This window comes from Oncorhynchus gorbuscha, linkage group LG04 (genome assembly GCF_021184085.1).
Source record: "Oncorhynchus gorbuscha isolate QuinsamMale2020 ecotype Even-year linkage group LG04, OgorEven_v1.0, whole genome shotgun sequence".
Classification (NCBI taxonomy): Eukaryota; Metazoa; Chordata; class Actinopteri; order Salmoniformes; family Salmonidae; genus Oncorhynchus; species Oncorhynchus gorbuscha.
The window spans coordinates 57462951-57607129 of NC_060176.1; the positions used below are offsets into that span (position 1 = coordinate 57462951).

General features: G+C 43.0%; 1 protein-coding gene across 2 annotated transcripts; it reads left to right on the plus strand.

Annotated features, from left to right (window-relative positions):
• The first annotated feature begins 1041 nt into the window (after positions 1-1041).
• Positions 1042-81001, plus strand: LOC124034350 (leucine-rich repeat transmembrane neuronal protein 4-like). 2 transcript variants are annotated; one of them, XR_006838561.1, is made up of 4 exons: positions 1042-1578; positions 14051-15620; positions 16246-16281; positions 78851-81001. XR_006838561.1 is itself a non-coding variant. In XM_046347434.1 (3 exons), exons 1-2 carry the CDS (start codon positions 1575-1577, stop codon positions 15592-15594), a joined length of 1548 nt encoding a protein of 515 aa, XP_046203390.1. In that variant the 5' UTR covers positions 1042-1574; the 3' UTR covers positions 15595-15620; positions 78851-81001. The 2 variants fall into 2 exon arrangements, 1 of the variants encoding a protein (XP_046203390.1); XM_046347434.1 differs by lacking the exon at positions 16246-16281.
• The last annotated feature ends 63178 nt before the right edge of the window (positions 81002-144179 follow it).

A 144179-nucleotide genomic window follows, 5' to 3' on the forward strand; every position in this document is an offset into this window, starting at 1 on the left:
GTGGCTGCCAGGAGAAAGCTACCTGCCCCAATGCATTGTGCCAACTGTAAACCTTGATGGAGGAGTAATGGTCTGGAGCTGTTTTTCATGGTTTGTGCTAGGCCCCTTAGTTCCAGTGAAGGGAAATCTTAACGCTACAGCAGACAATTACATTCTAGATGATTCTGTGCTTCCAACTTTGTGGCCACAGCTTAGGGAAGGCCCTTCTTTTTCACCATGACAATGCCCCATGTACAATGCGAGACCCATACAGAAATGGTTTGTCGAGATCGGTGTGGAATAACTTGACTGGCCTGCACAGAGCCCTGACCTCAACCCCATCGAACACCTTTGGGATGAATTGGAACACCGGATGCGAGCCAGGCATAATCGCCCAACATCAGTGCCCGACCTTACTAATGCTCTTCTGGCTGAATGGAAGCAAGGCCCCACAGCAATGTTCCAGCATCTAGTGGAAAGCCTTCCCAGAAGAGTGGAGGCTGTTATCGCAGCATATGGGGGCCCAACTCCATATTAATGCCATTGATTTTGGAATGAGATGTTTGACAAGAAGGTGTCTGCATACTTTTGGTCATGTAGTGTATCTTTACTGTGCCTCTAAGCCTTTTATTTCCCGCATGGTTTAAATGATAAATGGAACGTAATAAACTGCAGAACATATTGCATATGAAGATAATTTCTACTGAAATTACTAGTGTAGCCTACACCTGATGCCTTTTTTTCTTGATATATGGGCTAGATGCTTTTAGCCTTGGCTTTAAGTTTAGGCCTGCAACCTTATATGCTTGTTGAAATCAATAAATAATCAACAACGTTATGTTATTGTGTAGTAGCCTTACAGTTCATTGTTCAGACATAAATGGTCTATTCATTTTGTGTCTATTCATCCATCCATTTGATGGCAACTGCTGGCACGCGCTATGGCCAGGAGAGGGCATCCTTAATAGCCTTGTCTGGCGAGGCTGAGCGCACTGGCATTCGACAGAACTGTATAATTGTATGTATTTCTCTCATCAGGACCAGTTGCGACTAGACTATGGAGCGAAAACCTTTGCCAGTGATATGCTTGGCTAAATCCCACCAACATAGGCTTTAACTGGCGCTTGCTGACTGGATTACACGCTTGCTGCTCGGAATATCAGCGTATTTTGTTACTTGATAGGCTATTAATTTGACGTTTCTTGAGTTAACCCACACATAGACCTAAACTTATTTTCAAAGTGCATTTTTCCATTGGTGGAATGCTGTTTATGGGCTTTTTACATCATCATCTGTTAGAGTACAACGCTTTGCTTTGCTTATATAATTGGAGTCGTGGTATGCAACTGGTATAAAGATACGATCCCTAAATAAGGCTACTCCATACTTAGAAGAATTTTGATCACAGCGGCAGGTGTGCACAGTGCAGTGCCTTTGGCTGTGAAGCAAATTGGCTGCACTGACTTCGCTGCACTGGTTAGTTGAGCGGTGTTGGTTATTTGTCCAACCAAATGAGGACTGCGCGTGACATGCGGGCTTTGGAGTCAAGCATCAGAAGGCTCTAACCTGTGGAAAGAAGCCGACAGCACGCAGACATGGGTATGTTGAAGACAATATGAAAGAATGTGTTCCATTTGTCCATATACATTGTGCTCATGTTAGGCAAGACAACAGCTCAGAAACGAAGGAATCACGTCATTGATTACATGATTGTGTCAAAACCCATGTGTTATGTATTTCCTATGCTACTGGAATATATTGATAGGCCTATAATTTCTTCACAAAATAGAGAAAATCCCTAGAGGCATAATGCCATGCAGACCCTCACACATTGAACGGAATACCATTATCAATCTGCCGCATGCCAATACGAATGTGCCTCAAGGGTAGGCTAGGGTAGCAGCCTTTATGAAATTAGCCTACCAGGCAGACAGCAGTTTAGAAACGATCTTGTATCTCAAATGTCTTGCTATTAAGTTATAGCTTTGATAACTTTATTCCTTGTCTCGAGATGGTAACCAGAGCGAGGACAGACTATGGTCACTACACATAATACAGCTTTTATATATAATAGCCGAGATAAATCGTTTTCACTTTGATCAACAGGTTTGCTATGTTTTTGGTTTTATCAGTGTCTGCCTTCATTGGATGATATTTTGACACTGTTCTCCTGCGCATAATGCCCCAGCTAAACAAATCAAGGAAGATATATCGTTTTTGTAATGTTAACCATAATGTTCCCCTAATGTATGAGTGTCCAGTGTTTCTGTTAGAGGAAGATTCTATCTATGTTAGCAAAAACCTGACATTTTTTTGTATGTTGCATGTTTTGCTATTACATTTAGAACATTTCACCAACCAAACATACACAGAACATGGTTGCCATGTTCCCAGAATATAATATATACATTTTCTAGACACGTTTCTTGGGAAGTTGGAAGAACATTCATGTGTCCAGTTCTCTGAGGGTTGGGAGAATAGTCTATCAATGTCCCACCAAACATGGTTGTCATGTTCTCAGAATGTACAATTTAAATGTTCTCAACACGTTTCATTGGAACGTTGCATCAGTTGATAGGAAGTAGCCTAATGGTACCAAATAAATGTCCCCCCCCCCATACATATCATGCATTGTTACTGTTGCCAAGGCCATGATTGGTGAATCACTGATCCATTCATAGCTCTTTTTGTCTATTGGCAAGGCACAGTGCTTTTAACATAGTGTTTTCAACTTAGATATTTGACACACAATTACATTGTGCATTATCATTTATAGAGCAAATATTATTCTACAACCTGGGATTTGAACTCACAATCTCTTGGTTTACAGCATTCAGATCTTCCTGCTACACTACTATGTCTATGTCATTTATCAGTTAATTTGACTATACTCTCTCATCATTGATTTGATTGACTTATTTAAACAATTATGCGCTTTCTGTATTGTTATCTATTGTTTGTGGGGAACATTAAGCTGTTTTAATGATACTCCTCAATCACCTAACCCCTACTCCCTAAGCACTTGTGTAGATGTGAAACAACTTGATATGTGTAAATAATAGAATTAAGTAAATCTCAGCTCTGTTAACAGTACACTCAAGAAAACTTGTATTGATCATAGTTTTATTCTGGTTAGGGTCTAACTATACTGGTCCAATAAGCACATACCCTAGAGATATCCCTTATTGAGACAGTTGTTAGGGTGTTTGTCATTGGTGCTGGTGGCCTGGGTTCAAGACCTGCAAGGGGAGTAACCCTACACTCAGATTCTTAGCAATATATGTTAATAATGTCATTATTTGGCAACAATTACAACACACTTATCTGATCTAATTAAAATTTGTTTCTCATTCAAAGATGGGAATCGGTAGAATTCTAGATAGAGTTCTCTTTGAGATGCTCAGCTATCTTCTTTTTGAAATCCACACCACATATACTATGTAGAACTAATGTGTGTCTCTCATTAGGAATCACATCAGCTCTCCTCATTGCATTTCCAGTGGCATGTATTCATGGATGCCAAGGAAAGCCAGGCTTCCCCCAAAAATGTACCAAGAAAAAAATGAACAAACTGATTTATTATTTAGTCTCTCTGTGTTTCATAAATTTCCTTCAATTCACAAGTGGCTGAATGTATCTCACCAGAGAAAGCATCTGAGCAAATTAAACAGCCCCCCTCTGTCTCAGTATGTGTAGCGTATCTATCTGATGCTGTCTGGTCAAAAAGAGAATGCCATTATTGCCGCGAGTAGCATTGACTGCAAGGGAAGCCAGCGACCATTTGGCCTCCCTTGATAAAAAATAAATAATAATAATAGCCAATCAGTGTTGAGATAAACTGGGTGAGCTCAGCTGTGAATGGTACTGGTGCACCAAAACAAATGTCAAGGAAAGACAGTTTGTATTTGGCTTCAGACCAATCACATCAAAAGCCAAACGTCATTGACAGAACAAAAATTTGAATTGTTGCATCTCGTGGTGTTGTTGTCCTCCGGTGGCTAGCTAGCTAGCTAAAATTGTCCCTTTCCTAAGTCAGCCATGGATGGAGATAGGGATTTAGTCTGAGCAATTATTATAATGACGATTCTGATCCAACTATAAATTCAACATGTAGCTAGATGTATGCTAATGTTAATGAGATGGCCTGGGGTATCATTGCCCATGAAAGGAAGTTAGGCTAGCAAGCAAGCATTTTAGCCAGGTAGCCTAGGACAACAAAAAACTAAAATCGTGTACTATAGCTTGTTTCCGGTCACAGGTTCAGGAATGGCTGAAAAAAATCACCAAATTTATCTACAATGAACCCTACAAATAGCACTGTTGTGAGCCATAGTCAATCAATCAACAAAAAAACTGTACTTTTAGTCAAAAGATATCTTTAACCTAGAATTTAATATAATAATAATATATGCCATTTAGCAGACGCTTTTATCCAAAGCGACTTACAGTCATGTTTGCATACATTCTACGTATGGGTGGTCCCGGGGATCGAACCCACTACCCTGGCGTTACAAGCGCCATGCTCTACCAACTGAGCTACAGAAGGACCTTTGTTGATACTATGCAACTAGACCAGTTCAGAATTTATGTGAAACATCACAGAACATATGGCACATGGAAATCATAAACAGGTGGTTTATGGAGATAGGTGGGATGGACTGAGAGTAGCTGAGGGGTGGGTTTAAAAGTTCATGTTGTATAATAGTTATGGTTGAAAACATGATGTATAAGTACTATCTATCCAGATGTAATGTATATAAAAAAATCAAATTACTTTATTCTTGCTATGTAACTACTGTAAAAAAAACTAAAAAACATGTACAGTATGTAAATGTGTGTAGAATGTTCAAACAAGGTACTTTATTTTTTACTTCGAAAGGCCTGAAAAATAATAATAATAGTAATACAAAATATAAAACCATTTAGACAAAATGAAAGAAGAGGATGGCATCGGCGTTTCTCTACAAGTAGGGTGAGTCAACATGGTTTTCTACAGACACGCTCATGCAGGCACACACACACACAGAAATCAGTACCATGGACAGCCAACATCATACACTGCTCAAAAAAATAAAGGGAACACTAAAATAACACATCCTAGATCTGAATGAATTAAATATTTTTATTAAATACTTTTTTCTTTCAATAGTTGAATGTGCTGACAACAAAATCACACGAAAAATTATCAATGGAAATCTAATTTATCAACCCATGGAAGTCTGGATTTGGAGTCACACTCAAAATTAAAGTGGAAAACCGCACTATAGGCTGATCCAACTTTGATGTAATGTCCTTAAAACAAGTCAAAATTAGGCTCAGTAGTGTGTGTGGCCTCCACGTGCCTGTATGACCTCCCTATAACGCCTGGGCATGCTCCTGATAAGGTGGCGGATGGTCTCCTGAGGGATCTCCTCCCAGACCTGGACTAAAGCATCCGCCAACTCCTGGACAGTCTGTGGTGCAGTCTGTTGGTGGATGGAGCGAGACATGATGTCCCAGATGTGCTCAATTGGATTCAGGTCTGGGGAACAGGCGGGCCAGTCCATAGCATCAATGCCTTCCTATTGCAGGAACTGCTGACACACTCCAGCCACATGAGGTCTAGCATTATCTTGCATTCGGAGGAACCCAGGGCCAACCGCACCAGCATATGGTCTCACAAGGGGTCTGAGGATCTCATCTCGGTACCTAATGGCAGTCAGGATACCTCTGGCGAGCACATGGAGGGCTGTGCGGCCCCCCAAAGAAATGCCACCCCACACCATGACTGACCCAGCGCCAAACCGGTCATGCTGGAGGATGTTGCAGGCAGCAGAATGTTCTCCATGACGTCTCCAGACTGTCACATCTGTCACGTGCTCAGTGTGAACCTGCTCTCATCTGTGAATAGCACAGGGCGCCAGTGGTGAATTTGCCAATCTTGGTGTTCTCTGGCAAATGCCAAACGTCCTGCACGGTGTTGGGTTGTAAAGCACAACCCCCACCTGTGGACGTCGGGGCCTCATTCCATCCTCATGGAGTCTGTTTCTGACCGTTTGAGCAGACACATGCACATTTGTGGCCTGCTGGATGTCATTTGGCAGGGCTCTGGCAGTGCTCCTCCTGCTCCTCCTTGCCCAAAGGCGGAGGTAGCGGTCCTGCTGCTGGGTTGTTACCCTCCTACGGCCTCCCCCACGTCTCCTGATGTACTGGCCTGTCTCCTGGTAGCGCCTTCATGCTCTGGACACTACGCTGACAGACACAGCAAACCTTCTTGCCACAGCTCCCATTGACGGGCCATCCTGGATGAGCTGCACTACCTGGCCACTTGTGTGGGTTGTAGACTCCGTCTCAAGCTACCACTAGAGTGAAAGCATCGCCAGCATTCAAAAGTGACCATAACATCAGCCAGGAAGCATAGGAACTGAGAAGTGGTCTGTAGTCACCACCTGCAGAACCACTCCTATATTGGAGGTGTCTTGCTAATTGCCTATAATTTCCACCTGTTGTCTATTCCATTTGCACAACAACATGTGACATTTATTGTCAATCAGTGTTGCTTCCTAAGTGGACAGTTTGATTTCACAGAAGTGTGATTGACTTTGAGTTACATTGTGTTGTTTAAGTGTTCCCTTTATTGTTTTGAGCAGTGTATTTATCTTACGTTGATTGGACACTAAATAGTTTTGGTATATTTTAGTTGTCGCTGTTCTAGACTAAGCATAGGTGATTAGATGATGTTGAAATGGTGCTGAAATAGTGGAGGCAGCTCCTGTTTTCTTTGCAACTTGCGGTAACTCTCAGTGGTTCTAAATAAATAGTTGTTTAGTTGTCTGAAAATGTTGGAAACATTACCTTGCTTGACCTGTTTGTTCAATGCAATATGTTTTATGCACTTCACCGGACAGCCTCAGTGTCTTCTTATTGTCTTGGCCTTAGGCCTATACAGTATACCACAGTGTCAAGGCATATGAACTAACAGGTTATAGAGCAAACAGTGCAATTATCGCAACGCAAAGATTGTAATATGCCTTTTTTCTGGCTTCCCTGGTGAGTTTACTCACGCACCGCTACTGTGCATTTCTATCTGTAACATTCCTAATTTGTTGCCAAAACATGGCCCAAGTGGTAGTGTTGCTTCTGATAGAAACATGCCCAGAACATGGTTGCCATATTCTTAGAATATCAGAAATGTGTATATTTACAGAAGTCTGTACTTTCTCACATTTGCCATTTAAGCAATGATGATGCCAGTTATACCAAAACAATATACAACACAGAGTTGCAGCTCCAAGTTTTAATGTGTAAAAACAGACATTACGACACAATCACTTGGGATGAACATCCATTCTTGAACTTGTAAATGCATGATATAGATGGTATGTGGTGTGGATGTCAAGAAGACAATGGAGAGATGCTCAGCTATATAGAATTAATAAATATTGATCATTTATGAAAGGTAGTGGAAATGTGGTCATAATTCGGGCTCAAGGGGTAATCCTACATATTCCAATCTTTCAACGAGACACTCATTTGATATAGATCAGATGAGTGTGGTGTAACTGTTGCCAAATAATGACATTAAAATAAATTGCTAAGAATGTGACATTAAGAGGATTCCCCTACCGGATCTCAAACCCAGGCTATCAGCACCAATGACGAGCTCCCTAACCACTCTCCCAATAAGGGATATCTCTAGTGCATGTGCTTATTGGGCTAGTATAGTTAGGCCCTGTCCAGAGGAAACCCTAACGCAGGTGTTCGCAAACGATATTTTGATATCTGAAAAGTCTTCCGACCCCAACCATGTTATTACATTTACATTACATTTAAGTCATTTAGCAGATGCTCTTATCCAGAGCCACTTACAAATTGGTGCATTCACCTTATGACATCCAGTGGAACAGCCACTTTACAATAGTGCATCTAAATATTTTAAGGGGGGAGGGGGTGAGAAGGATTACTTTATCCTATCCTAGGTATTCCTTAAAGAGGTGGGGTTTCAGGTGTCTCCGGAAGGTGGTGATTGACTCCGCTGTCCTGGCGTCGTGAGGGAGTTTGTTCCACCATTGGGGAGCCAGAGCAGCGAACAGTTTTGACTGGGCTGAGCGGGAACTGTACTTCCTCAGTGGTAGGGAGGCGAGCAGGCCAGAGGTGGATGAACGCAGTGCCCTTATTTGGGTGTAGGGCCTGATCAGAGCCTGGAGGTACTGAGGTGCCGTTCCCCTCACAGCTCCGTAGGCAAGCACCATGGTCTTGTAGCGGATGCGAGCTTCAACTGGAAGCCAGTGGAGAGAGCGGAGGAGCGGGGTGACGTGAGAGAACTTGGGAAGGTTGAACACTAGACGGGCTGCGGCGTTCTGGATGAGTTGTAGGGGTTTAATGGCACAGGCAGGGAGCCCAGCCAACAGCAAGTTGCAGTAATCCAGACGGGAGATGACAAATGCCTGGATTAGGACCTGCGCCGCTTCCTGTGTGAGGCAGGGTCGTACTCTGCGGATGTTGTAGAGCATGAACCTACAGGAACGGGCCACCGCCTTGATGTTAGTTGAGAACGACAGGGTGTTGTCCAGGATCACGCCAAGGTTCTTAGCGCTCTGGGAGGAGGACACAATGGAGTTGTCAACCGTGATGGCGAGATCATGGAACGGGCAGTCCTTCCCCGGGAGGAAGAGCAGCTCCGTCTTGCCGAAGTTCAGCTTGAGGTGGTGATCCGTCATCCACACTGATATGTCTGCCAGACATGCAGAGATGCGATTCGCCACCTGGTCATCAGAAGGGGGAAAGGAGAAGATTAATTGTGTGTCGTCTGCATAGCAATGATAGGAGAGACCATGTGAGGTTATGACAGAGCCAAGTGACTTGGTGTATAGCGAGAATAGGAGAGGGCCTAGAACAGAGCCCTGGGGGACACCAGTGGTGAGAGTGCGTGGTGAGGAGACAGATTCTCGCCACGCCACCTGGTAGGAGCGACCTGTCAGGTAGGACGCAATCCAAGCGTGGGCCGCGCCGGAGATGCCCAACTCGGAGAGGGTGGAGAGGAGGATCTGATGGTTCACAGTATCGAAGGCAGCCGATAGGTCTAGAAGGATGAGAGCAGAGGAGAGAGAGTTAGCTTTAGCGGTGCGGAGCGCCTCCGTGATACAGAGAAGAGCAGTCTCAGTTGAATGACTAGTCTTGAAACCTGACTGATTTGGATCAAGAAGGTCATTCTGAGAGAGATAGTGGGAGAGCTGACCAAGGACGGCACGTTCAAGAGTTTTGGAGAGAAAAGAAAGAAGGGATACTGGTCTGTAGTTGTTGACATCGGAGGGATCGAGTGTAGGTTTTTTCAGAAGGGGTGCAACTCTCGCTCTCTTGAAGACGGAAGGGACGTAGCCAGCGGTCAGGGATAAGTTGATGAGCGAGGTGAGGTAAGGGAGAAGGTCTCCGGAAATGGTCTGGAGAAGAGAGGAGGGGATAGGGTCGAGCGGGCAGGTTATTATTATTATTAACATTATTTATTTTTATTTTTATTTTTATTTTTTAATTATTATTATTAACAGCCAATGTTTACTTTTTTAATTGGGGCTATCGCAGTCAATTGCAAAACAGTATTTCTGATTGTATTCTGAACTCACCATTATATACTTTTAATGTGGGGCTATGACAATCAATTGCAAATAAGTCTGACATATTTATCTTATCTTACCACCACTAATGAGATGGGTGTGCTTGATGCATTCGGAGCTTCTCAAAGTCAGGAGGCGTGGTCGACATTCAACCTGGATCTATATTTATTTTTTATGCAGATGAGAGCACTGAATGAGCATTCCATAAGTTTTAATGCTTGGAGGGAAACGGCACAGTATTCTCTTTGAGTCAGGAACCTAAGCTGTTCCGTAGTGACCCGTGAATGGGTTGTCTGCAGCATTCAGTCACATGACAGCTCGATCAGCTGTTCGATTTCACTTACCAGCATGTCAACTGAGCCAGGATTCCAGTCAGGTGGATTTAGCTGATTTGGTCACTCATCTGTAGAATTTGTTGGTATTTCCCCTGCATGCTTGGGTTCAGTTTGTTGAGTTTCCCAAATATGTCTGTTACCTAGGCAAGGAGACACATTTCTTTTCATTACACAGAAAGTCTACAAAGACTGTTTTTTTACATCCATTGCGGATGACAACAGCTCCTCTCTCAATTCGAAAAATATTTCCAACACTCCCCCTTTCAGTGTGAAAATAGAACATCTGATCCCATATCCCCACATAGTTTTGCGAACAGGCGTGTGCAATGTAGTTTACAATCAAAGTTACGTTCTGAATATCTCAGAGTTTTGCACTCAGCTCTTTTTCCACCCGTTTCTCTCGGTGTATCCATTATAGATAAGTGGGTGTAACATACAATGCGTCCATATGGCAGAGGGAGACACATTCATAACTAGAGTGCAGAGGACTGCCAGCCGTCTCGTGATAGATGGAGTTTTTGAGTCGTTCAGTCAGTTGCCTTTTGATTACTAGCTATAGCATCAATTCTTAGTTTCACAGGGTTATCTGACAAAGGTTTTGATGTGAGTTCCTGTGCCTCTACCTCCCCATACATTGTTTTCATCATATCAATTGCAGCTGATAATATCAAAGTCTCTGTAATAGTGTGGGGTTTCATAGCTTAGTCATTCACCAAATGATTGAAGTGCAGCCTTTTCCCACAATCTAAGGGCATTCTCTGGTTGAATTCTAACTTACTAGGCTTTGTTAAGAACAAATTGTTATTTACAATGATAGCCTATGAACAGTGGGTTAACTGCCTTGTTCAGGGCAGAACAACAGATTTTTACATTGTCAACTCAGGGATTCGATCAAGAAACCTTTCGGTTACTGGCCCAACGCTCTAACCACTAGGCTAACTGCCACCCTGGCTGCCACAATCACCCGACCTCAATCAAATTGAGATGTTTTAAGATGAGTTGGACCGCAGAGTGAAGGAAAAGCAGACAGATTTAAATCATTTTAATTTAGATTCTTAAGGTTAACCACATTACAATGATTTCGAGAGACAAAGACCATATTATTTTTAAAAAGTAAAGATTTTTAACCAGGATTTTGGAAATGCTCCCGCAATCCCATTTTAATATCAGGTGACCCCACATGGGATCGTGACTCCTAGTTTGGGAACCGCTGCCCTAACCCCTCCTCCCATAGGCACTTGTGTATATCTGAAACAACTTGATAGGTGTAAGCAATAGGGTGAATGTGCTGAGTAAATCTCAGCTCTGTTAAAAGTACACTCAAGAAAATATTTTATCGATCATAGTGATTGATGAGTGTCATTAACAGGTTAACATGCCCCACCGACATCAGACAACAATATTGAAAGCTGAAATAAGTAAATAAAATCATTGAAGTTAGAATAATCAGAGTAATTTATACAGTACCTTACACAGACATGGTGGTATAGCAGGATCCAGGAAGATCGAAGTAATGTGAACCGAGAGGTTGTGTGATGAATTGAACATGCACAATGTTATCATGTGTGTCAAATATGTCAATTGAAAACGCTGTATGTTAAAAGCATTGTGTGTGAGTATCCCTAACATTGCCAAGAGACAAAGAACTATGAGTGGTTCACCAATCAGGGCCTTGATGGGCTTGGTAACATGACATGATGTATAATGATCTTTTTTGGACACATTTTTGAAACGTTCCCATGAAACTTGTCTAGAACATGAATATCTTATGTTCTGAGAACATGGTAACCACGTTCTGGGTAAGTTATATTTGACATTAAGGGAATAGTCTCTTGGAAACATCGCAGGAACATTTCTATGAAAACGTTAGTTCATGACCAAATTAGACTCTAAAGGGAACGTTGTGGGTTAAAAAAAAATCCAGGGCAATGTGTTACATAGAGACAGAGAAATGAACGGGGCAAGAGAATCATGGGCTGATTCTTATGGCTTTTTCTGTAGAATTGCCAACCAGAAACATAGCCTAGCCTACCACTGACTCTTTAGTCCTTTTCTGTCTCAGTTTGTATTTGCATTTATGCATACATTGTTCACAGCTCCCACAACTGGGCTGGCCAATTGTTTTTCAGATACCTCTCTTGCCCCATGATATAGTACTCCACTAAATGTCCAATTACTGCAATGAAAGTATTATGATATGTGAGACGGAAGTTCACCACTTTTATAACAGCTTTTATGCCACATAGACTTCTTGTGGCTTGAGCTCACATGCATGGGTCACTAATAGATTTTCTCAAATTACAAATCCCCATCAATTCTCTTTTAATTTACAAATATTACTGCTTGGCCATTTTAATAGTAGTTCATTCCAAAAAAATCAAGAGCATGAATCCTTTATAGCTGCTATACCTCTTGAACTACTAACCTTCAATATTACCTCACATTACTCTCAATATCACCCACAGGAATACAACATTGATGGATGTGATTGCTAATTAATCTATAAAAGCACACCAGCAGCTGAACTATTGCAACATGCAGCTTTTGTATTTATACTGAACAAAAATATGAACTCAACATGCAGCAATTTCAAAGATTTTGCTGAGTTACAGTTCATATAAGGAAATCAGTCAATTTAAATCAATTCATTAGGCCCTAATCTATGAATTTCACATGACTGGAAATAGAGATATGCATCTGTTGGTCACAGATACCTTTTTAAATAAGTAGGGGTGTGGATCAGAAAACCAGGCAGTATCTGTCGTGACCACCATTTGCCTCATGAAGCGCGACACATCCTTCACATCCTCGCGTAGAGTTGATCAGGCTGTTGATTGTGGCATGTGGAATGTTGTCTCACTCCTCCTGAATGGCTGTGTGAAGTTGTCGGATATTGGCGGGAACTGGAGCATGCTGGCGTAACTGTCTATCCAGATCATCCTAAACTTGCTCAATGGGTGAAATAGCTGGAAAGTATGCAGGCCATGGAAGAATTGAGACATTTTCAGCTTCCAGGAATTGTGTACAGATCCTTACGGCATGGGCCGAAACATGAGGTAATGTGGCGGATGAATGGACAATGGGCCTCAGGATCTTGTCACGGTATCTCTGTGCATTCATATTGCCATCGATAAAAGCAATTGTGTTCTCTGTCCCTAGTTCATGCCTGCCCATACCATAACCCCACCGTCACCATGGGGCACTCTGTTCACAACGTTGACATCAGCAAACCGCTCACCCACTTGACACCATACACGTGGTCTGCGGTTGTGAGGCCTGTTGAACGTACTACAAAATTCTCAGAAGCAGGTTAGAAGCAGCTTATGGTAGAGAAGTTAACATTATATTCTCTGACAACAGCTCAAGTGGACATTCCTGCAGTCAGCATGCCAATTGAACACTCCCTCAAAACTTGAGAGATCTGTGGCATTGTGTTGTGTGACAAAAATGCACATTTTAGAGTTGCCTTTAATTCCCCCCAGCGCAAGGTGCACCTGTGTAATGATCATGCTGTTTCATCAGCTTCTTGATATGCCACACCTATCAGATGGATGGATTATCTTGCCAAAGGAGAAATGCTCACTGACAGGGATGTTAACAGAAGATTTGAGAGAAATAAGCTTTTTGTGAGTATGGAATATTTCTGGGATATTTTATTTCAGCTCATGAAACATGGGACCAACACTGTACATGTTGCGTTTATATTTTTGTTCAGTGTAAGTTAGATGTTTTACCACACAGTACCACTCTCCACTATTCCCCTAAACAACCCCTAGGTACGGGGCTTTCATTCAGATCAGTGTTTCTCAACCTCTGACCGTGGATAGGCACTGGTCCCTAGGATGAAAGCGATTTATTCTCATCTCAAGTGCTAGTTTGAATGTAAGCGGTTCTAGAAGCGGGAAGGACTATAGTCTGCTGGTCCCCTAAAACAAGTTGATAACATTTACATTTAAGTCATTTAGCAGACGCTCTTATCCAGAGAAAGCTTGTTTAAGAAAATAGTGCAGAAAATTAGGTAACATTTTCCCTCCCACTTCATTCATAGTGTCAACATGTTTATTCTCAGCATGATCATTTTAACAGATACTGACATAAACATATACACTTTTTGAGTGTCCTTATCTTTTTTCCCCATGTCTGCAGGATCCCTGATGCGACGTAGATGGTTCATGATCCCATTGTTGGTGCAGGGCTGGTTGCTAGCGTCTCCAATCAGTGAGCGAGCCTGTCCTCAAAGCTGTAGATGTGATGGGAAAATAGTATACTGTGAGTCCAATGCCTTCCGGGATGTGCCAAACAATGTGTCTGTGGGATGCCAGGGCCTCTCTCTGCGCTACAACAGTTTAGTGAATCTCAGAGCTAGTCAGTTCTCAGGCCTCAGTCAGCTTGTTTGGCTTTATCTCGACCACAACTACATTAACACAGTGGACAGCCAAGCCTTCCATGGGGTACGGAGGCTCAAGGAGTTGATTCTCAGCTCTAACAAGATCACACAGCTACAAAACAACACTTTCCATACTGTCCCTAACTTACGCAATCTTGACCTTTCTTACAACAAGCTGCAGGCCCTCCAGCCCAGTCAATTTCAGGGCATGCGGAAGTTGCTTAGTCTACACTTGCGGTCTAACTCCCTGAAAACTGTCCCAATGCGTGTTTTTCAGGATTTGCGCAATTTGGAGTTCCTTGATCTAGGCTACAATCGATTGCGAAGCCTGACTCGAAATGCTTTTGCTGGGCTGCTCAAGTTGATCGAGCTTCATTTGGAACACAATCAATTCTCAAAGATCAACTTCTCTCACTTTCCCCGCCTCACCAACCTGCGGGCACTCTATTTGCAATGGAACCGAATTAAGTCAATAAACCAGGGTCTAACCTGGACGTGGACGTCCTTGCAAAAACTGGACCTTTCTGGAAATGAACTGCAAGTTGTGGATGCCAGTACGTACCAATGTCTCCCCAACCTACAGACCCTGAACTTGGACTCCAATAAGCTTCGCAACATGTCCCAGGAGACAGTGGATGCCTGGATCTCCCTCACCACCATCAGCCTAGCTGGTAATGTGTGGTACTGTAGCCCTACCATCTGCCCCTTAGTGGCCTGGCTGATGAACTTCAAGGGGAACAAGGAGACCACTATGATTTGTGCTGGGCCTAAGGAGGCCCAAGGAGAGAAAGTGATCGATGCAGTAGAGACATTTAGTATCTGTAAGGTCACTCCCACCACCCCTTTTGTCTCAACCACAGCCTCCCTCAACATCCCATCTCAGCCTGAGCTCCTGCCCCTTCCCACGTTGTCTCGGGTTGAAGAGGAGTTGACTCGCAGTGCTACGACCATTCCGTCTCCTTCAGGGGTCTCCCCTACTACCCCAGAGCAAGACTTTGAGTATGTGTCTCTCCATAAGATTATTGCTGGCTGTGTGGCACTTTTCCTGTCGGTGGCTATAATTCTCCTGGTTATTTATGTGTCCTGGAAGCGCTACCCCAACAGCATTAAGCAGCTCCAGCAGCGCTCCATGGTCAAAAAGCAGCGAAAGAATGTGCGGGAAACAGAAAGCACTCTCAGCTCACCTCTGCAAGAGTATTATGTGGACTACAAACCTGCAAACTCTGCAACTATGGATGTGCTGGTTAATGGGACTGGACCCTACACATACACAATCTCAGGCTCCAGAGAATGTGAGGTATGATCCATTTCCACTGCGGGGCACCAGAGGTAAATTTCTCAGTAATTTTGGGGATAAAAATATTTTTTACATTATCCTCTTGCTCTGTTTGTTTGTTAGATAGGAAATATGAGTCAATGCATTGTGACTTGAGTCATAACATGCCAGGCTAGTTCAGATCCATTTGTAAACCCAGATCATGTTGTAAAGTACAATATGCCTCTTTCAGTCAAAAAATAAGCATCATGAATTGATTAAGAGAGAGTGAAGCTTGAGCTTTCCTGCACTCCTGTTTGAATATATCTTACTGTAGGCAAAATATAATGATTACTTATTTTTTTTACATACCATATCAAGTCACTGTGCAGTGAGTCTTTGCCTATCGTGTATATTCGCTACAACAGCAAACCTTAACGATGGCTTTTTTATTTGGTAAAATGTCACTATTGTCTTATTTGAACTCTCTCACTCTCTTACTTACTATCTTGATTGTGATAAATTGACAGAGGCTATACCTTTATCACCTCTCAGGTGTAACGGCTGGTATATTACATGACATTAAAGCTCAGTAAATGTATTGAATTATCAAGTACAGGAGAACCTCAGTAGAGGATAAGTTCGTTCTAAAGTATTATCTCAAACCTGGCCTCTCTCTCTCTATGCCTCTTTCATTAGATGTTTCTGGTTCTAGCCAAAGAGGTGCAAAACCAGGTAGGTTTTTGTTGACAATGTAGTACCACAGTAAGCAGATGCCCTTGATGTTGTAAGACTGCAATCAGGCTGTTTTCTTACAGTTTATAAACAGGACATTGGAAGTCTGCATTGGAGATCTGAGACTGAGTGAGAGGCTGTGTAGCGAGCTACACTGAGTGGTTTAGAACTGAGTAACAGAGGAATGTATACTGTAAAGCAGTGTTTCCCAACCAGGGGTACTACAGGGGGTATTTGAGAAGACTCATGAGACCATAAGCCTACTGGTAAGATGCACATGAGGGGTACTTCAGGGGTACTCCGGGCAGAGCAATATTCAGTTGGAGGTACAATAACCGAAAAAGGATGGAAACCACTGAGGTAGAGGTAGAAGGGAAAGGCAGAGAAGGAAAGTGGAAACAAGGTTCATGGACTAGAAAGGTTTTCCCTTTCCTACTTTTACCCTTTAACATATCACCACTATTTTATCCAACCACCTGTGTTTCCTCTGATGTCTCGCAAAGCCTCTTTTGATAAAGATTAAGTGGATTTATGGTCATCAGTTCATTGATTTGTTTCCCAGCCAAAATAATTATTGGAAAGAGAGGGGACATTGCGTAGTTGCGCCACCAGATGAAAACAAATCTGACACAGGGAGCCCCAGCAGATCTCATACTGTTAAGCTTTACAAATTGAGCATAACAATAATGTGAACTGATATTATGGCCCTCTGGCCCCCTTAATTGCAAGCCATCTAATCAGATTAAGCCAGTCTATTTAGCACATTTTACCTTACAGCTGCAGTATTACATTGTAGCATACATTGACATAATACTTATCAAAAGTAAAGCAATGGCATTCATATTTTGACTACTGAAGATGGAAATTCATGCTGCATAGCTTCTTTTTACATGACCACTTCTCAGGACCACAGACAGATGCTAAGGGGTTGAGGGAGGAAGTCGCACAGAAATATTTATTGATTTGCCCATGCTTAATTAGGTACTTTTGCGTGTGCCCTCTTTCCCTGATGTCATGTATCTGTCTTTCCCTGTATTGCTGCTTGTTGGCCTTTGGGCAGAATAGTTGATAATGATTAACAGGGCATGCTTTGCTTAGGGAGATATAGCTGGGCCACTTAAGTCTGCACCTTTCTCTCTGACTCAGTGTTCCCTTTGGTAGCCAAAAGGCCCATACACATTGGAGTGGAGAAAGGTTGCTCATGAATTGCACCAATATTATAGAAGGTAGTTTCTATTTCCTATAATATTTTAGCACCACTTACCAGTGCTTTGCCTCGTTATAGTATGTTTTTCTTCATTTCCTCCTCAAGTATCTCAAATCCCACATAACACACCGAAGGCGAAAGCACAAATGTATTTTAGATGCACGTTCTCAGTAATGTCATCCATTATTAAGTGCACAGGTGCAGAACAGTTTCTATTCAGGAGGATGTCCTCTGCAGAACATTTCTCAACCACAGTCTGCAGGAGAAAGCTGAGGTGAGAAGAGCTGAGGCAGTCTGTCTATCTTGCTCTTATATGAGAATGAGGCGATTCCAAACCAGGACAGAGGATGTTTGACATGCTTTTTACATTTGTGTCACAATTTGTCTTTAGAAAATTATGATGAACGTTAAGAATCTGTTCTTAACTGGCTAGCCTAGTTAAATTATGGTTAAATACAAATAATAATAAGTTCGCCTGACGACTCACATTAAAATCCTTCAGCTGCTCTATCGTTCGCTGCATACATTAGTCCGAGACTGCCATTATTGAAGTCATTTGTGGTGATGATGGGCACAAGGAGTGTTATACAAAAAAAGTTTGGGTAGCCAAGCAAGATGAAAGTTGTCATTTTTGCCCCTTTTTAGACCTATACACGCTTCCTGTAAGACCCTATTGTCCGTGAACCGTACCTGATACAAACAACATCTTGGTATATTTATGCTCACAAAATGTTACATTAATTTATCCAACAACAAACATATTTAGATGAATATTTCAAAAGTACCCTTGCATCCTGTAAAATCCTATGATCCGTGAACCGCACATGATACAGACAAATCTTGGTGTCATTATAGTCCTTACAGTGTGCTTTATGGTATTATATTATCTCAATGCACTCCTTTTGATTTTGTTCATTTCTAGACATGTTGTTAGGAAAAAATATTTTCAAACCGGTGTGCCTGGTGGCACCTTCTCCCATACCCCGTTCAAAGGCACTTCCATTTTTTGTCTTTCTCATTCACACTCTGAATGGCACACATACACAATCCATGTCTCAATTGTCTCAAAGCTTAAAAATCCTTCTTTAACCTGTCTCCTCCCCTTCATTTACACCGATTTGAAGTGGATTTAACAGGTGACACCAATAAGGGATCATAGCTTTTACCTGGTCAGTCCTCCCAATGAAGTATCTATGTGACAATTTCCAGAACAATCAGAGATCCCAAAAATATTTTCGGGCTGTCCTGGCTTGGATTTGTCCAATGTAGTATATGAGAGCACTAAATGGAATACTTAATCTGTTTTCTGTTGGCAGAATAACTAATAGCCTTGCAGATGAAAAGAGCAGAGGTTTTCCTCATCTCTATTATCCCTTGTCCTCTCTTCCTCAATGGGCAGTCAGAGCAGTTGGAATTGTAATAGGATTTCTGTAGTTCTCTTTTATGCCAAACATCAGAATGCAGAGCAAGCTTAAACATGTCCTCTGAATATAAGACAATTAACATTTGAATTACATTTTTGGTCACATTTCATTTTCAGGTGGAAACATTTCAAGCCCCAATAGTCCTACTTTCTTGTCTCTACAATCTCATTTTGCTCTCCCTCTTGCTTTGTAATGTAAAAGCTGTTAGTTTGTGTTTTCAAGCTGTGATCTCATGTTACAACCTGGACTCAGAGAATTTTGTATTATTCTGTATGTACAGTACCAGCCTAAAGTTCAGCCACACCTACTCATTCAAGGGTTTTTCTTTATTTTTAACTATTTTCTACATTATGTAGACATCAAAAATAGGAATTAACACATATGGAATCATGTAGTAACCTAAAACGTTTTAAACAAATCAAAATATAGATGCCAAGAGTGTGCAAAGCTGTCATCAAGGCAACGGGTGGCTACTTTGAAGAATCTCAAATATAAAATGTATAGACTTTTTGGGTTACTACATGATTCCATGTGTTGTTTCATTGTGTTGATGTCTTAACTATTATTATACAATGTAGACAATAGTCAAAATAAAGAAAAACCCTTGAATGAGTAGGTGTGTCCAAACTTTTGACTGGTACAGTAAATCCGAGACACACCATTTAGTATGATATGTTACATTTCGTATGGTATGTATTCATTTGTGGATGTCCATCATCCATTTCGTATGATATGTTACGAATTTGAAAAACGTACACAATGTTACAAATTTGCAAAATGTACAATATGTTACAAATTTGAATAGCTGGCTAACATTAGCTAGAGTTAGGTTAAAGGGTTAAGGTTAGAGTTAGAGGAAGGGTTAGCTAAAATAGTTAAGGTTAGGTTGAGGGGAAAGGTTAGCTAACATGCTAATTAAACTAGATAAAAAATAGTAAGTAGTTGAAAGGTTGCTAATTAGCTAAAATGCTAAAGTTGTCCGTGATGAGGTTCAAACACACTAGTAATGTCCTTGGTTAAACAGGTGGACAGCATCCCCCCAATATTTCTCAACAGTACTCAATGGCTAGTTCATGACACCATTATCCAGATTCATCTTTTAATTGGAATGGAGATGCCATGACCCAGTCCTTTATACTGATCAATTTTCCCTCCATTTTCTGAATGGAAATATATTTGACTGATAATTGTTTACAGGTTCCTATGGTTTTATACCATTCTTACCTCATTTATCATCTCTGCTACAGCTTCTTGTAGCATATAGTATATCAATAGATGGAACGTTTGTCAATAGAAAACATGATATTTCCAACTCTTTTTCTATGGAAAAATCGTAATCAGATCCATTATGATTTAGTTTGATAAGATTTTGTCCATATCAGTGGTGCTGACATCTTCAGCTTTAAAAAAAAAGCTCAAGTACTTCATGTGAGGATATTGCTGTTCTGTTCTGCGCTGCATCCATGTCGTTGTCATGTGCTCCATTTTGTTTTGTTGTTACATTACATTTTGTGTGACAGAGAGAGTGAGTGGATGGAAGTGGATTGGGAGGAAAGGGAGAGAGATCAATGTTCTGTAAAACATTCTCATCACAGATAAATCAGTGGGTGAGATTATCCTTTGACCGGAGAACAGAAGCATTTTATCAATTGGAGATCAGGAATGTGTATCAATCTCCCTCCCCATGCATGTTGGACATTATTGAATCCTCCCGTTTATGGCAATTCTTCTCGATCTCAGTCAATCTCTTTCTGTAGTGATTGAAGCCCAACGTCCAGAGAGGATGCTGGAGGGCATGCTTAGCAAGAGAATGGTACTCTCCAGTGTTTACATGAGTGACAGAAGTTAAGTTGTTTAAATAAATGCATTTGTACCCAAATAAACAGGCGTTTTATAAAATACAGTGTGACCATCTGTGTACTAACGACCAAGAATATGATGAGCAAGACACAAACTGGTGTGTGTGTGTGTGTGCATGCTTGGAGAATTATCTGAATTTGATACATATTTATGGTTGTGTATTAAATCAAGGCTCTGCATATGGAAATGTCTTTATTGTGTCATCTTAACATTGAGTCTGGTTTCATTCACAATTGAAGGCCAATCCTTGAACATATGTTGAGTGGGCATTGTTTTGATATTTTTTAGAAACTATTTGAATGAAATGTATTGTAACAAATTGGCAGAGCTGCCAACCCAGATATGTAACGGAGCCCTGTGAGAGCCCAGGCTAAAAGGTTAATTGGTCGTTATCCAGTGATTGATGTCAAGGTTGTCTAGACATGCCAAATTAGCAGTGTCTGAGGTGAGATGAAGATGGGTATGGCTCATGAGACAGGGGGTAGCCTGGATGTTTATACAGAATTGCTTTGGGAGAAGTTAGATACAATATGCTGCTCAAAAAGCTGTCAGATACCATGAGACTGATTGACTTTTGACTTTTTGGGTACACCGCCCTCGTAGGTTCAATTGATTTCATCACACTCACACTGCTCATGGCAACCTTGTTCTCAACTCTTTTGATCAAAACAAACTGTAGTTGGAGACGTCAGGTTGACTATAGCTGAATTAAAGCACCTCAAACATATGTTGATAAAACCCCATTTCTCACAGACTAATTGTAGGCCTGTTGTTGTATTATAGAATTATGTGTATGCATTACTGAATACTCATCAGCTAGCACCCATTATACAGCCATTACAGAAATCTGAGGGTCTAAATCTGAAGCCTGCAGTACATATTATGGTGGAAAGATGGGGAGGTAAATATTGAGAAGGTAGTGTCAAGATTTAAGGGCACTGACAACCTGCCTGGTTTTAGACCAACTGAGTTATAGCTCTCTCTCTAATACCTTCCCCCTCTCTCTCTTCTATCCCTCTCTCGCCTTCCTCTCTCTCGCTCTCTCTCTCTCACCTTCCTATCTCTGCCTCTCATTAATCATTTGCTGGTGACACAGACATTGCGCTGTGGCCCAGTCCCTCTGAAGGTCATGCCTTGTGAATCAGCAGACTGCACCCAGAGAGCAGCTCTACAAACAGGGGCCTGTAGCTGGCTCTGGAGAGATGTCCTACACTGGGGCGCACAAGTATTATGTGTCAGACAAGCAGAGGGAGTTCAAACAGGCTGAAATCTGAGAAAACACTGTGCTTTTTGACATTGGATTGTGTTTGTGTGAGCCTGACTTAGAAGGCTACATTTGTTTTCATATTTTTTTTACACACTTCAAAAGCACTCGCACGGATATTTGATGTTTGGACCCCCATGTCACTGTTGCCTCTCAAACAAGACTGCAATGAATCAGCATCTGAATACAAACCTACAATGTGTTTTTTTAGGACTATTTTAGTTGTTTTGGCCAATTTCATTCGCTTGAATTGACTTTGTATGGCATTGGCTTGGTTATTTTGACAACATGAATGCTCGTATAGCAGTTGTACATCTGTCCTCAGTGGGGGTCTGATGTAGTTTTTAGTGAGGAAAAACCACCCTCTCTTCTTCCCTCTGCTTTCTTCTCTTCTTTCCTCTCCCCTCGTTCCTCCCCCTTCTCCTATCTCCCCCTAAGCTCAGCCAGCCTTCATGGGAGTGCATACAATAAACAGCTCAGAAGGATTAGTGGCCAGGGTTCCTACTAACCAACTCATTGCCCCACAAAATTGTATTTGTGCCCTTATTTCCACCAAGGTCCTCTCAACACTGCCTCGGCCACAATGAGGAAAAAGGCCACCAGGCTGGCAGAGATGTTCCATTGGGTAGAGGTTCAGTTACTTCAGTTGTCATGGAGCAATAAATGACAAATGAAGTGGCTGGCACCAGCTACTGCTAGCGGGAGGCCGCTTCAGAATACTAATGTCATTTCTGTCTGAATCTGGACGACGAGGAGGGGGAAGTCTCAGGATTGGCATTAACTGGAAGGATTTTTCACTTGAAATGTTGAAATGGATTCATTGGTAGCGATCTCTTCAATAGAGCCATTTCTACAGCACAACAGTAACAACCAATAAGGATGTAATGGAGAGGCATTCTTAACCTTTTTGAAATGACAGTATAATGGGGGGATATTTATTTGTCTATATAGGCTAGGATAATGACATTAAAACCACACATGTCGTTTGTGACGGGGACTTCAGTGTGTGGGGGAGTGATAGAGGAGTGGTCCATCTGAGGAGATTAATGGTTAAACCCTAATCTGCTTGTGTTATTTATTTCTGAAGAGAGCCCTGTTGGATAATCAAACTGTGGCAAAATGGATCCATTAAACCTTGTAATCAATTACATTTAGTGCCCTCAATCCTGCATGGCTGAAAGAACAGATGTAGACTAGTATTTCACCACCCAAACTCCTGTCAGCATCCTGAGCCTCACCAGTACTGCCACACCAGAATACACAGCTCCCGAATCAGCACTTTCAAAGGGAGCTTTATGAAGATGATTACCAGATGCTCCTCTTCTCTGTAACTCTCCTCGCCATAAAGCCCCCCCCTTTGTCATCTGATTTGTTGATGGCTGTGACATCCTCTCCATCCCTTCCTTTTTTTGTGTGACCAACTTTGATTTATTTCGTATTTTTTTGTGAGGGGTTCAGATCCCAGACAGGCAATACGATTCAAATTGTACATATATAAATAAACAAAAAACAGTAGATTAAAAAAACAAACATTATTTGTCCTGTCTGTCCCATCTCCTCCCCCATTCTCAGTAGGTGTGACCCATTCCTATTCCCACCCCACCTCCCTCTCTCCCCCCCACTGGCTCATGTTGTGGACATATCTATGCATGAAACAAAACGTCATGGGCAACTCATCTTATGTTTGTATAATTATTTGTGGGACCAAGGCACACATGAATAGAATCAGCCTGCATACATCGATATTCGATACAGATATTAAAAATACAATTGATACGTTCAAACATGATTACATTACATGAACTCATAATAAGCTTTTGACCTTTTCGATTCCTCTACTGAATGTATCTAATATTGTTTCCTTGGTGCTGTTCAAAAGAGCTATGGAGTGCTCTAGTGAAAGAATGTCAAGGAAGTTGTGTACCCCTTGAGTTATGCTGAGTTTATGTGGAGGCTTCCATCTGGTCACTAACATTATTTTTGCAGCAGTCAGTCCAGACAACCATACTCGTTTCTGTGGTACTATGAGAGTCAGTGAAGAGTCATACTTCAACAATAATATATTGGTTGAGATAGGGAATGGCAGCACCAACTATACTCGACACAGACCTGGCAACTTGTGACCAAAAGGTCTTCACACTCGGGCAGTCCCACATCATGTGCATGTAGGCTCCAATATTCTTTGAGACAATTTGGAATAGAACAACAGACAACAACAGACAATTTGGAATAGAAGCAAGTTTAAATTGGCAGTGTTTCCGGAGTCAAATAACATCTGTGAATTAATTTGTAGTGTATTAGTTGATGATTCAAATTCCGGGAGGACATTGAGATATTGTTTTAGACTCTTTTCCAATCTGTATTTTGTTTGTAGTCTTTAATATCTCTATTCCATACCATAACTATTCATATTGGTTTACAGAGGGCTTCTAGTAGTTTTTTTTATATAGATTGGATACAAAACCTCCACTTCTGTTTTGACTGGCTAAAATCTCAGTGAGTGGATGGAATGGGAGTGGTTGACTCTATAAGTGTGCATAGCGGCTCCTAACTGCAAAAAAAAATCAAAATGATGAACGAGATAAATTATACATATTTTTTAGGTCATGAAAGGTTAATAAACCTTCATCATTCATTATGTCCAAAAGTTTAATTTCTTGTTCAAACCATTGTTTTAAAAAAGTAGGTTTCCTTCCCAAAGGTAGGGAGTTATTCCTAAATATTTTTGTTTGGGTATGCCATTGCACTTCCCAATTACCCAGTTTCTCAATTTGTTGCCAGGTCTGTATTGAGTGGGTGATGATTGGTCCAAACTGAGTACGGCAAAATATAGGAGTTAAGGCAGAGAATAGTACATCTTTCAATGTAAATGGTGACACTATATTTTCCTCTGTTTCCAACCAAGGAAGAAATTTTATCTTGATCAAGTTGGGTAAACCTAGACCCCCAAAACCTTTGAGTTGCTGGAGTGTACTCATTTTACTTCTGTGACGTTTCCCTTTCCATATAAAATTCAAGACTAAACTTGGGATCTTTTCCCAGTATCCTAATGGCGAGGACAAAGGAAGCATGCTAACAAAGAAATTGGCAAGACAAGGCAAGCCATTCATTTTGTCTATCGAAATTCGACCTGATGAAGTTAATGTTCGTTTAAACCATCTGGCGAGATTTGCTATAATTGCAGTTGTGACATTTTGTAGTTCTCTAAAACAATTTTATTTAGAGGGAAAAATGTCAATGCCCAGATATTTAAAATGGATCACAATTGGCGTCTTCAATTCTATATTGAGATTTAACATTGCTTTGCTAAGTGGGAGCAGACATGATTTAGTGAAGTTGATCTAACACTTGATATACTGCTGAATTGTCTGAATATACTTAATACATTAGGGAATTAGGGAGGGATTGTGGTACATTGTCAAGGTACAATAATATGCCATCTGCATATAATGCGATTTGGTGGCATGTGCCCTTAACTGATATTTGCCCTATACCTTGGGATTGACATATTTGTTTTTAGCTAAAGTCTCCAGTGATAGGGCAAATAGGAGACTGGATGCTGGACAGCTTTGGCAAGTTCCCCATTTGATGGCGAACTGTGAGGAGCATTGGTGACCCATCAAGACCATCGCAGAGGGGTTACTAAGACAGTGTTTTTAACATAGTCATATAACATTTTGCCAAAACCCATACATTCCATATTAGCTGTGGGGAAGTAGTCGCAGCACCCCCAAACTACATCTCGCGGCTATGTCTCCTGTAGTATACCAGAGGTAGGACCATTCAAGACGGTCAAAGCCCTTCTATGCATCAATTGAAAGGACTGCACAGGGGGTGGTATATTAGGTGTAGTATGTATTATATGTACAGTAGGAGATGTCTCAGATTGTCCGATGTCAGTTGTCATGGAGCAATAAATACAAAATGAAGTGGCTGACTACTGCTTGGGGGAGGCTACTGTGGAAGGATTTTTTGCTTAGATATGATATGTTGAAATGAATTCATTGGTAGCAATCTCTTCAATAGAGCCATTTCTACAGCATGGACACAACAGTAACAACCAATACGGATGTAATGGAGAGGCATTCCTAACCTTTTTGAAATGACAGTATAATGAGGGATATTTATTTGTCTATATAGGCTAGGATAATGACATTAAAACCACACATGTCATTTGTGACGGGGACTTCAGTGTGTGGGGGAGTGATAGAGGAGTGGTCCATCTGAGGAGATTAATGGTTAAACCCTAATCTGCTTGTGTTATTTATTTCTGAAGAGAGCCCTGTTGGATAATCAAACTGTGGCAAAATGGATCCATTAAACCTTATAATCAATTACATGTAGTGCCCTCAATCCTGCATGGCTGAAAGAACAGATGTAGGCTAGTATTTCACCCAAACTCCTGTCAGCATCCTGAGCCTCACCAGTACTGCCACATCAGAATACACAGCTCCTGAATCAGCATTTTCAAAGGGAGCTTTATGAAGATGATTACCAGGTGCTCCTCTTCTCTATATCTCTCCTCGCCATAAAGCCATAAAGCCATAAAACCCCCCCTTTGTCATCTGATTTATTGGTGGCTGTGAATTCCTCTCCATCCCTTCCTATTTCACAGCTAAATTATACATGCAATAGGAAATGACTTGTTCACAAGATAGCTATTCTCATCCTTCCCTTATAACTCCTATAGATTATTGATAACCAGACCAGGTCTGGTCAGGAGCAGAGATGGGCACTATTTCTTTGACATGTATTTGAAATATGTATTTAAATTACTCCTAAGTATTTAGCTATTTTGTATTACAAGTGACTGAACTACACTCCAATATATTTTGTAACATGATCATCCCTAAAGCCAACACCTCATTCGGCCGCCTTTCGTTCCAGTACTCTGCTGCCTGTGACTGGAACGAATTGCAAAAATCTCTGAAGTTGGAGACTTTTATCTCCCTCACCAACTTCAAACAGCAGCTATCTGAGCAGCTAACCGATCGCTGCAGCTGTACATAATCTATTGGTAAATAGCCCACCCATTTTCACCTACCTCATCCCCACAGTTTTTATTTATTTACTTTTCTGCTCTTTTGCACACCAATATCTCTCTACCTGTACATGATCATCTGATCATTTATCACTCCAGTGTTAATCTGCAATATTGTAATTATTCGCCTACCTCCTCATGCCTTTTGCACACATTGTATATAGACTCCCCTTTTTTTCTACTGTGTTATTGACTTGTTAATTGTTTACTCCATGTGTAACTCTGTGGTGTCTGTTCACACTGCTATGCTTTATCTTGGCCAGGTCGCAGTTGCAAATGAGAACTTGTTCTCAACTAGCCTACCTGGTTAAATAAAGGTGAAATAAAAAGGGAGGTCTGTTTTGACTGTCTTGTCCCGTCCCTTGTATATATCGTTTTTCTTCATATATATTTTTATTATTTTAAATCTCATTTTCCATCTATGCACTGAAAATACTTTCCTGCAACATGCCTCACCCAATGTGTTATGGATCTGCTATTTTTACACTTTTGAACCGGAACCCCCTTCAGAGGCTAGCCAGCTAACTAGCTACGAGCTAGTCTTCAGTTAGCCACTGCTAGCGGTCATCACCGTTAACTCGGACTGCCAGCCTCAGCCCGGGCAACTCCTGCCAGCCTGCACAGTGTAATATCTACCCAGAGCATATCGGACTGCTTTTCTCTACCACATCTCCGGATTCCTACCGCAAGCTCTGAACCTTTACTCGGATCATCGCAGCTAGCTAGCTGCTATCCGAGTAGCTACTCCTGTATAACGTCTCTGTCCCGAAGCAAGCACCAGTTAGCCTGGAGCTAGCCTCGAATTAGGCTCCTGGCTATCCGAAGAGATCCATCAAGCAATCCCTGGGCTTCAATTTCCTCTTTTGCCAATTGGCCTGGACCCTTTGCTGCCGACACGGAGCCCGGCGAGCCATCACGACTGGTCTACCGACGTAACCGTCCAAGGGGGTTTCAACAAGCTCTTCCATTGCGATGTCCCCCTGAGGCCCATCTACTAGCCTGTAGCTGAATCGCTGTGCCTCCACCTCGCCTATCTATTCACTGGAGCCTATGATCACTTGGCTACACATGCCTCTCCCTAATGTCAATTATCTTGTCTATTGCTGTTTTGGTTAGTAATTTTTGTCTTATTTCACTGTAGATCCTCCAGCCCTGCTAGCTAGCTTTTATGTTCCACCCCCCACACATGGCTTAAATGGTGCCTCTAGAGACAAAACCTCTCTCATCATCACTCAATGCCTAGGCTTAACTCCACTCTACTCACATCCTACCATAACGTTGTCTGTACATTATGCCTTGAATCTATTTTTCCGCGCCCAGAAACCTGCTCCTTTTACCCTCTGTTCTGAAAGCAATAGACGACCAGTTCTTTTAGCCTTTAGCCGTACTCTTATCCTACTCCTCCTTTGTTCCTCTGGTGATGTAGAGGTTAACCCAGGCCCTGCAACCCACAGCATCACTCCCATTCCCCAGGCGCTCTCATTTGTTGACTTCTGAAACCGTAAAAGCATTGGTTTCATGCATGTTAACATTAGAAGCCTCCTCCCTAAGTTTGTTTTATTCAGTGCTTTAGCACACTCCGCCAACCCGGATCTTCTAGCCGTGTCTGAATCCTGGCTTAGGAAGGCCACCAAAAATCCTGACATTTCCATCCCTAACTATAACATTTTCCGACAAGATAGAACTGCCAAAGTGGGTGGAGTTGCAATCTACTGCAGAGTCTCCAGAGTTCAGTCACACTATCCAGGTCTGTGCCCAAACAATACGAACTTGTACTTTTAAAAATCCACCTTTCCAGAAACAAGTCTCTCACAGTTGCCGCTTGTTATAGACCCCCCTCGGCCCCCAGTTGTACCCTGGACAACATATATGAATTGATCGCCCCCATCTATCTTCAGAGTTCGTACTGTTAGGTGACCTAAACTGGGACATGCTTAACAGCCCGGCCATCCTACAATCTAAGCTAGATGCCCTCAATCTCCAACAAATCATCAAGGAACCTACCAGGTAAACCCTAAATCCGTAACCATGGGCACCCTCTTAGATATCATCCTGACCAACCCACCCTCTAAATACACCTCTGCTGTCTTCAACTTCAAACAGCCACCCCTCATCACTGTCAAACACTCCCTAAAACACTTCAGCGAGCAGGCCTTGCTAATCGACCTGGCCCGGGTATCCTGGAAGGATATTGACCTCATCCCGTCAGTAGAGGATGCCTGATTGCTCTTCAAAAGTGCTTTCCTCGCCATCTTAAATATATGCATGCCCCATTCAAAAAAAGTAGAACTAGGAACAGATATAGCCCTTGGTTCACCCCGGACTTGACTAAAAGTCCATGGAGAATAAGAGCACCTCCTCCCGGCTGCCCACTGCACAGAGGATAGGAAACACTGCCACCACCGATAAATCTACGATAATCGATCATTTCAATAAGCATTTTTCCACGGCTGGCCATGCTTTCCACCTGGCTACCCCTACCCCAGCCAACATCTCAGCACCACCTGCAGCAACTTGCCCAACCCTCCCGCTTCTCCCTCACCCAAAACCAGACAGCTGATGCCCTGAAAGAACTGCCAAATCTGGATCCCTACAAATCAACTGGGCTAGACAATCTGGACCCTCTCTTTCTAAAATTATCCGCCGAAATTGTCGCAACCCCTATTACTAGCCTATTCAGCATCTCTTTCGTATCGTCTGAGATCCCCAAAGATTTGAAAACTGCCGCGGTCATCCACCTCTTCAAAGGGGGAGACACTAGACCCAAACTGTTATAGACCTATATCCATCCTGCCCTGCCTATCTAAAATCTTTGAAAGTAAATTTAATAAACAGATCACCGACCATTTCGAATTCCACCGTACCTTCTCCACTTTGCAATCTGGTTTCCGAGCTGGTCATGGATGCATCTCAGCAACGCTCAAGGTCCTAAACGATATCATAACCACCATAGATAAAAGACAGTACTGTGCATCTTCATTGACCTAGCCAAGGCTTTCTACTCTGTCAATCACCACAATCCTCTTGGCAGACTCCATAGCCTTGGCATCTCAAATGACTGCCTCGCCTGGCTCACCAACTACTTCTCAGATAGAGTTCAGTGTGTCAAATCGGGGGGCCTGTTGTCAGGACCTCTGGCAGTCTCTATGGGGATGCCACAGGGTTCAATTCTCAGGTCGACCCTTTTCTCTGTATACATCAATGATGTCGCTCTTACTGCTGGTGATTCTCTGTTCCACCTCTACGCAGACGACACCATTCTGTATACATCTGGCCTTTTTTTGGACACTGTGCTAACAAACCTCCAAACGAGCTTCAACACCATACAACACGCCTTCCGATTGCGGCCCGCACCCTCCCATCTGACTAGCATCACTACTCTGGAAGGTTGTGACCTAGAATATGTGGACAAATACAAATACCTAGGTGTCTGGTTAGACTGTAAACTCTCCTTCCAGACTCACATTAAGCATCGCACATCCAAAATTAAATCTAGAATCTGCCTCCTATTTCGCAACAAAGCCTCCTTCAGTCATGCCGCCAAATATACCCTCGTAAAACTGACTATCCTACCGATCCTTGACTTCGGCGATATAATTTACAAAATAGCCCCCAACACTCTACTCAGCAAACTGGATGTAGTCTATCACAGTGCCATCTGTTTTATCATCAAAGCCCCATATACTACCCACCACTGCGACCTGTATGCTCTCGTTGTCTGGCCCTCACTACGTATCCATCGCCAAACCCACTGGCTCCATGTCATCTATAAGTCTTTGCTAGGTAAAGCCCCTTATCTCAGCTCACTGGTCACCATAGCAACACCCACCCGTAGCATGCGCTCCAGCAGGTATATTGCACTGGCCATCACCAAAGCCAACACTTCCTTTGGCCCCCTTTCCTTCCAGATCTCTGCTGCCAATGACTGGAACAAATTGCAAAAATCACTGAAGCTGGAGTCTTATATCTCCCTCTTTAACTTTAAGCATCAGCTGTTAGCAGCTTACAAATCACTGTACACAGACAATCTGTAAATAGCACACCTGACTACCTCATTCCCATACTGTTAAATAAGGTGTTTATTTTGCCCCTTTCCACCCCAGTATCTCTACTTGCACATTGATCTTCAGCACATCTATTACTCCAGTGTTTAATTGCTATATTGTAATTATTTCGCCACCTTGGCCTATTTATTGACTTACATCCCTTATCCTACCTCATTTGCACACACTGTATATACACATTTTCTTTTGTATTATTGACTGTGTTTGTTTATTCCATGTGTAACTCTGTGTTGTTGTTTGTGTCGCACTGCTTTGCTTTATCTTGGCCATGTCGCAGTTGTAAATGACAACTTGTTCTCAACTAGCCTACCTGGTTAAATAAAGGTTAAATAAATGAAAATGTCCCAACACCACCACAAAGTTGGATTTTTATGGTGAACAATATCTTTTAGGCACAGTGCAATTACCACATTCGGACACTTTAGAGAGGTTGAAAGGACACTTGAATGTACCCTGGATACCTCATAACACTACCACAATGTTTGAGTGAGGTTGAAATGGTTGAAATTGTGTTTTTATACTGAACAAATAGCATTTAGGGATAACAAATATGTAATTGCACTGGCATTATCTAACTTGCAGACATATGCCACTTTGGAGAGGTTTAGGGACACTTGGAAACGTCCCGTGACCACACCTGACACCACTTACTAAAACATATTCCCATTTTTAGTTGTTAGGTCTATCAATCCCATTTTTGTCTGATATTGTTCACATGTTGTGGAAGCCATCTGATATGTTTCCAGCTCTAGTCATCAATAATTCACTTATAGCTTGTCAATGAAAGATGACTTTCAAATGAAAACACAAAACAACGGTTATTTTCTGTGTGCTTGATCTTGTGTATTCTGAACTATGTAACTCCTATCTTTTTTTCTGATAATTTCATCATCTTCCAGATGTATTCTTTTCAAATATACACATGTTTTGCATGTCAGAATCATGTAATTACACATGAATAGCAGTTACTTTTGCGTATGTCTATTTTGACGGAAAACTACATCTTGCCATGAACATTTCTGTTACTTGTTACTGAGGTTGTTGCTGTTCAGGCTGGCTACTTGCAAATGTATTTCTGTATTTTAAAATACAAAATACATGTATTTTAATTCAATACATTTCGAAATACAAGTATGTTGTAGTTTATTTTGATATATAGATTTTTATGGTATTTTGACATTTTATTTTGTAATAGTATTTAGTCATTGCTGCCTATCCCTGGTGAAGAGGAAATATTTCCCTCAACCATCATGCAGGGCACTTAAGTCCAATATTCTGTGACTCCTACCTACATTCTTGTCAGGTCAGCATCTCATTCTCTTGCTTTTCACCCAGTCCTGTGTGCTAGTTAGAGAACCCCGTAAATGATCTTCTGTCTCTGTCAGTGGCAGTCAGAGTATGTGAGTGGAGCGGAGCTAGACCGAAGCGTGCACCATTTGACTGGAGTGTGGAGTGAGATTCCCAAAGGCTTGAGCGTCGGCCTTCTCGTCTGCTCCAATTTCGCTCAAGTAGCACTTACTTCACGAGCTCTGGCCATGCCAGCCCCAGCATGTACAGTTGAAGTCGGAAGTTTACATACACCTTAGCCAAATAGATTTGAACCCAGTTTTTCACAATTCCTGACATTTAATCCGAGTAAAAATTCCCTGTCTTCGGACAGATAGGATCACCACTTTATTTTAAGAATGTGAAATGTCAGAATAATAGTAGAGAGAATGATTTATTTCAGCTTTTATTTCATTCATCACATTCCCAGGGGTAAGAAGTTAACATACACTCAATTAGTATTTGGTAGCATTGCCTTTAAATTGTTTCACTTGGGTCAAACGTTTTGGGTAGCCTTCCACAAGCTTCCAAAAATAAGTTGGTTGAAACACTCCAGGACAGAACACAGGCAAAAAACAGACTCAGGAAACGGGATTCGTGACAGTACCCCCCCTCCGACGAACGCCACTGGGCGGACTACCTGGAGCGCCAGGGTGGAGGCAGTAAAAGTCACGAAGCAGGTCATCGTCAAGGATCTGACGCCGAGGAATCCAACTCCTCTCCTCAGGACCATATCCTTCCCAATCCACTAAATACTGGAACCCTCGACCCCGCCGTCTGGAGTCCATGATGCGGCGCACCATGTAGACAGGACCACCTCCGATCATCCGAGGAGGACGACGAGGACAAGGAGGAGGGGGCAACAGAGGACTGAGGAGAACCGGCTTGAGGCAGGAGACATGAAAGGTGGGATGTACTATTAGTGTAGCAGGCAACTTGAGTCGGACCACAACAGGATTAATGATCTTCTCCACTACAAACGGACCAATGAACTTCGGTGACAGTTTCCTCGACTCAGTCCGTAGAGGAGGATCCCGTGTAGCCAACCAAACCCTATCTCCGACGGTATAAGCGGGGGCAGGAATACGGCGACGATTCGCCTGGATCTGATACAGGTCAGAACCCTTAAGGAGGGCCTTCCTGGCCCGATGCCAGGTGCGGTGGCAACGACGAATGTGGGTCTGGACAGAAGGAACCGAGAGATCCCGCTCCTGAGAAGGAAACAAGGGAGGTTGGTAACCGTACAGGCACTGGAAGGGAGACATCCCAGTGGCAGATGAAGGGAGAGTATTATGAGCATACTCGACCCAGGGTAATTGAGCGGACCAAGAGGTGGGATCAGAGGAAACAAGACAGCGCAGCGTGGACTCCATCTTCTGGTTGGCTCTCTCCACCTGACCATTAGATTGGGGGTGAAATCCAGATGTGAGACTGACTGTAGCTCCAATAGCCAAACAGAAGGATTTCCAGACAGCAGAGGTAAACTGAGGACCACGGTCAGAAACAATGTCACAGGGCAACCCGTGGACCCTGAACACCTCCCTAACCAGGATCTCGGACGTCTCAGTGGCAGAAGGCAGCTTGGACAGGGGAACAAAGTGGGCAAACTTGCTGAATCTATCCACAATAGTCAGAATAACCGTGTTACCAACAGAAAAGGGCAACCCCGTGACAAAATCCAGGGCCAGATGCGACCAAGGTCGCCGGGGAATAGTTAGGGGGTGAAGAAGCCCAGAGCTGGACCGATTGGTACTCTTATTCTGCGCACAAACAGGACAAGCGGCAACAAACCTCCGGGTATCTTCTCCCATGGCAGGCCACCAAAATTGTCTGCGCAGTAGCGCCATAGTCCGAGCAACACCAGGGTGACAAGCTATCTTTCTGGCGTGGGACCACTGAAGGACAGCAGAACGAACCGACTCAGGCACGAACAACCGACCGGGTGGACCGTTACCGGGCCCGGGCTGTGTCCAAAGAGCCGCAATCACCTCCTCCTCAATCCTCCATGTAACTACTCCCACGACAACGTTCTGATGGAAGAATCGTCTCAGTCTTGGCCCCACTCTCCTCCGTCTTGGAGAACATCCGGGACAGGGCGTCCGCCTTCCCGTTCTTCGACCCAGGTCGGAACGTCAGGGAAAAATTGTAGCGTCCAAAAAACAAAGCCCACCGGGCCAGACGGGAGTTGAGACGTTTAGCCGATTGCACGTAAGCCAAGATTCTTGTGGTCAGTCCAGACCACAAACGGTTGCTCCGCTCCCTCCAACAAGTGACGCCACTCCTCCAAGGCAAGCTTCACAGCGAGAAGCTCCCGGTTACCCACATCGTAGTTTCTTTCAGCTGGAGAAAGACGACAAGAGTAGAAGGCGCAGGGATGGAGTTTACCGTCAGTGGAGCTACGCTGGGACAGGATGGCACCCACCGCCACATCAGACGCATCCACCTCCACAACGAACTGACGGGAAGTGTCAGGTTGAGAGAGAATCGGGGCGTTGGTGAATCGGCTCTTCAAATCTAGAAATGCTTGGTCTGCCTTAGGAGACCAACAGAACTTTCTGCTGTAAGACGTCAGTACAGTTAAAGGGGCGGCCACCCGGCTGTAATCACGGATAAACCTCCGATAAAAATTTGCAAACCCCAGGAATCTCTGGAGCTGCAATCTCGTACTGGGCTGGACCCAATCCCGAACCGCCCGAACCTTCTCTTGGTCCATCTTGATCTCTCCCCTGGAGATGATGTACCCGAGGAAGGACGTCGTGTGGGCGTGAAAATCACACTTCTCAGCCTTCACGAACAGACGGTTCTCCAATAACCGCTGCAGGACCTGCTTGACATGCTGAACGTGGCTAGAAAGCTCCTTCGAGAAGATGAGGATATCATCCAGGTAAACAAACACAAAAATACCAATCATATCTCTCAGAACGTCATTCACCATACTTTGGAACACAGCAGGAGTGTTGGTCAGTCCAAACGGCATCACCTGGTACTCGAAATGTCCCATCGGAGTATTGAACCCAGTCAACCACTCGTCCCCCTCTTTGATCCGAACCAAATGATAAGCATTACGTAAATCAAGCTTCGTAAAAACCGTAGCACCCTGTAAAGAATCGAAAGCCGAGCTCATCAAGGGCAGGGGATACTTGTTCTTGACCGTAATATCATTCAAACCCCGATAATCAATACATGGTCGAAGAGAGCCATCCTTCTTGCTCACAAAAAAAATCCTGCTCCCAGAGGTGATGACGAGGGCCGAATGAGACCTGCAGCTAGAGACTCCTTGATGTAGGTCTCCAAGGCCTCACGTTCAGGTCGAGAGATACTGTATAACCGTCCCTTGGGAAAGGCAGCTCCAGGAAACAGATTAATTGCACAGTCATAAGGTCGGTGGGGAGGAAGGGACAGAGCCTTCTGTTTACTGAATACTTCACCCAACTCGTGATATGTTTCTGGAACCAGGGACAAATCAGGAGGAGCAGAGTCACTGACCTGACTGGAAACGACAGGAGAACAGGCAGTCCTAAGGCAGTTAGCATGACAAGCAATGCTCCAACTAGTTACCTTACCCGTCACCCAATCAAACGAGGGATTGTGTTCCTTCAGCCAGGGGTAACCAAGAACCAGAGGAACATGGGGCGAGGACATAATGAAGAAGGAGATAAACTCTGAATGATTCCCCGACAACAACATCTTAACCGGTTCAGTCCTCATAGTGATCCGTGCCATACTACTGCCGTTCAGAGTGGTTGCTTCAATGGCTTCCGGCAATTGCTCCTTGGAAAGCCACAGCTGTTCCACCAAGTCGGCATCAATAAAGCTGCCATCGGCACATGAATCGATAAAAGCGTTCATCTCTAAGCTCTGATCCTTATTCATAAGGGTCGCAGGAAAACGGGGTCTGACAGGATCTTTGAGAGGTTGAAACTGGCTCGCTAAAATTCCTCCCAAAACTAGCGAGCCGGGCAGTTTAACGGGCGCTGTGGACAAGCGGAGATGTAATGTCCCGAGCTACCACAGTAGAGACAGCTGTTGGTCTCACGTCTACGTTGGCGCTCCTCCTTAGTTAGCCCGTGTCGCCCCACTTGCATTGGTTCAGGATCTGGTGGCAAGACCCCTCCACTAATCCCGTGTGGGGAATAACGATCAATACGTTCAGGTTCACTTCCTGAACCGAATTGTAACCGAGTTGCTGATTGATTGGATGGGCCCCACTGCTTCTCCCTCCTTCTCTCTCGGACTCTATTATCTACCCGAATAGATAAAGTGACCAAGCTGTCTAGGTCACTAGGCTCTGGATAGGATATCAGCTTGTCCTTGAGTTGCTCCTACAACCCCTGGTAAAAAGCTGCTTGTAGTGACTCCTCATTCCAACCACTCTCCACAGACAATGTCCTGAACTCGATCATAAAGTCTGCCACACTGCGAGCTCCTTGGCGAAGAGTGAACAAACGTTTAGCTGCGTCCTTACCTCGGACTGGATGGTCAAAAAGCTTTCTCATCTTTCCCGTGAACTCCTGGTATGAAGCCATGCAGGTCTCCTCTCGTTCCCAAACGGCTGAAGCCCATTCCAGAGCTCTTCCACGCAGCAGTTCAATAACAAAGGCTAACCTAGCCTTGTCAGTGGCGTAAGAATGGGGCTGCAGATCAAACACTAACCCACACTGCATAAGAAACGAACGGCATCTTCCCAAATCCCCTTCATATTTATCAGGCGTTGGTACCTTGGGTTCACGGAAGGAAACCGCACCAGACACGGCAGGTGAGATGGGTGAAACAGGTGGTGAATGAATCGCCGACAAACTGAGCTGATCCTGGATTTGTGTCAAGCTAGCAGATAAGTTCTGGATTGAACCCGCTATCTCCTGTAGCGCCATCTTGTGTTGTCCCAATGTCTTCCCCTGCTGGGTAATGGCATGGCAAACGGAGTCCAGGTCCGCTGGGTTCATCCTTGGCCGGATCGTTCTGTCACGTACTTTCAAAATCGAACCCAGAAGCAGACCAGGTCAAGGAGAGTAGGAAGAAGGTGACTATTTATTTACAAGTGAATGTGAATGGGTAGATATATCCAGGTGGCGTAGCGGGCAGCGGTGGTGAGTTGATGGGAGTAAATAGGTGGATCCAATGGGGTAGCGGAATCCGACGACGACCAGGCGGGAATGGGGTAAATGATCTGGGTGAGTAACTGAAGACAGAACAAACGGAGGTAAGTTTAAGGCAAGCAATACGTAAAAAACAACAAAACAAATTCTATCCAACTTGAGGCTGATACTATGGCACAACATACTGTTCATGGCTAACGATCCGGCAGGGAATGGATGTCAGGTCCGGGCTTATGAAGAGGAGAGATGATGATCAGGACCAGGTGTGCAGATAGCTGATGAGATACAGGTGCGGGTAATCAGAACTCCCAACTGGCTACATTGCCCGGCAACCGGACAGGGTGCGTTCCAGGACGCCGGAAAAACACTCCAGGACAGAACACAGGCAAAAAACAGACTCAGGAAACGGGATTCGTGACATTTATCCCTGTTTCGTTCCGTTTGCTTCCGTCTAAGAAACGTTTTTCAACAGAATCGGTGGAATGAATACACCCCTGATCACGCATAAACACATTTCACTTTCATAGCAGCCACATTGTATTCCTTCTTGCATCTATATGCTTTCCTCGTCTTAAATTCACAACACATTAGCTATATGTGACCAGGCAAAAAAAACTTTCCAAGTCAAACCATATCATAACTGCTACACACAGCCTATATTGTTGTCACCATATTAGCTAAAGTAATGTCATAGTCAACATAGCTAATATAACTAACACGTGTGTAAACACGCTACAATCATGCAGTAATGTTAGTGTATAGTCAGTTAGCAGTTTAGCAGTTACAGTAAATTAGTAGAGCTTACCTTGACTTGGAAGAGTTCCAGTGTTGTGTTGGATAGTAATAGCCAGCTAGCTAACATAGCATCCCTCTGTTTGAGCAGGGTGTTTGAATAGGCTAAACTAGCTAGCTGCATTTGTTTGCTACAATAATTAAGTGAAATTGAAAGGTTAAAAAAATATATGAAATCTCTTGCTTCTCCATTTAAAAATGATTTGTTCAAAACTGTTTTCTTTCTCTCTTTGAGTCAACTACTCACCACATGTACTGCAGTGCTAGCTAGCTGTAGCTTATGCTTTCAGTAATAGATTCATTCTCTGATCCTTTTGTATTGAAGTTAATGTACCCAGAGGAGGACGTAAGCTAGCAGAGATGTGAATATATTTAAGATAAAACTATCTAAAAATAATAACTTTTTAAATGTTTTAAACATTTTATTTTTATGAAATTGTCTGAGGAGGATGATCCTCCCCTTCCTCCTCATCAGTGGGTACAACAGTCAACGCTCTAGGATCGGTCGTTGTTGAGCTGTTTATTGGGCTGTAGTCCGCTGGCAGGTATACTGTTGTTTCCCCTGTTGATATGTGTTTTCCTACTCTATTGCTTCTTCCTCCTCCACTGCTCTGTCAATAGACTGTTCCTCGGGCATTATACTCCAGGGTCGTGGGTTCAATTCTCCTGGCCACCCATACGTAAAATGTACGCATGCATGACTGTAAATCGCTTTGGATAAATGCATCTACTAAATGGCATATATTATTAACAATTAATAACAAAATGGTATTAGCCATCATGTTTCATAAATATTCTTCCTGGAAGGAAGCTGCACACATAAACAATATACAGTCATTTGAGACATAATGAAATGCATCAAATGATTGTTTTCTCATTAATCTACACCTTCCTAAAGTACATTGTTTGTCTTAGTCTGTCAGTGTTATCACAGTGACACACTGTAAAAAACAATTTGTTGTTTCAACTTATTATTTCCAGTCATCTAGTTGCGTGGCAGTTTTCATGCTCAGAGTACTTCACATTTAACGTTATCCTAGCTTTTATTACGTTTATTTTGACTAACAATAGACACTTAATTTGATGCAATATTCCATAAAAACATTTGGAAAGTTTAGTTATTTTAAATAAAGCAATATTTAGGTTAAAAAATAAAATAAGTCAAGTCAACTTTAACGTTTGTCATTGTAACTACTATTTTGAGTTTAATCCATTTCCAGATTTGTAATGTCAAGTGTTAACTAATCTTAACTAATCAAATAAACTTAAGTCAACCTAACAAGAAATGTGTAGTTCTAATAACTAAAGCTATATTATTGTTGACAAATAAAAGACAGTTAAGTCCACTGATTCATTTTTCAGTATAACTTACTATTCTCAATTGAATCAACTTAAACATTAAACATCAACAATACATGTTGAGTTATCATAGCTAAAGCAACATTTATGTTGACAAATAAAAAAAATCATGTCACTATAACCGACCATTTATAGTTGAATTAATTTCACATTTTGTTAAGTCAACTTTCAATTTAGTTATTGTAATCATGTAATAATAAACATGTCCTAAATGCTCATTACGTCAGTGCAGAGCAAGCGTTTGGTGTGTTCTTGACCTCATGTATGATGACATGCTTTATCACAAGAGACATGTTTACAATTCCAGCTGGCAATGGGTTGTCTGCTCGACTGCCCTCCACTACAACTAGAATACCAATTGTCACTGGAGGTTGACTTCCTCCATTTAAATCAGTTGCCTCATTTTATCGCCGATTCTATAGGCAATTCTAAATTAGGTGATATAGGCGATTCTACAGCCTTTAGAAAGGTTTCTAAGACAAGTTGGTGTTGAGTGTGAAATGTTTTTCTAACATACTGTAAAAATTTTCAGAATGTTAAGGGGAAGAGATAGCAAATAGCAAATCAATGATCTCTAACAAAAGACAGTTGTAGTTTGTAGACCGAAGGTCACAGGTAAAAATAGGGTAACTTAAGTCTTTCCAAAACTGAGATTTGTAAGATTTAGGCAAATAACATAGTTGTCTGAGGAATTAACTCAACTAATGTGAGTAAAACAAAAACACACCAATTAGTTGTCTTAACGAAGAAGACAGTTCTTCAGCCCATGCACAGTTTTCTGCACCAATCTTCAGGAATATTTTCTGAACTACACTACACTACCATTCAAAAGTTTGGGAAACACTAATGTACTTGTCCTCTTGCTCAGTTGTGCACCGGAGCCTCCCACTCCTCTTTCTATTCTGGTTAGTGCCAGTTTGTGCTGTTCTGTGAGGGGAGTAGTAATCACACCCACAAATGCTGATGCTCCAGATACTAAACTAGTCTAAAGGCCAGTTTTATTGCTTCTTTAATCAGGACAACAGTTTTCAGCTGTGCTAACATAATTGCAAAAGGGTTTTCTAATGATCAATTAGCCTTTTAAAATGATTAACTTGGATTAGCTAACACAACGTGCCATTGGAAAACAGGTGTGATGGTTGCTGATAATGGGCCTTTGTACGCCTATGTAGATATTTCACAAAAAAGCTGTCGTTTCCAGCTACTATAGTCATTTATAACATTAACAATGTCTACACTGTATTTCTGATCAATTTTATGTTATTTTAATGGATAAAAAATGTGCTTTTCTTTCAAAAACAAGGACATTTCTAAGTGACCCCAAACTTTTGAACGGTAGTGTATCTATAAAGTATACCTCAAACATTTTGGGTAATCCATGTTCAGACAATAAAGAAGTCCAATCAAAGTGGCAAAGGCATTTGGTACATTGTGAAGCTCATGTATGATCACCTGCTCTTCTATCACAAGGGCAACGTCCACATTGTCAGCTGGAATTGGGCCATCTGCTGCAGCTCCATCCACAACAATAAGGATACCGATTTTCACTCCGCATGTGACTTCCTCAGAATCAGTTGTCTTCTGAAAAACAGAACAAAAATAGGCAAAGATTTGCCCTACAAAACATCCTCCAATACAATTTTTCTGTGAAGCTGTCTGCAAATGTACTGTTGCATATTGATGCAGGCAAGTGGAGTGGCAGGTAGCCTAGTGGTCAAGAGGGTTGCGCCAGTAAACAAGCATGGTCCTTAAGCACGTCAGTCAACCATGTTTGCTCCCAGGTCTAGATAGAATGCGTTCTTAGTTGAGGTAAAACATGTCTGTTCTTTTCCTATTTGCAAAAAAAACGATTGATTGTCAGCTATAGTGCCACAAAGGCCCATGGTCAACCAACATTCTTTAAAAAAACTGTGCTTTGCCTCAAAACGTATGGTCCAAAAATCTATCAATGGGCCAAAGCTGTGAATCAATTGAGCATAATGCTCAAGAAAATGGTGTTTGGGACACCGTTTGTTGTCTCTTTCAACACGTTCCTATGGTCAGATATTTTTTGACTCAACGTAACAAGGTTTCAGTAGTAAAGTGGGTTGAAGCCAGAATATCAACAATATCCTTCAAGTCTAATAATATTTCCCAATATTTCTAATTTTCAGGAATCTTGTCACCGATTTTTAGGAGCATGTCACGTAGAGTAGGCCAGAAGGCTAAACTGGATAACCTAACCTCTATCAAAATAAAAAGATGGCGGAACCGCAAAAGTTCTTCTGTGCAGAGGTGTTTATTTACAAGTGATTCCGGAACAAAAAAACAACAGTACTGCCATCAACGTCTACCTTATGGGACAGCTTAAAAACAATGCTGCCCCATCCACAGCTCAATCCAAAACAAAAACCTCCCCATGACTGAAAGAGAGGCTCCTTTTGTAGGGCTAGCCCCTCCCCTCAGAACAATTAACTCTAATTAATTAATTAATCAATTAACAAAACAAACCTACATTTTCCATGAACTACACATACTAAAGGATATACATTGCAACACGGTTTTAAACAATATCACAACATAACATTTACAACATTACATCACTACTGACAATATCTTTCAATAAGCCCATATGCATTAATGAGCCATTTGGGACAGGCACTATAAAGCCAACCCAATTCCCTTAGCTCGGGTCCTTTTCCAGCATACCCGGAAGCTACAGAGATGGAGAGAGAGGAACAGAACAAACAAACAATGCGCTCATCCACAACATTGATAAGTACAATAATTATTGTATCTCTCAAATATGAACACTGACAGGTGTGAAATGCATGCACCAAGACAGAAGTTAATTTGTGTGTCGACCCACATTGTTAACTTATCTTATAATGGCGCAGGGAGGAGTGAAGAATATGTGTGTGCGTTAAAGAACCAAATGCTGCCCGCGGTCAGTGACGGACTTCTACGTCACAGAGCAGTAATCTCAAAAGAGTCCAGTTCTCATGACCATTGCTTCCGATTGACCCCTTTAACTGAAAATACTTTATAATTACCTTTGGTTTGTTCGTTTTATCTGAGAATGTGTATGAAAAAAGAATGAATTGCAGCATTTAACTCCTCAAAACTAAAATAATGTTTCGATATCAATCTTCTTAGGCACAAACTTATTTCAACTGGTACAATGCCTTCAAAAAGGTTGTGGAGGGAATCAGGAGGAATTCCTTTATTGGTGGTAAAATGTGCAAGTCTGAGTACACAGTCACACTTCACTCCATTCAATGTGTGCAAATCTTAATTTCTCTGAAGTTCGAAGACGGTTTTCTTATGTGACTCAACTGTTTGACGTGGAAAGAGTCCCTCTCTCACTTCCCGAGTTTGTATCTCTACCCGATTGTCTAAACAAAACCTACAGAACTTGTCAATAGTAAAGCTTTCCTGAAAGCCAGAGAGGGAGTGGGCACCTAAATTACCTGCCGACACATACAGTCCCTTTAACACTTACTCCCAATTTTTGCACGAATAGCCCTTGTTGTTCAATAACTTCAATGTCTTTTAGTAGTGGTTTTAAACTTGTATCATAACCATATGTTTTCACATCATTGCTCTTACACAAAATAGCAAGATAGATGTATTGCAAAAATGACCTAAATCTTACAGGTAAATTTGCGATGACCCAGTATATGGCACACACTTTATGATTTTTCCTAGACGTACCCAATGGGTTGCACACTTCAAAATTGTCTATGTATAATCCAAGAGCAATGCTTAGTTCTTCTGAAGATGGTAATTGGTTATCTTTATAATATTGTCCATCTCTGTATGTTTCAAACAGACCATTTTGCCTTCGTGTTTCAACTTCCTCTGTCTGTAGGACTTTGTCTAGGACATCATTCAGATTCAAGAGCTCTGTTAAACGTTTCAAAACTGGGACATACGTTTAGGTTCTCTTTAGAGCTTCATCAAGAACATACTCCACTGGCTCAATTACGGTAAAATTATTATTGTAAAAAGATTTTCTCCTGTAGTTGGTACTAAGAAGACCCGCCTTTGATAGGGTGGCCAAAGGATTTGTAGTCTGAACTGTTATGGCTGTAATGAGAGAGTCCTCTAAAGTACAGTTATTCTGTACTAATACGGTTTGAATTGCCTTTTTGGTAAGTTCGCTGGAAGCTGACACAATACTACGAAGTTCCTCAACTATTTTCTGGGTTGCTGCCTTGAAGACATGGAAAATAGTTTGCATTCGAAGAAACAATGATGCTAGTTTGTGTTTCAGTGACTTCTCTAAATCTTCATCACCTCCATTCTCGCAGTTTGATATGGAAACGTCAAGATTGGATATGTCCTCAGTTTCTGTATCCTCAATACTGGCACAAACATGTGCAGTGAGATTTGTTTTAAAGTCGACAATGTTCTGGCGTACTGAAACAGTGTTTCCTACTTCTGTGTGACTTGAAAGAGGTGTGCACAACAGATTTACAGCTGCAATCTTGAAAATGGCATCGGACTGTTTCCTTATTATTGAAATGACTTCTCAAATGAGAAAAGTACTGCTTAACATTACAGGGCTCAGAAAACTAGAGGTCACATTTTATACAAGCAGTAACTGTTTCATGAACATTTCTTCGGTGTTGAGTCAAATGCTTCTTGAGTGCTATTTCTGTTTGAAAGGTGCACGGACAGTCTTGATAGATACATGGTAATGGACATGTTCTTGAATAATGTCCATGCTTCAATTTGTAATGTCTGATAAGGATGTGTTGATTTGATGTGTCAAATCTGCAGTACCTACATACTTACAGTTGCACTTCATCCATTGGAGGAATAATGCTTTTGGAGATCCAAGAATCTAAAAAAGGATGTTTCAATAAATGTTTTTTATTCACTTTAGTTAATATGTTAATTATTAACAAATTATTCTGAAATTGATTAGGAATTCAAGATATAAGTGCTGTCTAGGTAATCCTGTTTACTAAATCAAATCTAATTTTATTTGTCAGATACACATAGTTAGCTAATATTAATGCGAGTGTAGCGAAATGCTTGTGTTTCTAGTTTCAACAATGCAGTAATAACAAACGAGTAATCTAACCTAACAATTTCACAACAGCTACCTTATACAAACAAATGTAAAGGGATGAAGAATATGTATATAAAGATATATGAATGAGTGATGGTACAGAACGGAATAGGTAAGATGCAGTAGATGGTATCGAGTACAGTATGTACATATGAGATGAATAATGTAGGGTATGTAAACATTATATTAAGTGACATTGTTTAAAGTGGCTAGTGATACATGTATTACATAAAGATGGCAAGATACAGTAGGTGGTATAGAGTACAGTATATACATATGAGATGAGTAATGTAGGTTATGTAAACATCATATTAAGTGGCATTGTTTAAAGTGGCTAGTGATACATGTTTTACATGTATGGCAGCAGCCACTCAATGTTAGTTAGGGGTGGCTGTTTAACAGTCTGATGCCCTTGAGATAGAAACTGAAAAACAGCTTCTCAGTCCCAGCTTTGATGCACCTGTACTGACCTCGCCTTCTGGATGATAGCGGGGTGAACAGGCAGTGGCTCGGGTGGTTGTTGTCCTTGATGATCTTTATGGCATTCCTTTGACATCGGGTGGTGTAGGTGTCCTGGAGGGCACCTACACCCGGTGATGCGTTGTGATGCGTTGTGCAGACCTCACTACCCTCTGGAGAGCCTTACGGTTGTGGACGGAGCAGATGCCGTACCAGGCGGTGATACAGACCGACAGGATGCTCTTGATTGTACATCTGTAAAAGTTTGTGAGTGCTTTTGGTGACAAGCCAAATTTCTTCAGCCTCCTGAGGTTGAAGAGGACCAATTCAGTTTGTCCGTGATGTGGACGCCGAGGAACTTAAAACTTTCTACCCTCTCCACTACTGTCCCGTCGATGTGGATGGGGGGAGCTCCCTGCTGTTTCCTGAAGTCCACAATCATCTCCTTTGTTTTGTTGACATTGAGTGTGAGGTTATTTTCCTGACACCACACTCCGAGGGCCCTCACCTCCTCCCTGTAGGCCGTCTCGTCGTTGTTGGTAATCAAGCCTACCACTGTAGTGTCGTCTGCAAACTTGATGATTGAGTTGGAGGCGTGCATGGCCACAGCAGTCATGGGTGAACAGGGAGTACAGGAGAGGGCTCCCTTGTGGGGCCCCAGTGTTGAGGATCAGCGGGGTGGAGATGTTGTTACCTACCCTCACCACCTGGGGACGGTGCAAAATACATTTTTATAGCATGGTTTCTTTAACATAACATCTCATTACACCCAAACTAACAATTGTAAAATAACAAAATATATACTAACATTACTACTTGGAAGATTAGGCTAAGATTAGGCACATCTACTGGGGCCCCACAAGGGTGTATTCTGAGCCCTCTCCTGTACTCCATGTTCACCCATGACTGCTGTGGCCATGCTAAGCTACAATTATACTACACTCTGCACAAACACCACACAATGGGATAGGAGATCTCATGCATTCCAAGTGTTTTTTTTTGTAGTTAATCTGTTTTATAATCAATTGTAACATTACACATATTAATTTCACTACATTGGCTTCACCAAACACAAATTGTTAGATGGCTAGCTTTGGCCCAATATTATGATCACTAATACATGTGCATGCATAGAGAAATAGTATTTGTAAATCATTCTCTTACAGTTTACTCAGTTAGCAGACACTCTTATCCAGAGCGACTTACAGTTAGTCTTACAGAATAAGCAATAGGCCGACTTGCTAAGCAAGCAGCTTGGCCTTAGTTACACATGTGTAGACTTTCATGCCATAAAAACCTGTAACCCTCAGCTAACACAATATGAACCCATAGCCCATCAAATTGACACAGTTCATGCTATGTGGCTCCATAGTCTTTAACATGTGCTGCATTGGTGTCACAAATGAGAAAAAATAGATATTGCATGTGACCTTTGCCCTCACAGACAAAAAAAGTTTTTTGGGGGGCCGCAAGGAATATGGGGGAAGTCACTCCAGCAAAGTTGCACCAATCAAATTCCATTTAAAACAAACCGATCAACAAAATGACAATTGTGACAATTGTTAGCACCCCATAGGGATTCTTACTTCTGAAAAAAGGAACTGTATTGTGGCCTTCCATTGCTCCCTTTAACTGGGGTATAAAGATAAGGTTAATATGCATTTTTCATCAATCACAATGTGAAAAGGCAAAAACACTCAAAAATTAAAAAAGAAAAATGGTTTCCACTATTAATTAAACAATGATAGGTACACTATTAGGGCAATAATTAAAACGTTCAAACCCAGACTCAAAACCACACAACAGTACATGTGCACCGGAGGCAGTTGCACAGACCACTGATTTGACTTCTTGGTTCTGACTTGAATGTTAAATGAACACATAGGTCTTAACCAATTTAACTTGTAAGTTGAGTTAATTTGTAGTTTCGTAGATTTGTAGTTATCCTGACTTGACATTTAAAGTTAAGACAACTGTTGACTTCGTTTAGTTCATTTGACTTATTGGATCTAATTTGAAAGTTGAGGGAACACAGTTCATAGCTGATTCAACAAGTTAATTAAGACAATTTAATGACTTGTCGTTATTATAACTTGCCATTTTCCGTCAACACAACTAGGATATTGTTTTAGTTTAGTTAAGTTATTAGTTCTGTTGAAAGTTTGAAAGTTGAAAGTTGACTGAGCAAATTGTTCTTTGCTAACTGAACTTGATGTTTTAAGTTTACAGCTTTTGTTGAGTTTAAGTTAACTTGACATGATTTGTCAAATCAACACATTCTGCATATTTAGTTAACTTAATAGCAATTTTTTTACAGTGCAGGGACTGTGACAAGCACTCTGTAGCGGCTGGCTTTGTCAACTCAGTGCCTGTAGAACCTCTGGGGAGATCCTATCAACTCTACCCTAGCTAGGTGACAGTTGGCTTCCTGCTCATGCCTGAAGAACAAGGGATAATTCTCCACAGAAATGACATGTTGATCACTGACATACAGTGTTACTCGGGGGCTAGTCACACGGGCAAGGTTCACTCATTTTAATAATCTGGTTCCATGTAAAACTGGAATGGTGGTTCAGAGTTGTTAGTGGAGTAGAACAATGCAAAGAGATGAAGGTGAAAGGCCACACCTTCACAGGAGGTTTGTATAATGGCAGGCCCATGGGGATTTATTCAATGATATGAGATCTCTGTTCTCAGCAGTACACCAACACTGAACCGTGTGATGATCTACCTGTTGACAAACTGCTGGCTGTGTTTTCATCTAGCGTAGCTTATTCTACACTCTAAAAATAAAATGTTTTGAACCCCCACACTGTGTGCCAGAATACTGATTTGTCAGGTGTTTGAAGTTACACTGAAACCACAGTTCTTCAAGCAGATGCAAACGTCGAAACCTTATTGCGGGTTTATAGACAATTATTTAGGTGTTGTCCTTATACTGTTTCAATTGAGTTTCCACAGTAGTATGGCTGGTAACTAATTTCAACGTGTCAGACCATTCTTCTCAGTATTCTGTGGTAAGTTCATATAAGGCCAACATCTGGCTGCCTCATCTCCTTGTCGGCTCACATTTCCAACCACATCAATATTGAGAGAGTGCGCTGAAGTTCAGGGCCCATCTTATATCACTTACACAGCTGGTAAGCCTCCTGCTCCTTCTATAAGACACTTGCACAACAAAGTCGCCTCAGGATCATCTAAATCTGATCTTACTGAGTGATTCATTTTTACGTTGTCTGCTACAAATTTTTATTATGTATGATGTAACAGAAAAGATCCTACAATGTGAACCAGCAGCATGTTTTACACAGCAAATTATGGCAATTTCCCAAAGAACCATAATAATTTTTGAATCTTTTAGGTGAAGGTCAGTTCATCTGAGTTTAAAAGCTGAGGAGAATCTATGAATATGTTTTACCCTCATCCCCTGTCACACAACAATATAATTGTCTATAGCCTCAGAGTTAGACTAGTCCTGTGTTGTTATCACCATGGAAACTGAAGCATAGTGAAAGGCCTGCTGGTGTGGGGGAGCTGACAATGGCATCACAACATCCTGGGGCTTAGACCAAAGACACATGTAGATGAAAGAGGGATTTCTTGAACACAAACTTTTCTCCCAACTCTCCCCAAATATTGTATTATTTGTTCTTTGCAGTTGTGTTGCTCACTCTACGAGAACTCTAGTCCTTCAACATAGTGACACGCAGGCTAGAGAATGTACTCTACTAGACTCTAGTCGACTAGAGCAGGGTTTCTTAAAACTGGTCCTGGGGACCTCCCTGGGTGCACATTTAGATTTTTGCCCTAGCACTACACAGCTGGCTCAAATAATTAAAGCTTGATTAAGAGTTGGTTTTTGAATCAGCTGTGTAGTGCTAGGGCAGGAAACAAAATGTGCACCCAGGGTGGGCCCCGGGACCCAGAAACACTGTACACCTGGCAACTGTGCATTGCACCCGGCCCGCCACAGGAGTCACTAGAGTGTAATGGGACAAGAACATCTCTGCCGGCGTGTGTGGGCACCACTGTTTTTGAATACATTTTGATGAGACATGTGGTAACTGCGGCCAGCCGTGTATTCCAATTAAATGAAAGTGATGATTGAGACAAAATAGAACATCTCCAGTACCACCATTCAATTACACACTGATCCACAGATATTGTGCTCTTAATGCTGCTATTTTCTAGCTCTCAACATTCAGCTTGTCTGGCCTGCAGGGAAGAACAGTTATATTTGTGGTCAATCTTATCTGTTCACCTTTCTCTATTTTCAATCAGCAGCCTTTCCGTTGTTTCGGAACACATTGATGTTCATGGATTTTCCCAAGATAATCTGACCCATGTGTTTATACAAGTTCATAAACCTTGCCTGCTGACCAACATAGAGCCTAGCCTTTAAGGTTTATCCAGAGGGTGCTTGACTGTTCTGTTTAAACAGCACGTCTTTTATCAGTGAGGAACTGGAGATCTGGTTGATATCTGTATACTGTGTTGGAGAAGGTTTTATCATATGAGAGATATTGCCTTGTTTCTGTGAACAATACTGTACAGATACTAGTCAACCACAACCAGTGCCCTTTCAGTCAGATCTGGGGTGATTGCATTATTATTTTCCTTAGAAGTTAATGTTTCTACTGGTTATGTTCTTATCATTTTGCACTTACTAAAGTATCTCTGTTTTGCAACATTAGCTTGATATCCCATCCAGAGACAGCCAGCCTGATAAACCAAATAAATACATTAGGGAATGAAATGGTCTGTCCCTTGCACAGTGGGTCTCTATCCATATGTACACAGGTATTGAAACTGGCTCTATTTCTTAGTGATTGAGGGAGGAGTACAATTTCTAGAGAATGAAAAACAAAGGTGTTCTCTAACCATGTACTGTAATATTACTGTCTCTTTGAACTTATTTCAAATCTTTTGTATCATGTCATTGTGTTTCTGTTTGGTATAGTGTACAAATATATCACTGTCTATTCAGCATATGAATACAATTAATAACATGAATAATAATGTCAAAGGATTTTGCTTATGTCTTTCAACATTGTGTAATATGAAAACAAACACTTAGCTAAAGACAGATTGGCTCATGCTGTTACAGTAATAAGCCAAGAAGAAATGAACAGCATGTCCTTGTGTAATTTTTTTTATGGCACACTGTGATTTCTCTTGTACTCTGTTAGTTCTCAATTTCAGACAGTGAGAGGGTAGGGGCAGGAATAGCATCTAGGGTGCTGTACAAGGTCTCTGTTCTATGTTTGGACATTAAACATTCTTTGAGTAGAAATTTAATTAATTTTGTCAACGCTTGTTGGAATTGCAACAAGGCTTGTAAATTTGTAAGAACGCTTCTATGGGCATTCAACTTCACAGTACTACTGAGTATATATTATGTTATCATCACTGTCCACAGCTTACTCCTACAACACATGGTGCATCATGTTTGAATAATGGAAAATAGCTTTATACAGGCTATACTGTATTGGTTAAATAGTACTGAAATTGTTGTCCACAGGGATCTACCAGCTTTCTTAATTTAATATTTGTTGTAATTTTTAATAATGCATACAGATGTAGAATCTTAATTTGATCACCCTGTTGCAGGAGACATTAAACATTTGTTGTGTATTTGAAGTTAAAAACAGCTTTTAATTTCCACTCTGAAATTTCAAGCTTGATTTCCCCTCACAAAAAATGTCCATTAATTATAAACCACATAATAATTCACATTTCCTGTTGCTGTGGAATTATTTTCCTGCTATAACAAACTGTCTCAAATATAGATTCTACTTCTGAAAGGTGATTAGGAAGGTGTGAAATGCACCTGTTGAAAGCTTAGTCTACTTGATATATTGCCCTAGTTTGTATTGGTTTTTAGTTCCCATTCTCCACTATATTAATCAGTGGCAATCTTCCTTCCAGTTGCAATCCTTCCAAAATGTAATTCCCAGAATACTCATTGACACCCTTCTGAATTATTGTTGCCAACACAACCTGCTTAATAACATATTTATCAGGGGTTTGAGGAATAAAACTATTTTAACTAATTAGAGAGAGAGAGAGATATATTTGAATTAATTCAATACACTTAGCCTATAGCATCTGTCTTCAAATCTTAAAGAGGGGGTGAACTCACTGATTCTGCATGTGTATTTCTGTTGTTCATTAAAAAAACGAGAATTGCGTCTTGGGGGTGTGGTTCAATGTGGGCATATTATGATCGCTATCTCGTACCTTGGCAGTTATTGTTGCTTTTCCCTCTTGAGACACGGTAGCAACATTTCACCCTCAAAATAGTGTGAATTATTCTAAGATAAAACAAGAAATGTGTAATTCATTTTGTCGATTTGCCGAGGAAGTCTTAGTCATGAAAACTACAAAACTAGTAGTGCACTGCAGACAGTTTCGAGTCAGCTCCTGCCTACACTCGGGACTGATTTCTGAGAACATGTCTACGACTTCATCAGCAAGCTGTCAAACTATTGTAATAAAGCACAAGCAACACGCTGTTTATCACTGCTCAAAATCACTATCTAGTTCTCTGTGTTTGTCAGTTAAGCTAGCTAGAAGCTAGCAGGCACATTGAGCAGGCAGGCCACGTTATCAAGTGGCAAAGTGCTTCGGTGCCGTTTTGTTTTTACAACTTTCTGACTATCTATTATCGAAGTGGGTGTCTATCTTGTAGTGTTTCATAGCGAATCTGTCACAACTTCCGCCGAAGTCGGTCCCTCTCCTTGTTCGGGCGGCGCTCAGTGGTCGACGTCACCGGCCTTCTAGCCATCGCCGATCCACTTTTCATTTTCCATTTGTTTTGTCTTTGTTTTACACAACTGGTTTCAATTCCCCAATTACATGTTCATTATTTAACCCTCTGTTTACCCCATGGTTTTTGTGCATGTTTGTTTGTTATATTTACGGTCCGTATTGTGGGCTCCGTATTATCTCACTTGTATTTGAAAGTCTTGAGTAAATTTACGTGTATCACTCATCTCTGTTGTCCTGCCCCTGACTCCTCTGCAACAGCTACACTCAGACCTATTACAGAAACACGCACCATGACGAATGGAGTCAGCAGGGGCAGACGACCCCCCTTTGGCGGTCGAGGAGCGCGTCCAGCAGCATGCGACCATGTTGCAACATTTCGGCACTGCCATGGATCGCGTGCTGCAAAAGATGGACCGATGGGAGAGAGGAGGATTTCTGCCAGTGAATCCACCGTCACCACTACAACAGGCACCACAGTTCAACCCTCCTTCACCCGGTCCCAGTGAAATTCGGCACACGCTCCCGAGGGAATATGATGGGACAGCTGTCGGATGCCAGGGGTTCCTACTCCAGCTGGAACTCTACCAGGCGGCCGCTCACCCGGCTCCTTTGGGACATGAGAGCGTTTCCACCCTCGTCTCCTGTCTCTCAGGGAAAGACCTGGAGTGGGCCAACGCCGTATGGGAAAGGAAGGAGAAGCGGTGTTGGACCATTACGGGAGTTCACCACTGGTGTCCCCCAGGGCTCTGTTCTAGGCCCTCTCCTATTCTCGCTATACACCAAGTCACTTGGCTCTGTCATAACCTCACATGGTCTCTCCTATCATTGCTATGCAGACGACACACAATGAATCTTCTCCTTTCCCCCTCCTGATGACCAGGTGGCGAATCACATCTCTGCATGTCTGGTAGACATATCAGTGTGGATGACGGATCACCACCTCAAGCTGAACCTCGGCAAGACGGAGCTGCTCTTCCTCCCGGGGAAGGACTGCCCGTTCCATGATCTCGCCATCACGGTTGACAACTCCATTGTGTCCTCCTCCCAGAGCGCTAAGAACCTTGGCGTGATCCTGGACAACACCCTGTCGTTCTCAACTAACATCAAGGCGGTGGCCCGTTCCTGTAGGTTCATGCTCTACCACATCCGCAGAGTACGACCCTGCCTCACACAGGAAGCGGCGCAGGTCCTAATCCAGGCACTTGTCATCTCCCGTCTGGATTACTGCAACTCGCTGTTGGCTGGGCTCCCTGCCTGTGCCATTAAACCCCTACAACTCATCCAGAACGCCGCAGCCCGTCTGGTGTTCAACCTTCCCAAGTTCTCCCACGTCACCCCGCTCCTCCGCTCTCTCCACTGGCTTCCAGTTGAAGCTCGCATCCGCTACAAGACCATGGTGCTTGCCTACGGAGCTGTGAGGGGAACGGCACCTCAGTACCTCCAGGCTCTGATCAGGCCCTACACCTAAACAAGGGCACTGCGTTCATCCACCTCTGGCTTGCTCGCCTCCCTACCACTGAGGAAGTACAGTTCCCGCTCAGCCCAGTCAAAACTGTTCGCTGCTCTGGCCCCCCAATGGTGGAACAAACTCCCTCACGACGCCAGGACAGCGGAGTCAATCACCACCTTCCGGAGACACCTGAAACCCCACCTCTTTAAGGAATACCTAGGATAGGATAAGTAATCCTTCTCACCCCCCCTTTAAGATTTAGATGCACTACGTGACTGTTCCACTGGATGTCATAAGGTGAATGCACCAATTTGTAAGTCGCTCTGGATAAGAGCGTCTGCTAAATGACTTAAATGTAAATGTAAATGTAAATGAGTTCACCCAGTAAGTTTTCGACCACCCGCCTGAGGGTAGAGCGGCGGGTGAATGTCTGTTCCACTTGAGGCAGGGGACGAGGAACGCACAGGAGTTCGCTTTGGACTTCCAAACCCTGGCCGAGCAGCGCGGGATGGAACGACAGGGCCCTGATCGATCACTACTGGTGCAGTCTGTGCGAGGACGTCCTTTAGGAGTTGGCCTGCGGGGACACCACTCTCACGTTGGATAGGCTGGTGGACCTGTCCATCTGGCTGGACAACTTGCTGGCTACCCGCACCACCGCTCCGACGCCCATGGAGCTGGGAGGTGCTGCGCTTAGGGCGACCGGAGGAGGGGCCGTTCCCTGTACCATCTGTGGCCGCAGAGGGCACACTGCTGGTCGGTGCTGGGGAGGTTCCTCTGGGAGTCGAGGCAGCAGGCAGGGCATTCTCATGTCACCCCAGGTGAGTCGGAACACTGTTGCACACATGTTTTTGTTTATAAATTTTCCTGAGTTTTCCCCGCATTCCCAGCATAAGGTGCTCGTAGATTCAGGTGCAGCTGGGAATTTTATTGACAGAGCATTTGCCCATACTTTAGGGATCCCCATTGTTCCTGTGGATATGCCTTTCCCTGTGCACTGCCTAGATAGTCAACCATTAGGGTCAGGACTAATTAGGGAGGCCGCCGCTCCACTGGGCATGGTTACGCAGGGGGGTCACAAGGAGAGAATTAGTCTTTTCCTCATTGATTTTTCTGCGTTTCCCGTGGTGCTGGGCCTATCCTGGTTGGCCTGTCATGGCCCCACTACTTCGTGGCAACAGAGGGCTCTCAAGGGGTGGTCACGAAAGTGCTCGGGGAGTTGCTTAGGGGTTCCCGTCGGTGCTACTACAGTGGAAAGTCCAGACCAGGTCTCCATCGTGCGCATCCACTCTGAATATGCTGATTTGGCTCTCGCCTTCTGTAAGAAGAAGGCGACTCAATTACCACCCCATCGACGTGGGGATTGTGCGATAAATCTCCTGGTAGACGCAGCACTTCCCAGGAGTCACGTGTATCCCCTGTCACATGAGCAGACGGCGGCTATGGAGACATATGTCTCCGAATCCCTGGGGCAGCGGTACATTCGGCCCTCCACTTCACCTGCCTCCTTGAGTTTATTTTTTGTGAAGAAGAAGGATGGAGGTCTGCGCCCGTGCATTGACTATCGAGGTATGAATCAAATCACTGTGAGGTACAGCTACCCGCTGCCTCTCATAACCAGTGCAATATAGTCAATGCACGGGGCGCGCTTCTTCACAAAACTGGATCTCAGGAGCGCTTACAACCTGGTGCATATCTGGGAGGGGAATGAATGGAATATGGCATTTAGTACCCCCTCAGGGCACTATGAGTACCTCGTCATGCCGTACGGGTTGATGTATGCTCCATCAGTCATCCAGGCCTTTGTAGATGAGATTTTCCGGGACCTGCGCGGGCAGGGTGTGGTGGTGTATATTGACGACATTCTGATATACTCCGCTACACGCGCCGAGCATGTGTCCCTGGTGCGCAGGGTACTTGGTCGACTGTTGGAGTATGACCTGTACGTCAAGGTTCTTCCAACAGTCCGTCTCCTTCGTAGGGTACCGCATTTCCACTTCAGGGGTGGAGATGGAGAATGACCGCATTTCAGCCGTGCGTAATTGGCCGACTCCCACCATGGTAAAGGAAGTGCAGCGGTTTCTTGGGTTTGCCAACTACTACCGGAGGTTTATCCGGGGTTTTGGTCAGGTAGCAGCTCCCATTACCTCACTGCTGAAAGGAGGACCGGTGCGACTGCAGTGGTCGGCTGAGGTGGACAGGGCTTTTGGTCACCTGAAGGCTCTGTTTACCTCGGCTCCCGCGCTGGCTCATCCGGATCCCTCTCTGGTGTTCATAGTGGAGGTGGACGCTTCCGAGGCTGGGATAGGAGCCGTGCTCTCTCAGTGCTCGGGTACGCCACCAAAGCTCCGCCCATGTGCTTTCTTTTCGAAGAAGCTCAGCCCGGCGGAGCGAAATTATGATGTGGGTGACCAGGAGCTGTTGGCTGTGGTCAAGGCTCTGAAGGCGTGGAGACATTGGCTTGAGGGGGTTAAACACCCTTTTCTCATCTGGACTGACCACTGCAATCTGGAGTACATCCGGGCAGGGAGGAGACTGAACCCTCGCCAGGCAAGGTGGGCCATGTTCTTTACCCGTTTTTGTTTTCACCCTGTCCTACAGACCAGGTTCCCAGAATGCTATGGCAGATGCACTGTCCCGGATGTATGACACAGAGGAGCGGTCCATGGATCACACTCCCATACTTCCGGCCTCTTGCCTGGTGACACCGGTGGTGTGGGAGCTGGATGCGGACATCGAGCGGGCGTTACTTACAGAGCTCGCTTCACCACTCCTCCACTAACCTCTCTCCCTTTCATAGTGTACTAGGGTATCAGCCAGTTCTGGCACCTTGGCATCAGAGCCAGATCGAGGCTCCTGCGGTGGATGAATGGTTTAAGAGCTCGGGGAAGACCTGGGACGCCGCTCATGTGCATCTGCAATGGGCCGTGAGGCTTCAGAAGGCGAGCGCCGATCGGCACCGCAATGAGGCCCTGATGTTCGCACCGGGTCACCAGTCAAAGTCCTGAGGAGACTGAACGAGGTTTGCTACAGGTTACAGCTTCCCCCAGATTACCATATTAACCCCTCGTTCCATGTGTCTCTCCTCAGGCCGGTGGTGGCTGGTCCACTACAGGAGTCTGAGGTGCGGGAGGTTCCTCCTCCCCCTCTGGACATCAAGGGGCCCCGGCGTATGCTGTTTGAGCCATACTGGACTCGAGCCGTAGGGTGAGGGGCCTTCAGTATCTCGTGGAGTGGGAGGGGTATGGTCCGGATGAGAGATGCTGGGTGCCATTGGAGGACGTTTTGGACCCTTCGTTGCTGCGGGATTTCCACCGTCCCCATCCGGATTGCCCTGTTCCTCATCCCCTGGATCATCCCCGAGGTCGGTGTCAATGCACAGCTGGAGCCATGCGTCAGGGGGTGGGGTACTGTCACGACTTCCGCCGAAGTCGGTCCCTCTTTTTGTTCGGGCTGCATTTGGAGGTCAACGTCACCGGCCTTCTAGCCATTGCCAATCCACTTTTCATTTTCCATTTGTTTTGTCTTTGTTTTACACACCTGGTTTCAATTCCCCAATTACATGTTCATTATTTAACCCTCTGTTTTCCCCAGTGTTTGTTTGTTGTATTTACGGTCCGTAATGTGGGCTCGGTATTATCGACTTGTATTTGAAAGTCTTGAGTAAATGTACGTGTATTACTCATCTCTGTTGTCCTGAACCTGACTCCTCCGCACCAGCTACACCCAGACCGATTACAGAATCATATTACAAAACAAGTCGCTCGGTGGTTGCGTATGGGTTTTGAAAATGTTATATTGACAATTGTCTGTTGGGATGCAAGTGTGCATCATCTCAATTCCCATTTTGCCCAAAACAGTGGCAGACTCGAGTGATCACCATGAAACACATCAGTAAGAGTCCACTCGATAAAGAGCCAAGTGTTCTTTCAACATAATATTGGCGAAGTGTTGTCTTATGTAAACAAGTCTGAGGCGCAGTGGTCTGTCTCACTATCTGTAGGTTCTGCCGTAAGATTGGATAGAGCGCAATCAGCACAGCTGTTTCTCTATGCATAACAATTCTTCCTAGGTGTTACCATCCTGTGTTAGTGGGCAAGTGGGTATGATCGCAATCAAAACCCAGCCCTTAAATATCCAATGGATCTAGAAACGTAACAGCTTCCATAAATCTCGCAAATCTCTCTTTTGGAATATACTGACTTTATTATTTGATATCTGTTTTACTGACTGGCTTGGACCCCCACCGACCCATCACGACTGGACTACCGATGTGATTCGCCCTAAGGGGTCTTAACTGTCTCCTCCGTCGCGACGTCACCTAAATGCCCATCCGCTAGCCTGCTTGCCGCGGCCCGCTAGCTGTTTAGACATCAGACTGTTAGCTTAAGAGGCCCACCGGCCAATTTTTTGGCCACTATACCTATTTTGCCAACTGGCTTGGTTTACCACACAGAGCCCTGCTGATCCATCTGCCGACGTAACTGCACGAGGGGACCACAACAGACTTTCTTCTGTCGCGACGTCCCTCAAAGGCCCTTCTGCTAGATTGCTAGCCCCGGCCCGCTAGCTGCCTGAAGCCACTTACTGGACTCCTATAATCACTCGGCTACGCATGCCTCTCCCTGACGTCAATATGCCTTGTCCATTGCTGTTGTGGTTAGTAATTATTGCCTTATTTCACTGTAGAGCCTCTAGAGCTGCTCAATACCCCTTAGTACTTTAGTTCCACCTTCCACACATGCGGTGACATCACCTAGTTTAAATGATATTTCTAGAGACAATATCCCTTTCATCGTCACTCTATGCACAGGTTCAACCCCACTGTATTCACATCCTACCATACCCTTGTCTGTATATTATGCCTTGAATCTATTCCACCGTGCCCAGAAATCTGCTCCTTTTACTCTCTGTTCTGAACGTACTAGACGTCCAGTTCTTTTAGCCTTTAGTCGTACCCTTATCCTACTCCTCCTCTGTTCCTCTGGAGATGTGGAGGTTAATTCAGGCCCTGCAGTGCCTAGCTCCCATTCCCCATGCGCTCTCATTTGTTGACTTCTGTAACCATAAAAGACTTGGTTTCATGCATGTTAACATTAGCCTCCTCCCTAAGTTTGTTTTATTCACTGCCCTAGCACACTCTGCCAATCCTGGCTTAGACCACCAAAAACCCTGAAATTTCCCTCCCTAACTTTAAGATTTTCCGACAAGATAGAACTGCCAAAGTGGGCGGAGTTGCAATCTACTGCAGGGATAGCCTGCAGAGTTCTGTCTTACTATCCAGGTCTGTGCCCAAACAATTTGAGCTTTTACTTTAAAAAATCCACCTCTCCAAAAAAAAGTATCTTACTGTTGCCGCTTGCTATAGACCACCTTCTGCCCCCAGCTGTGCCCTGGACACCATAGGTGAATTGATTGCCCCCCATCTATCTTCAGAGCTTGTGCTGCTAGGTGACATAAACTGGGACATGCTTAACACCCCGGCCATCCTAGATCACCGACCATTTCGAATCCCACCATACCTTCTCCGCTATGCAATCTGGTTTCCGAGCTGGTCACGGGTACACATCAGCCATGCTCAAGGTCCTAAACGATATCATAACCACAATCAATAAGATACAATACTGTGCAGCTGTATTCATTGACCTGGCCAATCACCACATTCTTATCCGCAGACTCAACAGCTTTGGTTTCTCAAATGACTGCCTCACCTGGTTCACCAACTACTTCTCTGACAGAGTTCAGTGTGTCAAATCGGAGGGCCTGTTTTCCGGACCTCTGGCAGTCTCTATGGGGGTGCCAGAGGGTACAATTCTCAGGCTGACTCTTTTCTCTGTACACATCAATGATGTCGCTCTTGCTGTTGGTGATTCTCTGATCCACCTCGGCGCAAATGACACCATTCTGTATACTTCTGGCCCTTCTTTGGACACTGTGTTAACAAACCTCCAAACGAGCTTCAATGCCGTACAACTGTCATTCCGTGGCCTCCAACTGCTCTTAAATGCAAGCAAAACTAAATTAATGCTCTTCAACCGATCGCTGCCCACACCTACCCAACCGTCCAGCATCACTACTCTGGACGGTTCTGACTTAGAATATGTGGACAACTACAAATACTTAGGTGTCTGGTTAGACTGTAAACTCTCCTTCCAGACTCACATTAAGCATCTCCAATCCAAAATTAAATCTAGAATTGGCTTCCTATTTCGCAACAAAGCCTCCTTCACTCATGCTGCCAAACATACCTTGGTAAAACTATCCTACTGATCCTTGACTTCTGCGATGTCATTTACACATTAACCCCCAACACTCTACTCAGCAAATTGGATGCAGTCTATCACAGTGCCATCCATTTTGTCACCAAAGCCCCATATACTACCCACCACTGCGACCTGTATGCTCTCTTTGGCAGGCCCTTGCTTCATATCCGTCGCCAAACCCTCTGGCTCCAGGTCATCTACAAGTCATTGCTAGGTAAAGCCCCGCCTTAGCTCAGCTCACTGGTCACCATAGCAGCACCCACCCGCAGCACGCGCTCCAGCAGGGATATTTCACTTGTCACCCCAAAGCCAATTCCTCCTTCGGCCACCTTTCCTTCCAGTTCTCTGCTGCCAATGACTGGAACAAACTGCAAACATCACGGAAGCTGGAGACTCATATCTCCCTCACTAGCTTTAAACACCAGCTGTCAGAGCAGCTCACAGATCACTGCACCTGTTCATAGCCAATCTGTAAATAGTCCATCCAACTACCTCATCACCATATTGTCATTTATTTGATTTATTTTGCTCCTTTGCCCCCAGTACCGCTACTTGCACACTCATCTTCTGCACATCTATCACCCCAGTATTTCATTTTCCTTACTGTAATATTTTTGCCACTATGGCCTATTTTTTGCCTCACCCCCTTATCCTACCTCCTTTTCACACACTGTATATAGACTTTCTCTATTGTATTATTACTATGTTTGTTTATTCTATGTGTAACTCTGTGTTTGTAACGGCTGTTTGAAGAAGAGGACCAAGGTGCAGCGTGGTACGTGTTCATATTTTATTTGAACTGAACACTGAAATAACAAAAATAACAAAGAGAACGAACGAAACCAAAATAGTTCTGTCTGGTGCAGACACAAAAACAGAAAACTACCCACAAAACACAGGTGGGAAAAGGCTACCTAAGTATGGTTCTCAATCAGAGACAACGATAGACTCTGACTGAGAACCACACCTGGCCAAACACACAGAAATAGAAAACATAGAACACACAACATAGAATGCCCACCCCAACTCACGCCCTGACCAAACCAAAATAGAGACATAAAAGGATCTCTAAGGTCAGGACTTGACAGTGTTGTTGTTTGTGTCGCACTGCTTTGCTTTATCTTGGCCAGGTCGCAGTTGTAAATGAGAACTTGTTCTCAACTAGCCTACCTGGTTAAATAAAGATGAAATAAAAATTTAAAAATTACCAAAATTATGATATTTACTCTTTGTTGTCAATTTTGACACTAGAATCAATGTTTCTTACTAATATCGATTCAACACAGGCCATTTTCAACCAGAGAAATAGCTTTTTTTGGTTCAGCTGCTCTTTAATACGTACTGTACAGTATATAGGATTTGTCTTCAAATCTTAATACGTAGGGGAGAGCGAGGTAAGTTGTCACATGGGTAAGTTGTCAAACTGGTCATACCCCCAACACTAGCGGTGCGATCTCAAAAATAAAATAGCTACTTTGTGTGACATGTTTTATGGTCAACTTCCTTTTCATGTGGTCATGGTCACTCTAATCTGAGGTGTTTCTTATTTTTCCCCTTCAAAAGTAAAAAAATGGCACTTTACATTTTATGTAATAAAACTTGGTTAGGTATGAATGTTCAAAATTATAATTTTTACATTGAGTAGTGGAGACAATAATGTGTATTTTGATACTTTAGCTGCAGTCCTATGTTGAGTTAACCTTGAGATTTAGCCAATATTAGCACACATGTCAGTCTGGGGTAAGTTGTCTCAATGACTTTGGGGCAAGTCTTCACATGTGACAACTTGCCCCAGTATACATAGACACATAGAACATGCTCAAACAACATTGTGATATTGTGTAATCAGCTCTGATAATAGTATTAAATGTTACTGTAAATGTATTATATATATATATATATACATGTAGTTTAGAGGAGTAGACATATCCCTGGACTACAGAAGACAGGCTCTGGCCTGTGTGTGTGTGTGTGTGTGTGTGTGTGTGTGTGTGTGTGTGTGTGTGTGTGTGTGTGTGTGTGTGTGTGTGTGTGTGTGTGTGTGTGTGTGTGTGTGTGTGTGTGTGTGTGTGTGTGTGTGTGTGTGTGTGTGTGTGTGTGTGTGTGTGTGTGTGTGTGTCTACTAACACATTACATGCCTACTGCATGAGACAGTATATACACACACACTACTTCATACAGTGGCAACAAGGATAGTAGACAGGGAGGTGGGTGTAATAAGCCTGTAATGAATATGCGATTGCAATGAGAAAATGTGTTTTTGAAGGAAAGAAGAAAGGAAGGAAAGATGGTTAGAAATTATAAAAGAAAGACAGAGAATGGCAGCACACCACCTGGCATAATGTTAAAGGCAGTGAGGCAGGTGAAGTTGCAGAACAAATCAATCAGGAGTACAGCAAAGGATTTTGACATAAATTACCGTACTCTGACCCAGTATTGTCAAAAGATTCCCAGAGTAGAAGTTGAAAGTCAGACAGCCATGCCAACAACAGCTTTTCACCTGATTTGGAGATGCAGCTTGTTCAGTATATTACTAGGTCGGCAGACATTTATTTTGGTCTGTCAACCAAGTGAGGTCAGAAGACTTGCCTACCAGTTTGCTGTGGCACACCAGCTGAAGTTCACACCAATGTGGGCAGAAAAAGAAAAGGCCAGCTAGGAGTGGTTTATAGGCTTCTTAAAGTGGCACCCAACGCTGTCGCTGAGAAAGCCAGAGGCAACTAGCCTTGCCAGGGCAAGTAGCAACAGAGAAAATGTTAATGCTTTCTTCGACAATGTAGCAGAAGTGCTACAGAGATATCAATTTGGACCAGGAGACATATGGAATGTAGATGAAACTAGGGTGACCACTGTACATAAACCTGACAAAGGGGTGGGCAGACGTGGATTCAAACAAGTAGGGTCACTGACCTCCGCTGAAAGGGGAACCCTTGTCAGACTGGCCTGTGCTGTCTCAGCCACAGGGAATAGTATACATCCATATTTTATATTCCCCTATGTAAACTTCTGTGATCATTTCCTGATCAACGGGCCACCTGGCAGCAAAGGAGGGGCAAATCCGTCTGTGTGGATAAAAGATGTGCACTTTGTTGACTTCCTGAAACATTTGGTCGAGCATACGAAGTGCTCAAAGGAGAAGCCTTTTGGACACGAGTCTCATCTGTCCATTGATGGACTCAATTATGCCAAACAAAATGGCATGATTATGCTGTCATTCCCACCCCATTGCTCTCATTGGCTTCAACCCTTAGACAGGTCTGTCTACGGGCTGCTAAAGAGGCACATCAACACCGCATGTGATGCCTGGATGAGGAATAATCCTGGGAAGACAATGTCAATTTATGACATTCCTGGGATTGTGGCAATCACCTATCCTTTGGCTGCAACCCCCTTGCACATTCAGGCTGGCTTTAGGGTGGCTGGGGTACAACCTTACAACATGGATGTATTTCTGGAAACCGAGTTTGTGCCATCCTACATTACAGATCGCCCCATTCAGAACCAAAACCTACCAGGCCCCAGCACCAACCCTGCCCAGCCAGGCACCAGCAACATTCCAGCCCAGCCAGGCCCCAGCACTATTCCAGCCCTGCCAGGCCCCAGCACCAACCTGCTTGGCCCCAGCACCATTCCAGCTTTGCCAGGCCCCAGCACCAACCTGCTTGGCCCCAGCACCATTCCAGCTTTGCCAGGCCCCAGCACCAACCTGCTTGGCCCCAGCACTATTCCAGCCCTGCCAGGCCCCAGCACCAACCTGCTTGGCCCCAGCACTATTCCAGCCCTGCCAGGCCCCAGCACCAACCTGCTTGGCCCCAGCACCATTCCAGCTTTGCCAGGCCCCAGCACCAACCTGCTTGGCCCCAGCACTATTCCAGCCCTGCCAGGCCCCAGCTCCAACCTGCTTGGCCCCAGCACCATTCCAGCCTTGCCTAGCACGAGCTCAGACACTGCCCAGTTCTTATGCTTGCACCAGCTCACCCTTGCACAGCAATGCCATTGTTGACAGTGACTACCAACTCCAGAGGATATCCGGCCATATCCAAAAGCTGGCCCCCAAAAACCAGCTTGCAAAGGAGAAATGGTGCAAAACAGCGATTCTAACTGACACACCAGTGAAGCAGGCACTAGAAATGGAAACTAATAAGGCACAATCTAGCAAAAGGCTATTTCCGAAGAAAGGGAAGCAAGGAGGGGGGAGGAGTCAAAATCTGGATCTGCAAAGAACAATAAGGCAGCTAAAAAAAAAAATCATATAAGAGTATTCATCAGATGAAGAGGAATGCTTCTTCCTCGTCTGTGTAGAGCCATTTTCAAACAGCCTTCCAAAGGAGACTTGGGTGAAGTGTGTGAGATGCAACAAATGGGCCCATGATGCTTGCACCTCAGACCAGGCAGTTTATGTGTGCCAGACCTTTGACTCTGAAGATGAGTCTGATTAGTCCAGATATGGATGTACGTCGTACAGGCTGTTGCAAAACATTAGTGCGTTTAAACACCACGTCTGTTTTGTTAAGACTTTAAACATTTAAGCAAGTTATCTGCAGCATTACATTCCATTCCGATTCCAACAATTACCGTGGATCTATGTACACGCCAGAGAACGTTCGATTTCAAAGTTCAAAGTGAAGTGGTCGTGCCACTTAATTCATGTGTGCTCTGCCATCATTATTGTTTTGATTGAAAGGCATGATTTGCCAGAGTCTCTAGTATTGTGTCTTTACTATCATTAAATTGAAGACTTATAGTTTTTATCAAAGATTCTCTGTAATTATTATTACGCGATCAACTGATTAATCATGTAACTGTAATTAACTAGGAAGTCGGGGCACCAAGGAAAATTATTCAGATTACAAGGTTATAATTTCCTAATATAACCTTTCAGATATTTTCATATCTGATCAATAGTCTTCTGATTAAGGAATTATTTACTTTACCTCACGTTAGTCTCATTCCAAACGTCGTAAATTGTTGGTTATCTGTACGAACCCAGTCTTCACTATGAGTCATCCATACATCAATTGTCTTAAATCATTTATTTATTACTAACTAAGTAATTCACAGAAACAGTAAATAAAGCCAACAGTAAATATGGTTACAAGAAATGATAGGAGAATGTGCCCTAGTGGGCTAAACCGACATCGCGGCTTGTTAGACAAAAGGGGAAGTGGGGGTCAACTGAGATGAGACACTACAAAGTTGATAATTATAACAATTTAAATACTAATCCTTTGCACATGAATGCTCACTCATTTGGGAACAATTGCAATCAATATATATATTTACGCTCAGTGTGTCATCGGAATCTTTGTTGAAAAGTTTGTTTCTGTTGGAGAGTTTCGTCCTCTCTCTCTCTCTCTCTCTCTCTCTCTCTCTCTCTCTCTCTCTCTCTCTCTCTCTCTCTCTCTCTCTCTCTCTCTCTCTGTCTCTCTCTCTGTCTTGGTTAGAGGGGATAGTTCAGAGTGACATTCATTAATTTGTTATGGAATGGGTGTTTCGGCGGTTGTCGTTCTTCGCGTTCAATGATACCGAATTCCTAGCTGCAGACTAGTAATTAATATCAAAGACTTGTTCTTATTCTGTCGGTATCGATAGTCTAAGAGTTTAACCACGTGGTATGGTTAAAAGATTCAGCAATGGTCTACAACCTTTGTACACAATTGAATGAGAGAAACATGGTCTGGTGATAATCTCTCAAAGTTGTGTTTTATTCGGAATTGCAGAAAAGGGCTGTCCCAGGATGCCTGACCCTAACTGGGCTCAGGGGCGGTCCTCTGATTTAGTTCAAATCAAAAGGGAATTGGATTTTCCTCATTAAACAGTCCAAAATCATATTACACAATTTTACAAACAGTATCATACTCACTCGTTCATCCTTATACAACAATTAGATATCTGAGGTTATTATATAAACAGCGTTATGGTAATGTGGCCACACCGTTTCCCATGAGCTTCCCCGAGTTGTAACAAATGGACCAGTTCGTAGCTGGATTCTTCACCGATCTTTTATACTTTCTCCAGAACATGAACTTTGTTCGTACTTCAAGTTCTGTGAGGTGGAAGAAATTCCTTTGTTCTCTATGAAAATTCACTCTGCCTCTTATACTGTGTGGCCATGTGGCAGGGTCTTCTCCTCAAGAATTTATGACCTCTCTCTGACCCCTGCAGCCTAGTTGAAGGAGGCAAGGTGGAGGCAGGGAGAGGGTGGTGGCGCTTGCTATACCCAAAGAGGGCAACGTCATGACACTAGGCATGATTGTTTTTATTTTGAGTTCTTTAATGAAGTTGAATTTGGTTTTGAATTTGAAATTAAAATCAATATTCACCATTAATTAGTTGTGTTCATATTTGTTGATAATCCTATGTGACAACTTACCCGATGTAGTGTGACAATTTACCCTCTGATGGGGAAAATTGTCACAAGTGCACACTCTCTATTTAACGGCCTACAACTCCGTACTGAAATAAGATATGACGATGTAATGAATGCAAAATATGTGCCCAAGACTTCCTTCTTTCATTTGGTATGACATTTATACCATTGTGATGTATTGTGCGCAGTAAATGTTAGACAGCGTGAAAAGTGTGACAACATACCTCCCTAAAACGACAGTATATGTATTGAGAGTGTGTGTGTATTTGTGAGTGCATGCGTGCCTGCATATGTTCAGGGGGTCGGTGGTCGGTGTGTGCATAATTTGTATGTACCTATGCAAGAAGCATGCAACATACATGGATTAAATCAACATGTTTATCTCTCTTGGCATGTCTGGCTTCAGACATCAGAAAAATTCCCATAATGAACCAGTAAATAGCATCGATGGTCAGCTCCAGATCATCTGAGCATGCATTGCCAACATTGATGAGCTGAAAATGGGATGAGCAGCATTAGGGGAAGATAAATCCCTACATCTGAAGGATTATGGCTTTTTTGACAACCGTAAAACGCTCTTAAAAAAATGTAATTACATGGTGAATTTCAAGTCCAAAAATTGCAATGTAAAAGTTGCTGTGCTGATTTGTCTCTGCTTCTATTTTTCCTTATTGCAAAGCAGTTTAACTACTGGATAGATGGCAGACAAAAGCAATTATAGTATTTAGTTATGGATATTTATGTATAATAGAATGTTTATTAATAATTTTGAAGTAGTGAATTGATAATCCTTACTTGAGATGGGTTGTGTGTATCCTAGACTTGAATATAAACCATGCATTGTTGTCAATGCATGTATTAGTGCAGATCATTTGACTTCGATAGGATGCAGCCCTACTGATTATCATCTTATCAACTATAATCTGAATTGTTAGCAGACCCATGATATTCTGGGATAATTAGTGAAGTTCCAACCTCTGTGGTCATTCTTGTCCTATGCCGAGTCAAGCTTTATCATCTTTCTAATTAGACCACCTTCATTTCATTATACTCTCTATCTATGGAAAGCAAGCAGTGGAGAAAAGGCTCTTGGGTCATTAGTATGTCATTAAGTGCCCATGTAATGGCCAGAGATTATAATAGCAGCCTGGCCATGCTCTCTGCAGTGTTCAGGCCACATACACCACTGAGTGAATTATCCAGCTGATAGGGAGAAGCCCAGCCTGAGGATGTTGTTAATATGCCAATGTGGGCTCATGCTACCCATGGCTGGCTGAGATTGAGGCTGTGCCACGCTGGCACGCTGCAGCTGTCTGTCTCCTAATGGGAAATCATTCTTTTGCAGCCTGACCCCAATTCAGAGCAGCGCAAAGACGGAATGACTTGAGTGAATGCTTTGATAAGCATTCCAAACCTAATAGCTTGGAAAATGGAATTAATTGCGGTGCGCAGGGACATAAGTGTTTATAGCCTGTTCTCTTTGGTATCCTCAGCACTTGTCTTCTAACATCTGTCATTTCAACTAGGGAAAGGGGGAATGAGTGACAGCTTTTTGTATAAGTCCATATAGGATGGGAGCTACAGAAATATGATTTCCTTCTTATATAATGATCAACTGTTATTACTTTGAATTGTGAAGAAATCCCAGGTCCGAATCCTCAAAGGATCCCAGTAGGACGGCTGATCTAGGATCAGTTGAGGATAATGGATAAGATTATATGGACAGGTGGGGACCTGATCCTAGATCAGTACTCCTACTCCAAGATACTTTGTGGATATGGGGCCATGAACTAATACATCTTCAAACTTTTCTTCTTCCAGATTATTTGCAAAATGTTTGAGTTTCGGTGAACAAATCTTGTTATAGCCTACCTACAATATGCAACTCATATTTTTTTATATTTTTAACTAGGCAAGTCAGTTAAGAACAAATTCTTACTTACAATGACGGCCTACCAGGGAACAGTGGTTTAACTGCCTCGTTCAGGGAGAGAACGACATATTTTTCCCTTGTCAGCTCAGGGATTTGATCCAGCAACCTTTTGGTTACTGGCCCAACACTCTAACCTCCTCTAGGCTACCTGCCGCCCCAGTGCTTGGATTTAGATATTTGATATTGTTTGTAATGATAACATAGGACAGATCTTGATAAGCCCAGTGAAAATAGTATTCGGTGTACTAGGGGACTAGAGTAGCCTATTGGTCAATGTAAGGAGACAAATGTGTGGTACCCCACTCAAATAACTTTGAAATTAAATGTCTTAAATTGATATATAAAAAGGAGAGGCAGGCTGTGATATTCAAAGCTATTAATAGAGATAGAGAGAATTTTCGAGGGTGTTCTATTTAGATTTTTCCAGAGTGAGTAGGCCTATTTATGTTTTTGCAGTGTTCAAATGTGAATAGGAGAAGACTACGTTCTGTTGAGGGAAGATGTCAAGGAGGCCTGAAGCAAACTCCTCTGTCTGCAACATTCAGCCTTTAATGCATGGTGTTGGCTGTTGCCCAGGCTACGCTAGCCCTATGAGTCATGCCTTTAAAAGCCCCCACCATAATAGCCAGCTATTCACAATATTCCCGATTAAACCTGGATGGACAATCAAACCAGGAAGCCAAAAAGCCTTTTATTTGTTAAATATTCGTCACTCAGATCTGGATTTAATGCTATTTCAGAAAAGGGTGCAGTGAAGGGGATTTTCAAACTGAGTACACTGGATGATGTTTTCATAAGACAACATCAAATCACTCACTCTATTACAAAGTCAAATACAAAAAGATTGTCTGGTCAGTGTTGTCTTGGTTATTGCTCGAATAGATCCTAGAGCAGAGGTCCCAATGTTGTTGTGTTTGAGGACAGGAGTCATGTGGTTTAACTTAAATCCCATTTAGCTAAATGCTGTTTCAAAATGTTCTTTACCATTACTGCATAGAGATTAGAGTGCAGATTATGGTTGTAAACTGAGTTAAACACAAAACACATGTAGGACTTCTGATCAGTTAGGTCAATCGCGACGAGTTAAGCCCTTGTCGCCAAACTGATAGCAAAGTATGTTCACTAGCCCTCCCTGGTAGTTGCGTCCAAACTGTTACAGTGTAATGTAATGTATCTATTCTCACAAAGGAGCACAAGCATTGGTCAGATGCAGGTATTTCAACACTCTTAGTGCACAGTCCTATTGGGAAATCCCAGGTGCTGAGTTGCTAGAATACAATCGTATTAGAAACTAGAAAATAACAGGAGACCATCAAAGAGCTGTTTTAAGCTATGGCCCCCACCTTATTTAGTGCTGTTGTTAACAGAGAGAATGGGCACTTTGCTCAATACAATAGGGCCATAAGATAATTTAAAGGTTTCCACATAGACATTTGCCTCCTCCAATTTCACTAATTAGGAAACTTTGTCCTAAAACGAGTCATTCCGCTGACAATTTGTGTGAAGCCATAGATACAGACCCCCTACTGAACACATTATCATTCTGGGTATTCTGAATATTATGTTCCCCAAAGATCAAGCTAGGTTCAGGAACTTGAAGACTGGAAACAAAGTAAACACATGATTAAGGGGGCTATGAAATTATAAATAAATGTCCTGATACCCACAGCAACATTGTAAAGTACACAGTTGAAGTTGGAAGTTTACATACACCTTAGCCAAATAGATTTTAACTCAGTTTTTCATAATTCCTGACATTTAATCCGAGTAAAATTCCCTGTCTTAGGTCAGTTAGGATCACCACTTTATTTTAAGTTTTGTGAAATGTCAGAATAATAGTAGGTCAGAAGTTTACACTCAGTTAGTATCACTTGTTTCACTTGTGTCAAACGTTTCGGGTAGCCTTCCACAAGCTTCCCACAATAAATTGGGTGAATTTTGGCCCGTTCCTGCTGACAGAGCTGGTGTAACTGAGTCAGGTTTGTGGGCCTCCTTGTTCGCACACACTTTATCAGTTCTGCCCAGAAATTTTCTATAGGATTGAGGTCAGGGCTTTGTGATGGTCACTCCAATACCTTGACTTTGTTGTCCTTAAGCCATTTTGCCACAACTTTGGAAGTATGCTTGGGGTCATTGTCCATTTGGAAGACCCATTGGCGACCAAGCTTTAACTTCCTGACTGATATTTTGAGATGTTGCTTCAATATATCCACATAATTTTTCTTCCACATGAAGCCATCTATTTTGTGAAGTGCACCCACCCTCCTGCAGCAAAGCACCCCCACAACATGATGCTGCCACCTGCGTGCTTCACAGTTGGGATGATGATCTTCGGCTTGCAAGCCTCCCCCTTTTTCCACCAAACATAACGATGGTCATTATGGCCAAACAGTTCTATTTTTGTTTCATCAGATCAGAGGACATTTCTCCAAAAAGTACAATCTTTGTCCCAAGGTGCAGTTGCAAACCGTAGTCTGTCTTTTTTATGGCAATTTTGGAGCAATTTTGGAGCTTCTTCCTTGTTGAGCGTCCTTTCAGGTTATCTTTTAACGCAACGTAACGTAATCAACACTGCTAGCTAGCCAGCTAGCCCCCGAATAGCAGCACTGTAGAAACTATTACACTCAACGGAACAACTTGATTAGTGTAGTGTCAACAACGCAGCCACTGCCAGCTAGCCTACAAAGTCAACAACGCAGCCACTGCCAGCTAGCCTACTTCAGCAGTACTGTATCATTTTAATCATTTTAGTCAATAAGATTCTTGCTACGTAAGCTTAACTTTCTGAACATTTGAGACGTGTAGTCCACTTGTCATTCCAATCTCCTTGCATTAGCGTAGCCTCTTCTGTAGCCTGTCAACTATGTGTCTGTCTATCCCTGTTCTCTCCTCTCTGCACAGACCATACAAACGCTCCACACCGCGTGGCCGCTGCCACCCTAATCTGGTGATCCCAGCGCGCACGACCCACGTGGAGTTCCAGGTCTCCGGTAGCCTCTGGAACTGCCGATCTGCAGCCAACAAGGCAGAGTTCATCTCAGCCTATGCCTCCCTCCAGTCCCTCGACTTCTTGGCACTGACAGAAACATGGATCACCACAGATAACACTGCTACTCCTACTGCTCTCTCTTCGTCCGCCCACGTGTTCTCGCACACCCCGAGAGCTTCTGGTCAGCGGGGTGGTGGCATCGGGATCCTTATCTCGCCCAAGTGGTCATTCTCTCTTTCTCCCCTTACCCATCTGTCTATCGCCTCCTTTGAATTTCATGCTGTCACAGTTACCAGCCCTTTCAAGCTTAACATCCTTATCATTTATCGCCCTCCAGGTCCCCTCGGAGAGTTCATCAATGAGCTTGATGCCTTGATAAGCTCCTTTCCTGAGGATGGCTCACCTCTCACAGTTCTGGGTGACTTTAACCTCCCCACGTCTACCTTTGACTCATTCCTCTCTGCCTCCTTCTTTCCACTCCTCTCCTCTTTTGACCTCACCCTCTCACCTTCCCCCTACTCACAAGGCAGGCAATACGCTCGACCTCATCTTTACTAGATGCTGTTTTTCCACTAACCTCATTGCAACTCCCCTCCAAGTCTCCGACCACTACCTTGTATCCTTTTCCCTCTCGCTCTCATCCAACACTTCCCACACTGCCCCTACTCGGATGGTATCGCGCCGTCCCAACCTTCGCTCTCTCTCCCCCGCTACTCTCTCCTCTTCCATCCTATCATCTCTTCCCTCTGCTCAAACCTTCTCCAACCTATCTCCTGATTCTGCCTCCTCAACCCTCCTCTCCTCCCTTTCTGCATCCTTTGACTCTCTATGTCCCCTATCTTCCAGGCCGGCTCGGTCCTCCCCTCCCGCTCCGTGGCTCGATGACTCATTGCGAGCTCACAGAACAGGGCTCCGGGCAGCCGAGCGGAAATGGAGGAAAACTCGCCTCCCTGCGGACCTGGCATCCTTTCACTCCCTCCTCTCTACATTTTCCTCCTCTGTCTCTGCTGCTAAAGCCACTTTCTACCACTCTAAATTCCAAGCATCTGCCTCTAACCCTAGGAAGCTCTTTGCCACCTTCTCCTCCCTCCTGAATCCTCCTCCCCCCTCCCCCTCCTCCCTCTCTGCAGATGACTTCGTCAACCATTTTGAAAAGAAGGTCGACGACATCCGATCCTCGTTTGCTAAGTCAAACGACACCGCTGGTTCTGCTCACACTGCCCTACCCTGTGCTCTGACCTCTTTCTCCCCTCTCTCTCCAGATGAAATCTCGCGTCTTGTGACGGCCGGCCGCCCAACAACCTGCCCGCTTGACCCTATCCCCTCTCTCTTCTCCAGACCATTTCCGGAGACCTTCTCCCTTACCTCACCTCGCTCATCAACTTATCCCTGACCGCTGGCTACGTCCCTTCCGTCTTCAAGAGAGCGAGAGTTGCACCCCTTCTGAAAAAACCTACACTCGATCCCTCCGATGTCAACAACTACAGACCAGTATCCCTTCTTTCTTTTCTCTCCAAAACTCTTGAACGTGCCGTCCTTGGTCAGCTCTCCCGCTATCTCTCTCAGAATGACCTTCTTGATCCAAATCAGTCAGGTTTCAAGACTAGTCATTCAACTGAGACTGCTCTTCTCTGTATCACGGAGGCGCTCCGCACCGCTAAAGCTAACTCTCTCTCCTCTGCTCTCATCCTTCTAGACCTATCGGCTGCCTTCGATACTGTGAACCATCAGATCCTCCTCTCCACCCTCTCCGAGTTGGGCATCTCCGGCGCGGCCCACGCTTGGATTGCGTCCTACCTGACAGGTCGCTCCTACCAGGTGGCGTGGCGAGAATCTGTCTCCTCACCATGCGCTCTCACCACTGGTGTCCCCCAGGGCTCTGTTCTAGGCCCTCTCCTATTCTCGCTACACCAAGTCACTTGGCTCTGTCATAACCTCACATGGTCTCTCCTATCATTGCTATGCAGACGACACACAATTAATCTTCTCCTTTCCCCCTTCTGATGACCAGGTGGCGAATCGCATCTCTGCATGTCTGGCAGACATATCAGTGTGGATGACGGATCACCACCTCAAGCTGAACCTCGGCAAGACGGAGCTGCTCTTCCTCCCGGGGAAGGACTGCCCGTTCCATGATCTCGCCATCACGGTTGACAACTCCATTGTGTCCTCCTCCCAGAGCGCTAAGAACCTTGGCGTGATCCTGGACAACACCCTGTCGTTCTCAACTAACATCAAGGCGGTGGCCCGTTCCTGTAGGTTCATGCTCTACAACATCCGCAGAGTACGACCCTGCCTCACACAGGAAGCGGCACAGGTCCTAATCCAGGCACTTGTCATCTCCCGTCTGGATTACTGCAACTCGCTGTTGGCTGGGCTCCCTGCCTGTGCCATTAAACCCCTACAACTCATCCAGAACGCCGCAGCCCGTCTGGTGTTCAACCTTCCCAAGTTCTCTCACGTCACCCCGCTCCTCCACTCTCTCCACTGGCTTCCAGTTGAAGCTCGCATCCGCTACAAGACCATGGTGCTTGCCTACGGAGCTGTGAGGGGAACGGCACCTCAGTACCTCCAGGCTCTGATCAGGCCCTACACCCAAATAAGGGCACTGCGTTCATCCACCTCTGGCCTGCTCGCCTCCCTACCACTGAGGAAGTACAGTTCCCGCTCAGCCCAGTCAAAACTGTTCGCTGCTCTGGCTCCCCAATGGTGGAACAAACTCCCTCACGACGCCAGGACAGCGGAATCAATCACCACCTTCCGGAGACACCTGAAACCCCACCTCTTTAAGGAATACCTAGGATAGGATAAAGTAATCCTTCTCACCCCCCTTAAAATATGTAGATGCACTATTGTAAAGTGGCTGTTCCACTGGATGTCATAAGGTGAATGCACCAATTTGTAAGTCGCTCTGGATAAGAGCGTCTGCTAAATGACTTAAATGTAATGTAAATGTAAATGTCGATATAGGACTCATTTTTACTGTGGATATCAATACTTTTGTACCCATTTCCTCCAGCATCTTCACAAGGTCCTTTGCTGTTGTTCTGGCATCGATTTGCACTTTTCACACCAAAGTATGTTTATCTCTAGGAGACAGAATGTATCTCCTTCCTGAGCAGTATGACGGCTGCGTGGTCCCATGGTGTTTATACTTGCGTACTATTGTTTGTACAGATGAACGTGGTACCTTCAGGCAGTTGGAAATTGCTCCCAAGGATCAACCAGACTTGTGGAGGTCTACAATTTATTTCCTGAGGTCTTGGCTGATTTCTTTTGATTTTCCCATGATGTCAAGCAAAGAGGCACTGAGTTTGAAGGTAGTCCTTGAAATACATCCACAGGTACACCTCCAATTGACTCAAATTATGTCAATTAGAGAGTTTCAGAAGCTTCTAAGGCTATGATATCCTTTTCTGGAATTTTCCAAGCTCTTCAAAGGCACAGTCAACATAGGGTATGTAAACCTCTGACCCACTGGAATTGTGATACAGTGAATTATAAGTGAAATAATCTGTCTGTAAACAATTGTTGGAAAAATTACTTGTGTTATGCACAAAGTAGATGTTCTAACCGACTTGCCACAACTGTAATTTGTTAACACACAATTTGTGGAGTGGTTGAAAAACAAGTTTTAATGACTCCAACCTAAGTGTATGTAAACTTCCGACCTCAACTGTATATCTGTATATCTTAGGCCTTTTATTTCTAGTTGAAGAAGGTGCGGCTTAATCAACATAACCTAATTCTGAGTACAGATATCTCAAGCCTTCACAGAAAAAAATCCCATTGTAATCCAGTGAAATATTCAAAATCAAGACGATATTGTATTTATATTCAGTACCCAGATATCCAGATTTACAATTGTGTATGATTTTTAAAGAAATGGTTTTGAGAGCTTAGCTGTAGAGATAATCAATGCTATAATTATGTGATTCATTCAGTTGTGGGGCCCTTGTGAGACTGCTCAGTTCTACTCGATTGCGTCTTTAAAAAGGAAGGCTGACCACCTCTGAAGTAAAAATAAGAAAAAAAGCAGTGTACAATAGTTCCTTCGAATGGTTAACATATTTTGTTTAGTCCCTGTTAGTGCTTCCAGTGTGAAATCAAATGGCCACCAGACTGTTACATTGACCCCCCCCCTTCATTGATTTTGTCCACTGCAGCTATTTGCTGTTTATTATCTGTGAATAGTCACTTCACCCCTACCTACATGTACAAATGACCTCTAACCTGTACCCCCGCAGACTTGGTAACGGTACCCCCTGTATATATCCTCGTTATTGGTATGTTATTGTGTTACTTTTTATTATTTTTTACTTTAGTTTATTTTGTAAATATTTTCTTATCTCTTCTTGAACTGCACTGTTGGTTAACCTTTTAGTCCACCAAAACCGTATGCGGGTTTGTGACTAGGGCTCAAGCTCATTAGCATAACGCACAATGCGAAAAAATATTCCTAAAAATATTTAACCTCCACACATTAACAAGAAAAATAGCTCAAATGAAAGATAAACAAGTTGTTTATCTACCCAGCAAGTCACATTTCTAAAATGTTTTACGGCGAAAACATAGCACATATTTATGTCCAACCACCACTGCAGACATACCTCATTAGCATAGCCAAGTAGGAAAAAATATGCAATCAACAAACGCAGGATTAAAAGAAAAATAATTTCACTAACCTTTTGAAATCTTCATCAGATGACAGTAATATAACATGTTACACAGTACATTCATTTTTTCCCAATAATATGCTATATATATCCATAAATCTCTGTTTACAATTACGCATCATTCAAAAAATGCTACTGCAATGTCAGGAGAAATGAAATAGCTCCGGCAGATAACGTCAGCTAACAAGGAATACACATCATAAACTTTGACTAAATATGCATGTTTTACATATGTATAGCAAGATACACTTCTTCTAAATGCAAACGCTGTGTTACATTTAATTTTAACGTTACATTTTGCGTTCACTAGGCTATAATAGGGAGTCGGTGCTCCCACATTAGCATAATGACTCCTCTATCTTGGAGTCGACAGAAACCCAAAATGAACACATAAATATTCCCTTACCTTTGCTGTTCTTCCATCAGAAGACCTGGAAGGAATTATACTTACCAAATTAGTGTTCAGTTTTCAAGTCTGCGTCTTTCGGTTCTCAAAATAGCCACTTTTCGGTCAAAATGTAGGCAAAATTAAAGTGGATGCGCACCAAAACGTCGAAATTATATATTATATGTTGAGTAAACTTGTCAAACTATGTTCATAATTAAGCTTTAACATGTTATAAAGGTCTACAGCAATCTTGAGGGCGAACAGACACACACACGTCTTTTAATCGATCCTGAGGGAAAGAGAGAAAATGTGCAGAGCGCGCAAGGAGGTGCACTGTTTTTTGGCGTGACCGAGACCTTTCGGCACGCTCAAAGTCTCGTGAGCGCGTGATTCTCACAGTTACACGCCTCATTGGAAGCAGGCTTCGCGCTGAACACATACAGACTCTTCCCAGGGTTGTAACTGCTTGGTAAGTGCGTATACGATGACGTCAAAGTGGTGCCAACTTTTTCCATTACAAGAGAGACTTTGGGAGAATGCATGCCCTGACACTTCTGCTTTACATAGAGACAAAATTTAAACGGTTTTAGAAGCTTTAGAGTGTTTTCTATTCGATAATATTTTTTATATGCATATATTAGCAACTTTTGACAAAAATGTATCATGTTTTATATGGGTACCCAATTCCTACAGAAGGGGCAGTAATCAGGGGTAGGCTTAACAGGTTTTAAGGGCTTGTAAAGTAAGCATTTCACGGTAAGGTCTACACTTGTATTCGGCGCATGTGACAACTAAAGTTTGACTTGAGTGTGTGTCTGTGTGTGTGCATGCGTGCGTGTGCATGTGTGTATGTACTACTAACAGAATCAGTTAAATATTGTGATATTAGTTTCAATATTTAATGGCACATTAATATCATTTGATTTGTTTTAATGAAGTGATAATGCCCGAGAAGCTAGTGTTTGGAGAATATATTGGCACAGGTGTTGTTAGGCACGAGACATAGTCGAGGCCCGGCAAACCGTGCCAATATATCCTCCATACACTGGCTTCGAGGGCATTATTACTTTTATACAAAGGGGTAGCAACATATTCCAATAATGATTGACATATTTTCATGACATTTTTAATTTAATTAATTAATTAATTCATACTTTTTCATCCTTCGACAAGATATAGTCCCGACACAAGTATAGGGTTGCTACCCAAGCCGGCTGGTCGTTCGTTCTATCGGTTTGGTTGCCAGAGACGCGACCCAGTTGCTCAGTCTTTTTGTTCTGTATCTATGGACGTGAGAGACCCAGTCGTTCGTTCTAAATGTTCTATTGCCATACTGGCTGGCAACGTTATTATCCCTTGCTTGCTAGCTAGCCAACTACGGCTAACTGACAGTCACATAAAACAGTGCAGCCAAAATAACAACAGTAGCTGCATTTTGTTTGTTTAAGCTTTTTTCTATTGACATTTATTTGGATACATCCATAACAATGAGCTAATGATGTGCGATTTCACCTGGCAGAGAAAATGTACTCTTTCTGACGTCAGGACACTGTTGTTCATTTACATTTACATTTAAGTCATTTAGCAGACGCTCTTATCCAGAGCGACTCAGAGGAGCTAGCCAACAACACAGCTAACACAATCGCTTCAAACTGAAGCTGGAAAGACTGCAAACTAGCTGCACTTCATTTCATTTGACCTTTTTTCAATTGACATTTCTTTGTATATATTTGTAAAAATGATACCACCTGATTCATGATTTCGACTGACTGAGAAACACTACCTGCCTGTCTGTCTGTCCAGACTAAATGTTAGTGTAAAAGATATGTGAGATAATGTCTAGATGCTTTTTATAGTGGATCAAGTTTATAAATTGTCTGTCTGGGCTGATGAGACAGTGGATTGCGCAGTCAGATGGAACAGAGTAAATGGGCATTTTAACGTTATAGATTTAGCCGGTGGTAGTTTGTGGAATAGACACCGACTGGAGTGCGGTTTTAACCAATCAGCATTCAGGATTAGACCCACCCGTTGTGTAATTGTACATAGTTCAAAGCACTGTAGACCATAGAGAGAGGCCTTTGAATCAGCAAGCGCTTGTAATGTAACAAGAGCCCTCTGCTTAATGGAGTCAAGATTCCATTTAAAAGAGTAAAAGCAAGTATGTATGCACTCTTGCTTTAGGCTTTAATCTTGCGTATAATTGAGTTAAGCTGAGTGGGTACTCTCTTACTATTGATGCAAGTTTTTGGTCCTGCATGCAATGTGGCACATACATATGTCATTTTGGTGTTTAGATTGAGATAATTCAGTTATTACCTTTCACAAATGAGCTCAGTGATCTAAATGTATTTCATGCATTATACCACAACTATTGCATGCAATGATCAGATTTATAAAGCCAGATGTTCATTTCAACATCCCTAATTCAATCACTAGAAGATACAACTGACACACACTGCATACTGTTCCTCTCACACATGTTGGCATAAAACCATTCCTGTCACTCAAATACAGACTAACATCCCTCAAAAATCTAGACTAACATTTCAACAAACTATCTACTAACCCTAACCTTAACCCTTATCCTTGCTACAGATGGACTATCCAAATAAAGACCAGATTTTTGCATGCAATTGATCTGTAAATCTTCAGCCTATTTCACTTTGCACCCTAACGTAAAAAGACATCCTCTAGTTGAGAGGGAAAATGTTTAAACCACTCTTTTTTTATCTTACTCTCTCTCCGTCCCCCTCTACTTTTCCTTTGTTTTCTCAGGTACCACAGCAGTTGAGTGCTCTGACGTTGAACAGGTATGAACAGCCCGTAGTGGATTACTGCCAGGCCCAAGGGACGCTGCACCTCAACATGGGCTTTGTGCCCCCCTCCCAGGCACAGGGCTGTCTGAGGCCACCGGGCTGCAGTACAGGTCATACAGCTGGTCTCCCCTCAGCACCCACCACCTTGCTCATACGCACGGACCCCCATTCCCTCCAACAGTGACTTGTGACCTGTGCAGATGGGGAGTCCAGACCAGTGCTCCCCTATCCATCTAGGCTACTGAGCATGGTGTTGTTACAGTACTGTATTACCACAACAGATAATGAGTGAAACAGATACAAATCTGCACTGAGGAGGAACATTCTGACTGGAGAATCTGTTATTAATGGAGAGAATACATTTATCTAACACTGAATATACCTTGACTAATGAAAATGAAAATATTCATTAATGGAAATTGCAGTGTACTGTTACAGTATATTACATGATAGCTGCCCCTTTGATGTCCATTATAATTGAATATAGTCCAGTTACAGTATCACATTCCTTTTGCTTCTAAAATGGTTTCCAGCATCATGGGGAGAAATATACAAAATGACATGATTCATTACTCTTATTGAACTTATTGACTCTGCTGCTCACAGTTTCGGCACCTTCACTGTTTTAGGTAAGTAAGTATCTACAAAATGCAATAATAGATCTGGGTAAACAGTAGGGTGAGCAATGGAATAGCAGAACAAATTAAAGACTAACAGAGCTGAAAGGTTTTATGCTGCTTTTTCTAATAATGCTGCCAGTCAGAGGCCTTACAGATTTTCCAGTCCCCGTAGCTATTTCATTTCAAGAAGTGAGCCATTCAAATGAAATGACCCACAACGACAAGAGAAAACCTGGTAAGTGATGGGCACACCGTTTTCATGTCAAGTGTACAGATTACATTTATTTTCCAGAAGTACATTAATGAATATTTTTATTATTTTGGTTATTTTTATTATTATTTTATTTTTATGTTCATTTTACTATAATGCCATTTCTTTTGTGTGTTTTTTGTTTCCACGATGAAAAGTAAAACGTTGATGCGTAATAGACTAATTGTTTTCATGTCAAGTATAGCCTACAGATGACATATCTTGTCAGAAATACATATTTGTTATTGTGTTGATATGGATTTGTTCATCATGATCATCATTGCATTTTCATGATTCATGTAATGACAATTTATTTTATATTTATGTCACGTCAATCATCAATCTAATTGTAGGATTGTCTCTCACATACCATGTGTAGTTACTTAAAGGGAAGCATTTTAGTGTGACCATTAATTGACTTTGTGACCTCAGATAATGACATTCACCTAGAGATCAGCAGTGAATTCACTCATAGTGGAGATAACTGTTGTAACAGCTTAACCCAGACTGTCTAATATTGATGCCTGTCTGCTCTCCCCAGCTGTGACGCATTAGATCTTTGTATCCCTTTTCCCCAATGTCTACTGTGACTGTTACAGATTTCATCAAGGAGCCTCATTTGGATGTGGTTCATACTCATACTCCACTTCAAGGACACATGTAATAACAAAAACCCAATGAACTTGTTCAATTCAAATAAAGTGTCTCGGCTGCTTCATGAACACGGCCATTTGCCCATGAAGAGGAGGAGCCTTATCTGAAGTTCAGATGAACTTGAACATGCCCTGATTTGTGTTTGTAGGCTGGGTATGAGAGTGTGACTGACATTTTGTGAAGTCGAGGACTTGCAATATTGGCTTGCTGTTTGAAGAAGATGTTATCCTGATTTCTGTTAATTAAACCATATAAAATATCAGCTTGAACTGTCGTCACACAATTTAATGATATTTCAATAGATTTAATGACCAAATGTTTTTTATGCTTATTGAAGAAAAAATTCCTGTGAACATTAAAATTACTTTTAACATTTATTTACTGAGATTTAATTTTTATTTTCATACCATGAAATTACACTGCTTATCATGTCTGAGAGTGTGGTGTTTTGGGATAATCTTGACCACAAGTAATACAGTGCTGAATGATAGCTTTTTAAAAATTTTATGTTCTGCATCAAAGCATCACTGATCTGAAAAATGTATGAATAATGTAAACAAAATAAAGTCATTATTAACTGATGCAACACCATTTACCTAATTGTCACATCTTTAAACAGTATCGTTTGCTTTTGTAAATTGTGAGATTTTCATGTGCATGGTGAGGAAGGAGACTACATTCCACATCATACTCAAACTCAGATAATGAAAAGCAGAGTGCATTGAAGAGGATTTATTGACTTTATAAAGCAATCAAATACACTGATTGAGCTCAATCCAGTGGCATGCTCAGGATAGCATACATAGAACATTTATTTCCCAATTACTCTTCACCCTCTGAGTTATTCCCATCCCAGGGAAATATTCATTGACAGTGCATAACCGCTATCATCAAGAGAGAAGAATGAGATTCTCTCAGTCTTAAATTCAGAAATACTTTCTTCAAGGCTGCCACATCCTGGTTTGTCTTTGTTCTCGATTATGCAAGAATAACAGTCTTTGTCTTCTTTCTGAGACTTAATCATTTTCAATTTGCTCCATTTTCTGACTGTGGGCCTAATTTTTAGAAGTGCAAAGTTTGCTGCAATAGCAAGAAAAGTTGGTTATTTTTCCTACCTGGACTCAAGGGTAGACGTAACTTAGTACCCGTAAATCCATGACATCCAATTAGTATGATATGTTACGTTTCTTATGGTATGTATCCATTTTTGGATGTCCATCATCCATTTCGAATGTATGTTACAAATTACAATTCATATGATATGCTATGAATTACAATTTGTACAATATTTTACTAACTGCAATTCATACAATATGTTCAAAATTTGCTAAATGTATGAAATCCTAATGTTAGCTAGGTGGCTAGACTACGGGTTAGGGTTAAGGATAGTGTTATGCAGGTGAATGAGGACCCAAAAGCGACTTGGCGAAAACAGAGTCTTTAATCCAGTTTAAGGAAATAGCAATACTCTTAAACAAATCGGAGCGGTAAATAAAGCATAAAAAACAATACCACTCGTAATCACGAGAACTGACTGGAGACTCGATAATAAACTGCAGGTTGCCTCGGGAAGGCACTTGACCGTAGCAGACTCAGACACCTGCTCACCACGCAGCATCTGAGGGAAACACGACACGACAGGGCGATACAAAGACACAGCACGGTGAACAATATACAAGGATCCGACAGGACTGAAACGGAAAACAAGGGGAGAAATAGGGACCCTAATCAGGGGAAAAGATAGGGAACAGGTGTGGGAAGACTAAATGATTGATTAGGGGAATAGGAACAGCTGGGAGCAGGAACGGAACGATAGAGAGAAGAGAGAGAGGGAGGGAGAGAGAAAAAGGGGAACGAACCTAAAAAGACCAGCAGGGGGAAAACGAACAGAAGGAAAAGCAAAATGACAAGACAATATAAGACAAAACATGACAGTACCCCCCCACTCACCGAGCGCCTCCTGGCGCACTCGAGGAGGAATCCTGGCGGCAATGGAGGAAATCATCAATCAGTGAACGGTCCCCTCTCCTCAGGACCGTAACCCTCCCAATCCACTAAGTATTGGTGACCCCGTCCCCGAGAACGCATGTCCATGATCCTACGTACCTTGTAAATAGGTGCGCTCTCGACAAGGACGGGAGGGGGGGGAGGGAAGACGAACGGGGGTGCGAAGAAAGGGCTTGACACAGGAGACATGGAAGACAGGATGGACGCGACGAAGATGTCGCGGAAGAAGCAGTCGCACAGCGACAGGATTGACGACCTGGGAGATACGGAACGGACCAATGAACCATGGAGTCAACTTACGAGAAGCTGTCGTAAGAGGAAGGTTGCGAGTGGAAAGCCACACTCTCTGGCCGCAACAATACCTTGGACTCTTAATCCTACGTTTATTGGCGGCTCTCACAGTCTGTGCCCTGTAACGGCAAAGTGCAGACCTCACCCTCCTCCAGGTGCGCTCACAACGTTGGACAAACGCTGAGCGGAGGGAACGCTGGACTCGGCAAGCTGGGATGAGCACAGAGGAGGCTGGTAACCCAGACTACTCTGAAACGGAGATAACCCGGTAGCAGACGAAGGAAGCGAGTTGTGAGCGTATTCTGCCCAGGGAGCTGTTCTGCCCAAGACGCAGGGTTTCTGAAAGAAAGGCTGCGTAGTATGCGACCAATCGTCTGATTGGCCCTCTCTGCTTGACCGTTAGACTGGGGATGAAACCCGGAAGAGAGACTGACGGACGCACCAATCAAACGACAGAACTTCCTCCAAAACTGTGACGTGAATTGCGGACCTCTGTCTGAAACGGCGTCTAACGGGAGGCCATGAATTCTGAACACATTCTCGATGATGATTTGTGCCGTCTCCTTAGCGGAAGGAAGTTTAGCGAGAGGAATGAAATGTGCCGCCTTAGAGAACCTATCGACAACCGTAAGAATCACAGTCTTCCCGCAGACAAAGGCAGACCGGTAATGAAGTCTAGGGCGATGTGAGACCATGGTCGAGAAGGAATGGGAGCGGTCTGAGACGACCGGCAGGAGGAGAGTTACCTGACTTAGTCTGCGCGCAGTCCGAACAAGCAGCCACGAAATGGCGCGTGTCACGCTCCTGAGTCGGCCACCAAAAGCGCTGGCGAATAGAAGCAAAAGTGCCTCGAACACCGGGATGACCAGCTAACTTGGCAGAGTGAGCCCACTGAAGAACAGCCAGACGAGTGGAAACAGGAACGAAAAGAAGGTTACTAGGACAAGCGCGCGGCAACGCAGTGTGCGTGAGTGCTTGCTTAACCTGTCTTTCAATTCCCCAGACTGTCAACCCGACAACACGCCCATAAGGAAGAATCCCCTCGGGATCAGTAGAAGCCACAGTAGAACTAAAAAGACGGGATAAGGCATCAGGCTTGGTGTTCTTGCTACCCGGACGGTAAGAAATCACAAACTCGAAACGAGCGAAAAATAACGCCCAACGAGCTTGACGAGCATTAAGTCGTTTGGCAGAACGGATGTACTCAAGGTTCTTATGGTCTGTCCAAACGACAAAAGGAACGGTCGCCCCCTCCAACCACTGTCGCCATTCGCCTGGCTAAGCGGATGGCGAGCAGTTCGCGGTTACCCACATCATAGTTGCGTTCAGATGGCGACAGGCGATGAGAAAAATAAGCGCAAGGATGAACCTTATCGTCAGACTGGAAGCGCTGGGATAGAATGGCTCCCACGCCTACCTCTGAAGCGTCAACCTCGACAATGAATTGTCTAGTGACGTCAGGAGTAACGAGGATAGGAGCGGACGTAAAACGTTCTTTTAGAAGATCAAAAGCTCCCTGGGCGGAACCGGACCACTTAAAACACGTCTTGACAGAAGTAAGAGCTGTGAGAGGGGCAGCAACTTGACCGAAATTACGAATGAAACGCCGATAGAAATTAGCGAAACCTAGAAAGCGCTGCAACTCGACACGTGACCTTGGAACGGGCCACTCACTGACAGCTTGGACCTTAGCGGAATCCATCTGAATGCCTTCAGCGGAAATAACGGAACCGAGAAAAGTAACGGAGGAGACATGAAAAGAGCACTTCTCAGCCTTCACGTAGAGACAATTCTCTAAAAGGCGCTGGAGAACACGTCGAACGTGCTGAACATGAATCTCGAGTGACGGTGAAAAAATCAGGATATCGTCAAGGTAGACAAAAACAAAGATGTTCAGCATGTCTCTCAGAACATCATTAACTAATGCCTGAAAAACAGCTGGCGCATTGGCGAGACCAAACGGCAGAACCCGGTACTCAAAATGCCCTAACGGAGTGTTAAACGCCGTTTTCCACTCGTCCCCCTCTCTGATGCGCACGAGATGGTAAGCGTTACGAAGGTCCAACTTAGTAAAGCACCTGGCTCCCTGCAGAATCTCGAAGGCTGATGACATAAGGGGAAGCGGATAACGATTCTTAACCGTTATGTCATTCAGCCTCAATAATCCACGCAGGGGCGCAGAGTACCGTCCTTTTTCTTAACAAAAAAAACCCCGCCCCGGCCGGAGAGGAAGAAGGCACTATGGTACCGGCGTCAAGAGACACAGACAAATAATCCTCGAGAGCCTTACGTTCGGGAGCCGACAGAGAGTATAGTCTACCCCGAGGAGGAGTGGTCCCCGGAAGGAGATCAATACTACAATCATACGACCGGTGAGGAGGAAGGGAGTTGGCTCGGGACCGACTGAAGACCGTGCGCAGATCATGATATTCCTCCGGCACTCCTGTCAAATCGCCAGGTTCCTCCTGAGAAGTGGGGACAGAAGAAATGGGAGGGATGGCAGACATTAAACACTTCACATGACAAGAAACGTTCCAGGATAGGATAGAATTACTAGACCAATTAATAGAAGGATTATGACATACTAGCCAGGGATGACCCAAAACAACAGGTGTAAAAGGTGAACGAAAAATCAAAAAAGAAATAGTCTCACTGTGGTTACCAGATACTGTGAGGGTTAAAGGTAGTGTCTCAAATCTGATACTGGGAAGATGACTACCATCTAAGGCGAACATGGGCGTAGGCTTGTCTAACTGTCTGAAAGGAATGTCATGTTTCCGAGCCCATGCTTCGTCCATGAAACAACCCTCAGCCCCAGAGTCTATCAAGGCACTGCATGTAGCACCCGAACCGGTCCAGCGTAGATGGACCGACATAGTAGTACAGGATCTAGATGGAGAGACCTGAGTAGTAGCGCCACCAGTAGCCCTCCGCTTACTGATGAGCTCTGGCTTTTACTGGACATGAATTGACAAAATGTCCATCAAATCCGCAATAGAGACACAGGCGGTTGGTGATCCTCCGTTCCCTCTCCTTAGTCGAGATGCGAATACCTCCCAGCTGCATGGGCTCAGTCTCTGAGCCAGAGGAGGGAGATGGTTGCGATGCGGAGCAGGGAAACACCGTTGACGCGAGCTCTCTTCCACGAGCTTGGTGACGAAGATCTACCCGTCGTTCTATGCGGATGGCGAGAGCAATCAAAGAGTCCACACTGGAAGGAACCTCCCGGGAGAGAATCTCATCTTTAACCACTGCGTGGAGTCCCTCCAGAAAACGAGCGAGCAGCGCCGGCTCGTTCCAGTCACTAGAGGCAGCAAGAGTGCGAAACTCTATAGAGTAATCCGTTATGGATCGATCACCTTGGCATAGGGAAGCCAGGGCCCTAGAAGCCTCCCTACCAAAAACTGAACGGTCAAAAACCCGAATCATCTCCTCTTTAAAGTTCTGGTAATTGTTAGAACAATCAGCCCTTGCCTCCCAGATAGCTGTGCCCCACTCTCGAGCCCGGCCAGTAAGGAGTGAAATGACGTAAGCAACCCGAGCTCTCTCTAGAGTATGTGTTGGGTTGGAGAGAGAACACAATATCACACTGGGTGAGAAAGGAGCGGCACTCTTGGGCTGCCCGGAGTAGCAAGGTGGGTTATTAACCCTAGGTTCCGGAGGCTCGGCAGACCAGGAAGTAACAGGTGGCACGAGACGAAGACTCTGGAACTGTCCAGAGAGGTCGGAAACCTGAGCGGCCAGGTTCTCCATGGCATGACGAGCAGCAGACAATTCCTGCTCGTGTCTGCCGAGCATGGCTCCTTGGATCTCGACGGCAGTGTTACGAGCGTCTGTAGTCGCTGGGTCCATTCTTTGGTCGGATCCTTCTGTTATGCAGGTGAATGAGGACCCAAAAGCGACTTGGCGAAAACAGAGTCTTTAATCCAGTTTAAGGAAATAGCAATACTCCTAGACAAATCGGAGCGGTAAATAAAGCATAAAAAACAATACCACTCGTAATCACGAGAACTGACTGGAGACTCGATAATAAACTGCAGGTTGCCTCGGGAAGGCACTTGACCGTAGCAGACTCAGACACCTGCTCACCACGCAGCATCTGAGGGAAACACGACACGACAGGGCGATACAAAGACACAGCACGGTGAACAATATACAAGGATCCGACAGGACTGAAACGGAAAACAAGGGGAGAAATAGGGACCCTAATCAGGGGAAAAGATAGGGAACAGGTGTGGGAAGACTAAATGATTGATTAGGGGAATAGGAACAGCTGGGAGCAGGAACGGAATGATAGAGAGAAGAGAGAGTGGGAGGGAGAGAGAAAAAGGGGAACGAACCTAAAAAGACCAGCAGGGGGAAAACGAACAGAAGGAAAAGCAAAATGACAAGACAATATAAGACAAAACATGACAGATAGGGTTAAGTTTAGGAGCTAGGTTAAAGAGCTTGGGGAAGGGTCAGCTGACATGCTAAGTAGTTGCTAATTAGGTACATTTCTAAAGTTGTCGATGATGAGATTTGAGGTCGCAATCTTTGGGTTGCTAGACATTCGCGTTATACTTCTGACCATCCACCCTGACCAACCACCCATATTTTCTTTCTTGCCTTAAGTAACCTTCTGTATTATGTAACCATACCAAATGTGACGTACTAATTTGAGTGTCCTGGATTTATATTTACTATGTTACATCTAGTCTATGAGGCCAGGCAGATTCTTCACCCTGATTTTTTATCTTCTTGGAAGGATAGAGTTTTTTTTTTTACTTCCTCCTAAGAGCTATTAAAAGTAAGCCAGGCTACACAGCACTTTTTATAATTTGGACGTCCTTTTCTTCTGTTTCTGCTTCGGGAAAATTGTCCAGTGGTGTGAGAGGCATCTCTGAGAAGCCTGTCTTCACTCCTGATGGTGAAGAATAGGCCTTGACCCTTTTGAAAAAGGGACAAAAAGGTTTTACATTTAAATGGTGCACTAACCAAGAGTGACCTCCAATACAGGTGCATTAAGGATGCATTCATAGACACATTTTGTGCAGGCTTGCACAGATGATCAGATTTGTACAAGGCCTGTGGAAGTGTTTAACATTTTAGAAACATGTCAGCATGAATGTACATATAATCTGAAATCTAGGCCAACACTCTGTTTCCTGTTAAGCAATTTAAAATCCTACACAATTTTTGAATAAATATATTTTTCTCAGAACAGAAGGTACATTTAGTTGCATGGCCTACATTATAAGACACACATTCCCATCCAGTATATCTCTGCAGTAGCCTACTTATCTTGTGCTTCTTAGAATTACAGTTGTGGTATCTGTGATTTTTAATCCCCTTTATTTTGTTTGTCCTTTGTATCATGCAAATGACATAACTAACATCTTGTAAACAAAGAGATTAGATGACGTGGCAGTAACAGATGAAGTAGTGCTTCAGTACAGTGGTCTTCAGTTTTTCTTTGCCCCTTTCTTTGTTCCTGTGTACTGGGTATTGTCATCTTGGAGTTGTGTTAAGACTTCAAGCAGGCTGGCAGGGCAGCTGTGAAAGCTCCTGATTTCCCTTGGGATGTTTTGGGACTGCTATGCCAACACTTTCAGATTACCTTTGCCATACCAGACAGAACAAACCCAGTATGGCGTCTGTCCTGCACCCAGTTTATTTTTAAACTCCTCTATCCTCTCAGCAGGTGGTGTTTTTTTTCTCTAAAGCAGTCCTCTGCCTTGGCCTTGGTTTGCAGGGTCAAGGGTAAGCTACCTCATCCCATGGTTTTATATATTCAGTCTTATTCTCTACAAAGGCTAAGAATGAGGCGATTCCTCATATCATACACCGAATCAGTGTTCAATGAAGAACTGTAAATGATGGAATCTCAAAGCAAAATAGCAGTATGAGAAGATGTGTAACACAATGAAAGAGCGGATAAGATCATTGATTCTATTTTTTACTGCCTGTCCCTTGTTTCCCCCCATATTGTTCCATTTTCACACAGTGGAAATATCATGTGTACCATGGCACTGACTCATTTCTAATGATGGAGCATGTCTATTTGTTGACTGTTTGGGTGATGTCTTTGTTGTCTTCGGCCTCTCTTTATATGTAGTGTTGTGGTGTCTCTCTTGTCATGATGTGCGTTTTGTCCTATATTGGATTAATTTTAAAAAAATCCCAGCCCACATCCCCATAGGTCTTTTGCCTTTTGGTAGGCCGTCATTGTACATAATAATTTGTTCTTAGCTGACCTGCCTAGTGTTATAGCGTGGACACTATATACATAATTACATTTCATATGTATTGTACTTACCTGAAGTATAGTATGATTGCTATTCATGTGTGCATGGTAATTATTGGCATTGACTGTGACCTTCCCCTTTGATGAGGTCATCATCCAGAGTTGGATCTGTAGAAGGCTATCATATGTTGAGTGGGCTGTATCGTTTTGCTGTATTGGTACCGTTTGTACATGATTGTACACCGTTTATTTTTTAGGTTGAAAATAAAGGAAAGTAATATATAAATGCTTGTGGGCATTCCTTATCAAGTTACTACATCCTTTTGGCAATGAGGATAAAACGTATAAATCGACATGGCGATGCACTAGCTAGCTAAGAAACAGTGGAGGTAGTCAGTTAGCTAGCTAGCTTAATTGGCGACTGAGAGCAGCCACCGCTGGAGGGAAACGCTGACAGTGACAATCAGCAGCAAGTGAAAATCACTAACGAGGACAAAGAACAAGTTGACATTATAATGGCAAAGTTTGGGACTATCACTGACTTTGTGGAAGAGAACGAGGACAGGACAGAATATGTGGAAAGGTTGGGACACTTTTCTTTGGCAAATGGAATTACAGATGAGGCTAAGCAGGGCTCTATTCTTTTGAGTGTGTGTGGGGCTAAAACCTCAAATCTAATGAGGAATTTGGCTACACCACGGAGACGGAGAGAAATTCCTTTTGTGGATCTAGCTGCTCTTGTTCAGACTCGCCACAATCCAAAGCCTTCAGTGATTGTCCAGAGGTTCAAGTTTAACTGCCATTTTTGGAAAACAGGTCAGTCTGTTGCTAACGTTGTTGCTGAATTATGTGAACTCTCGAAAGATTGTGAGTTTGGGGTTATGTTAGAGTACATAGCCCCAACAGTGGAAGTGGTACAGTGCATCAGGTGACAAAAGAGGCGGCAGTGGAATGTTTCAAATGTGGGGGAACCCGGATATGGTCTGTCACAATTGCAAGAAAAAGGGGGGTCCTGGGAGCAAGCCAGAGGGTGGGCAGACTGGACAGTGAAAGTTCACAGCAAAGAAGTCACTGTCAGCAGCACATTACCGAGAGAGCACAGAGCAGGAGGAAGAGCATTGTTCCTACAACATGTCTAATGTGAGTGAGCCCCACACAGAGCCTATCTATGCTACAGTGGAGGTAGATGGAAAACAGTTGAGGATAGAGATGGACACGGGGCTTCTGACTCTGTTATCAGTGAGGAGACCTACAAACAAATGTGAGGCTCAAAACAGGCTTCCGCCTTCACACCGGCAGGGATCAGACTTGGTACGTACAGCAGGGAGAGCATACCATTGCTGGGTGCTCTAGAGGTGGACATTGCATACAACATGGCTCCTGGTGGTGAAAAGGAATGGGCCTAGTTTACTAGGGCATGATTGGCTCACCAAAATACAACTGAACTGGGGTGAGATAAATCACACACACGAGTGACTGAGGATGCCATTCAAAAGTACCCTGAGATTTCCAAATATGAACTGGGAACACTGCAGGGCACTGCAGTTAAGCTGTTTGTGGATCCTCAGGCCGAGCCTTGCTTTTTCAAGCCCAGAACAGTGTCTTACGGCATGAAAAAGAAAGTGGAGGATGATTTGGAGCGTCTGCAAGTAACAAACATCATTACTCCCATTCAGATCTCCCGCTGGACAGCTCAAATCATTCTCGTTATGAAAAGTGACAGAACTGTGCGTACATGCGGGGACTACAAACTCACCATCAACAGAGCCTCTAAGCTGGACGTGCAGGACCTGTTTGCGATGCTTGCAGGGGGCAAGATGTTCTCAAAGCTTGACTTGAGTCACGTCTAGCAACAGCTCCTCCTGGACGAAGACTCAGAAGAGTATGTCCCAGTCAACACGCACAGAGTCTTGTTCAGGTACAACCGCTTGGTTTTCGGAGTGGCATCCAGTCCAGCCTCATGTAGCAGTGTACTTGAACAACAGCCTGATTACAGGGGAGACGGAGGAGGAGCACCTCCACCATTTGTACCAGATGTAAAAGAGATTCTCTGAGGCAGGGCTGAGACTGAAGCGTAGCAAGTGCACATTCCAAGCATAGAGTGTGACATACTTACGTCACAAGATCACAGTGCAGGGTCTGTGTCCTGTGGAGTTCAAAGTCAGGGCAATCAAGGATGCTCCAAACCCCAAGAACATGTCCGAGCTCAGGTCGTTCCTGGGCATGGTGAAATACTATGGTAAGTCCCTCACTGAGCTGTCAACAGGGATGGCTCCACTTTATCAGCTGCTCCACAAAGACTGTAAATGGAAGTGGGGGCCAGCACAAAAGAAAGCTTTCAAGGAAGTGAAAGCACTACTAGAATCAGCACAACTGCTGGTTCATTTTGACCAAAATAAAGAGATCATTCTGTCATGTGACGCCTTGCCCTATTGCGTTGGGGTAGTACTCTCTCATCAGATGGAGGACGGTCAGAGAAACCCATTGGATTCGCATCACACATGCTGACGAGTGCTGAGAGTGCTTATTCACAGTTAGACAAGGAAGATCTGGCCATAGTCTTTGCTGTGAAATGCTTTCATCAGTACCTCTACGGTCTTCATTCACCATATGCACTGACCACAAACCACTGATGAGCCTTTTCAGTGAATGAAGATGCATTCCTCCCATGGCTTCAGCAAGGATACAGTGCTGGTCCCTCACACTGTCAGCTTACCAGTAAACTATTGTGTACAGAGAGGGGAAGGACAATGCAAATTCAGACGCACTCAGCCGTCTCCCGCTACCAGAGATCCCCGCCACAACTGAGGTGCCTCCCAAGACAATTTTCCTAATGGAGAGATTGTTAAACTCACTTGTGAATGCCAAACAGATCAAAACAGTGGACAGACCGGGATCCTATCCTGGCCCAAGTGAAAAGATTCCTCATGCAGAGTTGGCCTCCTGTCATAGAGGATGATGGACTGAGACCTTATGCAAAGTGCAAATCTGAGCTGAGTGTGCAGGATGGCTGCATACTCTAGGGGTCCAGAGTGGTTGTTCCGTCCCCTGGCCGTTCACAAGTCATGGATGAGGACCATGAGGCTCATCCGGGTGCCTCCCAGATGAAGAGTTTAGCCAGATCTTACCTATGTTGGGTTAACATGGATCAGGATGTAGAAAACAAAGTGAAATCATGTTCTGAGTGCCAGATCAACCAGAAGATTGCGCCACCCACACCTCTACATCTGTGGGAGTGGCCTGACCGCCATGGGCCAGGCTGCACATAGACTTTGCTGGCCCTTTCGTGGGCCACATGTTCCTTGTCATGGTGGACGTGCACTCCAAGTGGCTGGAGGCTCACATCGTGAGCAACATCAGAGCGACCACAAACATCAAAAAGCTTCGGCAGGTGTTTGCAACCCATGGTCTGCCTGACTATGTTGTGTCCGACAACGCAACAACCTTTACCTGTGACTTGTTCCAAGAATGAATGCGGAGAAACGTGATTCGCTATGTCCACAGTGCGCCGTTTAACCCGGCCTCAAACGGTTTAGCGGAGCGGGCTGTGCAGACAATGAATGAGGGGCTCAAAAGGATGACTGGGGAACCATCACAAATAAGCGCTCTCGTTTCTTTTTCCAGTATCGCAACACGCCACATACAACAACAGGACAGGCTCCAGCTGAGATGTTGATAGGCAGAAAGCCTAAAGCTCACATGGATCTACTGTGTCCGGACATCGAAGCACTAGTGGAATGGAAGCAGGAGCAACAATAAGAGAGACATGACCACCATGTGAGGGAGAGTCAGTTAAAACCCAATGACACCGTCTACATCCGCAACTTCACAAGCAGCCAGCGCTGGTTGCCAGGTAACATTCTGAGTCAGAGTGGCCCAGTCTCCTTTATGGTCAAACTGACTGATGGTCGAGTCATGCGCAGACACCAGGACCACATTCACCTGCGCTATGGCGAAGAAAATAGCATGTTTTCAGACGGAACAGCTGCGTGTGGTTAGTATACAAGTTGAAACCCCACAGGAAACAGGTTCTGAGGAACATGGTCATTCAGTGGTTCCTGCAAAGGGTTATGGAATTTTTCGCTCCTATGCCCTCAGACGCAGCTCCACTGGGACACGCCTTACCTGTGTCTTGTGGCGCATGAGGAGTACTGCGCAGATCAGTCTAGTCACAAGCCTCCTGAAAGACTAGCTCTGTAATTGAGACTGAGACTCTTGTGGTGTTAGTGTTTGTTTGGAGCAGCAGACCTAGTTGAACAGAATTAAGGATTGTCATATTTTTTGTTTTTGTTTACATTTACAGTAACAATAGCAGAAGTTCTCAAGTGTTGTGAAGAAGAGAAAAGAAAACACTGATGTGGTTGACTGGTTAGCCGTGTGTTCTTTCCTTACATGGGGGATTGAAATTAAGGGGGAGATGTGTCATAGTGTGGACACTATTTAAATAATTACATTTTTTGGAATGTGCTAAACTTTGAACATTGAGATATTAAATGAATGATAGGAAATTAAAGAGACTGGGTTATTTTCGAAGTTAATGGTTCTTAGACGAAAGAATAAGGCTTTGGAATGTGTTTGATGGAGGAGAGGAGAGCGATGTGTTGATACAGGGGAGACAGATGGACATCTGTGTATTCGATGAAAGAGGGGTTGAGGTCAGAGGTCAGGAGTAGAGGAGAGCGATGTGTTGATACAGGGGAGACAGATGGACATCTGTGTATTCGATGAAAGAGGAGTTGAGGTCTTGAGGTGAGGACCTATTCTTTTAAGAGAGTAATAAATGTTTGGAATCCTGTTACCCTCTTTATTAGCTTCCTGTAGAGCCATAAAATGTAAGGATTTGAGAGAAAGGGGAGTGTTTTAAGTAGGATGCATATAAACTGCAAAGTCTGAAATCTTTAGCTGTCTGTTTTCAGCTGTACAGAACCTTTGGGAAGAATAAACTTGGTTAAAGTTCTCTAGTGTCGGTGGGTTATTTACTCAGAAAAATAAGAACCTAACACATTGAATATGTATTGTACTTACCTGTAGTATAGTATTATTGCTATTCATGTGTGCATGGTTATTATTGGCATTCTCATTGACTGTGACCTTTTCCCTTTGATGAGGTTATCACCCAGAGTCGGATCTGTACAAGGCAACTCTATCACATGTTGAGTGGACTCTATCGTTTTTCTGTATTGGTACTGTTTGTACATGGCTGTACACCTTTTATTTCTTAGATTTAACTAAAAAGGAAGGAAAGTAATATAGAAATGTGTGTGGGCATTCCTTGCCAAGTTACTACACCTAGTTAAATGAAGGTTAAAAAAAATCTAAATAAATTGAAGGATTCAAGGGAGAGATTGTTTAATCAAACACTTTTTTAGCAGGTATTGGATATTGTTCCTCTGTTGATGACAAGCATCCTCCTTAGGCAATTGTAAGTTAGATTGTGTGCTCAGCAAGACTGGAGGTTCTAAATGAGTTATTTTGTACCTAAATTAGTTATTTTGTACCTCTGTTGACGACAAGCATCCTCCTTAGGCAACTCTAAGTTAGATTGTGTGCTCAGCAAGACTGGAGGTTCTAAATTAGTTGTTGTTCTGCACTATTAAAAGAGTAGCAGCTCAAGGCAAGCCCACGACAGAGTTCTTATTCTGAATTACAGCCTCACGTCCTCAGAGTTGCCTCACCACACACTCATGGGCAGTTTGGACGATAAAATAAGAGAATATAAACAGGACATGTTGTCAGGTCATAGAACTGCCCCACACTATTTCATAATTTGAGATTTGTACTATAAATGGACTGTAGCATGATCTATGTGAAATTAGCAAAGCTGACTGATGAAATGCATTTGTCAGGAGTGGCGTATAATGCCTATGTAAAATATGGCGCAGATCCCGCCTCAGTGCCCTTGCTGAAGGCTGAGGAAACATAGAGCTGCAGTCTTTCTCAAAAGAGAACACATCCTTTTTCCATATTGTGTTACACTACAGCCTTATAAAATGGATTAAAACAAAACAAAAATAATACCTCATAATGACAAAGCAAAAACAGGTTTTTAGACATTTTAGCAAATTTATTAAAATGATAAAACAGAAACACCTTATTTATATAACTTATCAGACCCTTTGCTATGAGACCTGAAATTGAGCTCAGGGCCATCCTGGTTCCATTGATCATCATTAAGATGTTTCTACAACAACTTGATTGGAGTCCACCTGTGATAAATTCAATTGATTGGACATGATTTGGAAAGATACACACCTGTCTATATAAGGTCCAACAGTTGAAATTACTGTACATGTCAGAGCAATAACCAAGCCATGAGGTGGAAGGAATTGTCCGTAGAGCTCCGAGGCAGGATTGTGTTGAGGCACAGATCTGGGGAAGGGTACCAAAACATTTCTGCAGCATTGATGGTCCCCAAGAACACAGTGGCCTCCATCATTCTTAAATGGAAGAAGTTTAGAACCACCAAGACTCTTCCTAGACTCGGCTGTCTGGCCAAACTGGGCAATCAGGGGAGATTGGCCTTGGTCGGGGAGATGACCAAGAACCTGATGGTCACCCTGACAGAGCTTCAGAGTTCCTCTGTGGAGAAGGGAGGAACTTCCAGAAGGACAACCATCTCTGCAGCACTACACCAATTAGGCCTTAATGGTAGATTCACCAGAGGGAAGCCACTCCTCAGTAAAATGCACATGACAGCCCGCTTGGAGTTTGCCAAAAGGCACCTAAAGGACTCTCAGACCATGAGAAACAAGATTCTCTGGTCTGATGAATGCCAAGCGTCACATCTGGAGGAAACCTGGCACCATCCCTATGGTGAAACATGGTAGTGGCAACATCATGCTGTGGGGATGTTTTTCAGCGGCAGGGACTGGGAAACTAGTCAGGATCGAGGGAAAGATGAACGGAGCAAAGTACAAATCAAATCGTATTGGTCACATACACATATTTAGCAGATGTTATTGTGGGTGTAGCGAAATCCTTGTGTTCCTAGCTCCAGCAGTGCATTAGTATCTAACAATTCACAACAATACACACAAATCTAAAAGTAAAAGAACGGAATTAAGGAATATATAAATATTAGATAAAAAATGTTGTAGCATTGACAAAAATACAGTTGAATAGAATACAGTATATACTTTTGGGCTCCCGAGTGGCGCAGCGGTCTAAGGCACTGCATCTCAGTGCTAGAGGCATCACCATAGACTCGATCCCGGGCTGTATCACAACTGGTGGTGATCAGGAGTCCCATAGGGTGGGTGCGTTAGGGTAGGGTTTGGTCATGGTATGCCGTCATTGTAAATTAAGAATTTTTCTTAACTGAATTGCATAGTTAAATGAAGGTAATACAGTGGCTTGTGGAAGTATTCACCCGCTTGGCATTTTTCCTATTTTGTTGCCTTACAATTAAAATTGATTTTGGGGGGGGTTGTATCATTTGATTTACACAACATGCCTACCACGTTGAAGATACAGTATATTTTTTTATTGTGAAACAGACAAGAAATAAGACAAAAAAACAGAACTTGAGCATGCATAACTATTCACCCTCCCAAAGTCAATACTTTGTAGAGACACATTTTGCAGCAATTACAGCTGCAAGTCTCTTGGGATATGTCTCTATAAGTTTGGCACATCCTAGCCACTGGGATTTCTGCCCATTCTTCAAGGCACAACTGCTCCAGCTCCTTCAAGTTGGGTGGGTTCCGCTGGTGTACAGCAATCTTTAAGTCATACCACAGATTCTCAATTGGATTGAGGTCTGGGCTTTGACTAGGCCATTCCAATACATTTAAATGTTTCCCCTTAAACCACTCAAATGTTGCTTTAGCAGTATGCAGGAAGGTGAACCTCCATCCCAGTCTCAAATTTCTGGAAGACTGAAACAGGTTTCCCTCAAGAATTTCCCTGTATTTAGTGCTATCCATCATTCCTTCAATTCTGACCAGTTTCCCAGTCCCTGCCAATGGAAAAATATCCTCACAGCATGATGCTGCCACCACCATGCTTCACTGTGGGGATGGTGTTCTCGGGGTGATGAGAGGTGTAGAGTCTGTGCAAAACATATAGTTTTCCTTGATGGCCAACCATTTTTAGTCTCATCTGATCATAGTACCTTCTTCTATATGTTTGGGGAGTCTCCCACATGCCTTTGAGTGAACACCAAACATGTTTGGTTGCTTATTTTTCTCTGGACACTCTTCCGTAAAGCCCAGCTCTGTGGAGTGTACGGCTTAAGGTGGTCCTATGGACAGATACTCCATTCTCCTCTGTGGAGCTTTGCAGCTCCTTCAGGGTTATCTTTGGTCTCTTTGTTGCCTCTCTGATTAATACCCTCCTTGCCTGGTCTGTGAGTTTTGATGGGTGGCCCTCTCTTGGCAGGTTTGTTGTGTTGCCATATTCTTCACATTTTTTAATAATGGATTTAATGGTGCTCCGTGGGATGTTCAAAGTTTCTGATATTTTTTTATAACCCAACCCTGATCTGTACTTCTCCACAACTTTGTCCCTGACCTATTTGGAGAGCTCCTTGGTCTTAATAGTGCTACTTGCTTGGTGGTGCCCTTTGCTTAGTGGTGTTGCAGACCTTGGGGCTTTTCTGAACTGAGATCATGTGACAGATCATGTGAGACTTAGATTGCACACAGATGGACTTTATTAAACTAATGTGACTTCTGAAGGTAATTGGTTGCACCAGATTTTATTTAGGAGCTTCATTTAGTTATTTATTTTAATTTCACTTCACCAATTTGGACTCTTTTGTGTAAGTCCATTACATGAAATCCAAAGAAAAATCAGTTTAAATTCCAGGTTGTATTGCAACAAAATAGGAAAAATGCAAATGGGGTGAATACTTTTGCAAGGCACATATAAATAAATATATATATATATAACCCTGAGTGATTCCAAGTCTATGTATAAAGGGCAGCAGCCTCTAAAGTGCAGGGTGGAAGCCGGCAAGTGATGGCCATTTAACAGTCTGATGGCCTTGAGATAGAAGCTGTCTCTCGGTCCCAGCTTTGATGCACTGGCCTCGCCTTCTGGATGTTAGCGGGGTGAACAGGCAGTTGCTCAGGTTGTTGTCCTTGATGATCTGTTTGGCCTTCCTGTGACATCGGGTACAGTAGGTGTCCTGGAGGGCAGGTAGTTTGCCCCCGGTGATGCGTTGGGCAAACCGCACCACCATCTGGAGAGCCCTGCAGTTGGTGAAGGATGCTCTCAATTGTGCATCTGTAAAGGTTTGTGAGGGTTTTAAGTGCCAAGCAAATTTCTTCAGCCTCCGGAGTTTGAAGAGGTGCTGTCTTCACCACCATCAGTGATGTGTACGCCGAGGAACTCAAAGCTTTCAAACTTCTGCTGTTTCCGATCAGTTCCTTTGTTTTGTTGATGTTGGTTGAGAGTTGTTTTTCCTGGAACCACACTACCAGGGCCTTCACCTCCTCCCTGTAGACTGTGTCGTCATTGTTGGTAATCAGGCCTACAACTGTTGGTTGTGTCATCTGCAAATTTGATGATTGAGTTGGAGGTGTGCCTGAAAACGCATTCATGGGTGAACAGGGAGTACAGGGGGGGGGCTGAACACGCATCCTTGTTGGACCCCAGTGTTGAGGTTCAGCGAAGTGGAGGTGTTGTTTCCTACCTTCACCACCTGGGGGTAGCACGTCAGGAAGTCCAGGACCCTGTTGCACAGGGTGGGGTACAGACCAAAGGCCTCAAGCTTAATGATGAGCTTGGAGGGTACTATGGTGTTGAATGCTGAGCTATAGTCAATAAACAGCATTCTTACATAGGTATTCCTCTTGTCCAGATGGGATAGGGCAGTGTGCGGAGTGATGGCAATTGCATCGTCTGTGGATCTATTGGGGCGGTAAGAAAATTGGTATAGGGTGGCAGGTAAGGTAGAGGTGATATGATCCTTGACTACTGTAGTCTCAAAGCACTTCATGATGACAGAGGTCAGTCAATGCGGAACATTTCAAGAACTTTGAAAGTTTCTTCAAGTACAGTCGCAAAAACCATCAAGCTCTACGAAGAAACTGGCTCTCATGAGAACCGCCACAGGAAAGGAAGATCCAGAGATACATCTGATGCAGAGGAGGAGTTTACCAGCCTCAGAAATTGCAGCCCAAATAAATGCTTCACAGAGTTCACGTAACAGACGCATCTCAACATCAACTGTTCGGTGGAGATTACGTGAATCAGGCCTTCATGGTCTAATTGCTGCAAAGAAACCACTACTAAAGGACACCAATAATAAGAAGAGACTTGCTTAGGCCAATAAACATGAGCAATGGACATTAGACCTGTGGAAATATGTCCTTTGATGAGTCCATATTTTAGATTTTTGGTTTAAAAAATGTGAGACGCAGAGTAGGTGAACGGATGATCTCTGCATTTGTGTGCTTCCCACTGTAAAGCATGGAGGAGGAGGTGTGATGGTGTGTGGGTGCTTTGGTGGTGACACTGTCTGTGATTTATTTAGAATTCAAGGCACATTTAACCAGCATGGCGACCAGAGCATTCTGCAGTGATAGGCCATCCTATCTTGGTTGCGCTTATTGGGACAATAATTAGTTTTTCAACAGGAAAATGACCCAAAACACAGCTCCAGGCTGTGTAAGGGATATATGACCAAGAAGGAGTGTGATGGAGTGCTGCATCAGATGACCTGGCCTCCACAATCACCCAAACTCAACCCAATTGAGATGGTTTTGGGATGAGTTGGACCGCAGAGTGATGGAAAAGCAGCCAACAAGTGCTCAGCATATGTGGGAACTCCTTTAAGACTGTTGGAAAAGCATTCCTCATGAAGCTGGTTGAGAGAATGCCAAGAGTGTGCAATGCTGTCATCAAGGCAAATTTTTCTAACACTTTTTTGGTTACTCCATATGTGTCATTTAATAGTTTTGAAGTCTTCACTATTATTCTACAATGTAGAAAATAGTCAAAATAAAGAAAAACCCTTGAATGAGTAGGTGTGTCCAAACTTTTGACTGGTACTGTATATAAACATCTTCAAAACATACCCGTCTTGAGTCAGCATCCCTTATGAGTTCTCATGAAAAGGGATTTGGCTGCAAGTAGAGCAGATGCACAACTGCCAGCATTATATACAAAAATATACTTAATATTATTATAATCACTGTCTGGGCTCAATGTGGATTTAGGCATGGACATATCCCCACAGTAAGCACTCTAAAGACCTGAAGCAAAAAATGCATCTAATTGAAAATACTTTCTTTAAAAAATATATCTAATAATTATAAACAATTGCCCTGTGGACGTCTGAATTTATGAGATTAAATGTTCATCTCTAAATCCAATAAGAACTTTAGATTTGCCTTGAATCTGCAAATGTTATGGGCTGAGTAAGGACAGTTCCATAAGAAGTGAATCATTGGAAAAGTAGGCACATATTCTCTGTGATCGATACTAGGCTCTTGAAAGAGAATTAAAGTCAATACTCATGATGCTTCAATGAAAGATATCAGTGATTGTGGGAAGAGAGCAATCATTTTCAAAATACATGGCTCTCAATGTAACATCCCCTGGTAAACAATCAGATGTAAAATTACAGGCTGTGGACAGAGCCGTTTCAGCTGCTATTTTTACTCAAAAAGCTGACACATGAAGAGGCAGCTTAATGCAAACTTAATGCTGCTATTTAAATGCTTTCTGAATCCATCTTCATTAATGCCAGCTTTAGTGTTGAAAATACAAATAAATTATGTTAAACAGCTCTTTTGCTAAGCATGTATTGTGTTGTTGCTTAGCCCTGCATGTGGTTTGCTTGGCACTCATGTGAACAGAGGCACGTCCTTGTTATGATGATAAATAGACTCAGTATGTGTTTAACAATGTGAAAAATATTCCTTCCATTTGTTTTCACAAACCAATTCACCAGAATTGAACTTGATCCAATTTGGCATTGAACTGAACCTGGGAAATGAAACTCTAAATAATGCCGGATCACTTGTTGGACAGATTCTTTTCTGCTTTTTCCCTGCTAGGTAGCAGATTTCCCAGTGCAACTTGTCTAGCTACTAGTTAGAGGCAGGTGTTGATTGGTTTTATCAAACAGGGAGTTGGAGGAGTAGGTCCTATCCACCTGTCATTAATAGTTTAAATTATTTCATGCTATATTCAGCTTCTTCTCAGACCTCACAGCACTGTCAACCACAAGTAGGTATATTGTTTTAGTGAGTCAGGTCTGTGAGCCTGGATACTACTATCAACATTTTATAATGCTGGTGTATGCATGCATTTAAGAGAGGATTAGTATTTTAAAAACAAGATACATTTGGGTTGTACTATAGAGAGATATGGCATCTGAAGTGCAAAAGAGGTTGCTAGGCAATACAACACACTCATTGCCAAGAAAAAGATTAAAACAGTGAATTATTGTAAAAGATGTAAAGAGAAAAGCCTGAGAGAGAGAGAGAAATGGAGAGAGAGAGAAATGGAGAGAGAGAGAAATGGAGAGAGAGAGAAATGGAGAGAGAGAGAAATGGAGAGAGAGAGAAATGGAGAGAGAGAAATGGAGAGAGAGAGAAATGGAGAGAGAGAGAAATGGAGAGAGAGAGAAATGGAGAGAGAGAGAAATGGAGCAAGAGAGAGAGGGAGAGAGGGAGAGAGGATGGCGATGCCAGAGTGAACTGGAAAACAGAAGCAATGGGTGAAACAAATTAGCTGTTTCATATACCCACATTAACCTCTTCCCTTTACACCCAACACCCAATAGTTTACAGGAGGAAAAGACCAGTGTAGCCCACCAACACCTGGTCATTACTAATGCTTAATTTGAGCCTGCCAGAACAAGATCCGGCACCTCTCCATTTTGGACTGTTTCACTCCAGAACCTATTTGGCCAGATCTGATACTTCTCGTGGCATGAAAAAGAATTGTCACTCTTTGCAATGTAAAAATTATATAAGCGGTCAAAGTTCATTAGAGTTGCCTCTTTGTTAATTGTCGTGGCCGTGTGAGAAGCACGCATGTATTCTTACAGAAACAGAATGAGATGAACTTTCTATGAGCCTGCAACTCTTCTCTCTCCAGCATTGCACTTCATATTTTTTTCCTTACAGAATCATAGCCGCGCAAAGGTTTCTGGAGGAGCTGCAACACCCCTGATGAATTTGAATTAATTTGCCAAAGTCATAGAATTAGTGCTGTCTGTTCAGAAAGAAATGAAATAATTCGAAATAGCCAACAAAACCATGACAAGGCCTAAAATTTAGCCACATAGGATCAATAGCTTCTTTTAAAAAATAACTGTGGATTGTGTGTAGCCTAATAACAAGGTATAGCCTACAGTCGGAAACACAAGGAAAATTTGTCAGTGAACAGCATGCATACAAAACAGGCCTTAACCAATATTTCAAATACAAACGCAAGAAAACACAGGTTGGAAAGCAAATGGCTCTTGCTAAAAGGGAGGACCCTAATCTGTCTGCTGTAGGCTACCAAACTTCCAAATATTGTTTTACTAAGTAAACAAGAGAGAAATATAGGCTTTTGGCAAGAACAACACATCAGCCATCACCAGCATGTCACGACTTCCGCCAAAGTTCACACCTAGTTTCTATTCCCATAATTATGTTCCTTATTTTACCCTCTGGTTCCCCCGATGGTTCCGTCCATTCCATCCCCCAGCACCTCCGATCCTACACCTATGGAGCTCGGAGGTGCTGCTCTGAGGGTGACCGGAGGGGGGGCCATCTCCTGCACCACATGTGGCCGCAGAGGGCACACTGCTGGTCGGTGCTGGGGAGGTTCCCCGGGAAGTCGAGGCAGCAGGCAGGGCACTGGTAGATGATCCCAGGTGAGTAGGCACCCGACTCACCCAGAGCTCCCTGTTGCGCACATGTGTGTGTATAGAATTTCCTGAGTTTTCTCCGCAGTCACAGCATAAGGCGCTAGTAGATTCAGGCGCAGCTGGGAAGTTTATTGAACGTTCATTTCCACTTACATTCAGGATCCCTATTGTTCCTGTTGATGTGCCCTTCCTGTACATGCCTTAGATAGTCGTCCTTTAGGGTCGGGGCTGATTAGGGATGCCACTGCTCCACTATGTATGATAACGCAGGAGGGTCATGAGGAGAGAATTAGTCTTTTCCTGATTGATTCTCCTGCATTTCCTGTGGTGTTGGGCCTTCCCTGGTTGGCCAATCATGACCCCACTATTTCGTTGCAACAGAGGGCTCTCAAGGCATGGTCACGTAAGTGCTTTCGGAGGTGTGTAGGTGTTTCCATCTGTGCTACTACAGTGGAGAGTCCAGACCAGGTCCTTCTGTAAGAAGAAGGCGACTCAACTACTATCCCATTGACGGGGGGATTGTGCGATAAATCTCCTGGTAGACGCAGCACTTCCCAGGAGTCACGTGTATCCTCTGTCACAGGAGGAGACGGCGGCTATGGAAACATATGTCTCCGAATCTCTGGGGCAGGGATACAGTCGGCCTTCCACGTCACCTGCCTCCTCGAGTAATTTTTTTGTGATGAAAAAGAAGGAGGGTGGTTTACGCCTGTGTATTGACTATGGAGGTATCAATCAGATCACTGTGCGGTACAGTTACCCGCTGCCTCTCATAGCCAGTTGGATCTCAGGAGCTCTTACAATCTAGTGCATATCCGGGAGGGGGGTAAGTGGAAGACGACATTTTGTACCACATCTGGGCACTATGAGTACCTCGTCATGCCGTACGGGTTGATGAATTCTCCATCAGTCTTCCAATCCTTTGTAGACAAGATTTTCTGGGACCTGCACGGGCAGGGTGTGGTGGTGTATATCAATGACATTCTGATATACTCCGCTACACGCTCCGAGCATGTGTCCCTGGTGCGCAAGGTGCTTGGTCAACTGTTGGAGCACCACCTGTACGTCAAGGCTGAGAAATGTCTGATTCAAGACAAGGTCATTATTATTGACCTCAGATTCTCACTTTGTCAGTGTCAAAGTAGACTGTCATTTCCATCAATTGTACGGTGTTAAAAAATTCAGCCAAAGTCTCCAGTCATGTAAAATGATGCAGAATTGCATGAAATGTGTTTTTAAAAGGCCACATTTTTCCCTCACCCTAAGCTACTACAAATGTTCCACATGTATGTCACTACGCAAATGCGATGATATGCATGTAATACTTTATTATTAAGTTTTTCTTATCGGCTGCGTTCCGGTACCTCAGGGCTCCCTACAGTGGGTCACCCCCCTCTCCAGCTCACTTTTTATTCCGGCAAAATAAACATGTCTGCAATGATATCTCATTATCCCAATAACAGACGTAGGATTTGTTCCCCCTGTTGCAGGAGAACTTTGTTACAATGTAGGAAATGTAAATATTGAAGTGTATTTAAGTTTATGTTTGTCATTTCCACTTTGAAATTTCAGACTTGATTTTCCCTTGCGTAAAATGTATCGCCCCTACATGTCCATTAATTATAAAACACATAATAATTTCAGGCCAGAGTGCCTAGTGTTGTACCAGTCCCCTTACACAAATATTCATATCCATAGCCATGAAATGCTTTGAAAGGCTGGTCATGGCTCACATCAACAAATACTCATATCCATAGCCATGAAATGCTTTGAAAGGCTGGTCATGGCTCACATCAACATCATCATCCCAGACACACTGGACCCACTCCAATTTGGATACCGCACCAACAGATGATGCAATCTCTATTGCACTCCACACTGCCCTCACCCCCCTGGACAAAATTAATACCTATGTAAGAATGCTGTTCAATGACTACAGCTCAGCATTCAACACCATAGTCCCATCCAAGTTCATCACCAAGCTCAGGACTCTGGGACTGAACAACTGGATCCTGGACTTCCTGACAGGCTGCCCGCAAGGGGTGAAAGTAGGCAACAACACATCCGCCAACAACACATCCGCCACATCTGCCATCAACATGGGTGGCCCTCAGGGGTGTGTGCTTAGTCCCCTGCTGTACTCCTTGTCACCTACGACTGTGTGGCTGCGCACAACTCCAACACCATCATCAAGTTTGCTGACGACACGACGGTGGTAGGATTGATCACTGTGACGATGAGTCAGCCTATTGGGAGGAGGTCAGAGACCTGTCAGTGTGTTGCCAGGACACCAACCTCTACCTCAATGTCAGCAAGACAAAGGAGCTGATCGTGGACTACAGGAAACTACCGGGGTGAGCACAACCCCATCCATATCAATGGGGCTGTAGCGGAGCGGCTTGAGAGCTTCAAGTTTCTCTGTGTCTTCATCACTATAGAATTAACATGGTCCACACACACCTACACAGTTGTGAATAGGGTACGACAGCGACTTTTTCCCCTCAGGAGGTTTGGCTTGGGTCCTCAGATCCTCAAAAAGTTATACAGCTGCACCATTGAGAGCATCTTGATTGGCTACATTACCGCTTGGTACGGCAACTGCAAGGCACCCGACCGCAAGGCTCTACAGAGGGTGGTGAGTACGGCCCTGAACATAACTGAGCCCGAGCTTCCTGACATCCAGGACCTACAGTTCATCTACACTGATTGAGGTGGATTTAACAAGTGACATCAATGAGGGATCATAGCTTTCACCTGGATTCACCTGGTCAGTCTGTCATGGAAAGTGTTCCTAATGTTTTGTACACTCAGTGTATAGCCTGTTGTCTAGTCACTTTTCCCCTACCTATGTGTATATAACTACCTCAATTACATCTTACCCTTGGTACTCCCTGTATATAGTCATGTTATGTTTTACTCGTTATTGTTATTCGTTATTCACTGTCTATTTATTCCTCGTGTCACTATTTTATTTTAATATTTGATCTTTAACTCTGCATTGTTGGAAAAGGATTTCACTGTTTACAAAGAATTTAAAAAATGTTTATATAGTTTTACAAATAACAAAAGGTCTGTGTTTTTTTAAACTCTATATCCCCAAAAAAATGTTGGAAGCTAAAGTGCTTCTAATGGTAAAATGTAGTACAGTAACTTCATTGTTTTCTCTTAAATATCTCAGATGATACTAATAGTTGCAGAATGTTTAAACCATGGTTCTAGTCACTAGTGGCAGATAGAAGGGCTCCATGTACCATAGCACATATTGTATAATATTGTCCACCATCCCCAGTACCCCTCACACTCATAAAGACAGGAAACATAACAAACAGGCTGTTGATGATAAAGGTCTACAGTGCTTCACCCTGTCCCAGTTCACCCACTGTCTTTTCAAGATGGCACAGATTTCATTCAGCTGTCTCTCTTTCAGGCTAATACACAGGTGTGACTGTGCCCTGTGGAGTCAAGGGGATTTATGGATGGAGAGACTGTAGCTCTCATGTCCCTGCAGCAGGCACATCACTGTTCTGCCTTTCTACCAAGGCACAGTTTGTTATCCAAGGGCTGCTCTTGCATCACAATGAACTTCCTGCAGGAAATGGATAATGTTACAATCTCACCCCCAGGTAGTTTGGGACATAGGCTCCATCAACAGAACATAATCACTGTGGATGTGGATTTTTGAAACCCATGAATTTGCACACTGCACTGTAAATCAAGAATCACAAAGAAAGCCATTAAGATAATATCTATATGGTTGTATCTTTAACATATATTTAACACATCTATTGTTTTATGCTGTACTTCTGGGTCTCTTGCTTCTTTAACTGTGGCATTGGATGTGATTTCCAGAGCCTGAAATAAAAGTGTGCTCAGCCAGAAAATGCCCCATCAATCTGAGCTCACTACATTGATTTACATTTCCCTGACAGAGGGCAATTTATGACTTGCGGAAATCCAGGATTTTTTCTCTTCTTTTTTGTGGCTCAGAATCTATCATGGGTCACCTAATCAGAGTCACAATAGAGGGAAACCACTAGAAGGATCTCCATCGATCATATTTTGCCAGCTCGCAGACATACTGTTAATCTTAATTATAGAATGGAATAGATTGCAAATGTTGGTCACAGATTTTAGGCTACAACCCCTCTTCTCCTCTCTGCTAAGAGCATTGTGCAAATTATGATATGATTAATGCCCCACTGCATGCCCACCAGGACATCTACAGCACCCGGTGTCACAGGAAGGCCAAGCAGATCATCAAGGACCTCAGCCACCCGAGCTACAGACTGTTTACCCTTTTAGAGGGCGGAGACAGTAGTACACGTGCCTCAAAGCTGGGACCGAGAGACTGAAAAACAGCGATCTCCAGGCCATCAGACTGTTAAATAGTCACCACCAGCCGGCCTCCTCCCAGTACCCTTTTCTGAACTTAGTCACTGCTACTAGCCAGCTGTAATGAGGTCTGTGTGTAGCTTGTGTAGAGGAGTCAGGCGCAGGACAGCAGATATGAGTAAATAAACATAATTTACTCAAAATAGACAAATACAATACAATAAAGCGAACCCACATAACGGACCGTATTACATTCAAACAATTATTCACAAACAAACATGGGGGAACAGAGGGTTAAATAATGAACAAGTAATTGGGCAATTGAAACAAAACAAATGGAAAATGAAAAGTGGATCGGCGTTGGCTAGAAGGCCGGTGACGTTGACCGCTGAACGCCCGAAAAAGGAAAGGGACCGACTTCGGCGGAAGCCGTGACACCGACTTCGGGGGAAGTCGTGACACCAGCTACCAGCTGGTACTCTATCCTGCACCTTAGAGACTGCTACCCTGTGTGCATAGTCATCAAACACCGGTCACTTTAATCATCTTTGCATACTGTTTTACCCACTTTATACTGTATGTATATGCTGTGTTCTAGTCAAGGATTATCCTATATATATCTACTGCTGTCAATCAATCAATCAAATGTATTTATAAAGCCCTTTTTACATCAGCAGTTGTCACAAAGCGCTATACAGAAACCCAGCTTAAAACCCCAAACAGATAAGAGATTATAAGAGTACATGGCCATTAAGGCCAGATTGTTCTTCAAGATGTTCAAACATTAATAGATGACCAGCAAGGTCAAATAATAATCACAGTGGATGTTCAGGGTGCAGCTGGTCAGCACCTCAGGAGTCAGTTTTCATAGCTGAGCATTCAGAGGTCTAGACAGCAGGTGCGGTAGAGAGAGAGAGTCAAAATCAGCAGGTCCAGGACAATGTGGCACGTCTGGTGAACAGGTCTGAGTTCCGTATCCGTAGGCAGAACAGTTGAAACTGGAACAGCAGCACAACCAGGTGGACTGGAGACAGCCAGGAGTCAACAGGCCAGATAGTCCTGAGGCATGGTCCCAGGGCTCTGGTCCTCCGGGAGGGAGAGAGAGAGAGAATTAGGGGGAGCATACTTAATTCACACAAGACACCAGATAAGACAGGAGAATTACACCAGATATAACACACTGACCCTATTCCAGATACTGGAGGATTAGACGGGGGGGGGCCTAGGGCCAACCAGGCAGGATATAACCCCACCCACTTCACCAAAGCACAGCCTCCACACCACTAGAGAGATATCAAAAGACCACCAACTTACTATCCTGAGACAAGGCTGATGTCGTGTCTTTGCTCAGCCAGATTAAGTGATATGACATGCTATTCTATAAGATTATTTCTCTCTAATTAATATTACCTGATTGAACTAATCATGTAAATGTAATTAAGTAGAAAGTCGGGGCAACACGAAATAATGTTTATAGAGCTGTTATCTTCCGAATAAACTCTTAAAGACCTGGTAATATTTTACATCAATAGCAGTCAATTCTTAATCGTCACCGTATTCAGTCTCATCTGAAGTCGTAGAATTCTTGATTATCTTCACAAACCCTGGCTAACAAGTTGAATCAGCAATATAACATTTGGTTTAATTATTTATTTACTAAATACCTAAACAATCACATACAATTACACATACAAAGGATGGGTCATACATTGATTACTAACTTTGTCATAAAAGAAAACGTCCCTAATGGACGGAACAGATATGATGGCTGGTAACACAAATAAAGGGGGCTGGGTTTTGAATGAAAGCGTGGGAAGAATGAGGAACAAAGGAATTTGGTCTCTGATCGGACCTTGTAAAGCTATGCTATCGTAAATACAGAATCTTATGCATTCTAAATAACCCCCCATTTGGAAAACGAAAATGCAAGAAATATTTACTCTGAGCAATGCTTCAATAGGTTGGTCGTAAATGGAAGGCCGTTTTGCCCAACAGAGATCTTCCTGTCCTCTGCAGAATGTCTGGTAGAACGAATGTGTTGTAGTAGCGTTGTGTGTTTGGTAGAAGAGATACTTTGTCCGTCCTTTCCTAGCCCACGTTTACAGCTGCTGCTGCTCACTCAAAGGCTAGGAGGTATCCCTTATTTAGTGAATAAGAGTTCAAAGTTCATACCAAGTTGCCATTCTTTAAGCTCACACTGAAGTTGGCTTAGTCCTGTAGTTTGATATTAGCCCTTTTAACATATGGACCGTTGTCCTCATGTCCTCGGGAACACCAATGTTAATTTCGTTATATGTATATGTAGTAGGGAGAGAAGGGTGTGTTTCAACCAATGTCTGTTCACTTGGGCAGGGACACGGAGTGACCAGAATTTACCTTATGGAAACAATTCTCTCATTTAGAAGCTAAAACTACATTTAATCTTCTCACAAATAGTTTAATATTTAAACATTTAAATTGCACAACAATTCCATGTGAATATGATAACTGTCACGAGTCCGACCGAGGGTGTTTCCCCTTCCCGGGCGGGTGGAGCTCGGTGGTCGTCGTCACCGGCCTATTAGCTGCCACTGATTGTTTTTCCTCCCCCTCCTTATATGTTTAGTGGTAGCACCTGTTCATGTTAATTAGTTTGTCTTTATTAGACAGCCGGCCCGCCTGGTTGTTGTGCGGGATTATTTCATTGTAACCTTCGGCTCTGTTGTAAAGGTACGTGTTTGTGCCTGGTCGTGATATTTTCCATTGTATTTTTTGATTCCCTGTGTTTGGGAACGTAACTTTTGTGAGCACCCTGTGGTGCGTTGGTGCTATTAAAAGACGCACAGCATTGAACTCTGTCTCCTGCATTTGACTCCACACCCACGACACCCGGAGCATTACAATAACAAGAATGTGTAGAATTTCCAAGATACAGTTTATGTCATCCTATCATCAAGTAATAATGTCTCAGATGACAACTGATCTGACATCATATTCTTTAAGTACCGACTCATATTTTCAACTGGTTGGATTACTGAAATATGGTTCTGTTCACCACCCTTTTGATGTTAACAGACTCTCTCTATGTTAACAAAGGGCTTTCCAAGAGTCACATCTGTAGAGTAGAGAGGAAAGGGGGAAAGGTATTTATGAGAGTCATAAACCTCACCAACAGGGCAACATCATGACACTGAGTATAGCCCACAAAGATCTCCTTCACTGCACAAGCCCGAGGGACTGCAAAACCAGACAGGAAGTTCATGTCAGTGACTCAACCCACTCAAGTGATGCACCCCTGAAGAGTACTAGGACAGCATGGAAGAACACAGGTAGAGACAGCAATGGCAGTTCATCTCTCCAGTGACCTGCCGTTCAGTTTGCGCCTCTCACATGGACCATTCCATAAAAATGGAGCTCTATAGGAGAAAGCTCTGCCTCCAGTTGTTTGCTTAGAAATTCAAAGGAGACCTACGTCTTGTGACCATAGTGTACGTGTAGGTGTAACGTCTTTTGTCTGTTGTATGCAGAGAGTCAGACCGAAATGCAGCGTGTAGGTTATTCATGACTTTAATGAAGGAATTGCGGTACATGAAATAACTCAAAAATACAAAAACAACAAACGGAACGTGAAACCTATTACAGCCTATCTGGTGACTACAACACAGAGACAGGAACAAACACCCACAAAATACAACGCGAACTCAGGCTACCTAAATACGGTTCCCAATCCGAGACAACGAGAATCACCTGACTCCAATTGAGAATCGCCTCAGGCAGCCAAGCCTAACTAGACACACCCCAAATCATACACAATCCCAATTAATACAAACCCCAATACGAAACACAACATATAAACCCATGTCACACCCTGGCCTACCCAAACATATAACAAAAACACAAAAACAATGACCAAGGCGTGACAGTAGGTATGTACAGGAGGACCAAATCGGAGAGATAGGTAGGTGCAAGCCCATGTAATGCTTTGTAGATTAGCAGTAAAACCATGAAATCAGCCCTAGCCTTAACAGGAAGCCAGTGTAGAGAGGCTAGCACTGGAGTAATATGATCACATTTTGGGGTTCTAGTCAAGATTCTAAGTTTATTTAGTCCTTTAACCGGATAGCCGGAGAGTAGAGCATTGCAGTAGTCTAATCTAGAAGGGACAAAAGCATGGATTTTCTTTTCTGCATCATTTTTGGACAAACAGTTTTATGGTTTTTGCAATGTTACGAAGATGGAAAAAAAAGCTTTCCTTGAAATATAGCTCTCCTTGAAATATAATGTTAGTCAAAAGAGAGATACGGGTTCCAGAGTAACACAGACGTCCTTTGCAGTTTTATTTGAGACGACTACTGTACAACCATCAAGATGGATTGTCAGATCCAACAGCAGATCTCTTTGTTTCTTGGGACCTAAAACTAGCATCTCTGTTTTATCCGAGTTCTACTTCCTTTTGTCTGAAACACAGGCTAACAAGGTAGGCAATTTTGGGGCTTTATTCTGCAGAGCAGTGAAAGTTGACATTGTGTTTCCGAATGACATCACCAAGAAGTAGAATATATAGTGAAAACAACAGTGGTAAAACGGAACCATCAGGAACAGGGAAATATGTGTAATATTTTAGATTCTTCAAAGTAGCCACCCTTTGCCTTGATGACAGCTTTGCACACTCTTGGCATTCTCTCAACCAGATTCACCTGGAATGCTTATCCAACAGTCTCAATAGAGTTCCCACATCTGCTGAGCACTTGTTAGTTGCTTTTCCTTCACTCTGCAGTCTAAATCATCCCAAACCATCTCAACTGGGTTGAGGTTGGGTAATTGTGGAAGCCAGATCAATTGATGCAGCACGCCATCACTATCCTTCTTGGTCAAATAGCCCTTACACAGCCTGGAGGTGTGTTGGGTCATTGTCCTGTTGAAAAACAAATGATAGTCCCACTAAGAGCAAAACAGACGGGATGGTGTATCGCTGCAGAATACTGTGGTAGCCATGCTGGTTAAGTGTGCCTTGAATTCTAAATAAATCACAGACAGTGTCACCAGCAAAGCACCCCCACACCATCACACCTCCTCCTCCATGCTTCAGAGTGGGAACCACACCTTCAGAGATCATTAATTCACCTACTCTGCGTCTCACAAAGACATGGCAGTTGGAACAAAAAAATCGAATATTTGAACTCATCAGACCAAAGGACAGATTTGCACCGGTCTAATGTCCATTACTTGTGTTTCTTGGCCCAAGAAAGTCTCTTCTTATTATTGTTGTCCTTTAATAGTGGTTTCTTTGTTGCAATTTTACCACGAAGGCCTGTTTCACGCAGTCTCCTCTGAACTGTTGATGTTGAGATGTGTCTGTTACTTGAACCTTGTGAAGCATTTATTTGGGCTGCAATTTCTGATGCTGGTAACTCTAATGAACTCCTCCTCTTCATCAGAGGTAACTCTGGGTCTTCCTTTCCTGTGGCGTTACTCATGAGAGCCAGTTTCATCATAGCGCTTGATGGTTTTGGAGACAACACTTGAAGAATCTTCAAAAGTTCTTGACATTTTCCGCATGAACTGACCTACATGTCTCAAAGTAATGATGGACTGTAGTTTCACTTTGCTTATTTGAGCTGTTCTTGCCATGATATGGCCTTGGTCTTTTGCCAAATAGGACTATCTTCTGTATACCACCCCTACCTTGTCACAACACAACTGATTGGCTCAAATGCATTAAGTAGAAAATACATTCCACAAATGAACTTTTGACAAGGGACACCTGTTAATTTAAATGCATTCCAGGTGACTACCTCATGAAGCTGGTTGAGAGAATGCCAAAGCGTGCAAAGCTGTCATCAAGGCAAAGGGTGGCAACTTTGAAGAATCTCATAAAATATATATACTCAGCAAAAAAATAATTGTCCTCTCACTGTCAACTGAGTTTATTTTCAGCAAACTGAACATCTGTAAATATGTGTATGAACATAACAAGATTCAACAACTGAAACATAAACTGAACAAGCTCCACAATCATGTGACTAACAGAAATGGATTAATGTGTCCCTGAACAAAGGGGGGTCAAAATCAAAAGTAAAAGTCAGTATCTGGTGTGGCAGTCAGCTGCATTAAGTACTGCAGTGCATCTCCTCCTCATGGACTGCATCAGATTTGCCAGTTCTTGCTGTGAGATGTTACCCCACTCTTCCACCAAAGCATCTGTAAGTTCCCGGACATTTGCGGGGGAAATGGCCCTAGCCCTCACCCTCCGATCCAACAGGTCCCAGACGTGCTCAATGGGATTGAGATCCGGGATCTTTGCTGGCCATGGTCGAACACTGACATTCCTGTCTTGCAGGACATCATGCACAGAACGAGCACTATGGCTGGTGGCAATGTCATGCTGGAGGGTCATGTCAGGATGAGCCTGCAGGAAGGGTACCACATTTGGGAGGAGGATGTCTTCCCTGTAACGCACAGCGTTGAGATTGCCTGCAATGACAACAAGCTCAGTCCGATGATGCTGTGACACACCACCCTAGACCATGACGGACCCTCCACCTCAAAATCGATCTCCCTCTATAGTACAGGCCTCGGTGTAACTCATTCCTTCGACGATAAACGGGAATCCGACCATCACCCCTGATGAGACAAAACCGCGACTCGTCAGTGAAGAACACTTTTTGCCAGTTCTGTCGGTTCCAGCGACGGAGGGGTTGTGCCCATAGGCGACGTTGTTGCCGGTGATGTCTGGTGAGGACCGGCCTAACAACAGGCCTACAAGCCCTCAGTCCAGCCTCTCTCAGCCTATTGCAGACAGTCTGAGCACTGATGAAGGGATTGTGCATTCCTGGTATAACTCAGGCAATTGTTGATGCCATCCTGTACCTGTCCCGCAGGTGTGATGTTCGAATGTACCGATCCTGTGCAGGTGTTGTTACACGTGGTCTGCCACTGCGAGGATGATCAGCTGTCCGTCCTGTCTCCCTGTAGTGCTGTCTTAGGCATCTCACAGTACGGACATTGCAATTTATTGCCCTTGCCACATCTGCAGTCCTCATGCCTCCTTGCAGCATGCCCAAGGCACGTTCACGCAGATGACCAGGGACGCTTGCCATCTTTCTTTTGGTGTTTTCAGAGTCTGTAGAAAGGCCTCTTTAGTGTCCTAAGTTTTCATAACTGTGACCTTAATTGGCAACCGTCTGTAAGCTGTTAGGGTCTTAACGATCGTTCCACATGTGCATATTCATTTATTGTTTATGGTTTATTGAACAAGCATGGGAAACAGTGTTTAAACCCTTTACAATGAAGATCTGTGAAGTTATTTGCATTTTTACGAATTATCTTTGAAAGACAGGGTTCTGAAAGGGGAACATTTATTTTTTTGCTGAGTTTATTTCAGGGTTGCAGAAACTGCTAACAAAGGGCTGACCTTTTAACAGTAGTCCTAAAATGAGTTCCCTTGCAAAATAAATATTTTTGATTGGTGGTTGTTGACCTGACTTTGTTTGCTTGTCCTTGTGTTGGTTGTGGTGAACTGTGATAGTTGATATGGCCTCCACTTTTCAGCTATGGCATGCTGATATTAGACACTATTTATTGTATCTCTTGCCTCCATACAGAGGTTTTCAGAATGTGTCTAGCAAGAGGAGGATTTCTTTATGTTCTGTCTGTACAGGTCCTAGCCTGGTTGTCAGCTCTAGAGAGCACTCTGACAATCAAGATGTCTGTCAGCTCAGAGTAATAACTTACTGGCTGAGGATCTTTGTGGGCACCCCTACATCCCACACATGCATGCATGCACGCACGCACAAACACACACACAATCACCTCCACTGCCACCCAGGCCCACTCACACATCCATCACAATTATGCCCAACAAGACTTTGAATAGCTCTGCTTATTTAAGAGCCAGACACCATCTTCCCAGTTACAGTTACTTTTTTCACAGTTTTTTGTGTTACAGACTGATTTGGACCTACATACAATACCCCATAATGTCAAAGTGGAACAATGTTTTAGTCATTTTTTACAAATTAATAAAAAATGAAACGCTGAAATGTCTAGAGTCAATAAGTATTCAACCCCTTTCTCATGGCAAGCCTAAATAAATTCACGAGAATTTGCAAAACAAGTCACATAATAAGTTGCATGGACTCTTTGTGCAATAACAGTGGTTATTATGATTTTTGAATGACTACCCCAACTCTGTACCCCACACAAACAATATTCTGTAAGGAACCTCAGTCGAGCAGTGAATTTCCACTGCAACCACAGAGACCAGGGAGGTTTTCCAATGCTTCGTAAAAAACTGCACCTGTGGGTAGATGGGTAAAAAAGGCAGACATTGAATATCCCTTTGAGCATGGTGAAGTTATTAATTTCATTGTGGATGTGATCTGTTGATGGTGAGGGAGCTGTGCTTTGGCAAAGTGGGTGGGGTTACATCCTGCCTGATTGGCCCTGTCCAGGGGTATCGTCGGACGGGGCCCTCCCTGTCTCAGTCTCCAGTATACATGCTGCAATAGCCTATGTGCCAGGGCACTGGGGTCAGTCTGTCCTATCTGGTGTAAATATCCTGTCTTATTTGGTGTCCTGTGTGATCTTAAGTATGCTCCCTCTAATTCTCCCATATCTCTTGCTCTCTCTCTTTCCCCTCCCGGAGAACCTGCCTCAGGACTACATGGCCTGACGACTCTTGGCTGTCCCCGTCCCCAGTACACCTGATAGTGCTGCTGATCCAGTTTCTGCTGTTCTGCTTGCGGCTATGTAACCCTGAGCTGTTCACCTGTTTCTTTCTCTCTATATATATCTCTCTACGGATCCTGCTGTCTCGACCTCTGAATGCTCTGCTATGAAAAACCAACTGACATTTACTCCTGAGGTGCTGGCACCCTCTCTATAACCACTGTGATTATTATTTGACCCTGTTGGTCTTCTATGAATGTTTTAACATCTTGAAGAATGATCTGGCCTTAATGGCCATGTACTCTACACCGAGGAAAGCCAGAAGAGGACTGGCCACCCCTCAGAGCTTGGTTCCTCTCTAGGTTTCTTCCTAGGTTCTTTCCTTTCTAGGGAGTTTTTCCTAGCCACCGTGCTTCTACATCTGCATTGCATGCTCTTTGGGATATTAGGCTGGGGTCTGTATAAGCACTTTGTGTCATCTGTAGATGTAAAAAGGGCTTTACAAATAAATGTGACTTATTAATATGAATACACCTAGTCACTACAAAGATACAGGCGTCTTTCCGAACTGAGTTTCCGGAGAGGAAGGAAACCACTCAGAGATTTCACCATGAGGCCAATGGTGATTTTAAAACAGTTACAGAGTTTAATGGCTGTGATAGGAGAAAACTGAGGCTGCATCAATGCCATTGTAGTTACTCCACAATACTAAACGACAGAGTGAAAACAAGGCAGCCTGTACGGAATAAATATATTCCAAAACATAGGGACAGAAAAGTGAGAGAGAGAAAGATAGAGTGAGGCAGGATCAACATTGTAGCGCAAGACAGGCTGCTGTGTGACTAAAACCAAGCCTTGTTTTATTTGTTCCATTAATTCATTTTTTGTCTATGGCTTTCTTAGCTTAATTTACATAATTGCAAGTCTACTACATTCAGCCAAAAAGGAATAAATATTATATGGAATGGATCAGAAGCGGTGCATGAGTAAAATCAATGGGAAACCAGCCATTTTACAACCCGTGTTGTGATAATTGTAATCAAACCTAATTTTATTGGTTTTATGTCCGAAATACAACAGGTATAGACTTTATAGGCCCGCCACAGGAGTCGCTGGTGCGCGATGAGACAAGGATATCCCTACCGGCCAACCCCTCCCTAACCCGGGCGACGCTAGGCCAACGGGCCAGTCGTGGCCGGTTACGACAGAGCCTGGGCGCAAACCCAGGGTCTCTGGTGGCACGGCTGACGCTGCAGTACAGCGCTCTTAACCACTGCGCCACCCGGGAGGCCCCAACTATGCAGAGTTAAAAGTACAATGTATGTGTGTATGTGTGTTTTGTGAGTGTGAGCTAGTGTAGTATGTGTGAGTGTGTGGGTAGAGTCAAGTGAGTGTGCATAGAGCAATTGCAAGAGAGTCAGTGAAAAAAATAAAATCATAATGAAATAAAAAATTAAGCGGGTCAATGTAAATAGTCCAGGCAGCCGTTTGATTAACTGTTCAGCAGCAATATGTCTTGGGGGTAGAAGCTGTTCAGGAGCCTTTTGGTCAGAGACTTGGCACAACATTATGACTTGCCATGCGGTAGCAGAGAGAACAGTCCATGACTTCCGTGGCTGGAGACTGACAGTTCTTTGGGCCTTCCTCTGACGTCGCCTGGTAAAGAGGTCCTGGATGGCAGGGTATTCGGCCCCAGTGATCTACTGGGCTGTATGCACTACCCTATGTAGTGCCTTGCGGTCGGATGCAGAGCAGTTGCCATACCAAGCGGTGATGCAGCCAGTCAAGATGCTCTGACTGATGCAGCTGTAGAACGTTTTGAGGATCTGAGGGCCCATGCCAAATGGAAGAGGCATTGTTGTGCCCTTGTCACAATTGTGTTTGTTGATAGGTCCTTAGTGATGTGGGCACTGAGGAACTTGAAGATCACGACCCACTCAACTACAGCCCTGTCGATGTTAATGGGAGCCTGTTCGGCCCTCTGTTTCCTGTAGTCCACGATAAGCTCCTATTGTCTTGCCCACATTGAGGGAGAGGTTGTTGTCCTGGCACCACACTACCAGGTGTCTGATCTCCTCCCTATAGGCTGTCCCATTGTTGTCGTCTGTAAACTTAATGATGGTGTTGGAGTCATGCCCGGCAACGCAGTCTTGGTTGAACAGAGAGTACAGGAGGGGACAGGAGGGGACTGAGCCTCCTGAGGGACCCCCGTGTTGAGGGTCAGTGTGGCGGATGTATTGTTGCCTATCCGCACCACCTGGGGGTGTTCAGTCCCAGGTTTCTTAGCTTGGTGGTGCACTTGAAGGCTTCTATGGTGGTGAATGCTGAGCTGTAGTCAATGAACAGCATTATCATATTGGTGTTCTGTCCTTGTGTCCAGGTGGAAAATGGAAGTATGGAGTGCAATATAGAATGTGTCATCTGTAGATCTGTTGGGATGGGATGCAAATTGTAGTGGGTCCAGGGTTTCTGGGTTAATGGTGTTGATGTGAGCCATGAAAGAATATCATGAAAACAGATGTGAGTGCTACATGGCAGTAGTCATTAAGACAGGTTACCTTGGCGTTCTTGGGTATAGGGAGTATCGTGGTCTGTTTGAAACATGTAGGTATTGCAGACTGAGTCAGTTAGAGCATGAAAATGCCAGGGAAGATGGTCAGCATATAATCTGGGTATGCGTCTTGGTAATCCATCTGACCATGCGGCCTTGTGAATGTTAACCTGTTTAAAGGTCTTACGCACATCGGTTATGGAGAGCGTAATCATACAGTCGCCCGGAAAACAGCTGGTGCTCTCATGCATGGTTCAGTGTTCCTTGCCTCGAGGACATTTAGCTCATCTGGGCAGGTTTCCCTTTGTAATCTGTGATAGTTTACAAGCCCTGCTACATCTGATGAGCATCAGAGCCAGTGTAGTAGAATTCGATTTTAGTCCTGTATTGATACTTTGATTGTTTGATGGTTCGTCAGAGGGCGAAGCAGGATTACTTATCCATTTCCAGATTTGTGTCCCGCTCCTTGAAAGCGGCAGCTCTAGCCTTTAGCTCAGTGCGGATGTTAGCCTGTAATCTATGGCTTCTGGTTGGGAGATGCATGTACAATCACTGTGGGGATGACATTGCCAATGCACTTATTAATGAAGCCTGTGACTGATGTGGTACTCCTCAATGCCATCGGATTAAGTTATGGATAGAGTTATGGTCAGATTTGCCAAATGGAGTGTAAGGGAGAACTTTTGTATGCGTCTCTCGTGTGGAGTAAAGGTGATCTAGAGTTTTTTTCCCCCTCTAGTTGCACAGGTGACATGCTGGTAGAAATTAGGTGAAATACATTTCAGTTTTCCTACATTAAAATCACTGGCCTCCAAGAACGTCACCTCTTGGATGAGCATTTTCTTGTTTGTGTATGGAACTATACAGCTCGTTGAGTGCGGTCTTAGTGCCAGCATCTTTTGATAAATAGAAAGTTACGAGAAATACAAACAAAACTCTCTTGGTAAATACTATGGTCTACAGTTTATCATGAGGTATTCTAACTCAGGCGAGCAGAACCCTGAGACTTCCATAATATTAGAGATTGCAAACAAGCTGTTGGTACAAAAGAGAGACACACGCCGTTCTGTTCTGCCGATGAATAGAAGAACCAGATAGATGTATATTATCCATGTCCTTGTTCAGACATGACTCAGGGTAGAAAAAACATGTTGACTCACCCTACTTATAGAGAAATGCCAATAACATCCTCCTCGCTTTCATGTTGCCAAACGGTCTATGACTCTGTGTCATACAGTAGCCTACATGCTTTGTGTTTTTGTTATTGTAGACTTTCATGGGCAACTTTGAGCCAGCTAGCTAGTTAGTTATTGTTATTTTCCTACATCTAGCTACCATACATCTAGCTTTCCTACATCTAACTTCCATACTCTTAGTCAAGGGGCACAATGCATGAATTTATGGTAGAATCAAAATCGCTGTTATAATCATTGTCCAAATCCATATCTCCATCCATGGCTAATTTAGGAAAGGGATGATTTTAGCTAGCTAACCAACAGAGGACAACAACACAACGAGACCCAACAATTCATGTTTTTTTCTGTCAATGACATTTTGCTTTTGATGTGATTAGTGTGAAGCCAAATCCAAACTGGCTTCCCATGACACTTTTTTTTGGTGCGTGAGGACCATTCGCAGTTCAGCTCACCAAAGATTATGGATAGGCGTTACATGACTCTCCGCCCTAACAATTGGGAGTCATTGTTCACAAAGCAGTTCACATCTCATTATTTTATTCTTTAAAAAAATATTTGATGAGGGTTGTTGATGTCAACCGCCTGTATTAAATGGAGAGAGATGCTATGCTACCAGCCTCATACCATGAATATGCATATCCATCTCGAGACAACTCCGATTTAAATGTTTTTTACAAAGTTATCGGAATGTCACTTCACGTGTACTACTTATATCAGTACACTCGTAACAACTTAAGCATTACAAAACTTCTATTTGATCAAATAAACGTCACAGAGCAAATAAGCCCTTAAAACAATATTGACCAATTTCGACACTGTCTCATTGACCTTCATACAAAAACTCCTTGCTTGGTGGGTGAAACAATGAAAAACACGCCACCTGCTGGAGGGAGATTTTCCGCTGAGTTAGGCCTCTCTTCTCTCTCCTTTCTGAGCTCACTCAGTTTAGCTTATCAAGATTGGTTATTCTTTTATTTTTTTAAATATCAAGGGCCAAATGCTTGCCTTACTTTTACCCCTATCTACATCACAGGAGGTTGGTGGCACCTTAATTGAGGAGGACGGGCTGGTGTTAATGGCTGGAGCGGAATTAGTGGAATGGTATCAAATGTTTGATGTTTGATGCCCTTCCATTCGCTCCATTACAGCCATTATTATTAACTCGTTATTGTTATTTTATTGTGTTACTGTTTCCTTTAAAGTTTTTAGCAATTCTTCATACTTTTTAACGGTGCATTGTTGAGAAAGGGCTCATAAGTAAGTATTTTACAGTAAAGTCTACACGTTACACCTGTTGTATTTGGCGCATGTGACAAAAACAGTTTATTTGATTTGCTATTGAATTCAATGCTACTGGTGGCAACAATGTCATACTATTTTTGACCAGACAGCATCAGATAGATGGGATACACATACTGAGACAGAGGGTGCTGTTTAACCCCCTCTGATGCTTTCTCCAGTAAGACATATTCAGCACATAAACTTGGGCATGGCAGAGGGAGATGGAGAGAAAGAGAAAGTGTGAGAGAGAGAGAGAGAAGTATGTGTAACTTGCAGCATTTAACGTAGCAATCATCAAGGAGATGATTGTGGACTACAGGAAAAAGAGGACCGAGCACGCCCCCATTCTCATCGACGGGGCTCCAGTGGAGCAGGTTGAGAGCTTCGTTCCTTGGTGTCCACATCACCAACAAACTAACATGGTCCTAGACAGTCGTGAAGAGGGCACAATAAAATCTATTCCCCCTCAGGAGACTGAAAAGATTTGGCATTGGTCCTCAGATCCTCAAAAGGTACTACAGCCGCACCATTGTGAGCATCCTGACTGGTTGCATCCCTGCCTGGTATGACAACTGCTTGGCCTCCGACCGCAAGGGACTACAGAGGGTAGTGCGAACGGCCCAGTACATCACTGGGGCCAAGCTTCCTGCCATCCAGGACCTCTAGAGGAAGGCCCTAAAAATTGTCAAAGACTACAGCTACCCTAGTCATGGATTGTTCTCTCTGCTACCGCATGGCAAGCGGTACCTGAGCGCCAAGTCTAGGTCCAAGAGGCTTCTAAACAGCTTCTACCCCCAAGCCATAAGAATACTGAACATCTAGTCAAATGGCTACCCTGACTATTTGCAGTGCCCCCCCTCCTCCCTCTTTACACCGCTTCTACTCTCTGTTGTCATCTATGCATGGTCACTTTAATAACTCTACCTACATGTACATGCTACCTCAACTAACCGGTGCCCCCAAACATTGACTCTGTATCTGTACCCCCCTGTATATGGTCTTGCTGTTGTTATTTTACTGCTGCTCTTTAATTACTCGTTACTTTTATCTCTTATTCATATCTATATTTTTTTTAAACTTCATTGTTGGTTAGGGGCTCGTAAGTAAGCATTTCACTGTAAGGTCTACACCTGTTGTATTCGGCGCTTGTGACTAATACAATTTGATTTGATTTGACATCCTTATTTTTATTCTGTTTGGCAAGTTACAATAAGCCATAAAAGTAGTCAATTCAAGTCTACAGTGCTCAGAAAAAGTATGTGGATATGCCTCAGCTTTTTAAGTGACGAGGGGAGGATATCTGGCATGACAAGACAGAGGCTCAATCTTGACTAAAACCAATTTTTTAAATAGTCATCCTCTCAAATAAGATTCTTTGAAATGCATGAGCTGAGATTGAGATTGCACAAAACCAATAAGGAAAACTGGTTGTATTCATGCTGACAGTTTTTATTTCAGTAATAGTACAAGTATCCTGCTGCAAAATTAAATATGTTGTGAAATATGCTGCAACGAATTGACTTGTAGATGACAGCTATCCCTCACACTGCTTTTATGTGCTGCAGAGGCTGCATTAATGAAGGATAGGTAGGTCACTTTAGTGGAGGAAGAAGGGGAGATAAGTATCATAAATGTGAATCACAAATGAGGAAGTTTTAACTCCTGGAAAGTGGAAGGTTGGCTGAAACTCGGGGGAGATTAAGGGAGATTAAAAATGCTTAATACCTGGCAGCTCTTCATTGGGCAGCTTTCCATGGAGCAGTGACATGAAAGGTGACTTTCAGGCAAAGACTAGAGCTGTATAACAGACTAACTGTCATGTTGGACCAGTTTCCTCAACAAGAGCATCAACAGGATATACAGTATCTGTGGTCAATTCAGGAATAATCTTAATCATGCTTATTGAGATTAAATCCAAATGTCTGCTTTGAAGTGTCTGTCCTATATAGTTAACAATGATTAGTTAACATGTATTTAATAATCCCTTGAAAACGGCATGCAGTTGTCAATGATTTTAGCTGAGCTGGTGTCTCTTTGCCCCCCAGAAGGCAAATAGACCTTATTGTGACATTTTATTGATAATGACCTATAATGCAAAACACATCATCAGGATGATGTGGCAAGTGACATTTTGATTTTTTAAAAATACTATAACTTGACTAATGAAAAAATACCAAAGATTTGCTAATTCGATTTCTGTCCAGGTGTGGACATCGACCCTAGGGGTTTTTAAAGGCTCACAAGCAACTGAGAATACTTAACGGTTGATTTGTATTTTTTGTTTTCAATGTGAATAGCCTATCCACATACAGTGCTCTGGTCTTAACTTCAATATCATACATGTACAGTGCCTTAGGAAAGTATTCAGACCGCTTTACTTTTTCCACATTTTGTTATGTTACAGCCTTATTCCAAAAATGATTAAATTATTGTGTTCCCTCATCTACACACAATAACCCATAATGACAAAGTAAAAACAGATTTTTAGAAATCGTTGTTAATTTATTAAACATAAAAAAATTAAAAATCACATTAAATACAGTGAAGTCGGAAGTTTACACACACCTTAGCCAAATGCATTTAAAGCAGTTTTTCACAATTCCTGACATTTAATCCCAGTAAAAATTCCCTGTTTTAGGTCAGTTAGGATAATCATTTTATTTTAAGAATGTGAAATGTCGGAATAATAGTAGAGAGAATGATTTATTTCAGCTTTTATTTGTTTCATAACATTCCCAGTGGGTCAGAAGTTTACATACACTCAATTACTATTTGGTAGCATTGCCTTTAAATTGTTTCACTTGGGGCAAACGTTTTGGGTAGACTTCCACAACCTTCCCACAATAAGTTGGGTGAATTTTGGCCTATTACTCCTGACAGAGCTGGTGTAACTGAGTCAGGTTTGTGGACCTCCTTGCTGGCACACACTTTTTCAGTTCTGCCCACAAATGTTCTACAGGATTGAGGTCAGGACTTTGTGATGGCAACTCCAATACCTTGACTTTGTTGTCCTTAAGCCATTTTGCAACAACTTTGGAAGTATGCTTGGGGTGCATCAGTCCCTCCTGCAGCAAAGCACCCCCACAACATGATGCCGCCACCTGCGTGCTTCACGGTTGGGATGGTATTCTTCGGCTTGCAAGCCTCCCTCTTTTTCCTCCAAACATAACGATGGTCATTATGGCCAAACATTTCTATTTTTGTTTCATCAGACCAGAGGACATTTCTCCAAAAAGCATGATCTTTGTCCTCATGTGCAGTTGCAAACCGTAGTCTAGCTTTTTTATGGCGGTTTGGAGCAGTGTTTTCTTCCTTCCTGAGCGGCCTTTCAGGTGATGTCAATATAGGACTCATTTCAGTTTTAAAAGTTTAATAAATTTGCAAACATAAAAAAACTGTTTTCTCTTTGTCATTATGGGGTACTGTGTGTAGATTACTGAGGATTAATTTTTTATTTAATCCATTTTAGAATAAGGCTGTAACGTAACAAAATGTGGAAAAAGTCAAAGAGTCTGAATACTTCCGAAGGCAAAGTAGCTGTGTTTTGTAATCAGTTTAATTTCAGCTAGTCGTGAAATAATGCTGTGGGAGGATCCATGTGGTGATGAGCCTTTATGCTAAGAATGTCACAAGCCAAATGAAACAATGTAGAAAGAAAATGTTTGTAACAGATGGGTAAGGTCACCCTATAATACACAAACACAGGGACACTGGGCGGCATATAGCCTAGCGGTTAGAGCGCTGGGCCAGAAACCGAAAGGTTGCTAGTTAAAATAACAGAGCCAACAACCCAGAGCATATCGAACTACTTTTTCTCTTTCACATCTCCAGATTCCTACCACAAGCTCTAAACATTTACACCAGATCATCGCAGCTTGCTAGCTGCAATCTGAGTGTCTACTCCTGGCTAACGTCTCTGTCCCGAAGTAAGCACCAGATAGCCTTGAGCTAGCCTCGAGCTAGGCCCATCTCCCAGCTAGGCGAAGAGGTCCACCAGCCAATTCCTGGGCTACAATACCTCTTTGCCAATTGGCCTGGACCCTTTACTACCGACATGGAGGCCCGCCGATCCATCACGACTGGTCTGCCGAGGTAATCGTCCGAGGTGGTTTCAACAGGCTCTTCTGTTGCAACGTTGCCGGAGGCCCATCTGCTATCCCCGGCCCGCTATCTGTCTGAATCGCCGTGCCTCCAGCTCGCCTAGCGTAGTAGCGACTACTGAATCAGCTCCCGTACTCATCTATTGCTGCTCTATCATCTGAGATCCCCAAAGATTGGAAAGCTGCCGGGGTCATCCCCCTCTTGAAAGGGGGAAACACTCTAGACCCAAACTGTTATAGACCTATATCCATCCTGCCCTGCCTTTCTAAAGTCTTCGAAAGCCAAGTTAACAAACAGATCATTGACCATTTCGAATCCCACCGTACCTTATCCACTTTTCAATCTGGTTTCTGAGCTGGTCATGGGCCTCAGCTTCGCTCAAGTTCCTAAACGATATCATAACCGCCATCGATAAAAGACAGTACTGTGCAGCAGTCTTCATCTACTTGGCCAAGGCTTTCGACTCTGTCAATCACCGCATTCTTATCGGCAGACTCAACAGCCTTGGTTTCTCAAATGACTGCCTCACTTGGTTCACCAACTACTTCTCAGATAGAGTTCAGTGTGTCAAATCGGCGGGCCTGTTGTCCGGACCTCTGGCAGTCTCTATGGGGGTACCACAGGGTTCAATTCTCGGGCAGACTCTTCTCTCTGTATATATCAATGATGTCGCTCTTGCTGCTGGTGATTCTCTGATCCACCTCTACGCAGACGACACCATTCTGTATACATCTGGCCCTTCTTTGTTTTAACAAACCTCCAAATGAGCTTCAATGCCATACAACACTCCTTCCGTGGCCTCCAACTGCTTTTAAATGCTAGATGCTAAATGCTACTCTGGATGGTTCTGACTTATGGAATATGTGGAAAACTTCAAATACCTAGGTGTCTGGTTAGACTGTAAACGATCCTTCCAGACTCACATTAAGCATCTCCAATCCAAAATGAAATCTAGACTTGGGTTCCTATTTCGCAACAACTCATGCTGCCAAACATACCCTCATAAAACCGATTATCCTACCGATCCTTGACTTCGGCGATGTCATTTACAAAATAGCCTCCAACACTCTACCCAGGAAACTGGATGCAGTCTATTACAGTGCCATCTGTTTTGTCTACAAGCCCCATATACTACCACCACTGCGACCTGTATGCTCTCGTTTGCTGGCCCTCACTACACATTAGTCGCCAAACCCACTGGCTCCAGGTATTCTATAAGTCTCTGCCTTATCTCAGCTCACTGGTCACCATAGCAACACCCACCTGTAGCACACGCTCCAGCAGATATATTTCACTGGTCATCCCCAAAGCCAACACTTCCCTTGGCCACCTTTCCTTCCAGTTCTCTGCTGCCAATGACTGGAACAAATTGCTAAAATCACTGAAGCTGGAGACTTATATCTCTCTCTCTAACTTTAGCAATCAGCTGTCAGAGCAGCTTATCGATCACTGTACATGTACACAGCCAATCTGTAAATAGCACACCCAACTACCTCATCCCCATATTGTTATTTACAGTATCTTCTTACTCTTTTGCCACGAGCGGAGATGAGTGCGATGCAAGGCTTGTCTCTCAGTCACACACTGTATCTGCACATATGCACAGGTTCACTTCAAACTGTTTCAGCTTGGTAATGTCCTTAGTTGTTGGGGAAATTGATCTACTATGCTGTTTACTTTCAGCATATCGCTGAGTCTACCTTTAAATAGCTATCAATCAACTGTTAATCTTCTCACTAAACTCACTAAAGCTTGCACAACGCTCTTAGAAAAAAGGGTTCCAAAAGGGTTCTTCGGCTGTCCCCATAGGAGAACCCTTTTTGGTTCCAGGTAGAACCATTTTGGGTTCCGTGTAGAACCCTCTGTGGAAAGGGTTCTACATGAAACCCAAAACGGTTCTACTTGGAACCAAAATGGTTCTACCTGGAATCAACAAGGGTTCTTCAAAGGGTTCTCCTACTGAACTCCTACGTAACTCTTGAACTCTATCCAAACTTTCATAGGATTGGATAAGGTGCAGTCATCTTAAGGAAACTTGTTTCTGTAATGTTCCCTAGAAGCACAGTGCCTTGCGAAAGTATGCGGCCCCCTTGAACTTTTCGACCTTTTGCCACATTTCAGGCTTCAAACATAAAGATATAAAACTGTATTTTTTTGTGAAGAATCAACAACAAGTGGGACACAATCATGAAGTGGAACGACATTTATTGGATATTTCAAACTTTAACAAATTTAAAAAACTGAAAAATTGGGCGTTCAAATTATTCAGCCCCCTTAAGTTAATACTTTGTAGCGCCACCTTTTGCTGTGATTACAGCTGTAAGTCGCTTGGGGTATGTCTATATCAGTTTTGCACATCGAGAGACTGAATTTTTTTCCCATTCCTCCTTGCAAAACAGCTCGAGCTCAGTGAGGTTGGATGGAGAGCATTTGTGAACAGCAGTTTTCAGTTCTTTCCACAGATTCTCGATTGGATTCAGGTCTGGACTTTGACTTGGCCATTCTAACACCTGGATATGTTTATTTTTGAACCATTCCATTGTAGATTTTGCTTTATGTTTTGGATCATTGTCTTGTTGGAAGACAAGTCTCCGTCCCAGTCTCAGGTCTTTTGCAGACTCCATCAGGTTTTCTTCCAGAATGGTCCTGTATTTGGCTTCATCCATCTACCCATCAATTTTAACCATCTTCCCTGTCCCTGCTGAAGAAAAGCAGGCCCAAACCATGATGCTGCCACCACCATGTTTGACAGTGGGGATGTTGTGTTCAGGGTGATGTGCTGTGTTGCTTTTACGCCAAACATAACGTTTTGCATTGTTGCCAAAATGTTCAATTTTGGTTTCAACTGACCAGAGCACCTTCTTCCACGTTTGGTGTGTCTCCCAGGTGGCTTGTGGCAAACTTTAAACGACACTTTTTATGGATATCTTTAAGAAATGGCTTTCTTCTTGCCACTCTTCCATAAAGGCCAGATTTGTGCAATATATGACTGATTGTTGTCCTATGGACAGAGTCTCCCACCTCAGCTGTAGATCTCTGCAGTTCATCCAGAGTGATCATGGGCCTCTTGGCTGCATCTCTGATCAGTCTTCTCCTTGTATGAGCTGAAAGTTTAGAGGGACGGCCAGGTCTTGGTAGATTTGCAGTGGTCTGATACTCCTTCCATTTCAATATTATCGCTTGCACAGTGCTCCTTGGGATGTTTAAAGCTTGGGAAATATTTTTGTATCCAAATCCAGCTTTAAACTTCTTCACAACAGTATCTCGGACCTGCCTGGTGTGTTCCTTGTTCTTCATGATGCTCTCTGCGCTTTTAACGGACCTCTGAGACTATCACAGTGCAGGTGCATTTATACGGAGACTTGATTACACACAGGTGGATTGTATTTATCATCATTAGTCATTTAGGTCAACATTGGATCATTCAGAGATCCTCACTGAACTTCTGGAGAGAGTTTGCTGCACTGAAAGTAAAGGGGCTGAATAATTTTGCACGCCCAATTTACTTTCGCAAGGCACTGTAAATGGGTTTGTGCACTGGAGAATACAGCAAACCATTTCAGATAAAAAATATAAAAAAAATTTGTACAGTAACAGCAAAGCATGTATCCACTTCTAAGTGATTTCTGGGCATGTTTTTGACAACTTGATGGAGGTAGCTGAAGAACAGGTACGCCGATAGCGTAAGTTTGAAATCAAACAAATCCAAATCACTTCATCTGAGGTGTTGGAAAGGTAGAGCACAAACTGAGCAGGAAAGTTGATCTTTAGACCTGCAGGTCTACAGCAGGTTAGAAAAATCCGTATTGTCCATGTATTTTTGTGTGGAGGAGTAAACTAAAGCTTGTAGGGTAGTAGGATTTTTGTGGGGCTTGCACGGCAAAAGCCACAGCTTTAATCTTGAACATACTGTACTTTTCCTTATTATTATTCTTTAGCACACTACTCCCCCTACACAGTTTAAGCTAGAAACACTGTTCAAACTTTAAAATATGCAGAATGGTTTCACTCGAGTAGCTTATAATACAACGTTTTGATATCTTATATACTTTTTATGTTATTCATTCTTTTGTCCTTGTTTTTGGCAATTTTCACAACATTCTAAAGCTCCCCACTGTGACATCAAAAATTCTACTTTTTACACAAATCATCTACTTTGACCACAACTTAGACAAAAAGTTAGAGGGTATGACATCTACTTCTCTCCTATTCAAATCTGAAATAATGACACAAATATATGGTACGGCTCTAACAAAATAGCTGTTTTAGTTACTGCATCAACAACATTTTCTGTAACTATTTTGCAATCAACTACCTTTTTGATCACTACCCCAACAGGTATACAAAAAGTTAGTGGATATGAAATATTCCTCTACGTCTCTGCTATTCATATCTGTTTGCAGAACAAGCATATTCACTATGGATCTTACGGTACAGCTATTTTAGTAACTGCATTACTATATTTTCCCCAAACATTTTCCAAACAACTGCCGTTTTGACCACTAACCCAACAAGTCAGACAAAAACATAGAGTGTATGAAATCTTCCCTACTTCACTGTTTGTCAAATCAGAAAACGGATTAAGAATATCGTCTACAAACCTGTAGATAGAGCTCTTTTAGTAACCCATCAACCCATCTTCTCTTTCTAGCTGCAGTAAATCATGTCATAAACTAGCTGATTAATTATTGTCCAACAACAGCTGCAAATTCCCCCAAAAATACATTACTTTCCTTACTTTGTCTAAGAACACTATCATGAATTTAGCAATGTATGTTTTGTGGGTCAGAATTTGCAGTATTTAGTTATTATTAAAACACAAACTTACTGTATGTTAGTATGTTTCTCACACTTGCTTTAGCCAGAAGGTAGCAGTGTTGCCAAGGCTACTGTTGCCTAGCAACACTTGACTAATGGGAATGAATCTTCATAGCTTTTCAAATTCACATGATTTGTCAATCTGTTTCTGACCGAACAGCTAGCACTAAGATAAAGAATACTTTCCCAGTCTGGACGACCTGAAAAGATTTCTAATGTTTACTAGTTTCATCCTACTTTTCCAGGTTCATGCTCCGTGCTCTAAATAACTTAACTGTCTAGTTTGCCTGTCTCTAAAGAGAAGGTTGGGCTGTACCCTTCTGATTGGATAGAACAATTAAGAATAGATTCTACCAATAAAAGTTACAGATGCTTGTCGGAATTTAAAAATATATATATTATTATTATTTGTTTACTTATGCCCATAGTACACCAAGTGGTCACAAAAATAAAATACATTTACAAAAGTAATTTTGTGGAAAAAGAAAGCAAAGCAAAAGTATTCAAGATTTCCCCTCATACACATCAAGTTTCAAGTATTACCAGAATTTGTGTCCCAAATGGAATCCTATTCCCTATAGAGTGCAGGAATAGGGTGCCATTTGGGATGTAAACCAGAGAAGACTGCAAGGGAAGCTTCCCTTTGCACAATTCTATCTAGACTAGAGCCCAGTCCGGTTTTAACAGGGTACGTTCAACACCACAAACGTTGCGCAAACCAAGTTAAAAACGGTTTAAAACAAATGCAGGTTTAAAAGGCAGAATCAAAAAAACTTGTAAGGAAAGGTCTGTGAAATGGTGAAAGAAAAGATGTTGCAGCTGCTTGTCTGAGTTTAGAGTGACAAAAAAGTGGCTAGCTGACGTCTACTAACAGGTCTCTCTGTCATCACTGAGCAGCCCAAACGGATCCGTTGCTATGGATACTCAGACACAGAGGGCAACAATTATGATGAGGGTGAAGAGTGACCACAATTGTGACTCGTTTCAGTAAACTAACTTCAATGTTTATTTAAATGTCTTTATCAAAATGCGTTTTTTTTGACAGATATCCCTTCTGGAACATATTAACTTTCATGTGCCTTAATAACAAACTTGTATGCCATCTGTAAATACGAACTAAGTTATTAAATTACGAGCCTAATTGGAGCCTAATTGGAGCGGAGTCTCCCGCTGAACAGGCGGGAGACTCCGGCGGCGCTGGAGATGAGGAAGGCTCTGGCTGCGCTGAACAGGCGGGAGACTCCGGCAGCGCTGGAGAGGCGAGGCGCACTGTAGGCCTGATGCGTGGTGCTGGCACTGGTGGGACTGGACCAAGAACACGCACAGGAAGCCTGGTGTGGGGAGCTGCTACCGGAGGGCTGGGGTGTGGAGGTGGTACTGGATAGACCGGACCGTGCAGGCGCACTGGAGCTCTTGAGCACCGAGCCTGCCCAACCTTACCCGGTTGAATGCTCTCGGCCAGTGCGGCGAGGTGGAATAGCCCGCACTGGGCTATGCAGGCGAACCGGAGACACCGAGCTCAAGGCTGGTGCCATGTAAGCCGGCCCAAGGAGACGCCTCGACGCTCAATCTAGCCCGGCCGATACGCGGAGCTGGAATATACCGCACCGGGCTATGCACACGCACTGGAGACACCATGCGCACCACAGCATAACAAGGTGCCTGCCCGGTCTCTCTAGCCCCCCGGTAAGCACAGGGAGTTTGCGCAGGTCTCCTACCTGGCGTAGCCATACTCCCTGTGAGCCCCCCCCAATAATTTTTTGGGGCTGACTCTCAGGCTTCCATCCGTGTCGCCGTGCTGCCTCCTCATACCAGCGCCTCTCCGCTTTCACCACCTCCAGTTCTTCCTTGGGGCGGCGATATTCTCCAGGCTGAGCCCAGGGTCCTTCAACGTCCAGTTCGTCCTCCCATGTCCAGTCCTTCTCTCGCTGCACCTTGGGGCGGCTACACTCCCCTGGTTTAGCCCAGGGTCCTCTTCCATCGAGGATTTCCTCCCAAGTCCAGAAATTCTTGTTGCGCTGCTCCTGCTGCTGCTGTTGCCTGTTACCACTCTGCTTGGTCTGGGTGTGGTGGGTGATTCTGTAACGGCTCTCTTGTGGTGAAGGAGGAGCGGACCAAAATGCAGCGTGATGATGATTCATGATATTTTAATGAAGGAAAAAACTATACATGAAGAAACTACAAAATAATGAAATGTGAAAACCGAAACAGCCTATACTTGTGTAAACAAACAGGAACAAGGACACTAAGGACAATCACCCACCAAACACACAAAGAATATGGCTGCCTAAATATGGTTCCCAATCAGAGACAACGATAAACATCTGCCTCTGATTGAGAACCACTTCAGACAGCCATAGACTTAACTAGAACACCCCACTAAGCTACAATCCCAATACCAACACACCACATACAAAAAACCCATGCCACACCCTGGCCTGACCAAATAAATGAAGATAAACACAAAATACCTCGACCAGGGCGTGACAATGACCTTGTTTTTGAAAGAAAGGCATGTTTTTTGAGCATTTAAAATTACATCAAATTGATCAGAAATACAGTGTAGACATTGTAAATGTCATAAATGACTATTGTAGCTGGAAATAGTTTATTTTTAATGGAATATCTACACAGTCTGGACCTTCACTTCCTGATCACAGGTGTCGTGACGTTGTATTAGGTAATATGACGACTGCTGCTCATCAAATGATTAAAAGTTTCTAATTGCGTGATTAACTGATTCAAGCAATTATTAACTCATTAACCTGGGGCACCATGGGAAAACTAGTTTTTATTGAGTTTCTATTTCCCAAATTAACTCAAAGAATATCAGAATATCGATTTTACAGCAGCCGCTAATTAACCAACCAGTTACCTCTACAATCTCATTCTGAACGTTGTATAGTCCGTGAATCTGCAAGGCCCCGGGTCTCACCAATGAGTTCGTACCACACAAATGTTAGTTGAATATTTATTTACTAAAAAGCTAAAATGGTGATAAAAGATACACATAGACAAAACACATTATAGGATATTGATTAGAACTTAGTATAATGGGCCAACATACTATGTCACGTGTTACCCAAAATGGGGATTTGAAAGAGAGAGAAAAAAAGAAAGTACTCGAGAGAAATATACATTTGGGTGAATTTGTCAGCTATGCTTATTCTAACCCTAGCCTTGCCTCAAACTGCTGCTCTTATGGGTCAGAATATAATTATGTAATTACGTGGGGAAGTTCTCTGTGGATTCTCCGCGTGGACCGTTCAGGCTGCTTGATGATGCACTTCTCCGTCACGCCTTTCTGGTCATCCTCACGATGTCAGTGTCCTTTTGGCTTAGGAGTCTGTTTCCTCATCCTTGCTCTGGAAGGGGTCTTCTGAGCACAGACAGCTCTGTAGCTCAGAGCTCACAGCATAGGAATGAAACCTTTTAGATACCACGATTCCCTGGGATTGGATACTAAGGCGGTCCGGCTTGAATTCACCCGCTTAGACACAGCTACTCATCCGTAGCTTGAGTAGAAAAATATTTATTTGTCTTCAAACTTGTGTTGCGTTCTGGGTTTGTTGACTTTTTAGACCTTGGCTGCAGCTTGGGTCACGTAGTCTTCTCTGGAAATTCTTTACTCACAGGTTTTATACCCTTGTGTCAGAAGTGGGTGTAACCGCCTTTAGGGCAATTCTCTGGGCGTAACAAATTATGAGGGAAAGGTCTAGATTTTACTCAAATCCAATTTTAGACAACTAACACAATTCATCTTTCCCAAAACATTCTCTTTGATTTGGATATTTTCCATACAACGTACAATGTATAAACATCAAACGTATACTAGGAAAACTCTTCACGTTACAATGGTTTCGTAATAACGTCATCTATTAACCTTTAATAACAAAACAAAAATAACATACATTTTCATATTCCATCTATCGTCATCACCACCATTGTGGCTGACGGAAACCATTGTTCCAAAGTCCCTTTATTTCATGTTTAATGTTCTGAGGCTGGTTCCCCATAGTAACAGGACAAAGAAATTTGTCTGTGGCCTGAGATTTACCAGGGACGTGAGGGGTCATAAAACCCCCACATCTTCAGACCCCTAGATCTCTCCTCCTCTGTTGGGGTTGAGAGATAATCTGTAGGGGTGTGGTCTCCTGTAACCTGACCTGATCAGTACAGTCATGACACAGGTCACACCAAGTTTGTCCCGGACTGGTGCTTTGGCCTCATCAAGCAGCGCTTCAGAAAGACCAGAGGGAACACTTTGTCCGAGATTGCTGGTGTTGTGAAGGACAGCACAGTGACAGGGGTAAACATCCCACAGCTGGTTGGACTGGAGGATGGTACGGTGCTAGTGGAAAGCTATGGCTGGCAAGAACACCTGACTCCATGCTTCAGGCCGCTGCCACAGATCAAGCAGTACCAGCACTTCAGGGGAATATCATTTTCATTGCATTGTGTGAAGTTATTCTTCTAATCTAAACTTGGGAGATGAATTGATGTTATGCAAGGTTGTAATATCTTCAAAAATGTTTTGTTATTTCCTGTTTCACAGCTTCGATACTCTGGAGCCTGGTGTTGTTGTCGCCAAGGAGCGGCCGGACTCAGTCGGGACCAGGTTTCAGCTGCTGCGCAACGCTGACATCCTTCCTCCCATAAATGGTTTGCCTGTTGTGTGGTTGTGGTCACTACTACTGAGCACAAGCACACAACTTCTGACCACAACATTACAACTGTCACGTTCTTTCAAAATCGAACCCAAAAGCAGACCATGACACGCTCAAGGTCCTAAACGATATCTTAACCGCCATCGATAAGAAACATTACTGTGCAGCCGTATTCATTAATCTGGCCAAGGCTTTCGACTGTCAATCACCACATCCTCATCGGCAGACTCGACAGCCTTGGTTTCTCAAATGATTGCCTCGCCTGGTTCACCAACTACTTCTCTGATAGAGTTCAGTGTGTCAAATCGGAGGGTCTGCTGTACGGACCTCTGGCAGTCTCTATGGGGGTGCCACAGGGTTCAATTCTTGGACCGACTCTCTTCTCTGTATACATCAATGAGGTCGCTCTTGCTGCTGGTGAGTCCCTGATCCACCTCTACGCAGACGACACCATTCTATATACTTCCGGCCCTTCTTTGGACACTGTGTTAACAACCCTCCAGGCAAGCTTCAATGCCATACAACTCTCCTTCCGTGGCCTCCAATTGCTCTTAAATACAAGTAAAACTAAATGCATGCTCTTCAACCAATCGCTACCTGCACCTACCCGCCTGTCCAACATCACTACTCTGGACGGCTCTGACTTAGAATACGTGGACAACTACAAATACTTAGGTGTCTGGTTAGACTGTAAACTCTCCTTCCAGACCCATATCAAACATCTCCAATCCAAAGTTAAATCTAGAATTGGCTTCCTATTTCGCAACAAAGCATCCTTCACTCATGCTGCCAAACATACTCTTGTAAAACTGACCATCCTACCAATCCTCGACTTTGGCGATGTCATTTACAAAATAGCCTCCAATACCCTACTCAACAAATTGGATGCAGTCTATCACAGTGCAATCCGTTTTGTCACCAAAGCCCCATATACTACCCACCATTGCGACCTGTATGCTCTCGTTGGCTGGCACTCGCTTCATACTCGTTGCCAAACCCACTGGCTCCATGTAATCTACAAGACCGTGCTAGGTAAAAGTCCCCCCTTATCTCAGCTCGCTGGTCACCATAGCATCTCCCACCTGTAGCACACGCTCCAGCAGGTATATCTCTCTAGTCACCCCCAAAACCAATTCTTTCTTTGGCCGCCTCTCCTTCCAGTTCTCTGCTGCCAATGACTGGAACGAACTACAAAAATCTCTGAAACTGGAAACACTTATCTCCCTCACTAGCTTTAAGCACCAACTGTCAGAGCATCTTACAGATTACTGCACCTGTACATAGCCCACCTATAATTTAGCCCAAACAACCTCTTTCCCAACTGTATTTAATTTATTTATTTATTTTGCTCCTTTGCACCCCATTATTTTTATTTCTACTTTGCACATTCTTCCATTGCAAAACTACCATTCCAGTGTTTTACTTGCTATATTGTATTTACTTTGCCACCATGTTCTTTTTTGCCTTTACCTCCCTTCTCACCTAATTTGCTCACATTGTATATACTTGTTTATACTGTATTATTGACTGTATGTTTGTTTTACTCCATGTGTAACTCTGTGTCATTGTATCTGTCGAACTGCTTTGCTTTATCTTGTCCAGGTCGCAATTGTAAATGAAAACTTATTCTCAACTTGCCTACCTGGTTAAATAAAGGTGAAAAAAAAAAAAAAAAAAGGAGAGTAGGAAGAAGGTGAGTATTTATTTACAAGTGAATGTGAATGGGTAGATATATCCAGGTGGCGTAGCGGGCAGCGGTGGTGAGTTGATGGGAGTAAATAGGTGGATCCAATGGGGTAGCGGAATCCTCCGACGACCAGGTGGGAATGGGGTAAATGATCCGGGTGAGTAACTGAAGACAGAACAAACGGAGGTAAGTTTAAGGCAAGCAATACGTAACAACCAACAAAACAAATTCTATCCAACTTGAGGCTGATACTATGGCACAACATACTGTTCATGGCTAACGATCCGGCAGGGAATGGATGTCAGGTCCGGGCTTATGAAGAGGAGAGATGATGATCAGGACCAGGTGTGCAGATAGCTGATGCGGGTAATCAGAACTCCCAACTGGCCACATTGCCCGGCAACCAGACAGGGTGCGTTCCAGGACGCCGGAAAAACACTCCAGGACAGAACACAGGCAAAAAACAGACTCAGGAAACGGGATTCGTGACAACAACGGCTTACAACAACCACACAACTGCTGACCATATCTACTGACCACAACCATGCAACTACTGACCACACCACAACTGACAGCACCACAACTACTGACCATAACCACAACTGACTACATCTACACAATTTCTTACCACACAACTAAGGACCGCAACCACACAACTACTGACCACAACTACACAACTACTGACCACAACTACTGACCACAACTCTGGTCTGCACTAGCTCTGGTCCAGCTCTGGTCCTGGGCGTAGCTAGTTAGCTCTGGCTCACACAAGTTCTGGTCTAGCTCTGGTTTGTGTTATAAATTATAACTTAAATATGCACTCATTAGCATATAATACCTCCCACCAACAATAATTGTAACTCCTGAACCGTTCAAGTTAGATACACCAAAACAACTTTCACATATTCAGGCTATCCTAACTTATATATTTTTTATTATTTCAACTAATAACTATAAATTACTATAAATTACCATACATTAGCATAAAATAACCCACCAAAAGTAACTCTTGAACTGTTCAAACTAGATACAGCAAACAAACTTTCATATGTTCAGGCTATCCTCATTTTTCATTTACCAAATTGTTCAACTATAACCAGTCACCACAGTTATTATTGCAGACACTACCACTACTGTAAAGTTTTTCAAAACCATACACACTTTTAAACTGTTTTGCTTTAAATAGTATATTAAAATATTTTAAACTTCGACCACTAACACAAACATACTTTTAAAGGACTTTAGCAAGCCCCACAACTTTACTTGTAAAGTTAACATCTAGTTTGTATTACTACCTTGTATTTTTTTTGTTTAGTCGTTTAGCAGATGCTCTTATCCAGAGCAACTTACAGGGGGAATTAAAGTGCTGTGCTCAAGGGCACATCATCTGAATTTTCACCTAATCACCTCAGGGATTTGAACCTGCGACCTTTTTGTTACTGACCGAATGCTTTTAACTACTAGGCCTGCAGAATATGAATTGATAGCAATGACTACAATACTTATTTAACATATTTATATCACATGATTTGACATCTTTATACTATATCACGTGTGTCCAAGCAGTTGAATAAACAAGGGCTTTGTGGTATGGACTTGACCCTTGTTGTAACCCAAGAGTTAACTTTAATGTGTAGTAGTTCACATCTGTGTCAGGGCCACTACCACCTCCCAGGTAGTCTGTGTCGGGTTACACAGATTGAGCCGACGTGTACATGACAAGTATGAATGGCTATTTTTGTGAGTAGGCATACTTGCATGAAAATGAGCCATTACCTGTCCTTCCCAGGTGACATTATTAACCCAATGGTGTTGAACTAATGAGAAGAAGACTGCCACCAAACACAATCTTAATTGCACCAAATCTATAGTACTAACGCAGACAATCTCTGTCTGGTGTTATGTTGAGGTAGAGGTTCTTACATTTATCAAAGTCTGTTTCACACTAGAATAATGTCCAATACAGTGTATCAAATGGACTAATCAACAACAAAAAGCATAGTATGGGAAAACCATGCCTTTGCAATGTGTTCTGACAGAGCTGAAGATGATCTGGTCACTTACCATGCCGATGGAGTGAGAACTTCAGCCTTTGTGTCTGGGAAGGCTTTAATAGCATCCACATCTGCTCACCACAATAAGTGCTAACCATAATCTCACACCTGCTGTTGGCTTTTCATCAAGTGGCTACAACAGGTAGATAAATCAGCAGGCCTGCCACACACACCCACCAGGTGCTGGAGCGCACTTTTACTACTTCCAGCCACCTGGAGCTAATGCTCATGGGAGGAGAGTCGTTCTTCTTTATTGTATTATTTTTCTTCTCAAAACCACTCTGTTTAAAGTGGGGGGACATTAGAGAGGATAAAGTGGAATTTAGATGTAGGCTTCTTCCCCCTGTGGCGGTGGTACTTGAAGTACAGTATGTCACCGTCCCATTTTTTAAGCCTAAAATTAATATAATGTTCCCCGGGCAATCCTCTTCTTAATCCGGCTCAGAGCAGTAGACTTGTATATTGGTCTCGGAGTCAGAGGCAGGACAGGATTACAAACTCATTGGAATTAATACTGTAACTATGACTTGGACACCCTTCTCTACCAATAACTCTAGCCTACTCCAATCACACTATAGAGTTTGGACATGCATGCATACAGCACACACACTCACACTCACATATCAACCTGCTCAGCAAAACCTCAAAAATATCAAGCAAGACCGATTTGCTTCATGTAAAATGTACATGTTTGAAATCAATTCCTAGAGAAGGGTATGAGGTCAATCACATAATCTTAGGTTATACACCATTATATTTTCAATCACTTTTAATTAACTGAAGAAACATTGTGCAGGCAGAGTAAGAGCAAGAGAGTAAGTCAATATAGTATAAGCATGCAAATCCAGTCTTGGGACCTGTAGTCTCACATGGCTGCTAGAGTCTGTCCCCATTTATTGTTTACCAGTACTGTATATTCACATGTGTTCCTCTTGTCTTGTCTGCATACATATTGGAACGTTTTTGTGTTCTGGCTGCTGATCCAGTCTTCATCTGTTCTGCTTTGTTGGCAGTTCCTTATTTTATATTCCTTTGAGGCAGCGGTATCTATTCCAGACAATCCATCTTAGTGCCCATGGTTTATGTTGAAAACAACTGGAAAAGGTAAGCATTCACATGTCAAATGGAAAGAGGAGGAAAACAATGGACAATGATCCTGCTTACATTGCTGCTCATTGCAACTATGACAGGTTACAGCAGACCAATGCATCAGGGAAAAATAATGTTTTACCATCATGCACTTTCTCTGCATTCATCAGAGAGTAGAACCCATTAAAACTAATTGAGCATATTTGGCATTTGGGCTGTATTAATTGAAAAGCTATCACTGCCAGTCATGCACTAAATGACCACATTATCTGAGTCTGTCAGCATTATGTTTGACATCGTACTACATTCAGCCATGCTTGGGGAGTTGTGCGTGGACTCTTAGCAGCACTAGAACAGACCTAAGAGTCACAATGTGCCAGTGTGAGGTGGTCAGCCATTAAGCGATATAACAAGCGGTCCATCTCATTAAAGCCCCCCATTTGATGCTTCAGAGATAGATTTTGTAATTTTAATATAAGGAAGCATCCATCTGCCTACAGTCAAATGACAAATGCCCAATTTTTAAGTTTTTGATTTGTTAAAAAAGTTTGAAATATCCAATAAATGTCGTTCCACTTCATGATTGTGTCCCACTTGTTGTTGATTCTTCACAAAAAATACAGTTTTATATCTTTATGTTTGAAGCCTGAAATGTGGCAAAAGGTCGCAAAGTTCAAGGGGGGCGAATACTTTCGCAAGGCACTGTATATATAAACTCCAGTCGTACTTTATCAAAAGCCTTTTCAAAATCAGCTATGAAAACCAGGCCTGGTGTCCCCGATATTTCATAGTATTCTATTGTTTCCAGTACTTGTCTCCAATGTATCGTCCATGTAAAATACCTGTCTTATTTGGATGAATAATATCTGACAATACTTTTTTTAATTCTATGTGCCAAGCATTATGCTAGGATTTTTGCATCACAACACTGAAGTGTAAGAGGTCTCCAATTTTTTTAATGGACTGGATCTTTATATATACCACTTGGGTCCTGTTTCAGTAATAATGATATCAGACCTTCTTGTTGCGTGTCTGATAATCTACCATTTATATAGGAGTGGTTAAAACATGCTAATAATGGTCTTTTGTTTGTATACTTCCACTGGTATGCTATCCAGCCCTGGAGTTTTCCCATCCTTAAAGGCCCCAATTGCATCAAGCAGTTAGTTCCTTCTCTGTAATTTGGCCTTCACATGAGTTTTTCTGTACAGATGTTAATTTTTATTTTTATTAGTAAAAAAATCCATACAATTATTTTCAGTTAGTGGAGATGGAGGAGCCTGAAATGAAAACATATTCGTAAAGTACTTTACTTCCTCTTTCAAAATATAATTTGGTTAATCATGTGTGACTCCATCATTTGTAACAAGTTGTAATACATTTTTTTTGGTAGCCTTTCTATATTGAAGATTGATAATAATTTAGTGCATTTTTCCCCATATTCCATCCATTTTGCTTTATTTTTATAATATATTATTCTGGATATTTCTTGAATAAGTTCCTCCATTTCTTTTTGTTTTTCCTCTAAATTATTCTGTGCCTCTATGGTACCGTTTCTATTGCTATCTAACTGTACTGTTAGTCCTTCAATTTCCTTTGTTAATATGGACTCTTTTGATCTAAGTAATGGCATGGCCTCTAAAGGCACACTTAAAAGTGCCCCATATATTAAGGGGATCTGCTGTACCTATGTTATGTCTGAAAAGGTCAATTATAAATAGTTCTGTCCAAGATCTAAACCATTTATCATCTAGTAGGCTTTGATTGAATTTCCAATATCCTCTCCCACGTGGAAATTCCGTAAGAGTAATATATATGCCAATTATGTGATCCGACCACATTCTGTCTCCTATCAACACTTTTTAAACTTTTGGTGCCAGAGAGAATGGCATAAAAAAGTAGTCAAGACGACGAGCTTGATTAAGCCTCCGCCATGTATATCTCACTAGGTCAGGGTATTTATCCACTAATTCCAATATATCCATGACATTCATGATTTCCTTAAGTGCTTGAGGGTGATAGTTTGTAGTGTGATTTCCTTTCCAGTCCATGGGGCGGCAGGGTAGCCTAGTGATTAGAGAGTTGGACTAGTAACTGAAAGGTTGCAAGTTCAAACCCCTGAGCTGACAAGGTACAAATCTGTTCTTAACTGACTTGCCTAGTTAATTAAAGGTCAAAAATAAATAAAAAATAGAGGTATTAAAATCTCCCACCAAAGTTGTAGAGTTGATAAATTCTTATATATATTTTCAAAGAAAATACCCGTACTTGGGTGTCGACCAAAGAAGCTTGGATCATCATTATTCAGACCGTATAGGTGAATAAGCTGTTTATTGTCCAATAACATATTCAAAATAATCCATCTACATTGATAATCTGTTTGGACAATTTGCACATTTGGATCAAAATGACTGTTAATTATAACCATCACCCCTTTTGAATTTCTTTGCCAAGGGGAGAAATATATTTCGCCCCCCCAGTTCTTTTTCCACAAAACTTCATCTAAAATTGTTGAATGGGTTTCCTGTAAACAAAAGATATTATATTCCTTCTCTTTTAGCCAGGTAAATAGTGATCGTCTTTTCTTATTATCTGCTACGCCATTACAATTGTAACTGGCTATACTTATTTCACCACTTACCATAATGAGACACAACTTTCAATTATATTTATCAAAATATATGTTCGTAAACGTACCATTAAAAAGTAACATGATGATTGAGTGTCTATATACTGTAGCTGTACTATGATATTTACATTGCTACTAAGTTAACCTCCAATTGGTCCCCACCATTCCACCCGCTAAAAGCCCTCCTCATCCCGAGCTGGGCCGTCATTCCAATGCCCGGCAGACCACCTCCGACCCTCGCATCCCATAGCCCTGAACAGACTGGGATCCATCCTTTGAAAAGAGCACACAGTGTCATTTACCGAATTGAAGTAGATCGACTGCCAAATGCATTTCCATCGCCCTCACCTCGATTTGTATTATACATAGCTGTGGATCATCCTCTATTGTCCCTAACATCTTTTACTCCTTCACAACAGTTGTGAGATACACACATACACCCACACACACTCAACCCTTTCCCCACACACAACCATAAACTCCAATTCTCAACAGTTGCACCATCCCAGAGCCCAACTCAAGAAAGGTCCTGATTTACAAATGCACTTACTGTTGCAGCTGCATGAGAAGGCCTGCAAGACCGCGCAAAAAAAATGGGCAGAAATTGAGAGATTTTATTAACCATTGTCACATCCTAGATGACGGAGGTCAAATGTTCACCTTTTCCCTGAAACACCCACAATACGGGCACGCGTATTGACGATATTCCCAAGCATCTCCATGCAGTCAAACTTTTGATTTTTTGTGCCACCAGGGTCACAATAATTTTCCCCCTCTCTGAATGTCCGAGTGTGACCCCCTCCCCATGGGTTACTGCAGCTAGTATTGCCAGCACTGCAGCTAGTGTTGCCAGCACTGCCACTGCCTGGGTGGGGGCACCCCACCGGAATCCCCACCGGCTAGGTACAAGGTCATCAAGGTTCTCATTAGCAGCTTTAAGAATTTCCTTGTATAGTATACTCTCCCTTTAGGGGGCTTTGGCTTTGCAGGACCAACCCTGCCAAGCTCAGAATCTTGAGGAGGCGGTGCTGCTCTTGGTCTCTGACCGCATTTTGGCTGCATACAGACAGACCGCTTACAGCAGGCCCATAAAACAGTTAGGGACTTCTCCATAGTATCTGGGTCATTCAGGTGGGTGTCTAGGGTATAGGGTTGTGGACCCTACCGTTAATTAGGATCATAAATAAATAATTCGATATAATTTATTTTAAAAATGTAGTTCCCCATGATAGGACAATAAATAAATCAAATGTATAATTTATTTTAAAACTGTTCCACCATGATAGGACAATAAATAAGACGTATAATTAATTATAAAAGTATATCCATCATCTGAACAACATTGAAAGCTCTCTCATACCCCGGCTCACAGCAACACATTGGTTCGTCTGTGTGTGTAGAAGAGTCACGTTTTCGTTTTGGAATCGGTTCCCCTGTCTTACTCTCATGTTTGGGTGTTGCTTGTTTTCGTAATATTTGTTGATAAATGTCTCTAGTCTTAAGATTTGTTTTGTGTTATTATCCAGATTGAATGTTATCACCCACCAGATTGTGTAGTGCTAATATTTTAGTCTGACTTGCCGATATTGAATATGAAGTTTTATCTTGAGGTGCTCTACATAACTTTGTTCAGTCCGACATTACCTACCAGTCCGCCATTATCTTCTTAAGATGACTGTCAACTAAATGTTTTAATTCATATGAAATTTATTGAATCGCTTTTAACCCAGTTGAAGACATTTGGAAAGATAATTAAAAAGTGAACTCGGAACAAGATTCTTAAAAAATGTATTTACATTAAATATTTGTTTGTATTTATGTCACATCCTGATCTGTTTCACCTGTCCTTGTGCTTGTCTCCACCCCCTCCAGGTGTCGCCCGTCTTCCCCTCTTATCCTCTGGGTACTTATACCTGTGTTTTCTGTCTCTGTTGCCAGTTCGTCTTGTTTGTTCAAGCCTACCAGAGTTTTGTCTCTCAGCTCCTGCTTTTTCCAGTTTCTCTTTTCTCATCCTCCTGGTTTTTGACCCTTGCCTGTCCTGACCCTGTACTCGCCCACCTGACCACTCTGCCTGTCCCTGAGCCTGCCTGCTGTCCTGTACCTTGTAAGTTCAGTGTTAAATAGGTTGCAACTTTAAATATAGGTTTGGTAATAATCAAATAAAACAGTAGGACACTGAGTCATATATTTGGTTTCAATAAATGTGGTATTTTTCACATTTACTTGTGATTTTTTTTTTCATCCGAATAGTTTTTTTTCTTCTTCTACAGTATCTAATACAGCGAATTTGGTAAGTGGAAACATGTATGAATAATTGATTGGTGACAGGAAAGTAAATCCGATTATATCTGTGAGTCTAATTGCTCCTAA